This window comes from Salmo trutta, chromosome 4 (assembly GCF_901001165.1).
Source record: "Salmo trutta chromosome 4, fSalTru1.1, whole genome shotgun sequence".
Classification (NCBI taxonomy): Eukaryota; Metazoa; Chordata; class Actinopteri; order Salmoniformes; family Salmonidae; genus Salmo; species Salmo trutta.
In genome coordinates, this window is record NC_042960.1 from 26,558,230 (window position 1) to 26,702,408 (window position 144,179).

The 144,179-nt window shown below is 42.2% G+C and overlaps 2 protein-coding genes across 5 annotated transcripts; both read left to right on the forward strand.

Annotated features, from left to right (window-relative positions):
- The first annotated feature begins 23,082 nt into the window (after window positions 1-23,082).
- On the forward strand, window positions 23,083-106,594 carry LOC115192171 (WW domain-containing transcription regulator protein 1). Of its 3 annotated transcripts, none has more exons than XM_029750370.1 (7): window positions 23,083-23,812; window positions 88,018-88,154; window positions 96,192-96,305; window positions 100,297-100,544; window positions 102,692-102,825; window positions 103,120-103,235; window positions 103,571-106,594. In XM_029750370.1, the coding sequence occupies exons 1-7, from the start codon at window positions 23,409-23,411 to the stop codon at window positions 103,753-103,755; spliced, it is 1,338 nt and encodes a 445-aa protein (XP_029606230.1). In that variant the 5' UTR covers window positions 23,083-23,408; the 3' UTR covers window positions 103,756-106,594. The 3 variants fall into 3 exon arrangements, with proteins under 3 accessions (XP_029606230.1, XP_029606231.1, XP_029606232.1); XM_029750371.1 differs by having other exon boundaries at window positions 102,695-102,825; XM_029750372.1 differs by lacking the exon at window positions 96,192-96,305 and having other exon boundaries at window positions 23,084-23,812.
- A 13,307-nt stretch (window positions 106,595-119,901) lies between these two features.
- Window positions 119,902-141,239, forward strand: LOC115192172 (glutathione hydrolase-like YwrD proenzyme). 2 transcript variants are annotated; one of them, XM_029750374.1, is made up of 12 exons: window positions 119,902-119,956; window positions 120,887-121,003; window positions 121,205-121,358; window positions 122,234-122,399; window positions 125,249-125,455; window positions 126,474-126,626; window positions 126,780-126,867; window positions 127,795-127,966; window positions 139,267-139,423; window positions 140,128-140,298; window positions 140,386-140,470; window positions 140,787-141,239. In XM_029750374.1, the coding sequence occupies exons 1-12, from the start codon at window positions 119,917-119,919 to the stop codon at window positions 141,026-141,028; spliced, it is 1,752 nt and encodes a 583-aa protein (XP_029606234.1). In that variant the 5' UTR covers window positions 119,902-119,916; the 3' UTR covers window positions 141,029-141,239. The 2 variants fall into 2 exon arrangements, with proteins under 2 accessions (XP_029606234.1, XP_029606235.1); XM_029750375.1 differs by lacking the exon at window positions 119,902-119,956 and adding an exon at window positions 120,336-120,447 and having other exon boundaries at window positions 122,234-122,387.
- The last annotated feature ends 2,940 nt before the right edge of the window (window positions 141,240-144,179 follow it).

Sequence of the window (144,179 nt, forward strand, 5' to 3'; positions counted from 1 at the left end):
TTGCCAAAACTATAGTTTGTTAATAAGAAATTTGGAGAATGGTTGAAAAACGAGTTTTAATGACTCCAACCTAAGTGTATGTAAACTTCCGACTTCAACTGTATCACCCTGGCATATTACATTTATGCAACAGCATACAATACATTTTTGGACTTGTTGTGCTGTGCTCACTTGAACAGGAAGGCGCTTTCAAAACAACTGGGAATTTGGAAAAAAACAAGGTCGAATCATGATGACGTCATTGATCTTCAGGTCATAGCTCTAGAAAGAGGCCAGATTAACAATTCCGAGTTGGATGACAGTTCAACATATTTTCCCAGTCAAAACTCGTTTATTCCCGACTTCCCAGTTGTCAAGTCTTCGCAGTTCCGAATTAGCAGTTGTTTTGAGCGCGGCTCAAATCATGCTTCATTGACAGGATAGCCAATGTTGAATGTTTATAATTTTAAACTTGGAAAAAAGCCCCCTAATCCCAGATTTGGGACCATACAGCCACTCCATTGAATATCAGGCTAGTGATTGCTTTGCAATGCTTGCATTTAGCCACTGTCACGATTTCCAACTTGCTGTGTAATGTTTATGTCCAATGGCCGATGAGCACTGATACGTTTTTATCTATAATTTCTCTTCATTTGACAAGGATTAAAAAGGATTTCCCAGTAGATTGTCGATTTGATTCATGATGATGACTGCTAGCTAAAATGTTGAAAGTCCAATACTGTACATATAACGTGATTTGACGTAATTTTATCTGTGGCCAATGACTTTTAGCCTTCTTGGATGGGCACTTCTAATGTAACTATGGCAGCACCCAAGGGGCTTCAATTTTCTAGCTCTACCCTTTGGTGGGTCCAAACTTCTTCCATTTACGAATGATGAAGGCCATTGTGTTCTTGGGGACCTTCAATGCTGCAGATATAGACTGGTGTGTCTTATATAGACAGGTGTGTGTGCCTTTCCAAATCATGTCCAATCAATTGAATTTACCACAGGTGGGCTCCAATCAAGTTGTAGAAACATCTCAAGGATGATCAATGGAAACAGGATACACCTGAGCTCTCAGGTCTCATCGCAAAGGGTCTGAATAAATTTGCAAACATTTCTAAAAACCTGTTTTTGCTTTTTCATTATGGGGTATTGTGTGTAGATTAAGGGGAACAAAAATATTTAATACATTTTAGAATAAGGCTGTAACGTAACAAAATGTGGAAAAAGGGAAGGGGTTTGAATGCTTTCCGAATACACTGTATATTACCAGTCGTGAAATCCATAGATTAGGGCCTAATGATTTTATTTAAATTGACTGATTTCCTTATGAACTGTAACTAAGTAAAATATTTGAAATTGTTGGATGTTGCGTTTTATATTGTATTTCAGTAAAGAAAAACATACCTCTACTACTTGTAGGAGTGGAGACGTGTATGTAGCGTAGGCTTCTTGAAATGTGTGTTTTCCTCAGCTTCCAGACATCAAGGTTAGAATGCCTAGGTTGTTATCACGCTTTAAGATGAGAGACCTTGTCTAATATTAAGCCCCTCAAGTGCCTGGTGATAGTGTGGCCTATTGTGATGAATGGTGATAATTTCAATAGCCATGACATTAGATTGTCCTGTATTTTCACCAGGCAGTGATGCAGAACCTTTTTCCACTGGGTTTTTGTTTCGTTCTCATTTTATGGGCGATGGAATTTTATCCTGGTCATATGACTTTGATTAGCCAAGCTAGCTAGCTAAATGATAGAAGTCAACTTTTCATTGTTTTGTAACTTGGTACATATGTCGACTTAGCACAATATGAGTTGGACTGTAATGACTTTTAATGATGCTGTTGGTGTTATGTGACAAACATAAGGAGCACCTGGGGTTTCTGCCAGAGGTGGACTCAGTGGGTAAGCGTTTTCGTAGCAGGTTAGGAAACTGAGATTAATTTTAGGAAATGAGTTAGATTAGCGAAAATGTTCTCCTTATCTGCTACAAAAATCACGATCGAAGTAGCATGAAAAGTGTGTCCTCTACGGGTAAATAATGTTTTGACTATTAGCATTACAGCTAGCTAGCTAGCTTGTTACCTGCTGTTGTCATGTGACTAGCTAAATAAACACTCGATTCGGGAGTGTTTTCAAGCGAATACAGTACTATATTATGAGTCTAAATAAAAACAGCTTGATAGGCAACAGACAGCCAGGACACTGTCTTTGTTAGGCTAGTTACCTAGCTACTTTTGCCTGTAAACTGTACTGTTACTGTCCAATAACAACCTAACCCAGCTATAGACCTTTGAGTGGATCTGAAATGACAGTTGGTATAGCAAATTGTGAAAATTCCATATAGACAAGGGAGAGCGCATATCTATGCCTAGGTGGGGTAGGTGTTAGGGGTTCTCTCTGGACAGGAGTCACAGGACCATTGCATTGCCACTATTTTGAGAGCTAGCTAGCATAGCTGTTTTTTCCTCATCAGTGGTTGGTGAATTTGAGCGAGTAGTGTTCCTGCGAAAGGGAACAAACGCTAAGATCTATGAGGGGGCTGCCAGTAAGTATTAGTTTCCAAGCTTTCATAAACCTTCCAACAAAACATCTTATCCATGCAATGCAGTCATTCTGTTTCATTGTCCAATAAGTTTTACATGGTAGACTGTTGTAGCCAACTAGTTTCCCCTCTAAACGTGTTCTCCAGGGAAGCTGAGTGTTGACGCAGAAACCTTACTGCATGGTTTGGAGGGACTCATTTTACCTGCTCACCGAGAGCTCCAAACTCATTGTGAGTGGCTACAGAGAGCCCTATCCCCTTTCTAGAGCTAGCACACTCACCGACTTTACTCTCTACATAGCACACTCATTTTGAGGCAGCTCTCGGATGAGTCCGGGAAACTATTTCTTTTGAGTTTGGAATGAACATTAGCATGAAGCCTGCCCTGAACCGTGTGTGTATGTGTTGTAGATCCCTGAGGTGGACTTTCAGGACTCGGTGCTGGCCTTCACAGAGTAGCCGAACCAGCTGCTGCTTTAGCTCTACTTGGACCACAGAAAGGAGATCTGACACATCCTCAGTGAACTGACCCACTCACTGCCACACTAACATGGTCCAAGCACGCCAAGACAGTCGTGAAGAGGACACGACCACACCTTTTCCCCATCAGGAGACTGAGAAGATTTGGCATTGGTCCTCAAATCCTCTAAAAGTTCTACAGCTGCACCATCAAGAGCATCCTGACTGGTTGCATCTCTGCCTGGTATGGCAACTGCTCGGCCTACAGAGGGTAGTGCCTACGGCCCAGTACATCACTGGGGACAAGCTTCCTGCCATCCAGGACCTCTATACCAGGCGGTGTCAGAGGAATGCCCTAAAAATAGGGTTCCCCCACTGACACAACTGTATGCATTATTGAACTGGGACTTCACTGATCTGAAAAGCATTCAACATCAAATAGTCCCTCTTACACAGATTCCTGTGCAACATCAAACAGGCTTCTATTCCCTGACCTTGGAACCCTGTGTGACAGCAAATAGGGTCCAACCTGACATCGTTTTTTTTTTTTTTTTTGTCAACATTGAATTGAGCCCTGCCAGCAGAGGGTGTTACAGATTACCCTGCATCAGGGATAGGAGATGGGTATCTGTCACATAGGATACAACTCTGTTGCCTAAAGTGGTTGCCTCTCATCTCCTTCCATATACAGTGAGCTCCAAAAGTATTGGGACAGTGAATTCTTGTTGTTGTTTTGGCTCTGTACTCCAGCACTTTGGATTTCAAATTATACAATGACTATGAAGTTAAAGTGCAGACTGTCAGCTTTAATTTTAGGGTATTTTCATCCATATCAGGTGATGAATGGTAAATAATGCATTGTCACTTTTATTGTAAATAAGAATTGAATGTTTCTAAACACTTCTACATTCATGTGGATGCTACCATGATTTTGGATAGTCCTGAATGAATCGTAAATAATGACTAATGAGAAAGTTAGACGCACAAATATCATACCCCCAAGACTTGCTAAACTCTCCATTAAAATAACATGGGAGGTTAGCATTTTTTGGTTGGTGCGATATTTGTGCGTCTAACTTTCACACTCGTCATTATTCATGATTCATTCAGGATTTTCCGTAATCATGGTAGCATCCATATTAATGTAGAAGTGTTAAATAATTTGATTCTATAATTTAAAAAAAATCTACAATAAAAGTGACTACAAAATGACATTACAATATTTACCACTCATTTCTATAGGGCACAAAATAATCTGAAACACAACCTAAATAAACAACAAATGCTGTTGTCACACGCTTGATGTAATCATTGTGTGCTAGGAATATGGGACCACAAATACTAAACTGTTGACTACATTCATACACATGAATTTGTCCTAATACTTTTGGTCCCCTAAAATGGTGGGACTAAGTACACAAATTGCTGTAATTTCTAAACGGTTCACCCGATATGGATGAAAATACCCTAAAATTAAATCTGATAGTCTTCACTTTATCCTCATAGTCATTGTATCATTTGAAATCGAAGGTGCTGGAGTACAGAGCCAAAACAACAAAATATTTGTCACGGTCCCAATACTTTTGGAGCTTACTGTATCTGCTCAGATCTGGGTGGGAAATCCGGATAAGGGAAAGAAAAATGGCACAGGTCAACTAGAGAGAATGGTATCACCTGGGCACAGTTTGATTGAAATGATCCTGTGTTAAATTCTGCTCCCCCTTCAGATGTGGCCCCTCCTTGCTATTGGATGCAAGAGAACTGAATCACATCTCTTACATACCACATCATATGCCACAATAATATCATTTTATATGATCCCATGACATTTGGGGGTGAAATATTGTCTTTCTAAAATGAAGTGGGAACTCAATGGTGGATCAGGATTGAAACAACACAGGATCATTTTGATCTGGATTAAATGGTTGGAAAATCTGGGCCCTATGCAGTTTTATTCTGATCAGGGAAATGGACAAGGAGGCTGCGCTAGGGTGTTGAATGTAAACACTGATAGGCACTGCTATTGTAATTCATTTAGCTAATGGCGATCAAATATTGTCAAGTAATAAAGCTATCACAACAACCGTATCAGAGTTAGGTGGGAGGGAGGGCATTTTGGACATTTCTATGTGGTATGGACAGAGTTTACTGGTGCACCTTTTCTAACCTTGTAGAAACAGTACTTGGCAAAAGCCCTCAGTCATAATCATGCAGTGCTGTTGCATTCATAATCTTTGATCATTTAATTTGTGCACCTTCAAATTGTATTGACATCTTTTGGATAGCCTTGATTCTCTTGACGGTTCAATTGTAGAGGAAGATGAGTAGTGGGTGAGAGAACAGTGCACTTTATTATGTAGAGGATTCAGAATGTGGGCATTGTCTGTTTTACATCAATCAAACGGTTTACATTGGTACTTCAGAAAGATTCAGATCAAAGGTAGACTTAAAATTAGCCATTACGGATGTAGATTGTCCATGTTTTTAGCCTTATGCATGCCTGACTAATGTATTCCATGACTGAATGATTTTTTCCAAAAAGAGTATGAGTGGCTGAATTTTACTTAGAATTTTATAAAGCAATGTTGTTAAATTGTTTACAGGATTTTTAGATATTGCCATCTATACATTTTTTGTGAGTACATTTTTGCCAAGAATTCTGTGAACAAACCACTTCACTAGCTAGGTTTCCTTCCAATTGGCAACAGATTTTCAGTCAAAGGTTCTAAAATCTACATAACCATATGTGCATTTTCCAACCAAAGATTTTTCCATCAAATTGAATTGTTGCGGGTTAAAGGCTGTACATGAGGTAGTGCACATAAAAATAACTTGTGGTTAAATTCCCATGATTTTAGCATGTGTGCTCTAGCAAATAGCTTGCAGAAACAGTGCGGGTATAGTCTACTACATGATGAGATTATTATAGACAAAAGAGCAAGATTTTTATTTGTCAAATGGCAGCCAAGCATCGATCATCATGTCACCAGAATAAAATACCTTTTGCTATATATCCAATCCAGTCCATTCAATTAACTACGGGCCAAAATTGAACTAGGACAATATGTCTGGAAAGTAACTGTAAAATTAAACGGTTAACAATTTCGTCTTGGGTCCATAACGGCTAAATGCTAGAATTTGCCTGTAAGGCATATCTTAGATCATCATAGGGGAAACACAAAACAGACTTGGATCAGTGTGTGGTTGAGGTTCTGCCCGGCTAGACGCGTAGGCGTTGCATTGCATTAATCGATGAACATTCAACAGACGTTCGCCAAAAGCCATTTAAAAATGTAAAAATCAATAACTAGTTCACAGTGTGTCACAGAATCATCAAACTAGATATGATTTATTCTATAAATGTCTAGCATACTTTTGCAACTTTTGTTTTGAGTAGAAATTCCAGTTTTGATTTGATAGAAATACATACAATCTCAAATATTGCGTTTAAGATGAAGAAATCTAATTCAGTGATTGTCTTAGAAAAAAGTGAAAATATGCATTTATTTGCCATATCTTGAAAGAAATGTTAATTTCAAGTGCAATTTGTTCTACATGAAGTTAGACAATGTTTACATAAAGTTGTATAATGTTTACAATATTAAATGTATGCCAAATCAATGTTTGCATTTTTAGTGCAACAGTTCCACATTTTTAAGTAGTTACAAGGCACAACAGTCATTTATTTATAGGTCTCTAATTTAACAGCAAAGAGGCCCCTTCCGATCATTTTGGCTTTGAAGTCCTTTGTCATCCCCAGACAAGCTGAATGGTACCATCTCTGGCACACAGAGCATTCTGCAGTATTAAAAACATAAAACAGGGTTATGTTTATTTACATGTAAATTACAGTTCTGGAATTACCCAAATTATGTTACATGCTTTTGCAATTAGGAACATTTTCAAATTGAATTGGATTTTTGTTCAATGGCTAAATTGACTTTAAATTACATGCATTTGACCACAACCCTGATAGAAGCACACATAACTGAGGTGTTAATCATCGTTGAGTATTCAGGCAATATAAATCATATCGTAATAAAGGCATACATTTGCAAAAAATGAATGCGTTACTAAAAAAGCTAGCACACGTCAATGTTGTAAAATCAAACATTCCCATTATTGTAGTCTTTGAAATCCAAATCAGTTTAATCGTCACTTGTGCCAGATGCAACGTGTGTACCTATTACAGTGAATTGCAACGTGTGTACCTATTACAGTGAATTGCTGTCATAGTATGTATCTAGTATATCTCATAGTAGAATAATAAAATAGAGTAATGATAATAGAACATTAGAGCAAAAATAACACAAGGATAACCCTGATAAAAAAAGTTTCAAGACAAAGTTTCTTACTAGGTTCATCTTGAAGGATGAAACTACATGAGTTTTCATAGCCTACTGTTATATTACACAAAGACAAACCCAGTTCGTCAGATCATAATCTTCTCTGGGTGACGCAAAGCACACATTGAGCAGTCTTGCTTCGACTGGAAAAAAGAGGACCACATTTTTATGCATTGTTGACACATTTAAAGATCCTTTCTGGAACCCATAGTTCTCAAGGTTGTGCTTCAGAGACTGTCCCTCACAGTTGCATACTACATTGTTCTCTCACTGTCTGTGCTTTGCCCCGTTCCCACACCCTATAGCAAAGGATTCCCCAAAGATCGTCTTTCTGCTTTCTGCAAAAGTTTACCTCGAACACACCTAGTCAACCTTGTTGTAAGCTACTGTAACTCTGAGAATTTCCCTCCTTTTTTCTGTATTTGCTGTTAGTCTAATGTACTGTAGAATAAAAATAACACCTCCCCCTAGTGGCCAAGACAAAAACAGAGGTTCCATGAGATCACCATGTGGGATTTAGAAATATATGTAACATGAATTACAATAACTACAGTAGGTACATCAAACCTACATCAAAGTACACTAAACCTCCCAAAATGTATTTCCTAGTATCAGTATTTCCTTTTTCAGGCTTTTTTCCTGAGGTAATAGATTCAACTGTTCATCAATTACAGCCAAATGTTTAATACTTGATGAAACTGGGAAAGGAGATAGACTGTAAGTGCAGCTGGAGTTTATTACAGTCAGTACAAGATGAGTGTTGGAATTATTAAAAAACAGTTTTGGAACTTTTCAGAGTTACAAAAGACCATCACAGACTGTGCTGTCATTTTGCACATTCTAAAGTTCAAACAAACAGTAACAGAATACCTGAATACTTCTTTGCATGCTTTAGTGTCTAGCAAGCCAAGACCACTGGACTTGGTGTAAGTAGGAGCAATTTATTTTCGTGAATAGGGTGGTGAACCTAATAAAGTGGAAACTGAGTGTAGATATCACAAATAACTTATTTTGAGCAGTGTCTGTCTGTTATACATTTGATCAATGGGTATAATGGTAAATCTGATCCCCAAGGTCCTGATAGGCTTACTTGGATATATAGAGTTGGAGGTAAAGAAAAAAATATGAAACTAGGACATTAAAACAGTGGCAGAATTCTTTCATTCAAATCCATTCACATAAAATGAGTATTTTAAAGTATAAATACCATTCTAATACCAGTCTTTCTGGATGTTTTAAAAGGTTTACCAGTAGTTTTTTCTGCAAGGAATGTGAATTGAAAGGGATATGGTGATACCTATGTAGGTTACGTAATTTCTACACTGATATAATGGGTATAATGTGTGGTAGTTGCACACCTCCCTGCTGAATTATGTAGAGCTGATTTGGGCCAGTTATTTGGTTTTCATGATCTTTTGTGAAAAAAACACATTTTCACTTAGGCTTTGTACTAGCAGTTTAAGAGAGAAAGAGAGCAAATAGCATAGGGATAGCCTGGTTGAAGTCCTAGTTTTTAATGGTTAGTGCCAGTAGATTGCAGAGGGGTTCACATACAGTTCAGAGGCAAATCATAATGTATACATTTAGCCCAAAAACCAAACATGTACCTACTTCTTATATTAGTGCTTTTTCTGTTATCCATCCTCTGGTCTCTTTCAATACCCATGCTAATATATATATGTATATACGTATGTTATGGTTCACTCTTAGTTTTCCTTATCTCCACTGTGGAATGTCCATGTTGATCCTCTTGGTTATCTTGGTCCTCTTAAACCATCCACCTGTCTTCTTTGTTTGTCAGGCCTGACCCCTTCATCCTGTAGTTTTTTTCCTGTTATCTAATTTAATATGACTGAAGATGCAGAATTTTCTGCCAGGACCCTTCTAATAGGGTAAAACAGACTCGTTAGAACGTTGACCACACACCCTCTAGACGGACTACATGCCCTCTATAAAATCAAAACTGGAATTATTTCTTAAAACAAAGGTTGTAAAACTATGCTAGACTTTATAGAATAAATCATACCTAGTTTGATGTTTCTGTGACAAACAGTGAATTAGTGATCGATTTATACTGCTTTAAATGGCATTTTATAGATTTGATGTATTTATATCAAATCAAAACTGGAATTTTTCCTCAAAACAAATGTTGTAAAAGTATGCTAGACATTAATAGAATAAATCATACCTAGTTTGAGGTTTATGTGACAAATGGTGAATTAGTTATTGATTTATACCACTTTAAATGGCACTTTATAGATTTTATGTATTTCTATAAAATCAAACTGGAATTTCTACTCAAAATAAAGGTTGTAGAAGTATGCTAGACATTTATAGAATAAATCCTATATAGTTTGATGATTCTGTGACAAACGGTGAATTAGTTATAGATTTTTAAATGGCTTTTGGCGAATGTCTGAATGTTTGTTGAATGTCCGAATGTGTGAATATAAACCAAACCAATTGATCTAGCCAGCTCCTTCTTGGCCTCTTGGTCAGACAGTCCATGCAGAGTATTATTTAAAATCAAATTAAAGTTTAAAGTTTGGTCGCATACACAGATTTGCAGGTGTTATGCCAGGTGCAGAGAAATGCTTGTGTTACTAGCTCCAACAGTGCAGTAGAATGTCTCGCAAATACAATACAAATACACAATAAAAAAATAAAGAAATAACAGTCCAAGTATACGTATTAGAGCGAGAATATAAATATGTGGTGTGTATAGACAGAATATAATTTGGAAAATGGTATTACAGTATGGTATATTAGAATGAGCTATGTTGAGAATACAGTATATACATACACAGTGAGTAAACAACAGAATATGAGGGGACCAGTGTTCAATGAGTATGTTTACATGCATACTAATAATTTGATATTAAACTGATTATGGTAGTAGGCACAGTATGGCATTAGTCATGTATACATCTTACTCTATCTTAATTAATCAGTGTACGATCATAATCGAAGTAAGCATACACCAATTAAAACACCTGGTTTTCTGAGCAATCTTTCTCCTTATTAGGACATCTAAACACCTTAATCCGAGTTCCAGCGGTGTATTTGATCTGCACATGTGCTAGCACCAGCTGAGCGAGCCGCTCTCTTTAGCATGTGTGAAATGTGTTTGGCAAAAACAACTGAAAGTATGCATCTTAAAGTCGTTTTTACATACAAACTTTATATGTCCGAATTTGGAAACAAATAGACTTCCTTAAAATAACACGTTCATTGTGTTACAACGTTTATTTTGATTGGCAATTGTCTGCATTTATCAAAGTCCCATCAGGTAGCCTGATTTCAGATGTGTAAACAGGATTATTAGAGAAATCGTTCTTCTTGCAAAGCATGTAAACGTTTTAATCAAACAATTATATTAATCTGACTAGCCACACAATCGTATTGTTGTGTGCATGTAACCGTACTCAATGACGATATATGGGGCATTAGTCTGAAGGTGCAGGGCTGACTACCGGGCAGGTAGCTGGCTAGTGATGGCTGGTCAACAGTCTGATGGCCTGGTGGCCTGGTGGTAGAAGTGGTTTCTCAGTCTCTCTGTCCCGGCTCTTATGCACCAGTACCGCCTCTGTCTGCTAGATGGTGAACAGACCGTGGCTTGGATGCCTGAGGTCTTTAAGGATCTTCTTGGCCTTCTGTTGACACTGAGTGCTGTAAATGTCCTGCGGTTGAGGGCGATGCAGTTGCCATACCAGGCAGTGATGCAGCCCGACAGAACTTCTGTAGAAGTTTGTGAGGGTCTAAAGCTTTACCGTATGCTTCCCATCCAAAATAATGTGCGCATATATTCTGACAATTTTGTGACATTTATGTTCGTTTTGGTGTCCGGCAGGTTTTTTTATTTGTCTGTTCGAGCACATTTTTTCTTGAGGCAAGCCGAAATTCAGTAGCCGAAGTCTACGCCCCTTCGTCAGTGATTGGTCAACAGCAGAGATTCTTCAATTAAGTGTTTTTTGTCATTCAACGACAGACTAGTTTTCATGCACATTTTTTCATTTCAGAAATACTGCACTAAACATCTTAGTTGTATGTAAAATTTTGCGACTAAATCGTTGTTCACACTGGCAGTTGACTCAAATTACTTTTTGCATATGCGATTCAAATCTGTTCTTTGTGGGGGGGGGGTGACATGACCCCCTCTTTATGACCATCTGGCAGAATGCCCAGAATATGTTCTAGAAGTTAAGATAGGAGACGGTACCAGACACATGCCGGAACCAACCCTATGAACTATGCCTATGTAACGTGTCTGTAACCAGTATACAGTGGGGCAAAAAAGTATTTAGTCAGCCACCAATTGTGAAAGTTCTCCCACTTAAAGAGAGAGGCCTGTAATTTTCATCATAGGTACACGTCAACTATGACAGACAAAATGAGAAAAAAAATCCAGAAAATCACATTGTAGGATTTTTTATGAATTTATTTGCAAAATATGGTGGAAAATAAGTATTTTGTCACCTACAAACAAGCAAGATTTCTTGCTCTCACAGACCTGTAACTTCTTCTTTAAGAGGCTCCTCTGTCCTCCACTCGTTACCTGTATTAATGGCACCTGTTTGAACTTGTTATCAGTATAAAAGACACCTGTCCACAACCTCAAACAGTCACACTCCAAACTCCACTATGGCCAAGACCAAAGAGCTGTCAAAGGACACCAGAAACAAAATTGTAGACCTGCACCAGGCTGGGAAGACTGAATCTGCAATAGGTAAGCAGCTTGGTTTGAAGAAATCAACTGTGGGAGCAATTATTAGGAAATGGAAGACATACAAGACCACTGATAATCTCCCTCGATCTGGGACTCCACGCAAGATCTCACCCCGTGGGGTTAAAATGATCACAAGAATGGTGAGCAAAAATCCCAGAACCACACGGGGGGACCTAGTGAATGACCTGCAGAGAGCTGGGACCAAAGTAACAAAGCCTACCATCAGTAACACACTACGCCGCCAGGGACTCAAATCCTGCAGTGCCAGACGTGTCCCCCTGCTTAAGCCAGTATATGTCCAGGCCCGTCTGAAGTTTGCTAGAGAGCATTTGGATGATCCAGAAGAGGATTGGGAGAATGTCATATGGTCAGATGAAACCAAAATATAACTTTTTTGGTAAAAACTCAACTCGTCGTGTTTGGAGGACAAAGAATGCTGAGTTGCATCCAAAGAACACCATACCTACTGTGAAGCATGGGGGTGGAAACATCATGCTTTGGGGCTGTTTGTCTGCAAAGGGACCAGGACGACTGATCCGTGTAAAGGAAAGAATGAATGGGGCCATGTATCGTGAGATTTTGAGTGAAAACCTCCTTCCATCAGCAAGGGCATTGAAGATGAAACGTGGCTGGGTCTTTCTGCACATGACAATGATCCCAAACACACCACCCGGGCAACGAAGGAGTGGCTTCGTAAAGAAGCATTTCAAGGTCCTGGTGTGGCCTAGCCAGTCTCCAGATCTCAACCCCATAGAAAATCTTTGGAGGGAGTTGAAAGTCCGTGTTGCCCAGCGACAGCCCCAAAACATCACTGCTCTAGAGGAGATCTGCATGGAGGAATGGGCCAAAATACCAGCAACTGTGTGTGAAAACCTTGTGAAGACTTACAGAAAACGTTTGACCTGTGTCATTGCCAACAAAGTGTATATAACAAAGTATTGAGATCAACTTTTGTTATTGACCAAATACTTATTTTCCACCATAATTTGCAAATAAATTCATAAAAAATCCTACAATGTGATTTTCTGGATTTTTTTTCTCATTTTGTCTGTCATAGTTGAAGTGTACCTATGATATATTACAGGCCTCTCTCATCTTTTTAAGTGGGAGAACTTGCACAATTGGTGGCTGACTAAATGCTTTTTTGCCGCACTGTATAAGAGATCTAACGGGACTGCCCAGGAAAACCTCCTGACAGAGGTGTACTATGGTGCATCAAGTTTGTTGGAACCTCTCCAGTTAACTGTTAATAAACAATGATTCATGAAGATTGACTTTGAGTGTCTCTGTGTAGAATTTCCACGACACTAAAATTAGTAGCATTCCCTGCTGCCTCTGGTAGAGTACTGCATCAAGACCCTCATTGGAGGCGTCTGTATGTAGGGTGAACGGATAAGGATTGGGTAACTACATCCACTAACCTGTCTACAATGGCCTGGTGGGCTTCTGTCCATTCTAACTGGCATTTTCTTTTCGGCTATCCTCTGGATTTTGATGTTCTTTTGGACATTTTGCTTTCCACTGTATTTTCTCTGTCGGTCTGGAGCAGTTCATACAACGGTTTTGCGAGTCTCTACAAATCTTGTATGAAGGACCTATAGTAACCTAGAAATCCGAGAAGAGGCCACACCTCTCCCACTGTGCTGGGTGATATTTCTTTAAACACCTGCACTGCCTCCAGGTCATTTGGATCGATAAATACTCCCTCACCGGAAACCATGCGGCCAATGTGTCTCACTTCCTTTTTGAAGAGCTCACACTTAGCAGGCCTAAGCTTGATTCCATGTTCACACATCTGTTTGAGGACTTTTCTTAGATCTTCCACATGCTCTTCAAATTATTTGGAGTAACACAACACATCATCCAGATGGGGTGAGCAGCATTCATCTCTAATTCCCTGAAGTGTCTCTTCCATGCACCTCTGAAATGCCACTGGGGCATTCATCAAGCCTAATGGGATCCTGACCCATTCATACCCATGGTGTACTAAATGCTGTGAGGTGTCTTGACTCTTCTGCAACAAGTACTTGATGATATGCAGAGTCTTGGTCAAAAATAGAGAACCATGAGAAACCTCCCAAGTTTTCCAGCAAGTCTTGAATTCTTGGCATGGAGTATCTCCTACATGGAGTATCAGAGGAAGCATCCCTTTTCATGCCATGTTGCTGTGGGGGAACCAGTCGAAATCTCTCCGGGTACTCATTGACTCTGGGGCTGATGAGAGCTTTATGGACACTACCCTGGCTTCCGAGCTGGATATCCCAACTCAGCCCCTCTCCATTCCCATGGACGTTAGAGCACTGGACGTGTGCTCTATAGGCCGGGTCACCCACAATACCACCCCTATCAACCTACGTGTGCGAGAAGATCCAGTTCCTGCTCATTAAGTCTCCTCAGGTTCCCATGGTATTGGGATTCTCTTGGCTCCAGCAACACAATCCCCTCATTGACTGGTCTGCCGGTGCCACGCCCATTGTCAGCACAGCCTGCTCCGGGACGTCTTCCTGGGGGCTTGGAAGTTGCACTGGGCCTCTCCGCCATTCCCGCAGAGTACCAGGACCTCCAGGAGGTGTTCAGTAAGGCACCGGCAACTTCGCTGCCACCGCACCGTCCATATGACTGCGGGATTGACCTTCTCCCATGCACCACACTTCCCTGGGGACGACTGTACTCTGTCAGGTCTGGAGACCAAGGCTATGGAGACCTACATTGAGGATTCCCTAGTTGCAGGGTTCATCCGTATTTCTGCGTCCCCGGCACAGGGTTCTTCTTTGTGGAGAAGAACCCTGCACCCGTGCATTGACTACCTGGGTCTCAACGACATCACGGTGAAGAACCGCTACCTCTCATCTCCTTGGCCTTCAAGCTGCTCCAGGTGGCCACCGTGTTCTCCAAGCTGAACTTACGGAATGCCTACCACCTGGTGCAGATACGGGAAGGGGATGAGTGGAAGACTGCCGTCAACACGGCGAGTAGTCACTACGAGTATCTGGTCATGCCAGACACCCTCCAGATGTCGCACATCTTCCCCATTATCCCCTGTGTATTTATACCTATGTTCTCTGTTTGTCTGCCAGTTCGTTTTGTTTCGTGAACCCTACCAGTGTTTGTTCCCATGCTCCTGTTTTCAAGTCCTTCCCGGGTTTTGTCCGTTCTGCCTGCCCTGACCTTGAACCTGTCTGCCATTCTATCCTTGCCCCACCTCACTGGATTATTGACCCCTGCCTGCCCTGAGACTGCCTGCCGTTCTGGACCTTTTGCACCCTCTCTGGATTACTGACCTCTGCCTGCCTTTGATCTGTCGTTTGCCTGCCCCTGTACTAGAAATACCCTTTTGTTTCTTCGACACTGTCTGCACCTGGGTCATACCTGAAACCTGATAGTTTTTGAATGTCCCCCACTAGCTTTTTACGCATGTTAACTTGAGCCATTCTACTTCGAACACTTCTGTCCCTGAAGCTCTGCAGCTTGCTCTGGTCTCCACATGCTTGTCGCTGTGGTTCTTTCACGATCCACAAATCTGGTCAGATGAACCCCCAACATGTTACTACCATCAGAATGGAGATCTTAGAGCAGTAGATGTGAGAATGTTTCACTTTTTCAAGTGACTCTGTTTTAATAATGAAGCCAGCTCAGAAGTCCCTTGATTCCTAATCCAACACCAAAGTTAGAGCACCCTCGTGTCCTGACTTTAATTGCATCATCTACTGCATAATAAATGTCTGACTGCATAGGAATGGATATACTTAGTCCAGCAGAAAAAAAGTATTCCCTTTACTTTTAGTTCCAACTCAAGGATTCTCAACCAGCTACACATGTCAGAGCAGAAACTATACCATGAAGTCCAAGGAACTGTCCTTACGTCTCCGACATAGGATTGTGATGAGGCATATTAAGGTAAGGGTAAAAAAAAGCATTTCTAGAGTGTTGAAAGTTTCCAAGTGCACAGTGGTCTTCATCATTGGGAAATTGAACAAATATGGAACTACCCAGACTGCCTAGAGGTGGCTGTCCGACCAAACTGAGTAACCGGGCAAGAAGGACCTTGGTCAGGGAGGTGACCAAGAACCCATTAACCACTCTGACAGAACTACAGTTCCTTGGCTGAGATGGGAGAACCTGCCAGATGGACCAGTCCCTATAGCACTTCACCAATATGGGCTTTATGGGAGAGTATCCAGACTGAAGCCACTCCTGTGAAATATGCACATGACAGCACAGCTGGAGTTGGCAAAAAGGCACGTGATAGACTGAGCATTTAGGCAAAATATTATGTTGTCTGATGAGGCAAAAATTGTACTCTTTGCCCTGAATGTAAAGCGCTATGTCTGGAGGCACAGCTGATCATCCATCTAACACCATCCCTACCGTGAAGGATGGTGGTGGCAGCATCATGCTATGGGGCAGCGGCAGGGACTGGTAAGGATAGAGGAAACAATGAATGGAGCCAAATACAGGCAAATCCTTGATGAGAACCTGCTTCAGAGTGCAAACGACCTTAGAGTGGGGTGAAGATTTACCTTCCAACAGGACAATGACCCCAAGCATACAGCCAAAGCAACAATGGAATGGCTTTAGAACAACAATGTGAAAGTCCTTGAGTCACCCAGCCAAGGCCCAGACTTGAATCCCATTTGAAAATCTGTGGAAAGACTTGAAGATTGCTGTTCGTTGCCACTCCCCATCTAACTTAAGCTTAAGCTTGAGAAAATCTGCAAGGAAGAACGGGAGAAAATACCCAAATCCAGATGTGCAAAGCTGATACAGACATACCAAAGAAGACTCAAAACGAATCGCTGCCAAAGGTGGTTCTACAAAGTATTGACACAGCGGTGTGAATACTTATGTAAATGAGATCTGTATTTAATTTTCAATACATTTGCAAAAAATTCTAAACATATTTTCACTGTCATTATGGGCTATTGTGTGCAGATGGGTGGGGAAAAATAAATACATTTAATTAATTTTGAATTCGGGCGTAAACAACAAAATGTGGAATAAGTCAAGGAGGTATATAAAAACTTTCTGAAAGCACTATAGGTGCCGGTACTAATTTTGGGTGCCGGTACTGTTTATATTTAGGTGCAGGAACTGCACAATACTTTTGAGCTAATATTTTCAAAAAGATGCAGGAACTCAAGCAGTAGAACATTTTAGGTGCCAGTTTTCAGTTTCGGTGAGCTTCTGCCCAAGTCCAAGCACTGTTAGTGTTGAAAAGGGACACCTACAGTCAATAGCTTAAAAATGAAGGTCATGAATTTATACGTTTATTGTGAATCTGCAGGACTCAAAATTTTGTCTCATCACTGCAATTCCCCAACGGCCTCGGGAGAGGCAAAGGTGGAGTCATGCATCCTCCGAAACATGACCCACCTAACCCCGCTACCTTGACACCCGCCAGTTTAACCCTGAAGCCAGCCGCACCAATGTGTTGGAGGAAACACTGTTCAACTGGTGACCGGGGTCAGCCCGCAGGCACCCGGCCCGCCACAAGGAGTCGCGAGAGCGTAATGAGCAAAGTGAAGCTCCACCGGCCAAACCCTCCCCTAACCCGGACGACGCTGGGCCAATTGTGCGCCGTCCTATGGGACTCAGGCCACGGCTGGTTGTGGCACAGCCACAGCCACAATCATAGCCAACATCATTGGTTCCAAACCAGGGGTACTAGGACTTCAGAAAACTCGAGACCATAGGCCTAACTGGTAAAATGCACATGAGGGGGTACTTCAGGGGTATTCCAGGGCAGAGCAAAATTCAGTTGGTTGTACAGTAACCAAAAAAGGTTGGGAACCACTGGCCTACATGACTACTATTTGACAAACCCATAAGGCCTATCGTTTTTTTATTATGTACTATAGACTTACATGTAAGGACCTCTTATCTTTTTCCAATAAAAGCACATGGATGTGTGTGAAACTGATCAACAGAAACATGGGATTTTGCCATATGCGAAAACGTGAAAATGTTGTCTTTAACATAAATAGTAGCTAGTAGCCTAGTCAAGGATGCATCACTGCAATATTGGCACACTACGTTTTGTTACAAACCAACAGAACAACAAAAACTTGATTTTGTAGCTTTACAATATCCCTCTAGTGCCCAGGGTTGACCCATTTTAAGAAATGCCCTTGGTTGGTGGATATAAAGTCTTTCATAGGCTGATAAAGAAGTTGTGCCAGGATATAATCAGTACCACCTGTTGAGGTTAGCAAAGGGCTAATGTGTGCCATGTGGCCACCTGGAGTATTTACATTGAGACCCCCCTTTTTTTTACACTGCTGCTACTCACGATTTATTATCTATGCATAGTCACTTTACCCCCACCTACATGTACAAATTACCTTGACTAACCTGTACCCCTGCACATTGACTCGGTACCGGCACCCCCTGTATATAGCCACGGAATTGCTATTTTATTGTGTTACTTTTTATTTTTTACTTAAAATATTTACTGAATAAACTAAACTCTATTTCTTGAACTGCATTGTTGGTTAAGGGCTTGTAAGTCAGCATTTCATGGTAAGGTCTACACCTGTTGTATTCCGGGCATGTGACAAGTATAATTTGATTTGATCTGATGGGATCAGCTACAATTTGGTGTTCTGTCATACAAGTAAATAGACGCTTTCATTGGCTGATATGCATTTTGTGCTGGAGAACCCATTTAGATTTAAATGGTTGCTTATGTTCACAAGTATGGCCCCATGATGGCTAATTAGCTTGTTAATTGTTTACAAACAAATTAGTGAATGTGTTAAAAAGCTAATCAACTACAGTATACATAGCTAGCGAGTTAGGATTAATTTTGAAAGTTGGATCATCTTACCCCCCCCCCCCCCCCCCCACCCATATCATAACAGTTAGCTGATGTGATGTATTAAATACCTATCCAGGCTTTGTAAGATCTGGCATACTTCTGCAATGTAGTGGTGGAGGAATTCAACCATTGTCTATAGGAAAACTTTTAAACTTTAAAGTCCTCTAATAAAGTTAGAGGTCACCCAGGTGGGAGTCTTGCTGGTGTGAAGTCATTGTGACAGATCAGCAGAGGATATTACATCAACTTACTGCACTTCCTGGAACCATCTGCACTTTAATGGCTATTTGTGGTTGAATACTAAAAGTTATTGGATCAGCGCATTAAAAGATAACGGATGTGTATAAATAACATATTGCGTTCCGTTATTTAAAACAATGTAACAACGCTAAAATGATACAATTACAAGCTTGTAATCAACGTATGATCATTGTTATAGAACATGATGAAAGAGCATAACATGTAATGCTAATTAGAGGCATAACACAAACAACTTAAACACAACACCAAAACAACTCAAATTGCTCTACTGAAATATCAGCGTAAGTAAACCTTTACTGACTGTATCCCATAGGTCTGCCTCTACCCCAGACTATTGAAGGGGGATGGGGCTGGTGTAGAGGTCAGGGTAGCTTTAGTGAGAGGTGGGTTTCTCAGGGTATGGAGTGTATGGAGGGGGCAGGGGGTTCTGTGTCAGACATCAGCTGAACTTCTGCCAAAGTCAACTGTTCTCAGAGACAGGTGCACTTCGCCAGAGAGCCTACCTCGGCGACAGTTATAGCTGTGTGTGTGAATCAGAATCTCAGACACAGCTAAAAATGAGAATGAGCAATGTGAACAAGTGGATTCATCCTAATCCTTTCATGAGAAACTGACTCTTGCATAATCATTTATATTCTAAATTGACCTTCAATTCAAATGCTGTCTCCACTGTAGATGTAGTCAATGTTATGTGGTTGAATAGGATCCCTGTTCACTATCTGATCGGGGCTTTCCCTGGCATGCCAGACAGCTTTGGGTTCGGGCTGGGCTTGGGCATGCAGTGTTACCTAAATGTTACATCAGGATGACTCGTAGGTTGTGGCTGTACTGTACTAGTCAGGCTGTGGCAATACAAATATACATATTATTTATTTTGTGTTACATCAACGTTCTGCACCCATACATAGTCTACCATACATAGTCTGACCAAAAAAACTTCCAATCCAGAGGAAAGTGTTTACTTTTTGGTCTTGGAGAAGATGCTACATTATGCGGTTGTTGGTCTGAGGCTGTTGTAGGTGCGCAACATCTAACATTATGGGGTTGGTGGTCTGAGGCTGGACATGGACCAGTGAACACAGACCAGACCATACAAGATCCACCACAGGAACACAGGCCAGGCCAGCCAGACTGAAGAGTGGATTGGCTGCTTGGTTGATACATTGTTGAGGACAGAGTAATTGTCCAAAGGAATTGGTTTAATGGGTGCCATCTCAGCATTTGACATTACAAAGGACAGCCTCACCCTCTGTGGAGTACAAGGACTTCTGGTTGCTTTTATTATGGGCTGTGTTACAGTTTCACACTGTGGTTACAACCCTGAAGAGCCACCGCCTGGGTAGCATAATTCTATAAATTTATTCCAAAAAATGTAAGAAATCTCTTAACCATTCATGAACATGGAGCATAATTCAGCCCACTAAGTAGAGATTTAACCTGCTGCATTCCGATAGCCTAATGTTGATATTTTCATCAACTGAGTGAGCCAAAGGCAGATTTACGCTGTGCATAACATTAGTGATTACTCACAAAACACAGACAAAAAATACCATCATTTGGGTCATTTCCATGAAATTTAATACGTAGAATAATCCTTTGGAGGAAGGATTGTTGACATATATGTCACATTTGTATCTAAAATCTGAATTGAGAAATAATTAATCAGTTGGCATATTTTTTTACATTTTGAGCTTGCCCAGGCCTCCTACAAGACTCCAGAATGTTTCATCTGTAGTTACTACAAAGCAAAAACTGGTGTCATAGGAAGCTTTACCCCTTGCTCTGTAATATAAATAGTATTTTGGATTTCAATTACATATTTTTACATTCATTGATGAATATTGAAATATAAAATGTTTGACTAATTATTCTATATATATTGTTGAATATTATATACAGTGCCTTCGGGAAAGTATTCAGACCCCTTGACTTTTTCCACATTTTGTTAGGTTACAGCCTTATTATAAAATTGATTAAATAATTATTTCCCCATCTCATCAATCTACACAAAATACCCCATAAAACAAAGCAAAAACTGTTTAAGTTTTTTGCTAATTTATTGGAAATTAAAAACTGATATCACATTTACATAAGTATTCAGACCCTTTACTCAGTACTTTGTTGAAGCACCTTTGGCAGCAATTACAGACTCGAGTCTTCTTGGGTATGACGCTACAAGCTTGGCACACCTGTATTTGGGGAGTTTCTCCCGTTCTTCTCTGCAGATCCTCTCAAGCTCTGTCAGGTTGGATGGGGAGTGTTGCTGCACAGCTATTTTCAGGTCTCTCCCAGAGATGTTAGATTGGGTTCAAGTTCGAGCTCTGGCTGGGTTAAGGACATTCAGAGACTTGTCCCGAAGCCACTCCTGCAGTGTCTTGGCTGTGTGCTTAGGGTCATTGTTCTGTTGGAAGGTGAATCTTCATCCCAGTCTGAGGTCCTGAGCGCTCTAGAACAGGTTTTCATCAAGGATCTCTCTGTACATTGCTCCGTTCATCTTTGCCTCGACCCTGACCAAGTACTGAGGAAAGGCTCTGAATACTTATGTAAATTTGATATCAGTTTTTTGTTTTGAATAAATTTGCTAAAATAATTTAAAACCTGTTTTTGCTTTGTCATTATTTGGTATTTTGTGTAGATTGATGAGTGGGAAAAACAATTTAATCCATTTTAAAATAAGGTTGTAAAGTAACAAGGGGTCTGAACAATTTTCGAATGCACTGTATATAGTTGAACATAGCATCCTACAAATAACCAGCAGAGGCTGACTCCATTTTCACATTCACACTGTTGGTAATGCGTACATATTGGATCATAACTATAAAAGTAGCAGAGATCTCACTCTTAGAGTATATTATGTTCAACAATATATTTAAACAAATGCCTTTTTCTAAATGTTGATTTTTCTATATTCATAAATGAATGTAAAATTTAAAAACAAATCTAAATACTACTCATTGTACAGAGCAAGCGGTAAAGCTTCTTATGACACCAATATTTGCTTTTTAGCACCTATAGATGAAGCTATATGGAGTCTTAAAGGAGGCCTGGGTGAGGACAAAATGGAATAAATATGCCAACTTTGATAAATTATTTCTCATATATTTTTAGATTCAAATCTCAAATATATGTCAACAATCCTTTGCCAAAAAGATTATTCAATAGTTTAAATTTCGTGAAATTTCCCAAAATCATGGTCTTTATTTTTGTCTGGGTTTTGCGAGGTATAACTCATTAGTGGATATTTTAGATTTAAACAAAAACTTTAGATAGAATCCACCATGAGTAGTCTAACATATGTTGACATAGTAATGAAATGATAGCAAACACAGTGTTTTTGTCATTTTTTCTAATGTAGACCTCTGGACACACTATACAGAATTGGCCTCTGTGTTAAATAAGTGGGAGTGAAAATGCACTGTGGAGGGAAAAAGTAGGGTAGCCTACATTTGACAGGCATGGGCGCAGCCTATCTTTCATGATACTATATATGGGCAAATTAATGACAAAACATCTCAGAACCTCACAAGTTTCAAGTTATTATTCAACAGATGGGTAATTTTTTTCACTACCTTACGTTGAAAATGATTTCACTTGTCCAATCGACAGATAGACCCTGTGGACAGTTTTCCACTAACTTGAACTATTCTTAACTTGAACTATTCTTAACATTGTTTTAGTTCATAGTCTCTAGGCCTATAGACCATCCCCAAATTATCTCCAAATGTAACAGAATGAAGCAGCCGTGATTTATTGCCAAAACAAACTCTCAACAACTCTATTCCGCAACTTTGTGGCGTTCAGTAGTAACTATTTAAACATTTTTATAATTGTTACACCCGCCATCAATAGTTTCAGTCATTTGAGAGATTGTTTTGTAATCACGAAACTGTATTAAACCCCTCTCGCGCCGGAGCTCATGAATAATTCATGACCGACTGCTGACACAGGCGTCGTAAAAAAGTTGAGTTAAACTTTGGGACGGGAGTGAAGTTCGGGCAGCACCAACAAGAGCTATCGAACTGGCCGAGGCAAAGAGAAAGTACATTTCTTATTACTTTTCTAATGTAGGGATACGTTTGTGTTTTTATCTAACTCTTTCAGAATTGTTTTAACGCGAGTTTGACGGCAGCAAGGTGATAACTATTTTTATCCACACAGAGGAGGGTTTATGAACGTTTCAAGAGAACTCAAGGTTTGAAATCTCTCTTCGCCTCGAAACGTTTTCGTTTTATATTTTCTATATTGCGTTGTAACTTTTCCACTTAGCCAAAATGAGCAACCCACTGCAGCCAATGCCAGGACAACAAGTTATCCATGTCGCTCAGGACTCTGATACGGATCTTGAGGCGCTTTTTAATTCGGTTATGAACCCGAAACCCAGTTCATGGAGGAAAAAAATGTTACCCGAGTCCTTTTTCAAGGAGCCAGATTCTGGATCTCACTCCCGACAGTCGAGCACTGATTCGGGCAGCCACCCTCCCAGGCTCACCGTACAACACGTACGGTCACATTCCTCGCCCGCGTCCTTACAGCTTGGATTGGGAGCCAATCCAACTCCAAGCCCAGTACATCACTCGCATATCCGGCACCAGTCTTTCGATGTTGCCGAAGAGTTGCCCCTGCCTCCTGGATGGGAGATGGCCTACACGTCAACTGGACAGAAGTACTTTCTCAAGTAAGCTTTTTTATTATACAGAAAACACACAAATGTCCCCAGTCCCTTTAAAAAACAAAACACCAGGTTCAGTCAGTGCAAGCCTCACTTCAGATAACTTTGGTTCATCTCAAGTGATGGGCTTAAATGGGTTGTGGAAAATCTGTGTAATTTGAGTGTAAATCCCAACAACAATAGTTTTGGCTCACTGTGCTGAACAAGTGCCCCCTTTTGAGCACTGTGCGGCCAGTTTGACTGAGTACACTGTTTTTGTGTCTTTGTTTGACGCTGTCAGCTAAGAACCTATAATGCCACCACTTATGCCGCGTTCAAAACAACTGGGAACTCGGAAATCTCCCACTTACGACTTCAGTGCGTTCAAAACAACTGGGAACTTGATCATCCAACTCGGAATTCCAACTCGGCCCCTTTCTAGAGGTCCGACCTGAAGATAACCGAAGTCATGATTAGACCTCATATTTTTCAGAGTTCCCAATTGTTTTGAATGCGGCATTGTTCAAACAAGTCGAACCTCATTCGACGTGTAGCCTCAAATATTTTGCGTGAGCCGTAGCCTACCTGTCTGTGCTTGCAGTGAACACTCACATTTTTCATGTAGGCTGGTAGGATAATCTCATTGCTAGAATTAGTCAGTGTGTTGTGCTAGACCTATATAATAATAATAATAATAATAATAATAATAATAATAATAATAATAATAATAATAATATAAACGAGCACCTGGCCCTAGTAAACTCAATGGAACGTTTCCCCATTCATTAGTGAAGTATCTCCTTGTGCAACGTGATCACAGACCACCTCTAGTGTATTGTGCAACAGCAGTGAAGTTGTCTTTGGTTTCGTTCTGAGCCCCAGCCGGTTAAACCACAATGGCTGTAGTGTTTCTAATCCTCACCCCACGCACAGGGATAAATCATATTTTATTTGTCACATGCGCCAAATACTACAATTGTAGACTTTACTGTAAAATGCTTACTTACCATCTCTTTCCCAACAATGCAAAGTAAGAAATTAGCGTAGAAATAAAGGAAATGGTAACACAATAAAATAGCAATAATGACACTATGTACAAGGGGTACCGGTACCGAGTCAATGTGCAGGGGTACGAGGTAATTGAGGTAATTTGTAGGTAGAGGTAAAAGTGACTTGGCAATCAGGATAGATAATAAACACAGTAGCAGCACCGTGTGTGAAAGTATGTGTGTTTTTGTGTGGCATCCATATGCGTGTGTGTGTGAGCGACCGTAGGTAGCCTATGTGTGTGTGCGTTGGCGTGTCAGTGTAGTATATGTGACTGTGTGGGTAGAGTCCAGTGAGTGTGCTTAGAGCTGGTGCAAATAAAAAATGGGTCAATGCAAATAGTCAGGGTAGCCATTTGATTATCTGTTCAGTCTTATGGCTTGGGGGTAAAAGCTGTTCAGGAGCATTTTGGTCCCAGACATGGCGCTCCGGTACCAGTTGCCATGCGGTAGCTGAGAGAACAGTCGCTAACTTGGGGGGCTGGAGTCTGGGCCAATTGTGCGCTGCCCTATGGGACTCCCAATCACAGCCGGTTGTGATACAGCCTGGAATCAAACCAGGGTCTATAGTGATGCCTCTAGCACTGAGATGCAGTGCCTTAGAACGCTGCGCCCCTCGGGAGCCCACACTTAATGGTGGTGTTGGAGTCGTGCATGACCAAGCAGTCGTGGGTGAACAGGGAGTACAGGAAGGGACTAGGCATGCACCCCTGAGGGGCCCCCGTGTGTAGTTGCTTACCCTCATTACCTGGGGGCGGCCCGTAAGGAAGTCCAGGATCTAGTTAGAGGGAGGTGTTTAGTCCCAGTGTTCTTAGGTTAGTGATGAGCTTAGAAGGCAGTATGGTGTTGAACTCTGAGCTGTAGTCAATGAAATGCATTGTCACGTAGGTGTTCCTTTTGTCCAAGTGGGTAAGGGAGGTGTGGAGTGCAATAAGGATTGCGTCATATGTGAATCTGTTGGGGGCAGTATGCAAATTGGAGTGGGTCCAGGGTGTCTGGGATGATGGGGTTGATGTGAGCCATGACCAGCATTTGAGCCATCAAAGCATTTCATGGCTACAGATGTGAGTGCTACGGAGCGATAGTCGTTTCAAATCAAATTATATTGGTCACATACACATATTTAGCAAATGTTATTGCGGTTGTAGAGTAATGCTTGTGTTCCTAGCTCCAACAGTGCAGTAGTATCTAACAATTCACAACAATACACACATCTCAAAGTAAAATAATGGAATTAAGAAATATATAAATATTAGGACAGGTTACCTGGGCATTCTTGGGCACAAGGACTATGGTGGTCTGCTTGAAACATGTAGGTATTACAGACTGGGTCAGGGAGAGGTTGAAAATATCAGTCAAGACACTTGCCAGCTGGTCAGCACGTGCTCCGAGTATGCGTCCTGGTAGTCCGTCTGGCCCTGCTGCCTTGTGAATGTTAACCTGTTTTAAGGTCTTACTCAAATTGGCTACGGAGAGCATGATCAGACAGTCGCCCGGAATAGCTGGAGCTCTCATGCATGGTTCAGTTTAGCTATCCTCGAAACGAGTATAGAAGGCATTTAGCTTGCCTGGTAGGCTCGCGTCACTGGGTAACTTGCGGCTGGGTTTCCCTTTGTAATCCGTGATAGTTTGCAAGCCCTGCCACATCCTACGAGCGTCAGAGCTGTTGTACTAGGATTCAATCTTAGTTCTGACGCTTTGCCTGTTTGATGGTTCATCTGAGGGCGGAGCCAAATTTCTTAGAAATGTCCGGATTAGTGTCCCGCTCCTTGAAATTAGCAGCTCTAGCCTTTAGCTCAGTGTGGATGTTGCCTGTAATACATTGCTTCTGGTGGTGATATGTACGTCCGGTCACTGTGGGGACGACATCGTAGATGCACTTATATGGTCAATTCCTCAATGCCATCAGATGAATCCTGGAACCTATTCCAGTCTGTGTTAGCAAACCAGTCCTTTAGATGAGCAGCCACTTCATTGACCCACTTCCATATTGAGCATGTCACTGGTACTTCCTGTTTGAGTTTTTGCTTCTAAGCAGGAATCGGAAGGATAGAGTTATGGTCAGATTTGTCAAATGGAGGGAGAGCTTTGTTTGCGTCTCTGTGTGTGGAATTAAAGTGATGTAGAGTTTTAGTTTTTTGCCTCCAGTTGCACAGGTGACATGCTGGTAGAAATGAGAAGACCGATTTGGGCATGGTTCGGAATGTGCAGTATGTAATTCGCCTCAGTGTCATTGAAGTAGAAATCCTCATCTACATCGAGGTTAGTGATCGCTGTTCTGATATCCAGACGCTCTTTTCAGTCATAGGAAATCATGGCAGAAACATTATGTACAAAAAAAGTTAGGATCAAATAAAAAAAAATAGCACAATTGGTCAGGAGCCTGTAAAACAACTGCTATTCCCTCCAGCGCCATCTTTTCAGAATAAGTGACCTTTCACCTCTCACTTTAGCAGATGCCCAAGGTATACTGAAATTAAATGTGTGTGTGTGTTTGACAATATCAATGTGAGGCTCCATTTTGTAACCTGTTTCAAACACACACACACCTGTGATCCCTGTTCTTGTTCACCTTGATAAGAAAGGGATTACCTCTGAAAAGAAAAATGACAAACTACCGTAAATTCCGGACTATAAGCCGCAACTTTTTCCCCAGGCTTTGAACCTCGCGGCTTAAACAATGACGCGGCTAATATATGGATTTTTCCCGCTTTCAATTTTTTTTTTCAAAAAAAAACACATTCTGTGACGTGCTCAGTTTTTTGCCGGCATGAAGCTTTCATTAGACCAATGAAATTGCCGAACGGGTTAAGGTCAAACAAGGTTTTTGTTTACGGTTTAGATTAAATCGAGCGCTCTCAAACTTCTCATCATTCTGATTACGGTAGTCATTTTGTCACCCTCATCATGGCAAAGACACGGAGAAATGCATATGATGCAGCTTTCAAGTTGAAGGCGATTGATCTGGCTGTTGGAAAAGGAAATAGAGCTGCTGCACGGGAGCTTGGTCTTAATGAGTCGATGATAAGACGTTGGAAACAGCAGCGTGAGGAATTGACTCAGTGCAAAAAGACAACTAAAGCTTACTGCTAATTTTTTCTTTTTTGTTACAAGCCGTGTTTCGTTAAAGCCTGTGTAAAGTTCATTTGTTTCAATGTACCGGTAGGCACCTGCGGCTTATTTATGTTCAAAATAATATATATTTTTTAATTCAGTGGGTGTGGCTCATATTCAGGTGCGCTTAATAGTCCGGAAATTACGGTAAATAAAAAGTGATTACCTTATCAGTGCAGAGCCTTCCTCTGCTGGCTCATACCTCTCCTGCTGGAGACAGTCAGTCTTAATGCAAATGAGTGTTGTCATCTTGTTCCACAGAGTCAAGAGTCACCAGGCAGACCCATTCTTCCCTGCCCCAGGGGTCACCATGGCTATCTGACTAGGCAGAGGTTAGGGTTGTGTGGTAGGGGTCAGCTCGGCAGGGTATCCTCTATAGGGGCAGTAGTTATAGGTGTGAACACACCCTGGTCTCCACGACGTCTCACTGCAGCAGAGGTCTCTCTGCTAAAACATACACTCACTTCATACACCTTTTTTATTTTTTATTTTATTTTTTACACACTTACCTAGATCTGTTCCTGGATTACTCTATTTAACAGTATCAACAGCCCATCAAGACATTAGCCCGATGATCATTGTCTCCAAGAGTAATCCATATCAGTTCAACATTAGCTTAAACGCCAGTTGACCCGGTGAAATAATGAATAACAATACAGAGGGGGTGTTTTTCCCAGGAAACAGGCAGGCTGAAATGTAAACACCTAGTGTGAGATGATGAGAGAAGCAGAGGGACATGGCTGGTCTGTACTGCCTGGCTCTATGGCTGGTTGGCTGCATGCTGACCCTCAGGAGAACTAGCCACGTCAGGAGAACAACCACGGAACAGACAGACCACTGATCAGTAGGTCTGGCTGTTCATTAGCTAGATAACTTTCCACAGAAAAAGGAGAGGGGGTTGGCTGTGCTTGCATGTGACGATTTTGTAATGGGAGAAAAACAGAGGGGAGGAGAGACTGCGAGAGATGGGAAAGAGCGAGAGGGGGTGGACAAGTGGGAGGGAGAGAACGAGAGAAATAGAAGGGTGTGAGAATGGAGAGTGGAAGGAAAACAAGTGGGAGTGAGAGGCAGGGAAAGAGTTTGAGGGGAGGGATGGAAAGACGGAGCGGCTGAGGCTTTTTTTTTGTGAGCTCTCTTGTTGGCACCTGTGGAGAGGAGGAAAGGAAAGGGAGGGAACGACTGCAGTCTAACCCCAGGCTCAAGGAGGTGTCTCCTCTCCCTCTCCTTTCTCTGGTTCCCGGCCGGGGGTGAGAACATGCCTGCTCATGCAGAGGTTTTCACAGTTGGCTCTGTCACCACCAACAAAGCTGGGAGCCCCGGCATCACCGCACCCTGCAATTAACTAGGCAGGAAAACAGTCTTGTCTGCCCGTCCCGAAGCTGCTGGATCTTTTTAGTTTCACTCTGAGCTCTTTGTTAAGGATGCCACTGCTGCTCCATCATGTCTCCTGTCCTGTCTGCCTTTAAAACCCTTTAAGGCATTAGTTTTTTCAGAACTTTTTCTTTGTTCTATTGCAGAATTTTACTGTACAGTTGAATGTCCCAAAAAAGGATGGGATACACTGTGTACTACTCAAATGAAAAATAATAGGGTTAAGGCCTTTATGGCTTTAGAGTCCTGACATTTTTTTGAGTCCTGTGGTAGCACCTGGTAATAGGTCAGAAATGTAGAGCTGGGACAATAAACCGAAAATTACTGATATCGACATTGCCTTCCTCTCACCAAAGCATTTTGCATAAGTCTGTAATTTTCTGTGATTATGCGACAACGTTCCTGTAGATTGTACTAAAACAATTACAGTAATAGCCGATGCGTTATGTTGATTCCTGCTACGAAAAAGTAAATGCCTGTCCCTGTTTTGCTGTCAGCTGTTGTGTAAGGGAGCCACTTACTCCCTCTCCACACTGTGCACATGGAGGAGGGAGATATGCATTCAGAGAAGCACAAGCATATGTGACCTACCGTCTCATACAATGTAGTTGGAGGAAACATGGGGAAGTAATGCTGCTTTAAAAGTTCCTAAATGTATAATCCCATTTAGGAGCAAAAGGCATTCAAACATTTTGCTGTGATTTTCACACTTGCTCTACATTAATCGAATCATTGGGAACATGGAGAAAAGGAATACCTTCACCAAATTTCCAAAATGGATTCTCTGAACATTATCTCACCAAGTTACCCTATTAGGCAAATCATTTACAGTATTAAATTGCCTATTGTTGTATAATAAAGAACCTTTCCCATTGAACAAATCAAAGTTTATTTGTCACGTGCGCCGAATACAACAAGTGTAGACCTTACAGTGAAATGCTTACTTACAGGCTCTAACCAATAGTGCAAAAAAGGTGTTAGGTGAACAATAGGTAAGGAAAGAAATAAAACAACAGTAAAAAGACAGGCTCTATACAGTAGCGAGGCTATAAAAGTAGCGAGGCTACATACAGACACCGGTTAGTCAGGCTGATTGAGGTAGTATGTAGATATGGTTAAAGTGACTATGCATATATGATGAACAGAGAGTAGCAGTAGCGTAAAAGAGGGGTTGGCGGGTGGGTGGACTCAATGCAGATAGCCCGGTTAGCCAATGTGTGGGAGCACTGGTTGGTCGGGCCAATTGAGGTAGTATGTACATGAATGTATAGTTAAAGTGACTATGCATATATGATAAACAGAGAGTAGCAGCAGCGTAAAAAGGTTTGGGGGCACACAATGCAAATAGCCATTTGATTACCTATTCAGGAGTCTTATGGCTTGGGGGTAAAAACTGTTGAGAAGCCTTTTTTCTGCAGCCTTGTGTATGTTGACCTGTTTAAAGATCTTGCTCATGTCGGCTACGGAGAGCGTGATCAGTCATCCGGAACAGCTGATGCTCTCATGCATGCCTCAGTGTTGCTTGCCTCGACGTGAGCATAGAAGTGATTTAGCTCGTCTGGTAGGCTCGTGTCACTGGGCAGCTCGCAGCTGTGCATCCCTTTGTAGTCTGTAATAGTTTGCAAGCCCTGCCACATAAGACGAGCGTCAGAGCCGGTGTAGTATGATTCAATCTTAGCCCTGTATTGGCGATTTGCCTGTTTGATTTACATTTACATTTAAGTCATTTAGCAGACGCTCTTATTCAGAGCGACTTACAAATTTGATGGTTCGTCGCAGGGCATAGCAGGATTTATTGTAAGCTTCCGGGTTAGAGTCCCGTACCTTGAAAGCGGCAGCTCTACCCTTTAGCTCAGTGCGAATGTTGCCTGTAATCCATGGCTTCTGGTTGGAGTATGTACGTACAGTCACTGTGGGGACGACGTCCTCGATGCTCTTATTGATAAAGCCAGTGAATGATGTGGTGTACTCCTCAATGCAATCGGAAGAATCCCGGAACATGTTCCAATCTGTGATAGCAAAACAGTCCTGTAGTTTAGCATCTGCTTCATCTGACCACTTTTTTATAGACCGAGTCACTGGTGCTTCCTGCTTTAATTTTTGCTTGTAAGCACGAATTAGGAGGATAGAGTTGTGGTCGGATTTACCAAGTGGAGGGCGAGGGAGAGCTTTGTACACGTCTGTGTGGGGAGTACAGGTGATCTAGATTTTCTTTCCTTCTGGTTGCACGTTTAACATGTTGATAGAGATTTGGTAGAACTGATTTAAGTTTCCCTGCATTAAAGTCTCCGGCCACTAGGAGCGCCGCCTCGGGGTGAGTGGTTTCCTGTTTGCTTATTTCCTTATACAGCTGACTGAGTGCGGTCTTAGTGCCAGCATCTGTCTGTGGTGGTAAATAAACAGCCACGTAAAGTATAGCTGAGAACTCTCTAGGCAAGTAGTGTGGCCTGCAATTTATTACAATATACTCTACTTCAGGCGAGCAAAATCTAGAGACTTCCTTTGATTTCGTGCACCAGCTGTTTACAAATATGCATAGACCGCCCCCCCCCCCGTCTTACCGGAATGTGCTGTTCTATCTTGCCGGTGCAGCATATATCCCGCTAGCTGAATGTCCATGTCGTCATTCAGCCACGATTCCGTGAAACATAGGATATTACAGTTTTTGATGTCCCGTTGGTAGGATCTTCGTGATCGTACCTCGTCTAATTTATTGTCCAATGATTGCACGTTGGCGAGTAGTATTGAGGGTAACGGCAGCTTTCCCAGTCGCCTTCTCCGGGTCCTGATCAGGCATCCGGCTCTTTGTACCCTGTACCTGCGTCGCTTCCTCTTGTAAATAACGGGGATGTTGGTCCTGTGGTGTGTTTGGAGAATGTCTCGTGCATCGTCTTTGTTGTAGAAAAGATCTTCGTCTAATCCGAGGTGAGTGATCGCTGTCCTGATATCCAGAATCTCTTTTTTGGCGTAAGATACGGTTGCAGAAATATTATGTACAAAATAAGTTGCAAATAACGCAAAAAAACCCCACATAATAGCACAATTGGTTGGGCGCCCGTAAAACTGCTGCCATTTCTTCCGGCGCCATTTTAGCTACAGTGCTGTTCATTGTTTACGGCCATTTAGTATTGTTCAAACCCTCTAAAGCCTTGGACCCACCCATCTCTTAAATAATCCACATTGGAACACATGCGAATGTGGCCATGTGCTAAAGCAGTGATTAAGTGCTTAAAAAATTAATATTTCAACAATAAAATACTTTATTAATTTTAAGTGCTAAAGGTAGTAGCCTGCAATTCCGAAAAACGTAAAACACACAAACACCAAAAGCTGTGTTCGATACTCATACTAACCGCACCAAGTGTTCTATTTGTGAGATGAATTGAGTATATAGTATGCTTTTTGGTCATAGTATGGATGTAGTTAGTATGCCAAAAGTTCCCGGATGTCGTACTAAATTTGCCAAAATATGAAGTAAACACGCAGAGGACACTATTTCCGTACTTTAGGCCCCACAATGCAATTCTTCAGGAAATGGGCGTGGCTCCGCATCGTTTCTAGATTTTAAGAAAATGGCGGAAAATATGCAACTGATGTACGAGAGCGGATACAAATTCATTGCTTTAACTAATAATGATAAATGTAAAGAAAATGTTGAGCAATGTAATAAAGTAATGACTTTTCAAATAAGTTACCTTAGTCTTTATATTGGCTGACAATTTGTTAGATATGCTGTCCTTACAAACCACATAGCGTATCATTACAGCAGTATGTACCGGTATGTTGTTAGCTAGCTACCTAACGTTAGTTGGCTACTTATACATCAAACTTGCCAGTATATTAACTATAGGCTATCTAACTAACTACCCAATGTTTATTGACTTGATTATTTCCTGTCATTCTTAGCTTAGCTAAATGGTATAGTCGTTGTGCGTTCTCAATGGACATTCAGGTGCTTCCGTAAATTCGCTCTGGCTATCTACTCCGATTTCAGCGCACTCTCGTCTGAGTGTACCAGAGAGCGCGAATAATGAATTTACGAGCGCTCAACACCCGTTGAATATGGCCGGTGTCAGTAAACGTCGGCAAAAAAGTGTAATTTGTTGCCAGCAGCACAGTTACAACCACCAACGCTCTGGATAACAAGAGAACTGCCTAACCAGCTCTGCTAGGGCGAGTAAAATGGTCAGTGGTCTCATATGTGTCTGGAAGTAGCTAGCAAGCTAGCCAACGTTAGCTTGGATGCTTGACTGCATTGTAAGGTCAGAAAGCTCAAATCAACCCTACTCCTCAGCCCGAGCGTCCAGTGTACACTCCGAGAGCCAAACGCTCTGAATTTACGGACAATCTGACAATGCTCTGAATTTACGAGCGCACTCTGGCATTCCAGATTGAATTTAAAAGAACACACCCAAAGTTATAAAATGTCTAACTAGTAATTTGTTATGCTAACTAGCAAGCAAGAGGTTGCATAGCAACAGCATCAACTTCCGGTAGACATGCAAAGAGTTAGTACGCTCAACTGAAAGCATACTGTTCATTTACAGAATACTAAAATGAACTAGTAGTGTATATACTCATTAAGTATTTAGTATACAGTATGTTAGTATGAGTATTGGAACACAGCTAAAGGCTTAGATAAAAACTATCTAGGCCTATATCATAAGATCCTTTTAAGTAACTTTGCTGCAGGTTATGATATGAACAAAAGGATCTAGCTTGAGAGCATATTTCTGTCCTGTCCTTTAGAGCAGGACATGTAATGTCCATGGCCTTTTCATTGCATTCCTTATCTTTTTAAAAATATGTTTGCCAAGTTGTGTCCAGTCCGGGGTATGCTTTCACATCTCTGGGAGGAAGGACATCAACATTGTGCAGCAGCTGAAACCTGGTTACATCTGAGTGAAAGGCCACAACAACACCAGGCTCCAGACAATTAAAGCTGTGAAGGAGGAAAGCAGAAACAAATAGACAAGACATTTAAACCTTGCATACCAGCAATAACATTCCTTCAATAACATCCAAGCAATAAACTCCAAGTACAAAGAAAGAAATAGCAGAATTGTTGCTTGTTCATCCTTGATCATCTTGTACTGGTGGTTTATGCTGAAAGACAAATTCCAGAAAAATTGGATAAAACATGAATTAAAGTCCTATAGCTTGCTATTGCCTGTTGACTGCTACAGCTGTACTAAAATGCCCTGTACACGTCTGCTTCCAGCCCAACAATGGCAATGCAGACACAAGATAACTAGCTAGATTTAGCAAAGGTTAGCTTCATAATTACGAGCTGGCTAGATGTAAATGGTATTCATCTAGCTAACCAGCTAGTAGAGCATGCAAAAAACAACCTTGAAATCTATAATCCAATAGCTATCATTTCATCGTGGCTAGCCAACGTAGCATGTGTCCCTATAACGTAACATGGTGTTTGATTAGCTTGCTAATCGATTAGCATTCGGACCACAGTGGCCATCTGTAAACAATGGCTCATTGCGGGATGAAGCAAGCTACAACGGTACCAGTATGCCATTGTCTAGCTAGCTAGCAATATAGCTAACAATAGCTAGCAATGAAAGCTACATACGTTTTTGTCTCAAAGTAGTTATCTTGGCATTTTAACTGTAGACTCTTACCGGTCTATGGATTATAATGATTCATGGCAGACTGAAACACTTCCAGACTGCTTTAGCCACAGAAGACAGAGAAGTGTCTACCAGCAGCTGTATTCAGGACAACACTGGCATTGAAAGCTGTAGCTATACTTTGGATGTAGTCCATGACTCAAATATTAGTAAATACAATGGATCTTTCAAATATCCGTAGTAGCATAGAGCAGGATGTGCCATTTGACAGAAGCCTTGAGTGACAGAATGGACTCATGAATGTCCCAACCCCCTCATCTCAACCAATTATGGCTTGGCAAGATTCTGTAATTTCTCAGTGTCTTAACAGCTTTGTGATTTCACATTTTATTTACATTTACTGATTACATACAAGTTTGTTATTAAGGCACATGAAAGCTCACATGTTCAAGAAGGCATTTTGCCCCCCACCCAAAAATGCATTTTGTTGAAAAAAGGTTTTTGGTTCAAATGTCTCTCCTGTAAAGTAGTGACGTGCGTCATATACTCAGCTATCTGTAACGGGTCACATATGACCGTTGCTCAAAATGCATTTGCGGGAAAAATACAGTTTTCAAAGCAACTACTGTTCTAGTAACAAAGAGGATAGTGTTTCCACCAAACGGACTTGCTGTGAATAAATGTCAGTGCATGATGACGTACTGCACACAATGTACTTTTTCGGTCATGTACCGAATAAAAAGTTCAATGTGTTTCTATTTTCAATAAAATACCAAATGTATCTACTCTGGTCTTTGCACGTGTGCTCTAGCCTGCAGCTCGCAGAAACAGTGGCCGTAAGCTGTGCAGGTAGGCTAGTCTACATGATAATTATTTTTATTTGTCAAATGGCAGTCAAGCATCAATCATCCTGTCACCAGAATAAGACCCTCAATATTTATTGAACAAGAGCAACACAATCTCTGTGCACTTTCACCACCCTGTGAAGTTAATCTGTAGCCTAATAAACTGCATAGCTTCCCAAATCATAGTGGCCCACACACCATATCACCACGTGACTCCAAGAGTACTTTGATATGATGGTTATTATATCAATATTTGTGCAGAAAGGCGTTTCCACCACCATTTCTCGCTTAATTAATTTTACAGAGACAAAAAGATCCCTCTGTCAAACGAACAAATGATCGGTCTTTAGGCTATGTACCCTATTTTGCATTGATAATATAATCTCAGTGACTGTTCAAACAATAAACCAAACAAAATTGTAGCCTTATTAAATTATTGGAATCCCCCCGAAAAGGTATTTTATTTAGACCGCTGCTTGCCGTGTGTTATTTTTAGTTTTAGTTTTCTTGAGAAAAAGTATGCCATTCTATTTTTAGTTGAGATGGGAGCTATTACATTACAGCTGCATCTCAAACTGGGATAACTTTGTAGGTTACACTGGCAAGTAAAATAATATTTGCCAGGGCATATTATTATAAATCTGATTATTTCACGAGGGATATGTGGAAAGCTAAAAGACTAGCTTGCTTGCTGATTATTAAAAAAAAAAAAATTGCCAGCCAGCTATCTAGCTGAGGAGCCTACAGCCTACTGGCAGACACAAAATTAGGTCATGTAAAACAAACCTAAACTTTTAATTACATGTAGCTATTATTTAAATATGCTTTTGCTTTTCTTTCAAATTAGCTTAAATTGTGAATTTTGCTAAAAGTTGCGTGCTGCTCCAAAAAATCTGACTCCCCCGAAGCGCACGCGCACCAGTATATTAACAGAGTAAAGTGAGCGGAGAGCTTAACCCTGCGTTCCCAAGCCGGACTGAGTAGTAGCTGCCTAGCTCGCTTCAGTAAGCCTGATAGAGGTGTGTGGGAGGTACAGTACACAGTATAACTTACTGTAAAGTGTTACTGGTCTGTGTGATAGGGAATGATGGTGAGAGGGATAGAAAGAGTGATAATAGAGAGAGGGAGATCTGCGTGGGTGGCTTTGACATCCCTGGATTCAGGACTGGAGGAGGTAGGTGATTAATGCTGAGGCAGAGGAGCAGAGAGGTCAATCAGTGTTTAGCTAACCAATGTCTTGCTCTCTGCTGGGTTGAGTTAGTACAGGGGTTTGAGTTGGGACTGAAATCTGGACAGTCTGTCCTGATACATTGAGGCGGAGGTAAAAGTCATGACACCGGAGAGAATGGGGGAGATAAACGAAACTTCATCTTCTGCTTGGAGCCCTTCATAGATCCCTACATGTCTGCTGTCTAGTTTAGGCCTAGTGTAGTGCTTTCATCTGGGCTGCAGACTCCAAGCTGTATGTGTGTGTCATACACAAGGCTGTCTCACACACTGCATACCAGGGTGTCTGCTTTACTTGGAAAGCCCAAAATTCCTCAATGTATGGATGTTTTTTTTGTAACAAAAACCTGTGAATAAGGGTAGTCTGTAATTAAGCATGAGTTTGATGTTAGATGGCGGTCAGTATCTTCAAAGTGCTTCATACAGACCCACATGAATCAGACCTATATCTGTTGTAAGTTGAATTCTGTGTAGCTGAAATAAAAGCTGCCATAGAATATGTAATGTATAATACCATATTGGTTGTGATTGTTACCATTTGTGGAATCTATCACAGACCAGCCGTATCTGTAGTGCTGCCTGTGTTTGTGTCCTGGTCTTATCGAGGTTCCGACTGAGAAGTTGTTGCCAGACGCGTGTTTATAATAAACACTCAAACGAGTGCAGACACACAGGCCCAATCGAGCCAATGCTTGAGTTAGACTAACCATGGCCTGGTTTCCCAGTAACAATGGAACTTAGGCTTACGAGTGTTAACGATGCATCTTTTCTACATCAGATGTAGAGATGTAATATGCATTTCCCAAAACACCACACAGAGAGAACAGTCGCTAAGGGCGTCATGGGTCATGTGTCTACTGATGGGATCGAAAGACCGTAGCCTGTAAGTAGCAAAATGGAACTCAATTTATTGAACATGAAATGTATTTCAGTATGATTGAAATAGGCCATCTCTGTCGGCGGCAAAAAAATGGCACCGACAGAGATGGTCGCTTCGCGTTCTTTGGAAACTATGCAGTATTTAAAAAAAACAACATTTTTTATGTGTTATTTCTTATATTGTTACCCCGGGAAATCGTAAGTCTTATTACATACTGCCCGGGAAGAACTATTGTATATAAGAGCAACATCAACAATCAAATGTCGGCCATTCTACCTACCACAAAACTAATTTGAGATCAATGTTACCTAAATTTGATCAGCATATTGATTGCACGACACGTAGGGCTAATACTCTCGATTAGTGCGATGCATACAAAACCCTCCCTCCCCTGCCCTCCCTTCGGAAAATCCAACCATGTTGCTCGTCCCCGGCTTATAGGCAGAAACTCAAACAGTATGTACCAGTGGCGAGAACCATTCAACGCTGGTCTGACCAATCGGAAGCCACGCTCCAAGATTGTTTTGATCATGTGGACTGGAATATGTTCTGGTCATCCTCCGAGAACGACGTTGTTTTATTTATACATGCATGCATACATGCATACATACATGCGTACATGCATGCGTACATACATGCGTACATACATGCGTACATACATGCGTGAGTGCGTTTTTATAAATAAGTGCATTGGAGATGTCAGAAACCGTGGATGGATGGATGGCGGCATTCGCGAAAAACTGAAAGTGCGATCCACCGCATTTAACCACAGAAAGAGGTCTGGTGATATGGCTGAATATAAACACTGTAGTTATTCCCTCTGCAAGGCAATCAAACAAGAGAAATGCCGGTACAGGGACAAGGTGGAGTCGCAATTCAACGGCTCCGACATGAGACGTTTGTGGCAGGCTCTACGGGAAATCACGGACTACAAAAACAAAAACGGCCACTTCACGGATACCGACGTCACGCTTCCAGACAAACTAAACACCATTGCCCACTTTGAGGATTATACAGTGCCACCGTTGCGGCTCGCGAACGAAGACTGCTACCCCCCCTCCTTCTCAGTGGCTGAATGAGTAAAATATTTGAACATGTTAACCCTCGCAAGGCGCCATAACCCTCGCAAGGAGTCCTCAGAGCATGCACAAACCAGCTGATTTGGTGTGTTTACGGACATATTTAATCGCTCCCTATCCCAGTCTGTTGTCCCCATATGCTTCAAGATTGCTACCATTGTTCCTGTACCCAAGAAGGGAAAGATAACTGAACTAAATGACTACCACCCCGTAGCACTCACTTCTGTCATCATGAAGTGCTTTGAGAGACTAGTCAAGGATCATATCACCGCCACCTTACCGGCCACCCTAGACCCACTTCGGTTTTCATACTGCCCCAAAAGGTCCACAGATGATGCAATCGCACAGCACACTGCCCTATCCCATTTGGACAAAAATAATACCTATGTAAGAATGCTGTTCATTGACTACAGCTCAGCATTCAACACCATAGTACCCTCCAAGCTCATCAAACTGGTGGCCCTGGGTCTCTGCAAGACTCGAGGGGGGTGCGGTCTGCACAATGCACCACCGGGGGTAAACTAACTGCCCTCCTGGACACCTACAGCACCTGATGTCACAGGAAGGCCAAAAAGATCATCAAGGACAACAACCACCCGAGCCACTGCTTGTTCACACCGCTATCATCCAGAAGGCGAGGTCAGTACAGGTGCATCAAAGCTGGGACCGAGAGACTGAAAAACAGCTTCTATCTCAAGGCCATCGGACTGCTAAACAACAATCACCAACTCCGAGAGGCTGCCGCCTACATTGAGACACAATCACTGGACACTTTAATAAAGGGATCACTAGTCACTTTAAACAATGCCACTCTAAATAATGCCACTTTAAAAATGTTTACCTATCTTACATTACTCATATCACGTGTATATACTGTATTTTATACCATCTACTGCACCTTGCCTATGCCGCTCGGCCATCGCTCATCCATACACTTATGTACATATTCTCATTCACTCCTTTAGATTTGTGTGTACTAGGTAGTTGTTGGGAATTGTTAGATATTACTGCACTGTTGGAACTAGAAGCACAAGCATTTCACTACACTCGCATTAACATCTGCTAACCATGTGTATGTGACCAATACTATTTGATTTGATTTTTGATTCTACTATTTATATTTTCATGCAGTCATCTTGGTTTTCATTTGAAGCATATTTTTAAACATTGCTTGTTTGTTGCAAAGACATTGGCAACTTAAATGTTTTGTAAAAAATGTCCTGACGTTGTCGGCGGTCACATGTATAGACAAATAAACCATGATCTTCTATGTATAGCGGAGATCCCAAAAGAATCCAACACACTTAGCTGTTGTACGAGTGGTCTGAGGCTGGCGTTTAGAATATGAACGTTTTCAAGTGTGACAATGACGATGGTTTTGGGAAACCGCTCAGAGATTTAATGACGCTCTTATGAATGTTCTAGCGATAAACTTGGCCTTAAGATGCTTTTTGTAAAGCGGGACCAGCACATTGAAAGTGTTTTACTTTTACCCACTGTTATCATCTGATCAGTATTTGATAAATGTTATAGTAGCTACTTTAAGATTTTAGGTGTTTGGGAAATGTTTATGAACAGCTTGTTTGCTCCACAGGGTCTTTGAAAAGGCCAGCTATTTGCCCGGTGAGTACCAGGTGCGTACCAGGTGCATACCACAAACATGCCTGGATGGCCCTTGAACAGTGTATTGCCAACTTGAAAGCATCCAGTGCATTTTAATCATTTAATGTTAGTGGCTCAGTTGGGACAAAAGGCTGATTTTAATCTCTGGGTCCTCACCGCACAGAGGGATGTGATTACCACTTACTACAGCACTACCACGGCAGGCTTGGATAAAACAATCTGTTTGAAGCCCTCTTTGATATCAAACCAGTAGGGGAATGTGAGAGGGGGGAGTGATCTGATAGCATCACTTGAGCCTGAACCGTGCCTTCTGTTATAGCGGTCCTAGATCCCAAGGGGTGGGAGTATAATCATGGCCCGGCTAGCAGAGTATGTATGCTTGCACACCGCTCCAGCTCAAGTCCTTTCCAACTGCTCCGCTAAAAAAACGCTCCTTGCGGCCTTCCGGCACTGCATCGTGGCGCTAGAGGCGTTACTACAGACCCGGGTTCGATCCCGGGCTGTATTGCAGCCGGCCACGACCAGGAGACCCATGAAGCGGCGCACAATTGGCCCAGTGTCATCCGGGTTAGGGGAGGGTTTGGCTGGCCAGGATGTCCTTGTCCCATCGCACTGTTGCGACTCCTTGTGGTGGGCCGGGCGCATGCACGCTGACTTCGGTCGCCAGTTGTATGGTGTTTCCTCCGACACATTGGGGTGGCTGGCTTCCGGGTTAAGCAAGCAGTGTGTCAAGAAGCAGTGCGGCTTGGCAGGGTTGTGTTTCAGAGGACGCATGGCTTTCGACCTTCGCCTCTCCCGAGTTCCATCGCTGCAACTCCTGTACAGACAAGACTAACTACCAATTGGATATCATGAAATTGGAGAGAGAAATGGGTAAAAAAGAAATAATACGCTTAAAAAAAAGTAAGCTCCTTGCTCACAGAAAAATACAAACTCCCGCTCAAAATTCACTCCATTTAAAATCACCATTTAACCAACACCCATCTATTTTTGTGTGTACCTGGACATTCCATTTACTTTTGAATTATTGAAACTTAACCATATGATTTGAATAAAAAGTAATAAAAAGTAATAAACAACATGAAAAGGTGATGGTAAGAAGCGCTCATTTAAAATAGGCTACATGTTGTATTAAACGGCATATAAACACTAAGTAGGTCAGGAGCCAGACGGGTGGCCTAAGAAGGAACGAAAATGAATTATTTAGGCTATATTATTGTTATTATTTTCAAAGCTATAGCCTACAAATAAATACATTGTGAAGCATTTGCGAGTGTGACACTAGGCTGGTAGGAACATTAAGCGCCCAGCATTTAAACTACGTTTTGTTGTATTAAATCATTATATTCTGGAAATTGCGCTTATAGGCTGTGACTTACTTAGAATTAAATAAACATTTTACGAACAATTCCTAATTAGGCTCGGTCTACAGTGCCTTTTGAATTCACTTTTAGAAACACTGTCTGTGGCTTCAGGCTCATGCGATGGTGTCTGGAGAGCAGGCCAGCAGCGGAGATTATCCTCTCTGTGCTTGCAGGGCCACTGGGGACGCTTTTGGGGCCACTTTTGCCAGGCTAGACAGGGATGCAGAGTTGTTTTAATTTTTATAAGTAGTCCTGAAGGTTTTTCCTTGATAGAGATGTGTAGATAATATAACAAAAATGAACAAAACTTTTAAGAGATCAGATATTTGTTTGTAAATACTTTGTTACAATGTGAGTAATTTTGGTTCTATAATCTATGGGCCGGGCAGTGAGCTCTATTGGAGCGGGCGAGAAGGCCGAAGCTCTAGCCTTTGGGGGAAACTCGCTCCAGTCAAATTGTGTGCACTCCAGCTCAATTCCGCTCACATGCTCTGGCTGAGAGTAGGGTAGGCCTAATGGTTGGTCGGTCAAGCTGGGTTAGGGATGTCCTGGGTGGATTTATAGGTCTAAATGGGAAGGTGGGATTTTTGTTCTGTTCCGCACCTGTAAGATGGACTAGTGGCTAAGCGCTGGATTGTGGTGGTGGGGCTCTACCAGGAAGGTGGGGTGGGGAAGTGGCTGAAAATAGCACCAGACCACCGGTAAAATGTGGGTAAGTCTAAGTGACTGGTGAATGTTTTGATTAAGGTCACAGCTACATCTTAAGGGCAAGACCAGGTCAGAGCGGAGTCAGCTATTCTCAGAAAACTGTCCTCCATGTTGGCACAATGTGTTCCATGACAACAACGTTCTAATTTGGATTCTTCCTAGAGTGTCATTGTTCTGGAATGTTTGGTGCCATACGGCTTTGGCCAGAGCACTCTTGACCAATGGCAGAAGAAGAATGAACGATTTAGTGTGGCAACAGTTGGCACTAGTAGGACCCAAACTTACAGTAGGCAGCCAGGTAGAGTACAGTTGATTTGAGTGTCTTTTTATTTTCTGCCCCATGGCCAATTCCAACCACCAGTGTTTTGGTTGGTCAGTAACATTTTAGTTTACTACCCTGGAGGTCAGAGTTTCACTGGGTCTCTAAGCTGTGAGCCACCTAGCTGTGACATGTTACATCTGCTGGGCAAAGGCACATGTTCTCGCTCTGGTCACTGCTTGAACAGTTGTAGGGCCATATAAAATCACAGAATTCAACAACATAAAAAAATGTATTGAACTTAGTACAAAATCAACTAAATGTATTGAACTTATTAGAAAATGCATTAATTTGCCCAATTTAATCATAAGACATGAAGAAAATGCATAAGTGATTTGTATTTTCCTGCAACTTTCTGAAAAGGCACAGGAATGCCTGTGTGTGTGTGAGCGTGCCCTTTGTGTTGTGGTAAACGATGATGCTAATAATAAGCTTCTTCTGGTAGAGATGGAAAGGCTTTCCCAAAAATCTTATCAATTACATGTTAGTACATGTAGCCTATGCCTGGCAGAATATCATGAGTGGTCTCCTGATGTGGTTTTTGTCAAAATAAAAAGTATTAGTGTGCTTTTTAAAACATTTTTTTTTTTTGGAGTGAACCTGACAGAACGAGGAAAACAAAACAAAATTTGCTAAACTAAATGGAATCAGGTAAAAAATAAAATGGAATTTATAGGGCTATACTGTTTTTTGGGAATAATTGAAAACCCTCCATCCTCCTCTTCCTCTCAGACTTGGCTAGAAGTAAAGGCCCAAAATCAGGGGACACAAGGCTCCCCCTCTTTTTCTTGATCTGCTGCCTCATACACTGCTCCAGGCCAAAGGAAGGAGGGGGCAGAGGGGTAATGGTTAGGGAGTTGTACACAGGGAAAGTGAGGGAGTGGATATTCTAAACCCACAAGGGGCATGATAAAAACAATGGCCTGTACTGCTGCAAAGAAACAGCCCTGTCTGCAACACAGACACATCTGAAGCCTCTGGGCCTATCTGGAACAGCAAGAACAGATGTTTGTCAAGACTGGCAGCCAATCAGTCTGCCAGGCAGTGAAGCAGCTAGCCAAGCAAGCAAGCAGGCAGACATGCTGGATACCTCTGCCTCTCCTTTCTAGACAGGCAGACTCTGAGGCTAGCTCTGTATTTTCCTGGCTGGGGTCTGTGCAGTGCGGCCACGCTGGATCCACTTTCTGTCCTGATATGTTAGTTGGAAGAGCATGAAGACATGCTTGTTTGGCCGTCTGGGCCGCTCTCCTCTCCTACTGATCGGGGCTAAACAGGACAAGAGGGGCTTTGTACAGCAAGAGAGTTGCACAGCTCCAGGTCCTTGCGTGCCTCTCAGATTTAAATGGTATGAAAGCAATTCAAGTTGAAGGAAATGTCATGTGGGCTGAATTTAAAACCAAAGGAGTTTGTGGTCCGAGTCTGTTTTTCTCTCTGGCCTTGAATAGGAGCAGGGCTGGCGGCAGAGGTTAGTGAGTTGGAGTGGTCTGAGCTCGGGGCTAGAGGAAAATCCTCCACAGCTCCAGGGCTCTCGGTTTTAAAGGGACAGGAGCGGCTTGTGTTAGCTCATTTGGACAACAAAATGGCTGCTTTGAAGCAGCCCAATAACACAGAGCAGAGTGGAGAACAAGGCAGTACTTTAGTTTGTCCTTGATATTGAGTCCTAACAAGGGGAGGCATACAGACTAAGTGAACATATGTTTCGTTACTGCAGTTTAACTGTTGGTTTGAAGTGTTAGCCAAGAGTAAGGCGCTCAAGATGTTCGCTAAAACTATTCACGAGAATATTACTTTCACATGTACTTTTTTACCCATTGGATTGTAAATACTTACATTATAATGTGTGTCAGTGGAGGGAGAGGAGGAGCGCTACAGAGACAGTGGTCTTTGGATGATAGTAATAAAGTTAGCCACAAAAGAGAAAGAAATAACAAATTAGAAAGCGAGGTGTTGAGGTGAATGGGGTCTGCCAGCACAAAGTTTGTGTGTGTGAGAATGTATGATAATCTCACTGAGGTCTACTACAGTCTTGTTGTAGTTCCCTTCCAGTCTCCTCCACACAACAGCTGAGGGCACAGCTCTCTCCTGTGGCGCCCCCGCCCAGCCCTCACCCAGCCTCCAGCCCCATTCCCTAACACACAGTAAGAAAAAAGTATGAACATTTATGCACTCGCTACTTGAAGTTGCTACTTTAGCGTCTGCTAAATGACTAAAATGTCATATTTAATCCATTGCAACAGCCCTGATATTTATGGGCCAAGAGCCGGAGACTGCCAGGATGTGTGTGTTTGCGAGATACCTGACCTTCCCTGGTCTCCCTTAAGGACACATCCTCTGGGGGCCAGGCGTCATGGTGTATGTGGGGCAACGGAGGGGCAGACTCCCTCCTTGTTTACCCTGGATGTGTTGCCACTTTCTTTAGTCACATCAGTCTACTGCCCTAAACAATGCTCCTTTTGAGTTGTGGCGTTGAGTTGATCATAACTTAAAATAGATATTTTCTTGCACATCACAAGATGTATTTATATGTCCTGATATTCAGCAGTGATTCAATTACTGTACACTAAGAAAATAAAAACACATCTGTGTTTGTTGGCAAACAAAAATTCTCCAGTCTGAAATATAATATTTCTGATGCTCAGAGTTCAGGAAAGTTCTAGACTAGTGGTGTGGGTGTGAGATATGTAGGTTGTGCTGTCTTGGCTGTGAGTTCTGAGTGCAGCAGTGTGTTTTTTATTTTTATGGTGTTTAAATAAAGAAGCAGGTCATTGTCAGAGCATGCGTGCGTATGTGACATTGACCCCCCCCCCCACCTTCAATTCCACTGGGTGGTCTTCAAAGACACCATGTCCTCTGCATTTCATCCATGTAGTTGTTCATTGTTTTTTTACTTTTTCCCCTCATTCGCTGTCTTTCTGCCTCTCTCGCTCCCTTTCCATTCCAACACGTACAGTATGTTATCTTTGGCCTGTCTCTGTTGCATAACAAGCCTTATTTGTTCTTGTTGATGTATGTCTCCTTTTTACAGTGATGGAAGGAAATAAAGAGCTAGTGCCAGGGTTTTCCACATGACGATGGAGATGGGCTGTTTTTAATGGCAAAGTGGTATTTTCCATAGACTACCTCACACCCCCTCCAATAAGCAGTTGAAAGAGATGGTGCGGTCCACAGGATATAGAGCTGGTCATTTCCTATTGTTTTGGAGGGAGAGAGAATGGCTACAGGGGACTCATAATGCTCTCTCTGGGCTCTGACAAAGTAAAACGATGATCGTGACTCACTCACTTCAAAGGCACGTACAGCGGGGGAAGAAATGGAGAAGAACTCCCTGACGCACTTAACTCACAAATTAAATTATTGCCTCTTTCCACATTACTTCCTGTCTGACTGGGCAGATGGCTGTCGAGCCGGAATAGCAAATCAAAGTTTATTTGTCACATGCGCCGAATACAACAGGTGTAGGCCTTACAGTGAAATGCTTACTTACAGGCTCTAACCAATAGTGCAAAAAAGGTATTAAGTGAACAATAGGTAGGTAAAGAAATAAAACAACAGTAAAAAGACAGGCTATATACAGTAGCGAGGCTATATACAGTAGCGAGTCTACATAGACACCAGTTAGTCAGGCTGATTGAGGTAGTATGTACATGAATGTATAGTTAAAGTGACTACGCATATATGATGAACAGAGAGTAGCAGTAGCGTAAAAGAGGGGTTGCAGTGCAGTGTCTTACAACTGAACAACCATTTTCCTAGCCTGACTAGCCATCCACATCGATTTGGTCTAAAGCCACGCCCACTAGCATTTCTTCAGATGGATTACCAGGATGTGTACTCCGAGCATGCGCTGACCAAATGGCAAGTGTCTTCACTGACATTTTGAACCTCTCCCTGTCTGAGTCTGTAATACCAACATGTTTCAAGCAGACCACCATAGTCCCTGTGCCCAAGAACACTAAGGTAAATATGATGACATTTTAGTTAAGATAGATGGGGGGAGATTGATTTGGTTAAATTGATTCAACTTCTTTTGTCTGTTTTATATCTTGTTTAACTTGGTATACACAGTTTGTGAGACAACGATTCACATTGTATACTCTGTGCCTGTCTTCTTTTCCAAGCCAAAGAGTGTGAAGAGCCAGAGAATAGCTAGTTATGGAAGGAGCTTTGACAGCTCTGAGATACTAAATCAGCCTAATTATCCAGAAAAAAAAACTGCATTCCTCAGGAGTTCAAAATGGCTGACCTAGGACATTGAACCTAACAACCCTATAGCACATTGTTTGTTGTCAAAATGTCTGCCCTATATAAATGTCCCCCTCTAAGGCTACTTAAGGATAGTGATGTGGGGGCACGTGAAGCGTGACAAGAGCTCCCGATAAATCTTTAACAAACGTATCCTTAAAATTCACCCATACTTATGTCTACACTGAAGCCAAGAGTGCTGATATGACTACAAGACAAAAAAAAGACAAGGGTAGCACCGAAACTGACCAAGAAAAGATGGAGAAAGAACCTCTGACCATGGCCTCATCGGAAACCCAAGGCTTGCTCACATCCTCAAAGTGATCAACGAAGGCAATGGCTCCCTCACAACACATTTTAAGTTGGAAACGTCTGAGTTCAGCTGCTCCATCTCAGCAGGCTGAAATCCAAAACGCCATCTCAGGTTTGACAACGACTACCAACACGCTTGGATCACGAATGGAAGAAGCTGAAGAGCGCATTAGCACTGCTGAGGACAAGCTAGAGGGAATGGGGACAGAACTACAGAAACTGCGCAAAAACGAATACCTGATGAATAATGTCGACCATTTGGAAGACCTACAGTAGGCGAAGCAACATTTGAATTTTCGGCCTCCACGAGGGCTGAGGGGACGGACCCCATTGATTTCTCTACTGCCATTATCCCCTCCCTACTGGGCAAAGAACATTTTACCTGAACCCCTGGTTATCAAACGGGCACACAGGTCACTCGCCCATCCCCTGATCAGAACCCATGACCCTTCCTCGTTCGGTTCCTGAGGTACCAGGACAGAGAAAGTTCTCAGAACCGTGGCCGAACATTTCAAGGAGATAGGAGTGATCTTACACAATGGGGAGGCGATTAAATTATTTCCCGACATGAGTCCCGGGATGGTCAAACGCAGAAAGGAATTTGACCAGGTGAAAAAATTACTTTCCCTTTGCGCTGCTTCAACCTGCAACGGTGGGAATCAAACATGGCGGACAGAGAAGATTCTTGACAACGCCCAAAGAAGTCTCAGATTTTCTCCGCAGACTGCAGGCGACCAGCTCAGGACATTGTTGATTGGATAGCGGACCGGGTTAATTTCACTGCTTGCTGGGCTGTGTCCAACTAGCCTGCCTTATTGCTTGCATAACCGGTAGGACTGCTTTGCTGGATTATACTATAGTTTACTGACAGATTAATGAGGTAAGATCCCAATATCCATAAAAAAACTATTTGTTTTTACCAGAGTGACATTGTTTTTTAAGTTATTTGGGACAGGCATGGTCCTCAGAGGCATCAATATGATTTGTTAGACCTTTTTATATGGCTAAGCCATGACGTCTTTTATTTTTATACCTGTATTTGTTTTTGACTTGCATCACATAAGGATTGGTGAAGAATTCTCTGTTTTTGTTCATTTTTACTGGGCTCCAGATTCATGTTTGCCTCCATGTTAGAAATAGAATTTAGGAATAGAGATACAGGTGGGATTTGTGCTGGGCACGTTCAAGAACAGCGCTGGGGGGAAGGAGGGGAATTGTTTGTTTGTTTGCTTTACTTTATATTACAGTACTGTTTTGTGAGAGACCTTCGCTTTATAATATGATTTTGACTACAGGCTCACCGAAAATAGGCAATAGACACCATTATTGGACATACTTTTGACATTTGCATTAATATATTGAGTGAACAATATGGCTAAGATAGTAAATCATACATCATTAAACGTTAATGGACTGAACGGTCCTGTTAAACGAAAGCGAGTCCTCATGTACTTGAAAAAACTAATGACTGATGTTGGGTTTTATACAAGAAACACATCAAACAGGCAGAAAATACATTTTAGAGGGAATGGGTAGGACAGGTCTTTGCTTCTTCATATAACACAAAGACACGGGGAGTAGCTGTGTTGATGAATAATAATTTACCCTTCTGTGTAATGAAAACAGTTATTGATCCACTGGGAAGTTATGTAGTGGTCCATGGCAGAATGTATTCTGAATCTTGGACCTTAATGTATATGCACCTAACTATGATGAGCATATTTTTATTCAATATATATTCCTCAAGGTAGTGGAATTTCAGGGAACACTCATAGTTGGGGGCGACTAATTTTTGTCTGGATCCGTATCTGGATAGATCCTCAACTAAAGCAACCTGATCGAAAAGGCTGTTCTTAGAACTATGCAAAGATATATTATGAATTGGGGGGGAAAACAGTCTTAGCCTGGCAGATAAAAGCTGAGGAGAACCATCAACTCTATTGAAACACAGAACGGTCAAGTATCTCACAACCTGGAAGAGATGAATGATTCATTTAAACAATACTATTCTAAGTGATACACGTCTGATGGAACAGAACCAGCAATGATGGACACATTTCTGTCTACTATTGAGCTACCGCACCTCACACAGGAAGACCGAAATGAACTAGATCGCCCGTTTACAAAAACAGAAATCAAAAAGGCAATTTCCTCTCTACAATCCAGCAAATCACCAGGAGACGATGGCTTTCCCCCAATTTTATAAGGAGTTTAAGGATTTGCTTATTCTTCTCTTGATGGATGTTCTAAATTCAGCTGCTGTGACGCAGAGCCCACCGGACTCCTTTTCCACGGCTATTATAACAGTTATACATAAAAAAAGATTCTTCCTATAGGCCGATCTTGCTCCTCAATGCCGATATAAATCAATTTCTAAGGCGACGGCAAGTAGATTCGGACAATATTTACCAAACCTGATTTAACAGGCTTTATACCGAAAAGATCCTCCACCAATAATTTGCGCAGGTAATTCACCAGTGTGAGGAGCGATCCTAGTATAGCAGTATCTCTAGATGCTGAAAAGGCCTTTAATAGGTTGGAGTGGCCGTATCTATTCAAGGTCCTTGCTAAATTTAACTTTGGTCCTTCATTTGTCAACTGGGTTAAAACTTTAAACCGCAAGCCAAGATCACCACTAATGGCATGATGTCAGCCATATTCCCACTCTTTTAAAGGTAGTAGACAGGGCTGTTCACTTTCCCCACTGCTTTTTGTGCTAGCCATAGAACTGCTGGCGGAGACCATAAGAACAGATTCTGGCATAAAGGGCTTTCAGGTGGGCCAGGTAACGCACAGGATCTCATTGTTCACAGACATTTATTTTGTTCCTCTCTGACCTGACCGGATCCCTCTCTAAACTACAGATGCTTTTGGGTACATACAGCTCTATATCAGGTTACAAAGTGAAATACTTCCACTGACTCGCTTTGACTATAGCATCTGTGAACGACGGGTCCCTTCAGATGGTTGCCACAAGGGTTCAAATATCTAGGAATCACAGTTGATAATGACTTAAGAAATGTGTACAAGCTTAACTACTGTCTTGGTTCAGAAGGTGGTGGATGACTTAAATAGATGGATAGATCTGCCTCTTACATTATTAGCTGTATTAAGATGAACGTTCTGCCTAAGATGATGTACCTATTTCAATCTTTACCCAAATCAACACCAAGAGTTTCTTGAAGTCCCTTAACAAGTCCATAAGACAATTTGTATGGAACCGTAAAACTCCAAGGGTAAACCTGGACAAATTAACATGGGATTATAGTCTAGGAGGTCTCCGCCTACCGAATTTCAAGATGTATTACTGGGCAGCGCAAATTAGATGAATTTTATTTTTATTTGAAACTGAACCAGCCCCTTCTTGGACTCAAATGGAAATGTTTGCTCTTAATGAAGAGGTTGGGAGTAATATTATCTATAAATGTAACCCCAAGACCATATCAAGAAAAACGAGCAATCCCCGTACCATCAATTTAGTAAGATCTTGGTATGAAATTTGTAAGTTATTTGGTCTGAAACAAGACTTGTAACCCAAAACACCCCTGTGGCAAAACAGACTCCTGCCAATGATCTTGGATAGCAACATTTTTCAACATTGGCATGAGAAGGGAATAACACATTTAGAACATTTTGTTATTTAGATGAGGTACTTACAGTTGAAGTTGGAAGTTTACATACACTTAGGTTGGAGTCAATAAAACTTGTTTTTCAACGACTCCACAAATTTCTTGTTAACAAACTATAGTTTTGGAAAGTCGGTTAGGACATCTACTTTGTGCATGACATAAGTAATTTTTCCAACAATTGTTTACAGGCAGATTATTTCACTTACAGTTGAAGTCGGAAGTTTACATACACCTTAGCCAAATACATGTAAACTCAGTTTTTCACAATTCCTGATATTTAATCCTAGTAAATATTGTACTTTTTGGAGAAATGTCCTCTGGTCTGATGAAACAAAAATAGACCTGTTTGGCCATAATGACCATTGTTGTGTTTGGTGGAAAAAGGGGGAGGCTTGCAATCCGAAGAACACCATCCCAACCGTGAAGCACGGGGGTGGCAGCATCATGTTTTGGGGGTGCTTTGCTGCAAGAGGGACTGGTGCACTTCACAAAATGGATGGCATCATGAGGAAAGAAGATTATGTGGATATATTGAAGCAACATCTCAAGACATCAGTCAGGAAGTTAAAGCTTGGTCGCAAATAGATCTTTCAAATGGACAATGACCCCAAGCATACTTCCAAAGTTGTGGCAAAATGGCTTAAGGACAACAAAGTCAAGGTATTGGAGTGGCCATCACAAAGCCCTGACCTCATTCCTATAGTGGGCAGAACTGAAAAAGTGTGTGCGAGCAAGGATGCCTACAAACCTGACTCAGTTACACCAGCTCTGTCAGGAGGAATGGGCCAAAATTCACCCAACTTATTGTGGGAAGCTTGTGGAAGGCTACCCAAAATGTTTGACCCAAGTTAAGCAATTTAACCTGTCTGGGGTATGTGGGACGATTTCGTCCCACCTACGTAACAGCTACTGATATTTCAGTGGCGCGATCTTTGAATCGTTAGAAATACTATTACTTCAATTTCTCAAACATATGACTATTTTACAGCTATTTAAAGACAAGAATCTCGTTAATCTAACCCCACTGTCCGATTTCAAAAAGGCTTTACAACGAAAGCAAAACATTAGATTATGTCAGCAGAGTGCCCAGCCAGAAATAATCAGACACCCATTTTTCAAGCTAGCATATCATGTCACATAAACCCAAACCACAGCTAAATGCAGCACTAACCTTTGATGATCTTCATCAGATGACACACCTAGGACATTGTGTTATACAATACATGCATGTCTGTTCAATCAAGTTCATATTTATATCAAAAACCAGCTTTTTGCATTAGCATGTGACGTTCAGAAAACGCATAACCCCCGGCAAACTTCCGTTGAATTTACTAACAGTTTGCTAAATTACTCACGATAAACGTTCACAAAAAGCATAACAATTATTTTAAGAATTATAGATACATTACTCCTCTATGCACTCGATATGTCCGATTTTAAAATAGCTTTTCGGATGAAGCACATTTTGCAATAATCTAAGTACATAGCCCGGCATTACAGGGCTAGCTATTTAGATACCCACCCAGGTCAGCATCCACCAAAATCACATTTCCTATAAGAAAAATGTTCTTACCTTGCTTGTTCTTCATCAGAATACACTGCCAGGACTTCTACTTCAATAACAAATGTTGGTTTGGTCCCAAATAATCCATCGTTATATCCAAACAGCGACGTTTTGTTCGTGAGTTCTAGAATGCTTCTTCCCGGTTTCGCGCATGGCGCATTGGCGTGTCAAAAATGTCTAAATATTCCATTACCGTACTTCGAAGCATGTCAACCGCTGTTTAAAACCAATTTTTATGCCATTTATGTCGTAGAGAAGTGATAATATTCCGACCGGGAGTATGCATTGAGCCTAAACAGCCGAATAAAATTTCTCCTCAGAAGCGACTCATGCACGCGCATCATTCAAAGGTCCTCGGAGCATCCACTTACAAAAGGCGATAATATGTTTCAACCTGAGGCTCCCTCGTAAACCTTCAGTTATTTCGCGGGCTCTGAGAGCCTATTGGAGCCCTGGGAATTGTCACGTTACAGCTAAGATCCTTACTTTTCAATAAAAAGATGCAAGACGCACGACTCCTTGTCAGACAGGGTACTTCCTGCTTGAAACCTTGTCAGGTTTTTGCCTGCCATAGGAGTTCTGTTATACTCACAGACACCATTCAAACAGTTTTAGAAAATTCAGAGTGTTTTCTATCCAAACCTGAACAATAATATGCATATTCTAGCTTCTGAGTTGGTGTAGGAGGCAGTTAAAAATGGGAACATATTTTTCCAAAATTCTCAATACTGCCCCCTAGCCCAGACAGGTTAAAGGCAATGCTACCAAATACTAAATGTGGGTATGTAAACTTCTGACCCACTGGGAATGTGATGAAAGAAATAAAAGCTGAAATAAATCATTCTCTCTACTATTATTCTGACATTTCATTCTTAAAATAAAGTGGTGATCCTAACTGACCTAAGACAGGGAATGTTTACTAGAATTAAATGTCAGGAATTGTGAAAAACTGAGTTTAAATGTATTTGGTTAACCTCTCTGGGCCAGTGGGACGCTCGCGTCCCACCTACTCAACAGCCAGTGTAATCCCCTGGCGCAATATTGAAATACCTTAGAAATGCTATTACTTCAATTTCTCAAACATATGACTATTTTACACCATTTTAAAGACAAGACTCTCGTTAATCTAACCACACTGTCCGATTTCAAAAAGGCTTTACAACGAAGGCAAAACATTAGATTGTCAGCAGAGTACCCAGCCAGAAATAATCAGACACCCATTTTTCAAGCTAGCATATAATGTCACATAAACCCAAACCACAGCTAAATGCAGCACTAACCTTTGATCTTCATCAGATGACAATCCTAGGACATTATGTTATACAATACATGCATGTTTTGTTCAATCAAGTTCATATTTATATCAAAAACCAGCTTTTTACATTAGCATGTGACTAGCATTCCCACCGAACACTTCTGGTGAATTTACTAAATTACTCACGATAAATGTTCACAAAAAACATAATTATTTTAAGAATTATAGATATAGAACTCCTTTATGCACTCGCTATGTCCGATTTTTAAAATAGCTTTTCGGTGAAAGCACATTTTGCAATATTCTGAGTAGATAGCCCGGCCATCACAGGCTAGCTATTTTGACACCCACCAAGTGTGGTACTCACCAAACTCCGATTTACTATTAGAAAAGTTTGATTACCTTTGCTGTTCTTCGTCAGAATGCAAATAGCGGCGTTTTGTTCGTGCGTTCAAGACACTATCCGAAGGGTAAAGAAGGGTGATGAGCCCGACGTGTTTCGTGACAAAAAATTTCAAAATATTCCATTACCGTACTTCGAAGCATGTCAACCGCTGTTTAAAATCAATTTTTATGCTATTTTTCTCATAAAAAAGCGATAATATTCCGACCGGGAGTCGTTGTTTTCGTTCAAAGAGAGAAAAAGTAAACATGGTGTCGGCTCGTGCACACGCCTCCAGTCTCATTGTCCTCAGATCGACCACTATCCAAATGCGCTAATGTTTTTCAGCCATGGCCTGCAAAGCCACCATTCATCGTTCTGGCGCCTTTTGAGAGCCTATGGGAGCGTTAGAAAATGTCACGTTATGCCAGAGATCCCCTGTTTTGGTTAGAGATGATCAAGAAGACCAAGAAATAGTCAGAGAGAGCGCTTCCTGTTTAGAATCTTCTCAGGTTTTGGCCTGCCAAATTAGTTCTGTTATACTCACAGACACCATTCAAACAGTTTTAGAAACTTTAGGGTGTTTTCTATCCAAATCAAACAATTATATGCATATTCTAGTTACTGGGCAGGAGTAGTAACCAGATTAAATCTTTATCCGGCCGTGCAAATACTGCCCCCTATCCCCAACAGGTTTTAAGGTGTATGTTAACTTCCGTCTTCAACTGTATGTCATTTAAGCAACTGAAAGAGAAATACCAGTTATCCAATAATTTTTTTTATTTACAGTTAAGATTTCTCAGCACTCTTGACGATATGACTTTACCAATTCTATCAAGTATTGAACAACTACTTCATGATAACCATGACACACAGATTTATAGTGTACTCATTGTTAATGCAACAATGCCCAAAACCAGATGTACATAAATCAAGAGAGCGATGGGAATCCTATTTGAATACTAGAATTTGAGCGGCTGTGGTCAGACCTATGCCAAGATAGTGTATCAGCTACCATCAACTGTAGAAATAGACTTATACATTACAACTTCCTCCACCAACTCTATCTGACACCTCAGAGGTTACATAGATATAACCCTGAAATATCAGAAATGTGTATTAGATCCGGAAGGCACTTTTTTTGCATTCTAAGTGGCAGTGTACTAAATTTCAAGCCTTGTGGCATGATGTTTGTGACACCCTGGCCTTTTATTATGGAGGCCCCTTTTCCACTTGACCCTGAAATATGCCTTCTGGGTAACTTCACAAATGTGAGTTTGAGGAATAACTTCAACATCAAATTGACTGAAATCGCCCTTGCCACTGTAAGAAAACGTGTTACATTGACATGGAAATCAGAATCCCCTCTCCCAATTACATGATGACTCTCTGAAATGAGTGTGTATTCCTATGGCGAAGATTACTTATGCTTTAAAAATAAATGAAACTACTTTGTGAAAATATGGCAACCCTTCCTGGACTATATGGAAACACTTCCATTGGGGTTGGTGGATGTGAGCTTGTAGATTGACGTAGGTATTGTCTCTCAAATGTACTGTTTGTATTGCTTTGTGTTGGTCTTTTGTCATGTCTTATTTAGACATTACTAGTATTATTACTATTCTAATTTATTTTGTAATGTTTTCTTTAAAAAAACTATTTTGGGGGTTGGGAGGGTTGATTGACCTTTTGTCGTAGTACTTTTGCTGTATTCTGTTGGAAAAATAACAAATATTTTTTACAAAGGATAGTGATGTAGGGTCTTTCAGTAAAGAAACACTGTTTCTGTGTAAGACAGAGTGTGAGAGCTGTAGTGTCACTGACTGCAGTCTCTCAGAATGAGAGTGTCTATCTGGGTTGAGCTTGGACAAGTTAGTCTACACGCGCTTGCTCGCCCTCTCTCGCAAAATGTATGGGCTTTATTGACATGGGAAACACATGTTAACATTGCCAAAGCAAGTGAACTAGAATACTAGATAAGCAACAAAAATCAACTCTTTCTCTCTAACCCCCTCCCCCCTCTCTAGCCTATTTTTTCCCCCCCCACTTTCTCTCTCTCCACTGCAGTCTGTTTATGGCCCCAGGAATGTGAGCAGTAGCTATGTTGGTGTATTGTTCCCCAGGCAGAGCAGAGGCTTTAACAGCCCTCTCTGCGCCTCTATCCCATACCACTGGCATTTCATTCACCAGTTACCATGCCCAGACTACCTCACTGCAACGTTGTGCCACAGCATTGTGCTAGCAGCTCATTGGACTGGTGCGGTGTTGAGGATGGGGAGTTTGTATTGGCACGAGGGGGTTGCCCTAATTCATTGGGGTGTCACGTGTTTCAAGTTTCAAAGTTTATTTGCCACGTGCGCAGCATACAACAGGTGTAAAACAGTACGGTGACATTCTTACCTTGATAGCTCATTCCCAACAATGCAGTAATACTAATAATAGAAACCACATAAGAACTACGATGTGAATAAGACTCCAGCTTGCCGCCTCCAACTCCCCAACAACCCCCAGTCTAACGGCCAGTCGGAGTGAGCCAATCAGGACCTGGACACAACTCTTCGCTGCCTGGTCTCTGCTAATCCCACCACCTGGAGCCAGCAGCTCATGTGGGTAGAGTACACCCGCAACACCTTCCCTTGCTCAGCCACTGGTCTCTCACCTTTTGCGTGCTACCTGGGATATCAGCCCCCGCTCTTCCCGGAGGAAGAGGTTAGCATAATCATGCAACAATTAACTCATTAGGAATTGGGGCACCACGAGAGCGGTTGTTTTAAAGAGTTACTATCTCCCAACTTAAACTCAAGGTCTTTACCTATCACATCCATAAACAGTCATTAATCATAACCTCATATCATCATTCTGAACAGTCGTAACCTCCTGCATCTGCAAAAGAAACCCAGCCTTATGATTCAGTACTGCACAAATTGGTTTATTTATTTTCTAGCTAACTAAATGGTAACACAGGATAAACATACACACTTAATACATTTAAAACAGGTCCCTAGCGGACTGACACAATATGGCAGCAGAGAGAGAAGAGATACTTTGGTACATTTAGAAACGACTCTCACGGTAATCATATACTTAGCACACGAACCACCGCTCGTTTTGGAGTAAGAAATCATGAATGTATTTACGTGTAAATGTCTTGGTTCTTCGTGTATTTCTGTCAGAACAAGCCCTTCTTGGAAAGGGTGTTGGTTGGGCCTTTCCGTGGCACACTTGTAAGGCTCTGATTGTCCAAAAGGATTCCTCACCTGTCTTCTATTCTCCTGTGCTGTCATCCGGTATCCGGTGACTTAACAGAACTACAGAGTTGATTTCCCTTCCATTTGCTCCTGTAGCTGATTATTTGAAGATGGTTCTCAGTGGGGTGATGAGAGTACAGTACTACGATGATTTGAGAAGAGTAGTAGAATGGTCCCACTTATATTTGCTTTTCTAGATACTTTACTTAGGAAAGCTCATCAGCCGTACAATTGACTATTGTCTCTACTTTGTATTGAGATTTCAGAGTTCAAACCACTATGGCTGTAAGCTGCAGCTCGACACCTTTCTGGTCTGATATGTTAATTCTTAACCCATCGTTTTATACAGTTTGTTCAAAAAGGGCGGTTCCTTTTGGCTGACACGCTCTCTGACCTCACTCAAGGGGGCGGTGACTACTTACTTGTACAAGGTTCTAGATACAATATCCTCTTAAAGGTTCTAAGATCACATCCCTCTTAAAATAACAACCCATATGACATGGTTATTTTAGGTCGCCTCTGACGATTCCCCACGTTCTATGTTAGAAATATTGTTCCAGTATTCGCTTTATAATGTGTTAGTGTCAGCTGAAAAATGTCTGTGAAACAAAGGCACATTCCTGTGTGAATTTGGAGAGGGATGTTCTCTCCTTGATTAACAACAGGGTGTGGGCTGTCACCCCCCCCCCCCAGACTTCCTACCTCCCCCCCTCTGTGGGTGAGAGAGGGTCTGGTTGAAGTTATCCATTGCAAAGCTGATCTGACCCATTGGGATCCTCACAGGGCAGTCATGACATATGTGACCAACCAGCTCGATTTGGTCTTGTGAAGAAAAATTTGAAAAGGTGCTTTTTACATTGGCTAAAAGTAGAGACTCAGAGCTACACAATGGTGTATCATACACAGCATTTGAGGAACAATGGGAAAGTAATTATGTTTTGAAAGTTGATAAACTTGTAAACTCACTTTTGAGAAAATGGCCTTTGAATGTTTTGGTACTACTTCTGGAGAGCCCTTTGTCTACACCCATTCAGCATCGTTTATACCCTCTTAACCTTTAGTCCCACCCATCTCTTTAAGGGTTGACATGTGAGGCCATGTACTAAACAACCAAAGATTTCAAGTTTAAAGGCTGGTTTATACTAGGGGTTTGTTTTGTACGTTTAATCTGGAATGTCAGAGTGTGACAAGACACAATTATTCCAAAACTGCAGCTTGTTGTTGGAAGACATCTTTCCCCAACTTCAGTCAACCAGTCCATTTTGAATTTGTGATAAAACTGTCATCATTTGGCAAGGAATGCAGCTTGTGTATCTGATCAGTTAAAGTTTATATAGGCATTTATTTATGTTGGCCTAATGGAGCACACATGTAGAGGGAGAGGTCGGAACCCGAGTGAGTGAGACACGGAGGGGAAAGGGAATTTAGGGAAAAATTATTTTTGTTGTGTACTACAAATGCACATGTACAAATTTAACACGAGTCAACGCAGATTATCGTTGTCGTAAAGATAACATTTTGACCAATCCTGCAACACGGCCTCCGATTCGGAGGACTATTTCTCTACGGAGCACATCACGGGTACTTCCTGTTTTGAGCATCTGTTTGTAAACAGGAATCAGGAGTATAGAGACATGATCTGATTTGCAGAGGGGGGGATGAGGGAGGGCCTTGTGTGCTTGCTTGTGGGTTGAGTAACAGTGGTCTAGGACTTTATCGCCCCTAGTGGTGAAGGAGATGAGATGTGTTGATAGAAGTTAGGCATCACGTGTCTTAGTGATGTGGAATTGAAATCGCAGGCAACTAGAAAAGCAGCCTCATGGTGCATGGTTTCCTGCTTGTTTATAGCCTCGTAGAGTTCGCTAAGTGCCAGCTTGTTGTCCTGAGGTGGAATAAGCATGCATGATAACAGATAGATTTTATCTTGGGGGCTAGAAATGTCATCATTTGACCATCAGGTATTCCAAAAAGGGTGAACAATAGGTCGACTTCCACTGCACATCATCTGTTGTTGATGAAGAGACATACCACCCCCCTGGATTTCCCTGAATCCAATAAACAGTCTGGTTGGAGAATGGAGTATCTATCGAGGTTGAGTAGCCATGGATTTCAGACAGGATACCCACCATGTTTCAGAAAAACAGATATTGCAGTTACGAGAGTCCCGTTGATAGCCTCTTTTTTTGCCAGTGATTCCTCTTGGGTAGCCCGAAGATTGCATCACACGTAAATAAAGAGCACAGAGTGGATGAGTCAGTCGAAGTTGAAGACGTAATTGAGGTTAGTAACTGCCGATCTGATGCAAAAAAAAAATTGCTGATTTTTATAAGGAATTTATAGCGGATGCATTTCGTAAAGATGAACGCCAAAATAATCACAATAGCAAAGTTGAGTAGAACCTTTCAAGACAGCATTCATACAGTATGGCATCATCTTGATGCATTGCATAATCTTTGGGCCACTTGATAGGGGCCAAGCAAATCTCCATTGTCCCTCAGAGACACAGTGGCTTCTGGAGAGGAATTTGCTGCATGTCTGATCTCAGTCAAGCAGAATGAATTCCACCGCATTCCACTCTGTGACAGGCTGGAGTTATGAATGGCGCTGGTCACTCACTCTGGGGAGCAGTGGTGGCTGACCCCCCCCCCCCCCCCACCCCACTATTTGACCACTGCCTCAGAGAGAGGGAATGAGGGAGGGAAGGCTAATGGAATTTCACACGCATCTCTCTTTGCCCGTCTGAAATGCCAGCTAAGGATAAGCCTTGTGTTGGACCTTGTGGAGTTTCACACCACATATTATTTAATATATCAGAACCAAGGCTGTCCATTCTGATGCCAATGGTGTGGTTCTGGTGGTTGACCAGTGGTTCCCAAGCTTTTTATAGTCCTATACCCCTTCAAACATTCAACCTCCAGCTGCGTACCCCCTCTAGCACCAGGGTCAGCGCACTCTCAAATGTAGTTTTTTTGCCATCATTGTAATCCTGCCCCACACACACCATACGATACATTTATTAAACATCAGAATGAGTGAGTTTTTGTCACAACCCCAGCTTGTGGGAAGTGACAAAGAGCTCTTATAGGACCAGGGCACAAATAATAATCAATCATTTTGCTCTTATTTAACCATCTTACATACAAAACCTTATTTGTTCATCAAAAATTGTGAATAACTCACCACAGGTTAATGAGAAGGGTGTGCTTGAAAGGATGCACATAACTCTGCAACATTGGGTTGTATTGGAAAGAGTCTCGGTCTTAAATTATTTTCCACACAGTCTGTGCCTGTATTTCATTTTCATGCTAGTGAGGGCCGAGAATCCACTCTCACATAGGTACATGGTTGCAAAGGGCATCAGTGTCTTAACTTCTTATGGCTCAAAACCCGTTAACGGGATCGATTTGACAACAGCCAGTGAAAGTGCAGGGCGCCAAATTCAAAACAACAGAAATCTCATAATTAAAATTCCTCAAACATACAAGTATTATACACCATTTTAAAGAAACTTCTTGTTAATATAATACATGAATCAAATCAATTTCGTCTCAAATAATGAAGCATGTTCAATTTGGTTTAAATAATGCAAAAACAGTGTTGGAGATGAAAGTACAATATGTGCCATGTAAAAAAAAGTTAACGTTTAAGTTCCTTGCGCAGAACATGAGAACATATGGTTCCTTTTAACGAGTTCAATATTCCCAGTTCAGAAGTTTTAGGTTGTAGTTATTATAGGAATTATGACGCGTCGACTATTTCTCTCTATTTTATTTGCATTTCATATACCTTTGACTATTGGATGTTCTTATAGGCACTATAGTATTGCCAGCCTAATCTCGGGAGTTCATAGCATAGGCTTGAAGTCATAAACAGTGCTGCGCATCAAGCATTGCTAAGAGCTGCTGGCAAACGCAGTAAAGTGCTGTTTGAATGAATGCTTACGAGCCTGCTGCTGCCTACCACCTCTGTCAGACTGCTCTATCAAATATCACATCATAGACTTAATTATAATAAACACACAGAAATACGTGCCTTTGGTCATTAATATGGTCAAATCCGGAAACTATAATTTCGAAAAAACAAAGTGTTTATTCTTTCAGTGAAATACGGAACCGTTCTGTATTTTATCGAATGGGTGGCAACCCTAAGTCTAAATATTGCTGATACATTGCACAACCTTCAATGTTATGTCATAATTCTGTCAAATTCTGTCAATCAATTAATTACAGTCTTTGTTAGGAAGAAAAGCCAGGCGGCCCAAGCTTCTGCATATACCCTGACTCTGCTTGCACTGAACGCAAGAGAAGTGACACAATTTCCCAAGTTAATATTGCCTGCTAACATGCATTTCTTTTAACTAAATATGCAGGTTTAAAAAATATATATATTTCTGTGTATTGATTTTAAGGAGGGCATTGATGTTTATGGTTAGGTACATTTGTGCAACGATTGTGCTCTTTTTGCGAATGTGCTTTTGTTAAATCATTACCCATTTGGCGAAGTTGAAGTAGGTTGTGATTCGATGATAAATTAACAGACACCTCTTTGATTATATGCAACGCAGGACAAGCTAGTTAACCTAGTAATATCATCAACCATGGGTAGTTAATTAGGATTATATGAAGATTGATTGTTTTTTTATAAGATAAATGTAATGCTAGCTAGCAACTTACCTTGGCTCCTTGCAGCCACAAGGTCCGTTTGATGCTGCACTCGCGTAACAGGTGGTCAGCCTGCCACGCAGTTTCCTCGTGGATTGCAATATAATCGGCCTCCAAAAAGGCAGATTACCGATTTGTTATGAAAACTTGAAATCGGCCCTAATTGGTCATTCCGATTTAATTGGTTGACCTCTACTCCCATTATAAGTGAACCCCAAGTCAATGTGGTTCTCATCATATTTGCGCCTCTTCGATGGTCCATCGTCCCTGTCTGTTCAGTGCTTTCCCGGGTAAGGGGGCAGTAGCTCTTCGGCTGTCAGTGTCCATGCTAGCTGTGTTAACAACAAATGTAGAATTACTGATGCTAGCATTTGGATGTGCTCGTGTCAACTTGTGGTGTAGGTAGTACTGCTGGTAGTAGTGTGTGTGTGTGTGTGTGTGTGTGTACACTGCTCAAAAAAATAAAGGAAACACTAAAATAACACATCCTAGATCTGAATGAATGAAATAATCTTATTAAATACTTTTTTTCTTTACATAGTTGAATGTGTGTGGAAATCAACCCATGGAGGTCTGGATTTGGAGTCACACTCAAAATTAAAGTGGAAAACCACACTACAGGCTGATCCAACTTTGATGTAATGTCCTTAAAACAAGTCAAAATGAGGCTCAGTAGTGTGTGTGGCCTCCACGTGCCTGTATGACCTCCCAACAACGCCTGGGCATGCTCCTGATGAGGTGGCGGATGGTCTCCTGAGGGATCTCCTCCCAGACCTGGACTAAAGCATCCGCCAACTCCTGGACAGTCTGTGGTGCAACGTGGCGTTGGTGGATGGAGCGAGACATGATGTCCCAGATGTGCTCAATTGGATTCAGGTCTGGGGAACGGGCGGGCCAGCCCATAGCATCAATGCCTTCCTCTTGCAGGAACTGCTGACACACTCCAGCCACATGAGGTCTAGCATTGTCTTGCATTAGGAGGAACCCAGGGCCAACCGCACCAGCATATGGTCTCACAAGGGGTCTGAGGATCTCATCTCGGTACCTAATGGCAGTCAGGCTACCTCTGGCGAGCACATGGAGGGCTGTGCGACCCCCAAAGAAATGCCACCCCACACCATGACTGACCCACCGCCAAACCGGTCATGCTGGAGGATGTTGCAGGCAGCAGAACGTTCTCCACGGCGTCTCCAGACTGTCACGTTTGTCACGTGCTCAGTGTGAACCTGCTTTCATCTGTGAAGAGCACAGGGCGCCAGTGGCGAATTTGCCAATCTTGGTGTTCTCTGGCAAATGCCAAACGTCCTGCACGGTGTTGGGCTGTAAGCACAACCCCCCACCTGTGGACGTCGGACCCTCATACCACCCTCATGGAGTCTGTTTCTGACCGTTTGAGCAGAAACATGCATATTTGTGGCCTGCTGGAGGTCATTTTGCAGGGCTCTGGCAGTGCTCCTCCTGCTCCTCCTTGCACAAAGGCGGAGGTAGCGGTCTTGCTGCTGGGTTGTTGCCCTCCTACGGCCTCCTCCACGTCTCCTGATATACTGGCCTGTCTCCTGGTAGCGCCTCCATGCTCTGGACACTACGCTGACAGACACAGCAAACCTTCTTGCCACAGCTCGCATTGATGTGCCATCCTGGATGAGCTGCACTACCTGAGCCACTTGTGTGGGTTGTAGACTCCGTCTCATGCTACCACTAGAGTGAAAGCACTGCCAGCATTCAAAAGTGACCAAAACATCAGCCAGGAAGCATAGGAACTGAGAAGTGGTCTGTGGTCACCACCTGCAGAACCATCCCTTTATTGGGGGTGTTATAATTTCCACCTGTTGTCTATTCCATTTGCACAACAGCATGTGAAATTTATTGTCAATCAGTGTTGCTTCCTAAGTGGACAGTTTGATTTCACAGAAGTGTGATTGACTTGGAGTTACATTGTGTTGTTTAAGTGTTCCCTTTATTCTTTTGAGGTGTGTGTGTGTGTGTGTGTGTGTGTGTGTGTATATGTGTGTGTATATGTGTGTATATAATCACATTTTCATTTCGCTTACCCCAGATTGGGAATACCTGTACTAGACAGATGTTCTATTCCGGTCCAGTGCTGCTGCTTTATCAATATTGTTTGTGAATGAATGCATTAAGTCAATCAATAGACATTGATTAATTGTTTTGCTGCACCTTTAAGACCTCATGATGTAATGCTGGAAGTACCTGTAGCCTTCTGATGCGATCAGTGTCCTTCGTATCCATAATGACGGAGGCCTACTGCTACCTGCCTGGGTGTGAAGTAAGAACAGGTATGACCACTTAGCAGCCAGCCTGCAAGTTAGGCCTTCCACCCACACTTCCTCCTTACCACACTGATTGCACCCATCGCCTTTACCACTAAATCTTATTTTTCATCAAGACAGATTTTATTTGTCACATGCTTTGTTAACAACAGGTGTAGACTAACTGTGAAATGCTTACTTATTGTCTCTTCCCAACAATGCAGAGAAAGAATAATGTAAGAAAAAATAGAAAAGTAATAATAAATACACAATGGGTAACTTGGCTATATACATGGGGTACCAGTACCGAGTCGATGTGCAGGGGTAAGAGATAATTGAGGAAGATATGTACATATAACTAGGAATAAAGTAACTAAGCAACAGTATAGATAAACAATAGCAGCAGTGTTCAGTGCCTTCGGAAAGTATTCAGACACCTTGACTTTTTCCACATTTTGTTAGGTTACAGCCTTTATTCTAAAATATATATATATATTTTAAACTCATCAATCTATACATAATACCCCATAATGACAAAGCAAAAACAGGTTTTCAGATTATTTTATTAATTTATTTTAAAAAAATTAAAAAACGATCACATTTACTTAAGAATTCCGACCCTTTTACTCAGTACTTGTTGAAGCACCTTTGGCAGCAACTACAGCCTCGAGTCTTCTTTGGTATGACGCTACAAGCTTGGCAGACCTGTATTTGGGGAGTTTCTCCCATTCTTCTCTGCCAATCCTCTCAAGCTCTGTCAGGTTGGATGGGGAGCGTTGCTGCACAGCTATTTTCTGGTCTATCCAGAGATGTTCAAGTCCGGGCTCTGGCTGGGTCACTCAAGGACATTCAGCCATTCCTGCGTTATCTTGGCTGTGTGCTTAGGGTTGTTGTCCTGTTGGAAGGTGAACCTTCACCCCAGTCTGAGGTCCTGAGCGCTCTGGAGCAGGTTTTCATCAATGATCTCTCTGTACTTTGCTACGTTCATCTTTCCCTCGATCCTGACTAGTCTCCCAATCCCTGCCGCTGAAACATCCCCACAGCATGATGCTGCCACCACCATGCTCCACCGTAGGGATGGTGCCAGGTTTCCTCCAGACGTGACGCTTGGCGTTCAGGCCAAAGAGTTCAATCTTGGTTTCATCATGAGCTTACCCGAGGCTGAGGTCCTGTCAATGAATATAAAAACCAGTGAGATGTATATTGTCCTTGTTCAGCCACTACTCCAAGAAACATAGGATATTACAGTTGTTCAGGTCCCATTGATAGAATAGTCTCGTCCAGTTTGTTCTCCAGTGATTGTACGTTAACCAATAGAACGGATGATAGAGGCGGTTTATTTACCTGCCAATGTCATTTCATCGAGTTGCCCGCACGTCGGCCTCTTTTACGCTGTCTCTTCCTATTCCAAGTCTCAGGATTAGGGCCTGGTCCGGGGTGAGCAGTATGTCCTGCGCTACCAACTCGTTGAAGTAGAAAACTTCATCCAAATCTAGGTGAGCTGTTGAGATGTCTAGAAGCTCTTTTTGGTCGTGGGAAACAATGGCAGAAACGTTCGTTTTAGGGTCAGAAGCCCGTAAAACGGCAGCTATCCATTGCAGTGCCATTCTTTCATCCCCTGTTCTTTCTTCTTCTCTTTCTTAACCAGCACTTCTGCAGTTACAACTTCCCCTCTCTGTTCCTCGGTTCTCCTCTCCTCAAGACCAGCTTGAGGAGACAACTCTCTCGATCCCCAGCTGAGGAATTTAACATTCTTAAACAATCTCTCCTGCCAAGACAGTGTTCGTTGCCACAATGTTGAAGGAATGTTTTCCCATTCAGCCCCCCCCCCCCTGTTGGTCTCCAGTTTGTTCTTCCTGTGGTGAAGTTTGACCGCTCCCTGTCACGTGTTGGCGGTGGCTGAGTGCAGGTTTGACAGCAACCATTCAATATTTTTTGCTGATATTATTATGAGTTCCATAACCATCCGAAAGCAGGCTGTTGTCAAGGGGCTGTTGTAGCAAGCAGATGCAAGAGGGATGATGGGAGAGAAAATAGTTTTGTTTTCGTTCCTTGTGCGGTAAACACTGACAGGCCAAGCACAGGACAGTCTGTTCCACAGAGGGCTATCAAGATAAAGATAATATATAAAGAAGTGATAGAGTTGGGTGTAACCACACACACACACACACACACACACACACACACACACACACACATGTATATATACACCCTCCCCTCCTTCTGCATGCCAAAATATAACTTGTAAAAGTGCCTGTAGAGGGAGTGAGGGGGTGGGGAGTGGAGGATAGAGAGGCTTGTATGGAGCCAGAGTTCATTCCGATGTCTGCTTTAGGATTAATAACAATGGCTGCTTTGTACAGTAGGGCATTAGGCTAATATCTGTCCACAGATTTTTTTTCTTTTCTTTTTTTTTTTCTTCTTTCGGCCTCACTGGACAGACAGAGAAAGAGGTTTGTGTGTCCTACCACCAGTCTATTATTGGGCCAGCGAGAGGGGTGAAATGTTTCTTTGACACTTCAGTGTTGCTGTGATGTATAGCTTGAAGCACGGTAAGGAGGTCATCTTAAATGAGTTGGCAACGCACAGAAGGCGTGACCGTGTGACCTCCGGCTTCAGCCCATGTTGGACTGCTACTGAACTGGAGGAGACTTCCTATCAACAACGTGGTGCTGCTTCACTAGATTACATAACTGTTACAGTGTATATATAGCTTCATACTGACCATTTTGGCCAAAAAGTACTACACTTTAAGGTTTTATATTAAGTCACTCCTGGCTTTCTGGTCCCAGTCCTTGTTCTCTGGTCCAGGGTCATCCACCAGACACTGGGCTCTTTATCCAGGCAGAGGAGAGTCTGCGTGGGCCACTGTGCCAGCCATCTCCCTCCCTGCCTGCCATCCCTCTCTCCCTCTACAGCCTCTTCTTTCACTCTCTCGCTCTCTCTCTCCTACTCAAGCCCTGTTTAGCCGCCTTTCTCTTTCTCTCCTTTTCCTGTTTTCCATGGCAGGCAGAGTGCTTTTCCAGCCTGCGCCCTGTCTGTCTGGGTCTCTCACTGTATCTCTGTCTCTCGTTCACCCCCAAACCCTAGACGTGGACATGCACCCAGCTGTCAGGGAGAGTTAAATCACTGTCCACTATTGTGCTACATGCTTCAGGAAAAGTCCAGGTAACAGATAATTGACCCTAAAAGATATTTATGTAGTTGGTGCTGTATATTGAGTACAGTGCATTCGGAAAGTATTCAGACCCCTTCCCTTTTTCTACCTTTTGTTACAGCCTTTTTCTAAAATTATTACATTTGTTTTTCCTCATCAATCTACACACACATACCCCATAATGACAAACCGAAAACAGGTTAAGAAATGTTTGCAAATTTATTACAAGTAAATAAATGAAATACTCGAAATTGAGCTAAGGTGCATCCTGTTTCCATTGATCATCGTTGAGATGTTTCTACAACTTTATTGCAGTCCACCGGTGGTAAATTCAATTAATTGGACATGATTTGGAAAGGTTCACACCTCTCTATATAAGGTCCCACAGTTGACAGTGCATGTCAGAGCAAAAACCAAGCCATGAGGTCGAAAGAATTGTCTGTAGGGCTCCGAGACAGGATTGTGTCGAGGCACAGATCTGGGGAAGGGTACCAAAAAATGTCTACAGCATTGAAGGTCCCCAAGAACAGAGTGGCCTCCATTCTTAAATGGAATAAGTTTGCAACCACCAACACTCTTCCTTGAGCTGGCCGCCCATCCAAACTGAGCAATAGGGGGAGAAAGGTCTTGGTCAGGGAGGTTACCAAGAACCTGATGGTCACTCTGCCACCGCTCCAGAGTTCTCTGTGGAGATGGGCGAACTTTCCAGAAAGACAACCATCTCTGCAGCACTCGAACCAATCAGGCCTTTATGGTAGGGTGGCCAGACGGAAGCCACTCCTCAGTAAAAGGCACAATACAACCCACTTGGAGTTTGCCAAAAGGCACCTAAAGGACTCTGACCATGAGAAACAACATTCTTTGGTCTAATGAAACCAAGATTGAACTCTTTGGCCTGAATGCCAAACGTCACATCTGGAGGAAATCGGGCTCCATCCCTACGGTGAAGCATGGTGGTGGCAGCATCATACTGTGGTGATGTTTTTCAGCGGCAGGGACTGGGAAACTAGCCCGAATCGAGGGAAAGATGAACGGCGCAAAGTACAGAGAGATCCTTGACGACAACCTGCTCCAGAGCGCTCTGGACCTCAGACTGGGGCGAAGGTTCACCTTCCAACAGGACAATGACCCTAAGCACACAGCCAAGACAATGCAGGAGTTGCTTCGGGACAAGTCTCCCAATGTCCTTGAGTGGCCCAGCCAGAGCCCGGACTTGAACTTGATCGAACATCTCTGGAGAGACCTGAAAATAGCTGTGCAGCTACGTTCCCCATCCAACCTGACAGAGCTTGAGGATTTTCAGAGAAGAATGGGACAAACTCCCCAAATACAGGTGTGCAAGCTTGTAGCATCATACCCAAGAAGACCCGAGGCTGTAATCGCTGCCAAAGGTGCTTCAACAAAGTACTGAGTAAAGGGTCTAAATACTTATGTAAATGTGATATTTCCATTTGTCTTTTTTGATAAATGTGCAAAAAAAAAACGTTATTTTTCTTTGTCGTTATGGGGTATTGTGTGTAGATTTGAGGATTTATTTATTATTTTGTCCATTTTTAGAATAAGACTGTAATGTAATTGATTGTATGTTTGTTTATTCCATGTGTAACTCTGTGTCGAACTGCTTTGTTTTATCTTGGCCAGGTCGCAGTTGCAAATGAGAACTTGTTCTCAACTAGCCTACCTGGTTAAATAAAGGTGAAATAATTTTTTTTTTCAAAATGTGGAAAAAGTCATACTTCAGATTGAGTGTAACTTCAGAGGTTTGATAGCGTTTAATACTGCGTTCGGTATTATCCTGTACTATGGGTAACAAGGCAGTAAAAATATTCAGTGGTGATCAGATAAAGCAACATCAACAATAGAGGAAATGTCAAGAGAAAGCCCCTTGGTGATAACCAGGTCCAGAGTATGGCTGCGGTTATGGGTGGGCCCAGTAGAAAGCCCCTTGGCGATAACCAGGTCCAGAGTATGGCTGCGGTAATGGGTGGGCCCAGTAACATGTTGGATAAAGTCAAAAGATTTAATAAATTCAATGGCCTTGAAGTCATTCTCTTTGTCAACATGAATATTAAAATCGCCCAACGCAAGGATTTTAATCATAGTTCTCAAGGACAATCGACAATAGTTCAGATAAATCAGTAAATCAGGGTTATGGCCTGCACTGGTGGCTGACGTTTAAACAGTATAGCATGATAATAAAAATACAAAAAGTTGCCAAACGAAATGTACTTACAGCATTAGTAAAAATGCCCTTTTTCTGATTGTAGTACCACTCTACAGCTTTTCATACTCAATCTGTTGACAGCCATGTTTCAGTGAGAAACATTCAATCAACTTTGCGCTCAGTAATGATGTAATTCACGAGAACGGTTTGACTAGTGATTGCACTAATATTTACAATCGCCATATTCAATGCGTGTGGGCCATTCTGCCCCTGGAGCATCTGCCTCAAGATAACCAATGGAATAACAACCAAATTATTAACATTACAACAATGTTTTCTGACCGTCTCCAATCTATCAGAATGGCACGAGATGAGGCGGAGTTAAAGGAACAGAAATTAGGTTACTCGCAATAACCATTGTGCCATTTCTACAGGAGTTGATATGCTTTCTATGTCCTCTGTTGCTTATTCTGACAAGGAGAATTGGAGCACTACCAGACCCTGTCTGTCAGTCTCTAAAACATCTCACACCTGATGCATTTGTGCCCAGCCGTGTGTAAAAACACCAGTGGGCTAGCAGCTAACTGCTACTTAACAGGAATCCGGGACACAAAGTTGCGGTCCCAGCTGTAAAGGCTGACCACATTGCAGAATCCGTAGCAATACAAACTTTAGCTATGATTTTTAAAAACTATTTCATAAAAACAACAAACCGAGTATAGACAGGGTACTGTTCAGTTGCGAGCTTCTGACCAGGTGTATCCAGGTGAAAGGTATGATCCCTTACTCATGTCACTTGTTAAATCCACTTCAGTCAGTGTAGATGAAGGGGAGGAGACGGGTTAAAGAAGGATCTGTAAGCCTTGAGACATATTAGGAAGGTGTTAGTAGTACTATTGACCAATCACTGACGACAGCCGTAGATTTCGGCTACCAAACTTCGACTTGCCTCAATCATTTTTTGGGTTCAAACAGCTGGGGGAAAAAAACCTGCCAAACTCTAAAACGAACAAAAACGTCACAAAATGTCTTCATAATATATGCAGGAACTGTTTCAACTGGAAAGCGTGCAACAGGCTTTAGGCAACTGGAATCTGCTTTGTGCCTGCCTAAATGGGCAGGTGAAATGTTGTCCCAAAGGCAACTGTTAATTCACGTTGACTCTAGTGTTCCTTCCATATCTTATGTGCATTAGCGACTCACAACAAAGAAACCTAGCCAAGTGATAAGTTATTTTCCCAACATTCTCTTTTCCCTATGTGTCTCTCACTAAATTTAGAATCTGACAGCTCCCTCTACACACACGTTCTACACAACCAAGGTCCCATTAGGCCTACATAAATTATTGCCTATTAAAATGTATCTAACTGATAGGTTATACAAAAAACTGTAGACAAGCTATATTCCTTGCCAAATCATGACCACTTTATCACAAATTCAAAATGGACTAGTTGAAAAAGTAGGGAAATACAGTATGTGTTCCAACCACGACCTGCATCTTTTAGGTTTTTATTTGTGATCTGCAAATAGGCCTACCCTACTAAACCATCCAGACTGAAATATGCAACAAAACATTGTTTTGATTAAGTGAAATGGCGTATTCATTAGTTTAGTAGGGCCCTATGAAATCTGTTACATTTTTTACATACATTTTCTGAATTCTGTGTTTTACGATTTACGCAAATTTTATCATCAAAAAAGTGTAATAATGTGAACGAATAAAACGTCTACAATTTTTAATAAGATGTAACAGTAAATTTTGTAATGATACCACACAACATTACGCTATTTTTTTATCAAGGCAAGTGTTTCAATACAGAGTTCTACTAAGTGTTTCATTATAAATGGAAAAAAAGTAATGCAAGAATCTAGGCAACAATGCAGCAAGCAATGGGCAAAACCTAGAGTTATACTTATGTAAAAAAAACTAAACGTTGCATTCAATCTGCTTTTCCATGGCTGGAGCCTGCCTAGGATCCAACACCCTAGCTAGCCTGTAGACCTCTGGCTGGATGTGTGTCCCAGTGCTTTGACAACTTTGAAGGCCAAGTGGAATGCATCATGGAGATGGTCAAGCACCTCCCTCCTCTCTCCAATCCCAATCTTTCTCCAATAGCTCATCTGTCTTGGCACCATACCCACATGTTTTTGCCATTCCATTCACTAGGTAAGAACCCAGATCCTCCATGACATTGTATGCAGACACTGTTGTGGGACGGTGGGTTCCTTCCAGGATTGACAGAGCTGTCATCAGTTTGGAGCAGCCCTCCGGGAGGAAGGTTAGTTTAACAGTGAGGGCCTGCACCTTCTCTGTTTCCAGCTGGCTGAGGATGTTTGTGACTGCCTGGGATGATGACTTTTCTGCCAACCAAAACTCTCTGTACAGATGAACATGCTCTGCATGGTACTTCACTGCCTCAAACTAGCTATTCCATCTGGAGCTCACTGCTTCAGGAGGAGCCTTGGCCTGCACAAACTCCTTCATAATAAGGAAGCTCACCCATCTTCTCTTTCTGGCAGGCTTCTTGAAGAAGACCGATCTCATCCATTTCACAAGTGTTGCAACTTCAGAGAGGTATTTGTAGTGTTGCCAGGTCTCACCCACCAGATTGATGACATGGCAGAGACAGGTCACATGGACAATGTTGGGCATCACTCCTTTCAGAACCTCCTTGAATGCCTTCAGGCAGTAGGAGGCATTATCTGTGACCACTGCCCAGGCATCATTCAGGTTCAGATTGTTGCTGTGGAGGGAGGCTAGTATAGCTTGGGAAAACGTTGAGTAGTTGCATCTGTTCATGAAAATGACATCCACCTGAAAGTACTGGTTTTCAACACCTGCAATGAAAGATGAGGAAAAACTTAAATGATGTTTTAACCTAAAATAATATTGTGACAAAATAAGTGTTATTTAAATTTCAAGTGTAAACAATATAGACACAGCGATAGTTAGCTAGATGGAGAGGCAGACAACTGCTGACATTATGCAAATATTTCACCACGATAGCTCGTCGTTTGGAATATCACAATTTGCATGCGGACAATTCACATTGCAGAATGTAAATGTAGGCTATTGCCATGGTATATTAATAGGCTCTTAACTCACCAATGATGATGTTTAGAACGCTGCAAATCCCTTGTATCTGTTGTCTTGTCAACAACCACTGCAAACTTCTTCTGTAGAATGACAGTCATATGTTGGTTGAACACATGGGGCAGGTGAGTTTGAAGGCTGCTTTCATTTTTGGGCAACGCGCCCTGTTTGCAATGCTTCACTAGAAACGGCCGTAGCTTTCTTAGCTTTTCTAAGGGGATGTCAGACTCGGCGTACACAACCACAAAGTCCTGAATAAATTCTCGTCTTGAATCTGCTGATATGCTTGCATGAGTAATGGTTGTTTGAAGAGGCATGCTCTGGCTAACACGGTGCTTTTCCTTGTTCTACACATGGGCTTTAGACTTTAAGTGGTCATCACACATATTTTTACAGGTCCAATCAATAGTATGTTGACAGAATTTGCAAAACAGCTTATCGCCTGACTCGTAAGTGCTTTGGATATTGCTCTGCTCTGAATTTAGGGGTTAGGGTCTATTTAAAAAAATATATTATTTTTTGACAACTCTTCGACATGTTTCTCAAAGTGACAGCCAAGTTGTGAGGTGAAGTAATGGTCCCACGAACGACCCCCGCCCCCTCTCAAAACACCCCAATTAAAAATGGAATTATTTCTCTAGGCCTACTCGTCTGTAGTTTTACAATACAATAATTGGGCCTACTGTTGATGATTAAAATTAGGCCTACTGTTGATGATTAAAAAAAAATCAATTTCAGACAAATTGCAAAATTCTGCAATATTCCACGTTTTACAGTTGATTCCATTTTTATTACCAAATTCTGCGATTCCGTCCGTGTTTTCCGCATCGCGGAAATCATAGGGCCCTAGTTTAGGGGACTACTTTGTTTTACGTTTAATAAAAGCCTACCCACCTAGTATAAACTCACAAATAAAAAAAACGGGGCTGAAGAAAACACGTCAAATGCGGGTATATACTGTTTAATAAGGGAATCATTTTTGCTTTCTAACGCTGTTAAGTTTGTCTCAACTCCCATTATAAAGAAATAACACCTGTTGAAACGGGAGTAAAAGGTGAACAGTGATATTGATGAAAGATGCACATGTTTCAGTAGCGCGAGTCACGGCTCAAATGGCGCTTTGTCTTTCATTTGGCAAATTACCTCAACTAAAGTAGACCATTGACAATGGTTGCATATCAACTGCAATAATTTCTGTAATCAGCACTTTTTTTTTTCTTCAACTGTTAATGACAATGAGGTGCAGAGCGCTTCATATCTGTGGCAAATCATTTGAAAGATGTAAATCCCCTCTTACTAACTAGGTAGGCCTATTTGTTTAATTTTTTCCTCCCTTTTATGATGATGATCATTAATGGTAGTTTTGATAACTGCATTGTGATTTTAAAATGAATGTTAATGACTACATTTTGTTTAAACGTGTTAACGTTTAAAACGTTCACTCTAAACACATACAGAGGTAATTGTACAGGGTAGGCCTTCTTCCGAGTGCAGTGTTCTTGATATGCATGAGTTCTCTCCTCTAATGGAGTTCTTTGAGGAAGCGTGTGTGTGCGTGCGAGCGAGCTACAGGCGTAGGAGAGCGAGAGAGAGACTCTAACATCCAGAATCGCTGCCCTCCATCTCAGTCTGTGTTGTTGGACTCCAGTGTGGGTTCTGGTTACTGGTTTAACATACTGGGGTGTGGGCCAGGCCTGGCACATTAAGGCCTAATGAAGCCTGTCCCAGACCAGTCTGAATGTTGTTTGTCTCCTGCTGTTCAGTACAGGATAAATCAGGATCACATAAACCACAGCCAGGGAACATAGAAACCCATGCTGCTCTGATCTTTGTTGTGGTTGGTCAAGGCGAGAGTGAGCGGAAGGGTTGATGTAGTGGTTTGGGATGCGTTGATTTTGGACATTGGAAGCGACAGACATTTTCATAAACAAAAATCTGCCATGTGACGTCGTATCTTTTTAAACGAAATTGAGTCATTAACATATACATTTTAAATCACAGTGCAGTTATCAACATATCTTTGAAATCACTAGAATCATTTTAGCTGAGCTTTATTGACCAGGGATTTTGACCAGGGAGACCGTAGCACCAGAAAAACTTTTCATGTCTGGATGTCCTCTGCCCTAGTGGAAAACAAACCACTGTAATTCATATTATTATGTTTGAAAGACCGAATTGGCCTTCTCTGAGGACATCCATCTGTCATCCAGCAAAGGCCCTCTCTCGCTCTTGATCTCTCTCCGTCTGTCTGCCTGTCTGTGTTTTAGAGCCTTGACTCAACAGCCTTGAAGTCACAACTGTGCTCTCTTAGGTTGTTATGATATGAGTGTTTATACAGGGTAGGGGTGTGTAGGTGGACAGTTAAATCCGGTCATTTTCAGGTTAAGGTAGATCTGGTCCCTCGTCCTCCATGGGGTGTGTTTGTGTGAGAGAGAGTGTGTCTTGCGCCCATGCACCACCAAGCCTAGCCAGCTACAGGTCTATAGTTAGACGGCCCATCAACAGCTGACATTATATAGCGCCCACTCGCCCCCTACCCCTCCACACTCAACCCCTCTTTCCCCTCTCACCTATCCCAAACCACCAGTTGTCCCCAGCAGTAACAAGAGGAGCCACCCATAGTGCTTTGCCACAGATGAGGGGGAACTGGTTAAACTTTCCACTCGACCAATTGATATTTATGGATATAATTTCCAACTAATATCACCATAATATTGGCCTTGATACACAAATGACCGTTGCTGCCCAACATAATGCTTTTCCTCCCATTAATTTGTTGTTTCAAACATTGGCAAACTTTGTTTGAGATGTGGAATTCTAACGGGTGCCATGTTGGCACCAAAGCTCCAATAAGAGAACTACTCCAAGTAACCCTAAACTACCATTCTTTCATCACGTTTGGTGCTAACTAGAGAACGACAGTAATTGTTCGATATATCGGGCCGATATTAGCCTTTTTGTATTCTTGGCTATCGGCTTTGCCCACAGTCCCTGTACATAGTTAAGCTACTACTATGCCAGCCGCCACTCACCACCTGAGCTACGAGCGCTGCACAATGCCGAGGAATGTCTAGGTGAGAAAATCAGCAGCTGCTGATAATGGGCCTCTGTACGCCTATGTCGATATTCCAACAATATTAACAAGGTCTACACTGTATTTCTGATCAATTTGATATTTTTTTAATGGACAAAAAAAGTGCTTTTCTTTCAAAAACAAGGACATTTCTAAGTCACCCCAAACTTTTGAATGGTAGTGTATATTATTTAGTATATGTAAAGACAGATAGCTGAACTAGCCAATTGAGTTATTTCGAATTTCGTCCTGGCAGCTGAGTTGTTTAGAGATGCATAGTGACAGCTGGAGGAGAAAAAAATATCCCGATCATGGAAAATTACAAAATATACTAGTTTCATAAGCATCGGTGATCACAAGTCATGACGTTACGTTGGACCCATTTGCATTGAATATATGTTATTTTATATTTTCAAACTATCAGCAGAGCCTATGATCAACAACATTTGCATTGAAGCATCACTCCAGCATGTCACGCCTGTTTGGAAGAACATCATAATGTGACGCTTCTATGCAAATGGACAGATTGTTTCATCTGTTGCACCATAGACTCCACTGATCAGCCAGGAAAACCCAATAACTCAATGCATGCACACACTCCTATTGAAAATGCCTTCGTCTGTGTTTAGAGTAGGCCTATGCCATCTTAATTTACCCAGTTTGTCAAGACATTCAAATAAGATTATTACCGTTATGTAGTTAGATTGGTACAAACAAAGTCAGATGTATTATTTGATTTTCATATTGATGCATTAATGACATGGCTGTCTCTGGGAAATGTTGTCATCCAAATTTTCAAATGTAATGATATTGAATATCAGCGTAAAATATCGACCTTGACCCCCAAAAATCGGTTTTGGCATCAGCCCTAAAAAAATCCATATTGGTCGTTCTCTAGTGCTTCATAGAGGTTTTCGTGCTAACCAACTGTGCATCTCTGACTGTGGTCAGTCGGGGCTAGTCGCTGTTAGCCCTAACATGTCTCAGGGAAAATGGCAGTCTGGTCTCTTCCTGTGTCAAGCCAGCTAGCGCTATTCTTCCCTGCTGGCAGGCAGGCAGGCCTGGCTAATGGGAAGGCCTATTATTAGCAAGTCACATTCCACTTCCTCCCTTGCCACTCCTCTCCTCTCCTCTTTGTTCTAATTTAATTTGATACGATTTCCAGCTGCTGTCCAGTGTAACATTCCACAACAAACCCAGAGAACTCTGAATCCGAGCCCTTCTGACATTGTCATTTTTGGGTTGTTGGAATTCAAGAAACCCTCCAATTGATGGAAGGCCATTAAGGCTATCTATCTGAGGATGTTTTCCCTTTAGAAACCCAGAGATCAGCTTTTCCCAAACTTGGTTCTGGGGACTGCTAGCCAGAATGCGACTTTCGTTAATTTCTTCTCTCTAGTCGAAACGGTACTATTCCACAATGTGGACAACCAGAGTCCGACGCGGTATATGGCTGGGAAAATCCAGGGATGGAATGTGTCTCCTGTACTCCTAATTATCCCAGAATGGTGAATCGAGAAGATTGGAATACTGCTGGTTTCAAATTTAAAATGCAGTTTTTGACAGCATGCTAGGCTATCTAATGCTATAGCAGCCCTTTGGATTCCATGAAAATGCAACGTCTTGCATTGGGGTGAGTTGCTGCTGGAAGTGTTGTCGAATCCAATGGGTTGATTTAGCATTAGCTAGCCTAGCACGCTGACAAAAAACCGGCAGTTTAATAAAAAAACGGCAGTTTAATTAACTTAGTATTTCAATCTTCTCAATGTATCATTTTGGATAATGGGATAATTAAGAGTACAGTGCCCTCTCCCATCCCTGGATTGAGGTATTTTTTGAGTTTTCCAAGCCATATCTCGCAGCGGCTCCGCGGTGTCCTGATCATGGCAGCCTGCCGTTCAGACCTTAGAGAATTAAAGCAGCTGTAAGATCTGAATCTTTAGGCTAGGGGACCCCAAGGATACACATTTTGATTTTTGGCCTAGCACTACACAGCTGACTCAAATAATCAACTCATCAAACTTTTATAATTTTTGTCTGCTATAGTGCTTGGGCAAAAACCCAAACATGCACACCTTAAGGTCCACAGGACCGAGTTTGGGAAACACTGCCGTAGATGTATAGCTAATACTATTCTTGTTAGAATTCTATGGTTTCCTATTAGTTTGGGCAAGTCTTCAGCCCCTGAAATACAGTGTTTAGCCATAGATAGACAGACAGCGAGACTCCTATTCCCATAGAGACCCAGTCCTCTACAGTCAGTGTTGGATTTCCATTGTGTGGTTGACATGGGGGATTCTCCTTGTAACCAGAGCTCTGGAGCCTGGGCTGAATGGGAAAGCAATCCGCTCCTTTATGCCGGCCTCTGATTAAGGTTACAGGGAGGGAATGGGAATGCTGTTCATTCCAACAAGGCCTGGTCACTTTCTGGTGTGGTTCAGTGATTCAGACGACCTTCAATTACATATAGGACATTATTTTACCATAACGTGTGTGTTTATTGCTACCCTTCGCCTTCCTAAACTCCAAATCTGATTTTTTTGTTAAACCGTCATCCCGTGTCTGTTCTTGTATAATAGAGAGTGTGTAGGATGTAGTGCAGTCTCTATGGCAGGGCAGTTATTGTACCATTGTATGTTCGTCTCAGTATTTCTATTATCACTGGAGCTCAGAAAGCAGCACAATCTGTGCCTCTGTGATGTTGTACGCTGATAAACCCAATCAGACAAAATCCAGTGTGGTTTCACACAAAACAGCCCTTAGAATTCCGCTATAGGCCTATAATGTAGGCTGCCACCCGATCTCCATATTTACATATACTTCTACTGTAACCATTTCCCCACCATTTTACCTTACATTGCATTATCATGGTCTTCAACACGGCCCCATAGTGGTCTCCTATCATAGCCCCCTGCACTCAGTCTGCTATTGTCTTCATGCAGCCATGGAGAAACTTTAGTGTTTTAGCTTAATGAAAGTTGAATGTGATATGGAGAAGGCCTGTAGGCTCTCTATTAGACAGGCAGGTTCTGGTTGTATACTAAGAGAAAAGCCAGCTTTTAGGCTTAACCTGATGAACCAGTGGGCTTGTTCATGTCCATGTAAGAGGCAAAGGATGGATTAACATGTACACATAACATAACACCAGACGAGACCTAGATAACGCCTACACAGGGAAACAATGGTAAACTATGTTTTGGGGTTTCAGGTTACATGTTGACAGCAAAAGTTCTAAGTCTGGTTACATTCTAGTGAGAATGTGAATCAGAATGGTATTGTGCTGATTGATTAGACATTTGGCACCAGTATGGAGGATAGTTTGCCTAACTGTGTACATCTAAAGCCTCTCCATATTGTGCAGTGTGTATCACCGTAGTTACAGTGCTTGTCTGGCAATGTCGTGGAGGGAACCAAACAACGTCTGGTGTGTCTTGACGTCTCCATGGCTCCAAGTCGGACAAATTCCCTGAGTTCAGGTTGCGTTGTTAAGTGTCTGAACTGTGTCTGATGTTGAGCCATGTAGCAGTTAGACCACCTACAATATGTTCTCCCACCTCCCATAACACTACATGGTGGCAATCATAGAGCCATCACATTAACCACTTAATCACTTACATAACTTGGATCACTGGCCTTGTATGGCTTAATGTGTGTGTACCATGAATGCACAATAAGTGTGTGTGTGTGTGTGTGTGTGTGTGTGTGTGTGAGCCGCAGCTGCCTGCTTGCCAGCCTCATAGGCAGTGTATTTATAGAGACACTGCTGGCTCTCCAGCATGTGAGGGGCAGCCGGACGGGACTACCCAGCACCTCTCAAGCCCCTCATTCCCTCCTCCCTCCCATACCGTAAATATGAAACACAAAAGGACAACACTCAGCAACAGCAATACTCAGAGGAGCTAGTATCCCCCCCACCCCACTTTTCCCAAAGTAAATAGTGAGCTCCGCCATTTTTCTGCTGTGGTTTAGCCCTTAACCACTCTGGCTTTCCTCACATTCTTATACATTGTTATGCAGGCAGAGATTTAAATGCATTGCAGGCACCAATCTCAAATGAATGGGAAAGATGAGTACCATAGTGTGTTGCTGTTATGTGTAGATCCAGCCCCTCAGTAGGTTATGTAGACACAAGGCCCTGTTGGTCTGTGGAGTGCTGGCGTAAACAGGGAGGCTAGGGGGGAAGAGGACGGAGAGAGCCTGTTTATGCTGAAGTCCTGTGAGTTATGAGGTGTGCTAGAGACAGTGCAGTGGGATAGTTTGTGTCTGGTGGCGTGCAACAGATGGGGACTGTTGTTTCAGCCTGCAAGGCCATCCCTTACCATTACTCCAGCCATTGTTCCCATTTCCTCTGTAAACAATGTGCTTCTCTTTCCTAAACACCGCCACACGAAGCCCCCCAGGCCTACCCAACACCTCAGCCCCCTGCAGGCTTATGCAAGCCCCTGTTCATGTGTTTTCCTGATTCTGACACTGTGCCATCCTGGTGATGGCTTTAACGCTGGATCTTCAGGTTCAACATGGCAAGAGGACAGGATCACCTGCTTTCTGCTTTGAAAGAAAAGGGAAAAGAGAGCTGATCCACTGCTGTTCAGAGGTGAGGAGCAGTGGTGGTTGGTGCCGTTTGATGAGGGAGGACAATCATTTTTTTAATGAGCGTGGCCTTATTTCTATTAGAGCATATTGGATGACTGTCATTCATATTTGATTTCATATTCAAATGTTCCCTATACCCATCATGAGATGGCTACATCCTAGCCTTTAAATGAAGGTTTACACACATTGACACATTCAATACCGCCTTGCACTGTCTTGCCTGCATCTAGCTGATGTAGGGTGTAATCATTGGTCCAACAGTTGCAAACGAGAGTTTCTATTAAACATAACTGAATTTGTCCATCTCCTTTCGTTCTGTTTGCTTCCTTTTTAAGAAATGTTTTTCAACAGAATCGTCAGAATGAATTACAATCCTGATCACACACAAACACAGTTAACTTTCATAGCAGCCACATACAAACAGCATGATTCCTTTGATTGAGCTCTCCTACTTTCACCTTTTCCATTCACTTGTGGACTTCAGTTCACAACACATCAGCTGTCTGTGACCAGGTGAAAAAACCTTTGCAAGCCAAACCTTCATATCATAACCGCTAACAGATACACACAGCCTACATATTAGCTAACATCATAGTCAACATAGCTACTAGAACTAACATGATTGTAGTAAACCCGCTACAAACATGCAGTACAGTCAGCAAGCAGTTGAGCAGTTACACAGTTGTGCCCCGGTTTAATAAATTAATAAAACCAAAAGTTTTCCTTGACTTGGAACTGATCCAATGTTGGATAGCCATAACCAGCTAGATAACATAGCATCCCTTTCTGTTTGAGCTGGGTGTTTGAGTAGGCTAAACTAGCTAGCTGCATTTGTAAGAGAAAGTGAAAAAAATTATGAAATCTAGATAGCTCTTTCTCGCTCGCTTCTCCTTCATTTTTGAATGAATTTGTTATACTATTGTCTTTCTCTCTCTCTCTTTGAATCAACTACTCACCACATTTTATGCACTCTAGTGCTAGCTAGAAGTAGCTTATGCTTTCAGTACAAGATTAATTCTCTGATCCTTTGATTGGGTGGACAATGTCTATCCCCTAAGAGCTCTGATGGGTTGGGGAGGTCCTCCGGATGTTCTAATAATTACTGTTTAAGTCTATTGAAGGGGGTGAGTACCACGAGCCTCCAGGCTTTTGTATTGATGGAAAGGTACGCAGAGGAGGACGGAAACTAGCTGTCCTCCGGCTACACCATAGTGCTACCCTACAGAGTGCAGTTGAGGTTACTGTAGACCTTCATTGCAAAACAGTGTGTTTTAATCAATTATTTGGTGACCTGAATATAGAATTTTTAGTATAGTTTTATCCCATAAAGGATAACTAATGTTTCACTACTTTTAACGAAACCGGTACTGCGAGTGCGCCATTGTGCGCTTGTTGACTTTGTCTATCCCCACCCAGACGCATTCATGACACGCAGGTTAAAATACCAAAACCAACTGTGAACCGACTATATTAATTTGGGGACAGGTCGAAACACATAACATTCATGGACATTTAGCTAGCTTGATGTTGCTAGTTATTTTGTCCTGGGAGATAAACATTGGCTTCTTATTTTACCTGAAATGCATATGGTCCTTTTTTTTTTGCTTGATCTTTGTAGAATTTTGACCCATTTTGAGTCACACAAAATTGTGTGTTCTCTACTCTGACAGTTCATTCACAGATAAAAACCTAGTTTGTTTTCTTTAATTAATTTCTCCTTGTAGAGCTTTCAATCACCCACGTGGAAACCAATGAGTAGATGAAGATAACTCCTCCAGAGTGAGACCTAGTTAAAAGGCTTGGGCGTGGGCCTTAATTCAGGGGTCAATCCTATCACCTCCACACAGCCGAAGGCCCTGCGGTGATCTGACGTCCACCAGGCAACCCCCACCACCCCAGGCACAGATCTAGGATAAGCTTACCCTCTCCAAGTTCTACCCTTAACTATTTAGGGGAAACACAAACTGACCTTTGATCAGTGTCTAGAAGCAACTTCATCCAACTTTTCCACAGACCTTTCATAAATCTGCCCTGAAGAGCGACGCTCTGCCGCCCCGCGTCTTAAAAACGTTAATCAGCCTTTCCTCTGATGTCTCACACACCCACACACAGCACCGCAGCTGGTTGTCTTACTGGAGACTTGTGGTTACTTAGAGCTGCAGGCCACAATAATAATTTAGAGCCTGACCCAGATTAGGGCCTACTACCATGTTTGGTGTTTAGCCTTTGTCTCTGTGTTATGATGGAGCATCTGGAGTGGCTGCAGAGAAGTTTGATATTGAAATACACTTTCACTTTTTGGAAGCAAGTCTGTTGGTATTCTCTACATTAGCAAAGACTTTTGACCACTGTTTTTTCAGAGTAAACATAGTTACACTGACTCAACAAAACGTTTCTCACTGTTGCAGTAAATCACAGCGCAATGTCCGGTAATCTACATCTCAGCTCGGTGTTGTTTTTTTGGGGCCCTGTTGCTTCTGGTGACTAACCCCACAGTGGATTCTTCCTGACTGGGTTAGAGTAACAGGAAGTGGCTTTTACCTTCCCAGTGTGCCTCTGTGAGTCACAACTTGTTGTGGGAAGCCCTTTATGCCCTCACACCGCACCACTCTGACTGAATATTTAGTGTCCATTGTAAACAGTTTATTAAACCTAGCTTTTTAGTGTTATTCTCGTGATTTGTATGTATCTATAGTACCTGCCAAGAGTTTGGACACACCTACTCATTCTAGGGTTTTTCTTTATTTGTACTATTTTCTACATTGTAGAATAATAGTGAAGACATCAAAACTATGAAATAACAGATGGAATCATGTAGTAATCAACAAGTGTTAAATTAATCAAAATATATTTGGGAGTAGCTACCCTTGATTACAGCTTTGCACACTCTTGGCATTCTTTCAACCAGCTTCACCTGGAATGCTTTTCCAAAAGTTCCCACATATGCTGAGCACTTGTTGGCTGCTTTTCCTTCACTCTGCGGTCTAACTCATCTCAAACTATCTCTCTTGAGGTTGGGTGATTGTGGAGGCCAGGTCATCTGATGCAGCACTCCATCACTCTCCTTGGTCAAATAGCCCTTACACAGCCTGGAGGTGTGTTGGGTCATTGCCCTGTTGAAAAACAAATGATAGTCTCACTAAGCACAAACCAGATGGGATAGCGTATCGCTGAAGAATGCTGTGGTAGCCATGCTGGTTAAGTGTGCCTTGAATTCTAAATAAATCAGTGTCACCAGCAAAGCACCATCACACCTCCTCCATGCTTCACGGTGGGAACCACACATGCGGAGATCATCCGTTCACCTACTCTGCGTCTCACGAAGACACAGCGGTTGGAACCAAAAATCTAAAATTTGGACTCCTCAGACCAAAGGACAGATTTCCACCTGTCTAATGTCTATTGCTTGTCTTTCTTAGCCCAAGAAATCTCTTCTTCTTATTGGTGTCCTTTTAGTAGTGTTTTCTTTGCAGCATTTCGACCATGAAGGCCTGATTCACAGTCTCTGAGCAGTTGATGTTGAGATGTCTGTTACTTGAACTGTAGCAGTTATTTGGGCTGCAATCCTCTGCAGCAGAGGTAACTCTGGGTCTTTATTTTCCTGTGGCGGTCCTAATGAGAGCCAGTTTCATCATAGCGCTTGATGGGTTTTACGACTGCACTTAAACTTTTAAAGTTCTTAAAATGTTCCCAAATTGATTGACCTCCATGTCATAAAGTAATGATGGACTGTCATTTCTTTGTTTATTTGAGCTGTTCTTGCCATAATATGTACTTGGTCTTTTTACCAAATATCTTCTGTATATCCCCCTACCTTGTCACAATACAACTAATTTGCTCAAATGCATTAAGAAGGTAAGAAATTCCACAAATGAGCTTTTAACAAGGCACACCTGTTAATTTAAATGCATTCCAGGTAACTACCTCATAAAGCTCGTTGTGAGAATGCCAAGAGTGTGCAAATCTGTTATTAAGGCAAAGGGTGGCCATTTGAAGAATCTCAAATATAAAATACATGTGTATTTGTTTAACACTTTTTTTGGTTACTACAATGTTCCATATGTGTTATTTCATAATTTTGATGTCTTCACTATTAATCTACAATGTAGATATAAAAACCCTTGTGTCCAAATGTTTGACTGGTACTGTAAGTACACTCCCGTTCTTTTTCACGTCACGCAAAAGTTAATTTGTGCGGCATTTATGGGTGTATATAAATGTGGAATGAACAAGACTATGAAGACTCTTGTCCCATGCAGTGATGCGACAGTGCCGTTAAGACTCCTTCCTGGTCCTTGTATTTTAAACAAACTAGTTTGACTTCCCTCGCACTGAGATGAGTATAATAGATGGATACATAGATATAACTTTATTGCCCTTTAAGGGAACTGGTTGGTTTTGAACATTTTGAAGGAGAATTTCACAATTTAGGAACTTAATCTGTATTTTTTATGTAAATGGCATGTTATAGAATGGTATAGATAGATTTTTTACATTTTCACTGGGTTTTGACAAACTTACCTCTGCAGCGATTGACATCCTGAGCGTCATTCTGGACTTCCAGGGTGTCCAAAAACATGAACAAAGGCTCCAAAAACACCCAACGGTCTCAGTATTGTGATGCAGGTCTTTTAGATGCTGTACACATTAAATTGTCATTCCGAACTTTATCCGCAACGTTATCATCCATTTTGTGGAACTCAAGCAACAATTTCCTGTGTGTGCATATTGGTGTGCCTGCGTGTACTTTCTCGTTCCAGCCTGGCTGATCTCTCGTGAGTGACAATGTAACTAGCTACAGGTAATGAATGTCTTCAAGGTGCAATATGCAGAAATCGCTCAGCCATTTCCTGGTTGGTAACATTCTAATAGCTAGCTTAATTTCAGTTTGTGACAAAACAAGCAATGTTGTGTAGAGCAGTGGTTTCCAAGCTAGGCGTCACCTGATATGAAAATGGGGTTGCAGGAGAATTTCCAAAATCCTGCTTAAAAAAACATACAAATGTATATTATAATATCGTCTTTGTCTCTCAAATCATTGGAATGTGGTTAACCTTCATCTCAATTTAAATTATTCAAATCGAAAAAGTAAAAATTCAACCAGAGCGCACCCTTAGATCATGGGAAAAGCTTCACTTGACTTTTGCACTTCAATCATTCCACGGTGACTGGCTAAGCCCGCTACGCTATGAAACCACACACGATTGCAGAGACTTTGTTTTCACCCTATCAATTGCGGCTGGTAAAACCAATGTGTGGGGAGGCTGAGGCACAGAAACTCACATCAATACCTTTTGTCAGATAACACCGTGAAACTATGAATTGATGCTATATTTAGCAATCAAGAGGAAACTCAAAAACTCCACCTTATGTTCTCCAAATGAACGTTAGCTGTGAGGGCTGAGATGCCCATGCATTGACTCTTGCTCGCTACATGTCGGATGTTCTTCACGAGGACATATTGTTCTGTTTCACAATTCCCAAGCATGAAACTGCACAGGGTATGTTCAGTGTGCTGCGTGACTATATTGACAAAAAACCGATTCCATGGGATCGAATGTTTGGCTTTTGCACACGTGGGGCTCAATCTCTCACGGATTGGCAGGCAGGCAACTGCACTCTTGTTATGAATGTGTCTACCTCTGCCATATGGACACATTGTGTAATACACCCACTGAGCTATAATGAATACATTGACGGCAACTGGTGGCAAAAGAGCTGAGCGCGGAACTCCGAGTTATGCAGCAGGTAACTTCGATTGTAAACTACATCGTGCACGCCTGTTCTCAAAACCATATGGCGATATGGGATAAGAGCATGAAAATGTTATTTCACACCGAGGCTTGGTGGTTATCGAAGAGGAGTGTTGGCAAGATCTTTTAAATTGAGAGAGGAACTATTGTCATTCGCAACTGAACAAAAATATAAAGGCAACATGCAACAATTTCAAAGACTTTACTGAGTTACAGTTCATATAAGGAAATCAGTCAATTGAAATAAATTCATTAGGCTCTAATCTATGGATATGAAATGACTGGGAATACAGATATGAATCTGTTGAACATACATGCATGCATGCATGCATGCATGCATACTACCGTTCAAAAGTTTGGTCACTTAGAAATGTCCTTGTTTTTGAAAGAAAAGCAAAAAAATGTGTCCATGAAAATAACATCAATTGATCACAAATACAGTGTAGACATTGTTAATGTTGTAAATGATTATTGTAGCTGGAAATGGCAGATTTTTAATGGAATATTTAAATAGGCGTACGGAGGCCCATTACCAGCCACCATCACTCCTGTGTTCCAATGGCACGTTGTGTTAGCTAATCTAAGTTTATCATTTTAAAAGGCTAATTGATCATTAGAAAGCACTTTTGCAATTGTTAGCACAGCTGAAAACTGTTGTTCTCCTTTTTAAGACAAAAGCCTAGCAATGATACAAAAAACATTACACCAGAAACATGTTCTTATCAACGTACAGTACACTATATATATACAAAAGTATCTGCACGCTACAGCATACGACGACTTTCTAGACAATTCTGTGCTTCCAACTTTGTGGCAACAGTTTGAGGAAGGCCCTTACCTGTTTCAGCATGACAATGTCCCCATACACAAAGCGAGGTCCATACAGAAATGGTTTGTCGAGATCGGTGTGGAAGAACTTGACTGGTCTGCACAGAGACCTGACCTCAACCCCATCAAACACCTTTGGGATGAATTGGAACGCCGACTGCGAGCCAGGCCTAATCGCCAAACATCAGTGCCCGACTTCACTAATGCTCTTGTGGCTGAATGATGCGGGAACTTGCTGCCAATGTTCCAACATCTGGTGGAAAGCATTCCCAGAAGAGTGGAGGCTGTTATAGCAGCAAAGGGGAGACCAACTCCATATGTTCGATGAGCAGGTGTCCACATACTTTTGATCATGTAGTGTATTACACTTGTATTAGGGCAGGTCTGTAGAAACTGATTTAAAGGCTGTTGTACTCTCTATCATGGCATTCCAACAGAAACTTGCAGCCTCTTGCTAGTCTTGTGTAATCCCTGATGATATAATGATCAGAGTGATAGTTATGAGCCACTGAGCTGCTGTAACGAACCACCTGTTAGGCCTGCTGCTGCTCATGATGTGGCCCTATGGAAGAATGCAGCGGGGCTGGAATATCGTGTACAGTAGCTTAGCTACCATCAGGCTAGCCGTGGGTGTAGGGCTGGGATATGCCAGTGAGCTCACAATACAATATTATCACAGTGCCGATACAATATGTATTGAGATTCTCACGATTCTATATGCATTGCGATTCGGTGTTCCAAACATATTGCTCTGCTGCAGAGGGAAACAATCTCTGACATGAAGTAACTCTGTTTAGTTTTTTCTCCTGTCTAACCTGGTGTTCTCTTCTCTTTCTCTCTCTGTAGTCACGTGGAGAAGATCACTACTTGGCATGACCCTCGTAAGACCATGACGGCCGCCATGAATCAGATGAGCCTCCACGCCCCCCCACCCTCTGCCACCCCACAGCAACGCAACATGGCCCTGTCCCAGCCCAACCTCGGTTAGTGTCGCGCACACACACACACACACATCCTAGGGTTGACTACATTCCTGGTATTTTACAAATGTTCCACTCTGAGAATAAATCATTTTTCTGCTGGGTAACCAGGTATTTCCCGCCAAAACTGGAAGTTTAATTCTAAAACATATGCAAATGTCTAGATTTGATTAGAACTTTGATCAGAGCTTTGATCGGCATGAAAATTCAAGGCTGATGCTACCTAAAACCAGATGAGCCCTACATCAAGCCCAATAAAGCCCAAATGATTGTGCTGGTATTCAATAGGCGTACTTTTGATAGGCTGTAGGCCACCGCACATTACGCACAACAGAATAACATAAAAGCTCATCGACGTATGCTCTCTTAGGTAAATAAATAAAACAACCTCCAGTAATCTTTTTGGATATGGACTGTATTATTGTATTATACTGTATTATATGGACTGGAATTATGCACCTCATTCAAACCATGAAGCTGGGAGAGAACATGCAATGCTGGTGCAGGACATGCGGCCTACAAAGTTACAATTATAGGCTAGTGAATTAGTTTAATTCTGAAATATAATAGGCCAATTTTAAAACGTTATAATTAGTAGGCTGACGCATTAGCCTGCCTTTCACACTATTTCCCCTAATGTTGTGCGACGTGTGTATTACCTTCATTCCTTCCTCATGCTCAACAGGTAAATTACATTTTGTTTTGTTGTCCTTATCTTCATTGTAATGACATGCTTGAATAATATAGGACTAAAATAAGATGCAGACGGCTTTTTCTTTTCTTCACGAAGATTGAATGTTTATGCGTCTGAATAAATAACTGCTATAGCAGCCAAACTTAACTGGCGAACCGTGGTCCGGGTCCGAACCCAGAGAAGGGTCAATCCGGACTGGACAACATCGCATTTTGTTATGTCAATCAATTATATTTAGACAGCTTTAAAAAATCAACCGGGCGCAACGGCCTCTCAGCAACCTCTTTCTCGCGCTCTCGCGAAGCAACGCCCACCTCTACTAGTGCCCCGTCTAATACAATCGTGTGGTTATATGCAAATACAAGAGGCCGCTTACCCAATCACATCAATCCAAATATTCTCTGCGGAACCTTGGGACAAGCAGGCAGAAAGAAAGTGCGGTTCAATTGTTAATATCACACATAGGAGCTTAGTTACCAGTATCTTTTGTTAATATGGCTTGTTTAAATAACAAAAAAAAAAGATGTACTCTGAAAACCGTATATTCAAAGACGAGTGGACGGAAAAGTATTTATTTATTCATTCTCCCCGCAACTAGCACAACCAATGTGCCTGATATGCAGTGAGCCCATAGCTCTCCTGAAAAGTGCCAATGTTAAGCGCCATTATGACACCAGGCATAGTAAATTTGATCAGACGTATCCCCTGAACATGGAGGTGAGAACAAACAAGATTAACCAACTCAAATCCCAATATGAGTGGTCCATCAATGTCCTTGTCAATTCCCTGACAGCCCAACAACATGCAATGGAGTGTTCACTGAGAATAGCTTTGGTGTTGGGTAAACACACACAAGAAAATGCAGATGCTGAGATGGTAAAAGGATGCATGTGTGAAGTTGCTGACACCTTGCTTGGAGGTAAACAAAAAGATGAGCTCAGGGAAAAGATCAAACAGATCCCACTGTCAGATTCCACTGCAATGAAGAGAACTGAAATGTTAGCTGAAGATTTAACTTCACAACTTGATGAGGCCATTCAGAATGCAGCATGCATTTCATTAGCTGTGGATGATTCAAAAGATAACACTGCGAACAAAGTTGTCAGAAGAAGCAAAATAGATCTTCAGATGGGTAGATGTACATTACTGAAATGAAGTTGATTGAGCTGCAAGAAAATGTGTCTTTGAAGGAGCAGGCTGGTGATTGTGACGCTGTCACTTTCTGGGGAAAGATGGTGCCTGCAACTGATTTTTCCTGTTCTCAAGAGACTGGCATTATACATCCTGACCATGTTTGACTCCACATACAAGCTGTGAATCAGCCTTCTCCACAATCCAACTTAAAAACAAATACCGCACCAGGCTCACCAATGAACACCTGCACTAGTGTCTCAGAGTTGCTCTCACACCATTTGTGCCTAAGTTCAAAGCATTGGCAGGAGACAAAGTGAAATTTCTCTCATTGATGCAATGGCAAGGCCCAGAGTGACTTAAACATGAATATTGCATGGCCCACAGTGACATTCTGGGCATTCAAATTATTATTTTTGTTCAACTCTCCTTTGTTCTCCAGAAAACATGCACTTTATTTCAAAATAATAATTTAAAAAAGTGAATTCAAGGCCCATGTACAATGGTTCAGAGTGCACTTTGTTCATACAGTTATGCAACCACTTTTGTTCTTCAGCAATGTTGATGCAATGTTCCACATTTACATGCTAAAGGAGTTGTAATTAAAGTTCTTAGTCTCATTTAATGTATTTAATGTACTTTTTATATAACATGTTTCCTAAGTCGTAGACGACTGTTTTACTACGCTGTACCATAACGCCGATATCCCTCCGGACCTTTGCCACCTAGGAAATTTGTGTCACTGGACCTTCTCAAATAGTAGTTGAGTACCCCTGTGCTATAGCGCGTCTTCTCCTTTCCCCGTGGGTTCTTTTAGCTTCTGTATTTAACATTCGGCAAACAAGAGCAAGCTTGCATCCCTCTTATCAGTAGAAGAAATGCTAAAAAAAATATGTCCATTAAGCTATTCTAGTCTTGCTTTTCCAGGGACCCCACAAGAGCTAAGGGAGAAGAGGCCAGCGGAGAGCATGTGCGTATTGCTTAAGAGTGAAGACCAAGACTATAAGTTCGAAGCTTATGCATATTAATCTTTACGAGTCGATTGAAACACCTGAGCGTCAATCTAACATAATAACAAATTCCCCATCAAAATCTGCCTGTTTAAACTAGATGTTTTTTGTTGTTGTATGGACTGCGTCTCAATCTACCGCAGCCACTTATGTCAGCCTTCCGCATCTGCAGTGGAAAGTGGCAGAGCTACAGCACTGTTTATTAGATCATCCCATTATGATCACTCTATGGAAAGATGAGACTATCACGAACACGATGGTGATCTCCGTTTTGCTCTAGGACCCCCACAAGCTCCACGGAACTCGTCTGAAGTCGGTACCGTCGATGTGCCAACTTCTGTCTGTAATGTCTGAACCGTTTGGGCTACGAACTCTCACAAACACGATCGTTTCGCTCTACGACTCCCCCCCCCCCCCCACAAGTATCACGGGCCTCGTCTGAAGGAATGGAAGTATAGAAGTAATTTTGTGCCAACAAACAAAACGTGTTAAATATTTGTCCCCAAAAATATATTTCCTGAGCTTTCTTATCTCATATACTGTAGATAGATGCCCCAGCCTAGGTAATACATTCAATGCAGCATTAGCCCTTATTTTTAGCTAATTAATTATGGGGGTGGGTTCTACTAAGTTAACATATGGAACTGTTTTAAGGTGTATGTATGTATGTATAGGACAGATACTTCAAAAACCTTATTTCTTATTATACATTTTTCGACTGTCTGTTTTGCCGTTTTATGAATGTGTTATTCAATGCATTTCTATGGGCTATAGTAGTAATTTTATCAAATCATTTGTATTTATTTTTTATACCTTCCTAAATAAAATGGCTAAATGATCCATGGTACGACCACCTTAAAACAATTCCATATGTTAACTTAGAAGAACCCACCCCCATAATAGTAGAACCCACCCCCATCTGACCAATGACGTCTTTCACCCTGGGGACTACCACAATAACATGAGCAGTCCCTTTCCACAATAACACCAAAGAATGTGTGTGAACCAACCAAAAGCCAGGATCTGTGTTGCCTGAGAGAGGCATGTTGTTGTGTTGAAGGTGGAGAGATAAGGAAGCCCTCCCCACCCTCTTATGCTCCACTTAGTCTGACAGAGCCTGACAGCTCCTTCATAACACAGATTGGCATTGACTGGTTAATCTCATTCACGTTAGCATTAGCCTAGCTAGCACCGCTAATAGACCTAGCTAACCCATATCACAGCCACCTGGCTCAGCCTGTAGAACATCACCACTGCCTCTTTCAGTACAGTGTGTGTGCGCTTTGTTATGCCATTTTAGTCGATGACATGGAAAAAAGGTGTCTGCAGTTGGAGAGGGATGGGCTGAGTGTGCAGTGGAGGGGTAAACTAAAGGAAGAGTGAGAGAACCAAACAGGTTGAAAATTTAAAGAGAGACCTAGGAAATTTAGGACAGAGTGGAGCGGGATCGCGTGTGTGTGTGGCCCAGTGTGTGAGTGTATGAATGGAGTCGCTCATCCTGAGTAGTTGTATATACACCACCCTGCTCGACTTGTTCAAACGTCACTGGGATGTTTTTCTCCTCCCTACCACTGCTCTATTTGAGAGATGTCACACACACACACACGCGCAAACTCTCTAAACCTACGACTTTAAAATAAGGTGACCAGATTTCTGAAATTAAAACCGGGGACATTTCCAGTTCGGCGGTCAATATATCATTAAAATATCCAATGATATTATCTACGAAATAAAAAGGGGGACAATTCCAGTTTCATGTATTTAGTCTAACAAGCACACTGTGATAGAGAAAACAACTATATTACAGAAACACTACAGACAAGACAGAACGGTCCAATCTGAACAGCCATTCAGTGGTCCTGGTAGTCTGGGTAGAATAAGAGCATAAGAGAACATGAGCAAAATTGAAAAAACAGGCAATAGTATGTGAAATACTTAACAACATAATAAAGAAATAAGAGAATGATGTGATTGGTAACTACATAATATACTTATACCAACCTAATCTGTATATTTCTCAGAAGAATGTATCTTCTTCAGGATTGCTCTGTCTTTGGCCAGCTTCTCCATGAACTCCTGGCAGGGGAGGTTGAAGTTTGTCTTCACAATAAGCATAGGAACAGTGAACCTATTTCTTGCTGCTGTCCATATATCATTCCTTCCGTTTCTTGGAAAGAGCCATTGTACCTCCTCTGTCTGCTCTTCTTACTCTCAACTTTTTCTTCTGCTCCAATCTTTCTCCTCCTCTTTTCTTCACTTGTCTTTCTTCCTTCTCTTTGCCTTTCCACCTCACTCTTCTACACTCTCCTCGCTTCACTCTTTTTACTCCCTTAATTTTTCCTTCTCCTTCCTCTCCCATCTTTAATAATAAATAGTACACTATTAGATAAAATACTTTGGTTAACAGATTCCCGTTGCTTGCCTCATTTTTGTATTTTATCTCAAAAACATTGTTTGGAGTAATAAATTGGCAGGCTCTAATCATATCTTTACCATTCCTCCTCTTTCACTCTTCTTCCTATCCAGTCTTCCTCTCCTTCCTCTCCACTCTAACAGAAAACATTATGCTAATGTTATCCATGAGAATTTCAAAATGTATTTTCCCACTACTTATCATAATGCCAAACCATTAAAATTGTAATCTACAAATAAATATTCTCATAATTAATTGTGCATTCATTTAATATAATCATATTTTCAAAATAGCCCGCCCACTGCATGTTTACATGTGAACTTTTTTTTTACCTAGCTACCATGACAGTAGCTAGCTATCCTAGCTAGATAACTTAGTCGACATAGCTTATGTTAGCTAACATAAGCTATTTAAAACCTTATAGAGCAGATCATATATCCTATATAAAAAATGGTGACATAACGTCACTAGCTAGTATCTCAAACGATTGCAACTTACCTGGCTTGAAAATACTTTGTGGTGATATTGTGGATTCACTTGACACTTGCTAGCTTCTGGCTGAGTTTTCCACAGCAGTTTTCTCTAAAACTAGAGTGAGCCAGTGTTGCCAACTCCTCAGTAAGGAAAGTAGCTATTGGCTGTTCTAGAAGTTGCTAAATGACGTCATCACCTAATTTGCATAATTGGCCATGTGCATGTAATTGTGATGGACGTTGTAGGAGAGAGGAATAACGTCGTGGGAGAGACAAAAAGTGAGTAAAAAAAAAACTAAATATGTTTAGAACTACAAATGAACTTTATTTTTTATTTTTTATGTCACAATTCCAACCCTCCTCCTTTATCTGGGCTTGGGACTGGCAAAAATCCCAAAAGAGACACTCTGGTGGAGTTACTTCATTTTTTATTATTTTGTTTTTTTGTTTAGTTTTCTTAATTTGGTTTGGTTTTTAACCTTAACAAGTCACAGTAAAACATGAACATTTTTAACCATAACATTAAAAAAAACATGTTTGTATGCAATCTACATTAACAACTTAAATGGACCAAAAAGAGACAATAGAAAAAACTGTCAATGGCAATGTAAGAAAATTATGGTAACTAGTCTGGCCCTAATTCAGGTGAATAAATTTTGTATATTTATGTAAGCCACTGCGGGATCAGCCAGCGGCGGCTTCCGTTATGCACGATTCATTTGCAGTCTGGAGGCAGAGTGGTGAATATCTCCTGCTCTGACTGCAGCTGCGCGAGGACTGGGCCGCCTGTGAGTGCTTTGGGATGGGGGTGGGGCCCACGGCAGCACCCGCTGCTCGTTGAGAAGAGTAAGAACAATACGTGCTTTCACGTCAGGGTCTCCAAAAGTCTCCAATAACACCAGAAAAAGTCGCTAGATTTGTTGCTAGTCACTTTTTTTGAAAATGTGTGGCTAGAGGGGTCTGAATACTCGCTAAATATAGTGACAAAGTCGCTAAGTTGGCAACACTGCCGCGAGCAAGTAGTTAGTAGAAGAAGAGTGAATGAAGCTGCTATAGCGAGCAGCCCCCTCTGTTGGACAAAACAAGCACAACGCGATTGAGACGTCAACCGGTAGGCTCTGCTGCCTGGTCTTTCTTGCCACGTAAAATATAATTTCACTTTGCAGTCTGTTTTTAATGCATTGTTAAAAACGGGGACATTTCTGGGGACAGGCCACCAAAAATGGGGACTGTTCCTGGAAACCGGTGACGTCTGGTCACCTACTTTAAAATAACTCTGATGGCTGTTCCTAAAGCACATCAGGACTAATCCTGACTGGAGCTTGTGGGCCTAATTCAAACTTTTGTGCATATCTTCCATGGAAAGTTTTCACAAGTTTAACTTTGACCAATTTTATCTCTCAAAACTGGATTTGATCATCACCCCCCCCTCTTGCTGGAACAACGCTTGCGGGCGCCCCAGTCTTTGTTGAAGGGGAATTATCTTTGTCTTTGTTGTCCTGATGGCTGTTTTCTACCGCTTTGTTTTCTTCTCTTCTCTCCTCTCAGATGGACATGTTAGCACACTCTGCTTTAGGGTTTTAACAGACAACACACAGGTCTATGGTTGCCAGTTACAGGTCTTGATCCCGTACTGTCGATTCTGTCTACTCCCTGAGGAGTGCTGTGATTCTTGTACGGGTATCTAGAGTGATCATCACCAATCCTGGTTCTGGAGAGGTGATGGTGTGCAGGGTTTTGTTTCAGACCAGCACTAAAACACCTGATTCTAAGAAACGACTAGAAATATACTGTAGCTACCTGGTATCTCTCCACTACTACGTTTGGTGATCATGATCACTGTCCCTGTAGTTCTAGAATAGATTCAGTGGAATTTCACCTCCCACTCATCCCTTGACACTCTATCTCCCATGGCAACTCGGTGAGTGAACTCAGCCGTTTTCAGATTTAGCTCTAGTCATGACTAGGCTCATCTCCACTGTTAGCCATGTTGACTCATCATGAAACTTGTGAGAAAGCACTCTGCTCCTCTCCATTCCACTTCAACTCCTTGACTGTATTCTTAGTCAAATCACCTGATGAAACAAAAGGTGAGTGACTGAGGAAGAAACATTGAAAATGTGTCAAACTGTAATTATTTAGATTACTGTTCACCAGTATGTTTCTGCTCCAAAGAATTCAATCCCCCAAAAGCTTTATTGTCCAATCAAATGAACATACTGTAAGATATGAAATTTGGTCACAAGAAACCTGCATCAGTCAGGCTTGGTAAAGTTGAAGTACTCTGGCTGACATGGTGTTGCTGCTGCTTGTGAACAGGAGAGCTACCTGATGGCTGGGAGCAGGCTGAAAACCCTAGTGGAGAAACCTACTTCATTGACCACAAAACGCACAGAACGTCTTGGCTCGACCCGCGCGTGGATGCTCGCCTCAGTAAGTACCCTCTGGACCGCAAGTGGACCGCAAATCCCCCAAATCGCTACCTTTTCAACTTGCTCAAACCTCCAACCCAACCAACCAATCAACCCCCTTCATCCCCAAAATTACTAGCATTAAACTAATCAAACCATGCCCCTTGATCCCTCATACCTGACCATTGCCCCCTGTTGCCTCCTGGGACCGAGCTTTGCCTGTGAGAAGCTAGAGCAATGCTTTGCTTGGACAAGAGTTAGCTAAATCTTCCTGAGAAACCCAATCACATGCTTATCTGGATACCAAGTCTGATTCCAATAGCCAATGACAGTGCCAAGTCTGATTTATGAAAGCCAATAAAATGATTGCCTCTCCCTCCCACCAGTGACCAATGGTTCTCCTGCTTTCTACATGTGATTGTCACTTCCTGTCCTGACAGTGCTCTCCTATCCCTGCATGATGATTGATTGATTTTGTGTGTGTACTTGACGTATGCATTTGTGTGCTTGTATTTCAACTAAAGTCTGTTTAGTTTCTGTGTTTTAGTTAGTGATGTGAGTGAAATAGTGGGAGATGTGTTTATGCGTGGACGAGGTGTGTGTATGATTCGGCGTGTGTGTGTGTCTGTCTGGGGGAGCAACAGGCGAGTACCCAGGAGCTCTGTGCGCTGGATAACCTCCGCACCGTCAGGTCCCTAGATGGATGTTGTCAGGTCCCTAGATGGATGTTGTCAGGTCCCTAGATGGATGTTGTCAGGTCCCTAGATGGATGTTGCCAGGTCCCTAGATGGATGTTGCCAGGTCCCTAGATGGATGTTGCCAGGTCCCTAGATGGATGTTGCCAGGTCCCTAGATGGATGTTGCCAGGTCCCTAGATGGATGAGGTAAGACCAACGAGGCAAAACAGAAGCTTTCTTTGACAGAGGCGAGTTAATTGGTGTCAGATTTTAAAATGGGAATTGTTTGGACTGGTATACACATCCAGGAGAGGAACATATCAACACTAAATTGCTCTGTTAAAAATTCCTTTGATGAATATGGAAAACATTAACTTATAGTCCGCTTTATCTTTAGCTGACACTGCCTTAAAATAATGCATTTACTTTTTAGTTTCAGTCTTTCATTCCCCCAGCCAGCCGCCAAAACGGGTCCTGTTGCACAAGAGGCTGTCCTCAAAGACTGGCTGTGTGTGAGTGCTGCCAGCCTGCCTGATCCCTGACCACACACACTCGCGTGCAAGCATGCACATACAAACACACGCAAACACACACACAAAATTCGATCCTTACAAGTGTCACTTCCACATATCCTTTTATATGATATTAAATCACTCTGGGAAGTAAACGAAACTAGGTCTTTGTTGGCAGAGCAGCGCCACTCGGTACCTATGGTCTCCCCCCCGTTTCTCAGCCTCCCTTTCTTCCTTTGTTTTTCTCTCAACACCCTTACCTCCTCCCTTTTACTTTGACCCCAACTTCTCTGCTACTCCTTTCTCTCTCAATCTCTCTCTGTCTCTATTTCTCTCCTGATGTTGTGACAGAGTTGTGAGGGGTTGTAGTGTGCTGGCTCGTCGTCTTGTTGCTCTAGTCTATCGGCGAGGTTAGAGAGGGGGAGGTGAGGGGAGAGAGGTGAGGAAGCGCGAGGGAGATCATGGGAGAGAGGTGAGGAAGCGCGAGGGAGATCATGGGAGAAGAGGAGGGTAAAACAGGAGGGAGGAGTGTTATTTTACTTGTGACTGAGGCTGTGCAAAGCCTGCAGTCTGTTTTCTGCAGCCCTAATATGCACTCTCTGACAGGGTGTGTCCTGCCCTGTAAGCTTGTCCCAGACCCAAACCTACAAATTCTGCTCTGAGTGTTTCTGTGTGCAATTGCATGCATGTGTGTCTGTCTGTTTGGCCCCTATCCAAATTTAGGGCCTCCACTCAAGCTATTTGGTTCTAACAAAACAAGGTTATAATAAATAAATGTTCCCATCATTGTCATGTACTTTAGCCCAGGCCTCTTAATAGCTGTAAGCATAATCTATTTGATATGTTTGAATGTCTAATGGACGGTTTCCTGTCTGGCCCCTTCACCAAACATGAAGGCTGTTGCAATGAATAGCTTTGGAACCAAAATGGCCGTGCATCGAGCCTCTGGGAATTACATCATTGAGTGTAATAGGACAATTATGGATGGTTATTTTGCCGAATTGTGAAGTACGTTAAGGGGCTCTGAGGAACACCTTATGTTCCACAAATGTGTTGCTTTTATAGAAAGAAAGATGAAATCATACATTGCATAACAGCTAGGCCACAACCATTTTTTTCTTACATGAGTCAAACTTTCCCCACACACTGAGTCTGTGTTGAACCCATTTGGTTGTGATTTGGGAAAGGAGGTTAGGTAAACTATGTATGTTCCTTCTTTGCTCTTCATCCAGACTTCAAGTAAACTACAGGTCCAGCTGACAGATGGGGGGGAGAGAGGCACACTGAACTGCCAAGGGAGAGAGGGGAGGAGGAGATAGAGAGAGGAGGCAAAGGAGAGCGAGATGGAGGGAAAGAGAAACAGATGTGCTGAGAGAGATAGAAGGAAAGAGATGGGGTGAAGGAGAGAGCAGACTGTGTCTGTCCACACTGAAACCACCAGACTGTCTGCTTTTTGTGCCATGTACCTTTTCAGCTCCAAATCGGGCCTTTACTGCTACATTTATGCCATGTGTGATTAGTTTACGTCACGCATACACAATGACTTTGTGCTCTGGAGAATCCATTAAAAGTTTGAGCAAGTTTTTATTCAATACTGTTGAAAAAATACTGGTGAAGCTGCAGTTAAAGACCTCCATTGAGGTGTGAATAATGTTGACCAAGTGAATGAACTGACCAAATCATGATCACATTTCTCCGTCTCCTGTTCTGTCCAGACCCAAGGCAGGCTCTGTCCTGTACACTAACTAAATACTGTATGCTTGTTGTGCTTGGATCACACATCTTTCGTCCCCCCCCCCCCATTTCTCTCTCTTTCTGTCAATCTAGTTGTTCCTGTGAGAGCAGGGCGACCGTGTGTCTGTCCTGTCCTGAGACAGAAAACAGAACACTGCATCACTGTCCTGGCCTTCGTTAAGCTACACTTCTCTCACTCTGTATCACTGAGCTGGCCGGGCTCACCGAGTCGGACATAGGGGCCTGGCTAATTATTAACGACCGCTGGTAACAAAGAAAACAGCTCATCACTGCTTGATAGTGATTATTCAGTCTTCGAAAGAATGAGCTGATGATTATCTGACTAGAGACAGTAGACAAGTCCCAAAAACAATGTTCTCTTTTTTTTTCTTCTGAAACCAACCTTACTGACCCCTTTTGTCTGTTGTCTGGAATAGCCAAGTCTAGATGCTATTGCTGGAGGTCTAGTCTGTCCTGGCCATCTGGTTTCCCTTAAGCGCAGGAGCAGTATTCTATCCATATTGCTGGTGTGCTTTAAAGTATGTGGCTTAGGCTCTGTTGACAGCGAGAAACAACCTGACCAAGCTCTATCACATGTGAAGTGTTTATGCTGACAGTTTACATCTGTGTCCGTGTGTGGTGTGCGTGCGTGCGTACGGTGTTTTTGTACATGTACAAAGGACGTCATTGTAAAACAAGAATTTGTTCTTAACTGACTTGCCTAGTTTAAAAAAAAAGGTGAAATAAAATGAATACGTGTAGCCTATGCGCGGGGGATCCATTTCCAGCCTAACTTACTATCTGGACCTTGTCTCCTTCCCAGAGCAGTGGTGTGAAAAGAGGTGATGTGGAACTAGTGAAGTGAGCTGAGCTCAAAGTGTTCAGAATCAGCTGCTGTTCACCTGATTGAATAGACCTGATAGAAATGTCTGCAGTAGTACTGTGTACATACTAGCGCAGTCATTCTTATCACAGTACTATAAGCCTCAAGATAACCCTCTCGCCCTTTTTCTCTGTCCTCCACTGTGTTTGTTGTTTCTAGCCTTAATAACAACCCCCCCCTCCCTCCTGTCTGTCTCTCCCTCCACAGTGATGTCCCAACACCATCACCAACAGCAACTGCAACACACCCAGCAGCCCCAGCAGCCCCAACAGGCCCAAGCCTTAGGCTCACCTGGCTCACTCCCCCAGCAGCAGAGCTCCCAGGCTGGGATGATGAGCCTGTCCAGTCCCCTGGGCGTGGGGGTCAGTTCCCAGCACCAGCAGAAGATGAGGCTGCAGCGCATCCAGCTGGAGAGGGAGAGGATCCAGAGACGACAGGAGGAGCTCATGAGACAGGTGAGGCAATCTAGACCTCAACAATAACCCCCAGCTGCTAAAGTATGAGTCCTCTAAGCTCTAATCATGAGAGAAAGGTCATGGTTAAGTAGATGTGGCCTAGTACAGTATAAGCAACAGCCCTGTATTTCTAGTAAGCCATATAACACACAAACATATTACATCCCTCATTCCCTCATCTTCCCAGTCTGGTCTGCCCCTATGGCCTTGGTCTCACAGACAGAGAGATTGCTCTGTTCTCAGTCTTCCTGTTCAAGTCTCACTCTTCTGTTTATTGCTCACAATATCGCTAATCAGTCATTATCTCCTCTTTTCCTCATAGAGACACTTTGACCCAATTTATTCAAGCTAAACACACATTAGCATGTACACATACACACTGGCCACAAACAAACAAGACTCCCAGAAAGACAGGAAATTGACTGCCTAGCTCGACAGTAATTTATTTTGAGTGCATGCTTTGGGCCTTTTTATGGCGTTTGGGGGGGATTGCACATTAGCATCCCCTGGTGGCTGAAAAGAGTTAGCTACTAGCTACTCTCTGTTTTAAACCATCTACTTTTACACTTACACGAAGGCAGGGTAGTGTTTAAGAGAAGTGTTTACATTGAGAGTGAAAGAGAGAGAGAGCACACTGAACTCTTAAGGCGTCCGTATGCTTCTTAGCAGAAACAATTCAGAGGAGTTCGACAACATTTTGTGATCATTTGGACTTCGACAGATTTTCGGCTGTTCAGGTACACAAAAAAAGGTATTGAGGTAAGCTGAAGTCGGTAGCTGATTTGTCGGTGATTGGTCAACAGTAGGGATTCTTCAATAAAATCTTTGTCATTCAACGAGAGACAACTCATTTTCATGCACATTTTTTCATCGAGAAATACTGCACCTAAAACTATGACTAAGATCTCCTTTCTTGACTATTTTGAGGAAATGTATACTGGCTACGGCATCTCAAAATGGACAGACGGTACTATTGTTTTTGAAGCAAAGGTCTTTTAAGGGAGTATGCGAGTACACCTGTTCGGCGCTAGCCGAACTGAAGCTTGCTGAAGCCTTTAGTGTGTCAGAGATGTGCACACCAGTCTGTTTACAAAATGGCTGCCTTCAAGATCCAGCCAGTGACCTCATCCAGGAAGTGTTTATCTTACCCAGAACTTTTTGGCTCTCATTCGGCCCACCCTGAGCACTGAGCAGCACTGAATGGCCTGGGGTCTGTGGGGTTGGCCAAGGGTTGGGAGAGGGGAGGTGTGTTTGGTGTGCCAATAAGGCCCATTCTTAGCAGTAGCGTCTCTATTTTCCACTGTCCTCCCCTAGACTCTGCTTTGGTCTGACTGTCTGCAAATAGATCCCTATAGTTTATTCCTCCTCTAACCGTTCTGTTCACTACCATACAGTGTGGTGTTCAGTCCATCCAGCTCCAATGTCACACTCACACCTGTCAACTGTTATAAAGCCATATTCAGAAGCCTGGAAAGCCCCTTCCCTTTAGATATACAGCCATTTTGTTACACACACAGCCCATCAGCTGAATGGGTAAGACATTCAAAGTGAATTGGAACGGCAAGCTGGTGTTTCTCAGGTGACTGTTCACTGGAAGTTAGTAGTGCCTGAGGCATGGAGACTGACACCGATCCAACCCCAGAAACAGTATCAGGGCAGCGGGACAGGCAAGGGTTAGTCCCCTCTCTCTCCCTTCCTCCTAGTCCCACCAGTGTAGGTCTGTCTTTGATACTCATCCTGTACGAGTGCCTAACTGTGTGTGTGTGTTTGGGTAGGGTTACCTGTACATCAGAAAGCACACACCTGTTACTTAACCAGTGGCCCACTTTCTTTAAGACTGTTGTGTGTGTGTGTGTGTGTGTCTTCACATCAGATAATTGCTGTGAAGTTCACACACTCACTAATATATTATGCTCTACTGATGCCTGGGGCCTGGAAAAACACTACTTGGATAATTGTTCTGTAATAGTTGTAAGAAGCAGATTCTGTCGCTGTTCTGGAGTCAGCAAATGTTTCTTCTCGTTGTGCTGTAGCACATGATGTGCTCTTGAACAATAATGAACATAGTTTCAGTAATCTTGAATCTCTCCTCCCCCTCTCCTCCTCTTCTCCTCCCCCTTCCCCTGCTGCCTATTGCTTCCCCCTAGGAGGTGGCGCTGTGTAGACAGCTGCCCATGGACTCGGAGAGCATGGCACCAGTGCCCACCCCCGGTGGCAACCCTGCCCAGCCCATGACACAGGGCAACATGCCCACCAATGGAGCCGACCCCTTCCTCAACAGGCAAGTGCACTCCTGACTCCTCCCATATATTGCTATCCCTCCACTCTTTTGCCTTTGTTTCTTCTCATTTGTCTGTCTCAGTCCCCCCCTTCCTTGCTCTCTCTCCTCTCACTCCCTTCTTTCTCAACACCCCCTCTCCTCTCTGCCCCTCTCCCACTTATCCCCTGGCTATTCTCTTCTCCTTCTCCTCTCAGCCTGTCTTCTGCTTTCAGCTTTCAAACTGTAATGTGTGATCCAGTTTGTGGACAGAAGGGATCAGTGTATTGATGTGTGTGTCATGTATGTGATCCACAGTGGTCACTTCCAGCACTCACGGGAGCAGAGCACAGACAGTGGCCTGGGGCTGGGCTGTTACAGCATCCCCACCACCCCAGAGGACTTCCTCAATAACATGGAGGAGATGGACACAGGTAGGACACCCTCTCTCTCGCCCTCTCTCTCTCTCTTTCGCCCTCTCTCTCTCTCTTTCGCCCTCTCTCTCTCTCTTTCGCTCTCTCTCTCTCTCTCTCTTTCGCCCTCTCTCCCACATGGCTTTATTGACATGGAAAGTGTTACCCACATACATTGCCAAAGCATACATATCGACACATATCAAGTCAGGTAGCCGTCTTCTCTCTCGCTCGCCTTCTCTCTCTTTTTCTCTCCCCCCTTTCTCTCTCTCTACCTGATTATATGTGACCATCTCTCTCGCCCCCCCCCCCCCCCCCCCCTTCGACTCACCTTCATCTCCCCTCTCCCCCTCCAGGTGAGAGCATGGCCCAGGCGGGCAATATGAACGTGCCCCAGCACAGCCGCTTCCCAGACTTCTTGGACTCTCTGCCAGGCACCAACGTGGACCTGGGAACCTTGGAGGGAGCAGACCTCATCCCCATCCTCAACGACGTGGAGTCAGTCCTCAACAAGAGCGAGCCCTTCCTCACTTGGCTGTAAACACACATAAACACACACACAACTTCTATACACATATATTCACAGCCATACAAACAGGACGAAAGACTCACTCCACATATCTAAAGACTACCTTTTGCTACTTTTTCAAATCAGCATTATCTTCCCACTTCTTCATGTGTACAGTAATATTATGCTCAGTCTGTCTACCCTCTGTCTGCCAGACCACATATCGTCAATCTGAGTTCAGTTTCGGATCAAAGATATAGAGTATTAATCAAAGCCTTGAGAGAACAAAAACAAATCAAAACATGACACGTATTAAAGTATACTTCACTATTGAAGTTACTGTATGGTAAACTAACAACGTTAGTAGTTTTGGTTTTGTATGTTTTATAAGACTTCCTCTGATAACCCACTCTGGTTTTGAAATCACAATTGATAAAAGCAATTCTACAGCATTCCTTTCTTTCTTGGGGTGACTTTCTATGTGGAACAAGTACTTGGTGAATATAAATACATTTGTCTTTCAATGGTATTGCTTTGACTTGACTGTCAAAATGTATGCAGGGAGGCTTTTTCACCAATAGGTGGAGCTATTGCTTAACTTACTGCAGTTATGAAATGGATCTTTACTGGCTACAAGGTTGTCCAGTCTGTAGGTTCTTTGTATAAAGTGGACCTCTGTTGGCAACAGCACTGTAAACCGTCTTCTATATCACCAGCAGTATCCTAACTGTCAGTTTGGGTTAGAATGAAAACCCGATTGGCTTTGTTACTGTTGCTTCTGTTCACAAAAACAACCATCTTGGATTCACTTCTATATCAGCATTAGCGGCCATGAGAGCAAAGTGTGTTGTATACCAAATGTTTCCTGTTGTTCGCTACAATGTTACTACAAAAGCTTTAAAACTTAAAAATTGTACTCAGTTTGATTTTTTTTAAAACATGTTTTAGTTATTGTCGTTTTATTAATTGTACTCAAGCTGATTACAATATAGTTATTATAACACTAAAAGCTCATGCCTCAGTTATGCAATGATGTGCATACGTAGAATTGTGTTTTATACCATGTACTTTTTATATCATGCTACAAGTATTATTTTTTCTTTACTGTAAAATAGCCCAGATGGGTCCTTTGCATCTGGTGCCATTGTAGGACCTATAGTATAAAGTTAGCATTTTTAGTATTTATCATGAGCTATGTCGCTTACATTTATTTTTTATGCAATTGAGATTTCAAAGCACTGCAAATCAGCAAGGGATTCAAAGATATCTGATCATGAAGTGAATGTTGAAGTTAGATGATCACCAGAAGCTCCCACTAGACGTTTTGGTTCAATGTGCGTTGAGGCTTGATAATCCTTCATAAGCAAACTCTGTCTTTGGTCCTCAGTTGGTCTTTGGGCTTGCAAAGTTGGGCCTGTTTGAAAACCCAAAGGACAACTTTTCTAATATCTGTTCTGCGGGGAAATATGCAACGATAGTATTTTATATGGCCTTTTGATGTGTTTTTCAAGGATTTTTACTGAATTGTCAGATTGGATTGGGGTTGGCATTATGATTTTGTTTTAACGTGCCAGCCCCTCAGCACAATCTGCTCTAATCTTTTTTTCTACATTTGTCTCAGTTTTTGTATTTGCATGTTGAATGACATATTTGTTATTCTTAGCGTTAGGTTTTCTATAGCCCGACCTTATATTGTGAATATACTGAGTCTGGTTACTGTGTAGAACGTTAGGACTGACAAGGCGAGAAAGTGATGGATTCTGGGAAGGGGCAATGAATAGATGGGGAGAGAGGGAGGAGGGTTGAGTTTAGGGAGGGGGCGGGCATTCAATGCACGCCAAAACCCGCTGCTTTTCAACACAGCGGCCAACACCGCGCTCATGACGTCCTAACGTCAAGGTGAAGAGGGGCCTAGAGGTGGGTGAGAGGGTGTACACAGTTACCCCACCATCACCACTACCACGTCTCATTGGAGAGGTGTGGATTGGGGGAAATGGTGTGGATTAGTGCCAAAGATTGGCGGCCTCTCTATTACCCAAGCATGGCCTAAGAAGGCTAGCTCTGACAGGGCTCGCAACATGCTAACTTATGCCCAGGCCTAGCTGAGGAAAATTGCTCCAGTGAGAGGTGATGAGGTCCTTTGAGAATCAGACAAGGTGAATGGATGAGGCTTAACACTGTCCAATCGCACAGCTTCCTCTCCTGGTGTGTGTCAGGGAGGTTTCCTGTCTGTTTTCTGTTGAATGACCTGCTGTTCAAGATCTAATAACACAAGCCAGAGGAGCACTGAGGGGGTACACTGGGCAGGGCTGTTTGTGCGTTATTACTGGGACACAATTCAAGGTTGCACCAGTATGAAGGGCACAAGTTAAAAGTTCAAGAAAATGGATAATCGCATTTATACCAGATTGTCTTTTTGTAAGTCTATACTTTGGGGGTTAACAAGACCTGATAAAGAGATGGATCCTTTGAGACCATAGATAGGGGATGAACACAGCGGTGGTATTATAGAATATAGAGTTTGAGGAAATGGTTTGGTGTGGAGCACGTTTGACTACAGCTGTGCATAGTGAGTGGCATGACATGGATTGGAAAGGATAACGCTGTAGCGCAGGATAGCACAGTGGCTAGGCTACAGCTGCATGGTTGGATGAGACGGGGGTATGTTGTCAGTAGGTACAGTGTTCTTGGAACGTTCTTGGAACGTTCATTGGTTGTGGAAATCACACACCAACAAAATGGCCGTATACTGTATCCTGGCAGTGTGGAGTTAATTTTACATAATGTAACCTGGGCAAGGAGTCTCTGAAAATGAGAATTTTAAAGTTGTGTAACGTGTAAAAAATGAATAAAATGGTGTCAAAACCGTGGATCTTTTTTGTTGATGCCATTTAATACAGAAGTTCACTTTTGATCACTAATATCACAACCCACAGATCACAGATCCAAGGATGACCTGAGAGCATAAATAACTTGCTAAATAGCGATTTTGGTGAATTAACTTGATGACAAACAAATATGCACAATAGTTTGTCTCTACATTAAATAACATATTCCTCTCAATTGTACATTTTTTGCTTGACTCGTTATGACGTTATAATTACTTATTTGCTTCCATCGTAATGTTTTGCCAGCCATCTTTGCTGAAGAAAGTCACCAGCGACGGGGTGGCTCTTGTCAATTTCGTCATTGGAACCACTCGATATGATTGGTCATATTAAAACCTTTGGACCCAAATGCATAATGAGTGCTCTAACTCCCCCTTGTGGTGGTCTGGAGCAATGAAGCCGTGACGCTGGGACCTCTAAGTTCCGCGGTGTAAGCTCGCAACTTTTAAAGGAGGAACCACTATAGGTAACATTAGCTCACGTCTCGTGTGTGTGTGTATATATATATATATATATATACATACATACATACATACATACATACATACATACATACATACATACATACATACATACATACATACACCGTTCAAAAGTTTGGGGTCACTTAGAAATGTCCTTGTTTTTGAAAGAAAAACACTTTTTTTTGTCCATTTATAAAATTGATCAGATATACAGTGTAGACATTGTTAATGTTGTAAATGACTTCTGTTTTTAATGTAATATCTACATAGGCCCATTATCAGCAACCATCCCCCTATGTAAGTCTACAGTACAGAGGCCCATTATCATATTGTGTTAGCTAATCCAAGTTTATCATTTTAAAAGGCTAATTGATCATTAGGAAACCCTTTTGCAATTAAGATAGCACAGCTGAAAACTCTTCTGGTAAAGAAGCAATAAAACTGGCCATCAGATTAGTTGAGTATCGGGAGCATCAGCATTGGTGGGTTCAATTACAGACTCAAAATGGACAGAAACAAAGTACTTTCTTCTGAAACTCGTCAGTCTAGTCTTGTTCTGAGAATTGAAGGCTATTCCATGTGAGAAATTGCCAAGAAACAGAAGATCTCGTACAACGCTGTGTACTACTCCCTTCACAGAACAGCGCAAATTGGCTCTAACCAGAATAGAAAGAGTTGGAGGCCCCGTTGCACAACTGAGCAAGAGGACAAGTACTTAAGTGTCTAGTTTGAGAAACTGACGCCTCACAAGTCCTCAACTGGCACCTTCATTAAATAGTACCCGCAAAACAGCAGGCCTTCATGGTCAAATTTCAGAAAATAAACCACTACTAAAGGACACCAACAAGAAAAATAAACTTGCTTGGGCCAAGAAACATAAGCAATGGATATTAGAGAGGTGGAAATCTGTCCTTTGGTCTGATGAGTCCAAATGTGAGATTTTTGGATCCAACCGCCGTGTCTGTGTGCGACGCAGAGTAGGTGAACGGATGATCTCCGCATGTGTGGTTCCCACCGTGAAGCAGGAAGGAGGTGGTGTGATGGTGCTTTGTTGGTGACACTGTCAGTGATTCATTTAGAATTCAAGGCACACTTAACCAGCACTGCTACCGCAGCATTCTGCAGTGATACGTCACCCCCTCTGGTTTGTGCTTAGTGGGACTATCATTTGTTTTTCAACGGGACAATGACCCAACACACCTCCAGGCTGTGTAAGGGCTATTTGACCAAGAAGGATAGTGATGGAGTGCTGCATCAGATGACCTGGCCTCCAGTCACCCAACCTCAACCCAACTGAGATGGTTTGGGATGAGTTGGACCGCAGAGTAAAGGAATAGCAGCCAACAAGTGCTCCGCATATGCGGGAACTCCAAGACTGTTGGAAAAGCATTCCAGGTGAAGCTGGTTGAGACTGCCAAGACTATGCAAATGGTGGCAGCTTAGAATCTCAAACATAAAATATATTTTGATTTAACACGTTTTTGGTTACTACATGATTCCATATGGGTAATTTAATAGTTTTGATGTGTTCACTATTATTCTACAATGTAGAAAATATTTAAAATAATTTTAAAAACTGGAGTGTGTGTGTGTGTATGTATGTATGTATGTATGTATATATTATATGTGTATATCTATATCTTTATCTATCACACACACACACACACAGTTGAAGTCAGAAGTGTACATACACTTAGGTTGGAGTCATTAAAACTCATTTTTCAACCGCTCCACAAATTTCTTGTTAACAAACTATAGTTTTGCCAAGTAGGTTAGGATATCTACTTTGAGCATGACACAAGTCAATTTTTCCTATAATTGTTTACAGACAGATTATTTCACTTACACAATTCCAGTGTGTCAGGAGTTTACATACACTAAGTTGACTGTGCCCTTAAACAGCTTGCAAAATTCCAGAAAATGATGTCATGGCTTTAGAAGCTTCTGATAGGCTAATTAACATAATCTGAGTCAATTGGAGGTGTACCTGTGGATATATTTCAAGACCTACCTTCAAACTCAGTGCCTCTTTGCTTGACATCATGGGAAAATCAAAAATCAGCCAAGACATCAGAAAAAAATTGTAGACCTCCACAAGTCTGGTTCATCCTTGGGAGCAATTTCCAAACGCCTGAAGGTACCACGTTCATCTGTACAAACAATAGTATGCAAGTATAAACACCATAGGACCACGCAGCCGTCATATCGCTCAGGAAGCAGACGTGTTCTGTCTCTTTGAGATGAACGTACTTTGGTGCAAAATGTGCAAATCAGTCCCAGAACAACAGCAAAGGACCTTGTGAAGATGCTGGAGGAAACCGGTACAAAAATATCTACATCCACAGTAAAACGAGTCCTATATCGACATAACTTGAAAGGCCGCTCAGCAAGGAAGAAGCCACTGCTCCAAAACCGCCATAAAAAAACAGACTACGGTTCACAACTGCACATGGGGACAAAAATCATACTTTTTGAAGAAATGTCCTCTGGTCTGATGAAACAAATATGGAACTGTTTGGCCATAATGACAATTATGTTTGGAGGAAAAAGGGGGAAGCTTGCAAGCCAAAGAACACCATCCCAACCATGAAGCGGGGGGTGGCAGCATCATGTTATGGGGGTGCTTTGCTGCAGGAGGGACTGGTGCACTTCACAAAATAGAGGGCATCATGAGGAAGGAAAAGTATGTGGATATATTGAAGCAATATCTCAAGACATCAGTCAGGAAGTTAAAGCTTGGTTGCAAATGGGTCTTCCAAATGGACAATGACCCCAAGCACACTTCCAAAGTTGTGGCAAAATGGCTTAAGGACAACAAAGTCAAGGTATTGGAGTGGCCATCACAAAGCCCTGACCTCAATCCTATAGAAAATTTGTGGGCAGAACTGAAAAAGCGTGTGTGAGCAAGGAGGCCTATAAACCTGACTCAGTTACACCAGCTCTGTCAGGAGGAATGGGCCAAAATTCAACCAACTTATTGTGGGAAGTGTGTGGAAGGCTACCCAAAACAATTTAAAGGCAATGCAACCAAATACTAATTGAGTGTATGTAAACTTCTGACCCACTGGGAATGTGATGAAAGAACAAAAAGCTGAAATATATCATTCTCTCTACTATTATTCTGACATTTCACATTCTTAAAATAAAGTGATGATCTTAACTGACCTAAGACAGGGAAGTTTTAGTATGATTAAATGTCAGGAATTGTGAAAAACTGAGTTTTCATGTATTTTGCTAAGGTGTATGTGAACTGCCGACTTCAACAGTATATACACACACAAAACATCCACTACCATCATAATACCGCGCCACACACCCTAGCCAACTAGGTCTATCCAGAGCCATATATTTATAAAGTATAAGTATTTAAATGTATGGTTTTGCAACTACCATTCAAACATGCTTGATGCAAATCGGGTCTGGGTTGGAGATACCTGCATTGTTGTGTGTTTGTATAATATAGTGGAATCAATGTCCTCATAATGTCACGGATAACCCAACATGACAGACTCCTCAGTAACCCCATGCCGTTACAGTACACTTTGACACAGAGGAGGGAAGCTAGCCATGTCCCTCCATTAACAAGAAGTAGCCAGAATAAAGTTATAAAATTACTTTTTAAATGTATTTTCTTTAACCTTTTATTGAACTAGGCAAGTCAGTTGAGAACAAATTCTTAACTTAACCCATAGGCCTACTAAAATAAGGCTGATGCAGGTGTGGTCCACTCACTCAAACTTATGAAGTTTTTGTTTTTTGTGTTTTTAAATAGCGAAAATGATATACAATTAAATAAGATAAATATTTGATAGATTTAATTGATGCCAAGTGTTCTGTTGGACATGTCTTTTACGGTACATAATATGAAATTAGAATATAACATGTAAAAAATGCTATCATGTTTTAAACATATTGAATAATAACTTTGATTACGTTAAATGTATTATCTTCATTTAAATAAATCTAATATTTTCTATATAGCAAAAGGCCATCAAGTTAGGAAATTGTTGAATTTAAAAAATATATTTTTAACAAAATCAAATACACCTCATAGAAATCCAGTTGTTATAAGAAGTATTCTGAGAGGCTCAAACATCCACAGACTGCACCATCAGTACTCTGAAAGACAAACACAGGACAAAACTTTCAAATCAACTCTTACTCAAATACAAACATATTTATACAGTGTATTAGTGTGACAATCATGGATGAGCTAATTGTTGCTAAGCTCACTGGAGTTCATGGTCAGACAACACATGGCCCAAGAGGTCAGTGACACAGGTGGGTGAAAATGTCAATAGGGGGCTAGCCTTATTGAGAGTTAGATGTGGGCAGGTCCAGTCCAGCTTTGGGCTTTAGAATACAATTAGTTAAAAGGTATGTTCCACTAGAGCAAAAGTATTTGTGACCCCAATTTGGCATAGGGGCTAGATGTTTATTTAAGATTGTGGTGTTTCAAGACGAGGGTTGGTCCTCTTACCCCACAGCAGTCTCCACAGATGGCACCGATGAGTCCGTTGATGATCTGGATGGCACAGAGTACATCCTGCAGCAGGCCCATCACCAGCAGCATGGAGAACAAGGTCAGGTGCCAGGTCACAATGCCCTCGGGTGCCTTACAGCCCTTCAAAAGGGTGTGGTTATTCAGGTAGTCACTGGTGAAAATGGTGACGCTCAGCAAAAAAGTCAAATAAGATTCAGCACACTGCAATGTATGTGAGTGACAGAGGTATATACATTGTCAAAACATAAACAATGTTTTAACAACAATGTGTTTTGAGTGGTAAAACAGTTCTTACCCGTCAACAAAGGGGTTGGTCCATAACTCTGTTGTACCATTGGTATAGAGACACATTGGTCCATTATGAATGGCAACTGCAGACACAATGAAGGAGTAGCCAGCCCCCAGAACCCCCACCGCAGCAAAGATAATCGAGGTGAACATCTGAGGAAAATAAGGATCACAGTTAGAGGTCCAATTCAATCAATCTGGGTATTGAACCCAGGCCATCCAAGTGACTCAAATAGAATTTGTTAGCCCCTCCTACCACTTTCAGCTCAGTGGACTAACATTCGTGTTCAGGGCCCGTATCCATACAACGTCTCAGAGTAAGGATCAGTTTGGCTTTCAGACCATAATTGATAAGATTATATGGACAGGTCTAGGCTCCTGATCCTAGATCAGGATGGACTTTAGGTCTTACTTATACTGTGAGCATATCAGCTTGATATATCAGCAATAGTTTGAAACAATTATTTCCTTGAACCAACCAATGCAACAATGGACAATGGATCAATTGATCCTTTTGCCCCAAAATCTGTTGAAAGCAACAGCACCCTCTTAAACAATGCTGCAGTATGGTACCAGTATGAGATCAAATTATACTATTGATCGGGTGGTAAGAGAGCGCTGTAGCTAACTGCCTGCTCTTTGTTTCCTTTCAGTCAGTGAACTCCATACATTGTGTGTTCGCGCGCTAACTCCCTCTAATGAAGAACATTTAGAATCACGCCTGACAAGGCCAATGAATACTGTGTATCACCGGAAGCCCCGCCTTCCACAAGTGATAAACAGCAAACAAAGATTAATTCCTTAAAGGTGTATATGGCAGCTAATTCAGCGTTTCATGTGAAAAGTGATGGTGCCACTCCTGGGGCTCTTCCCCTGGCAGTGTGGTTTTAAAAGGTGTGCACTGTCTCAGGCCGGTTTCTAAACCTATTGCGGCTACATGGGATTTGGCTTGGGTTTTGGATGTGCCGGGTGAGGCCCATTTTGAATCGGTGGAGTCTGTGGCTCTGAAGATCCTCTCCTACAAGACTGTTCTACTCGTGGCTTTGGCCTCAGCTAAACGTGTTGGAGATCCCCACGCATTATCCGTTCACCCCTGCTGTATAAAGTTCTCCTTTGGCAACTCTAAAGTCACGTTGTGTCCTTCGCCCCTAAGGTCATGACTATGTCCTACAGGTCTCAAGCTTTTGAGCTTTTTCCCTCTGAAGTGCAGAGCGGTACATGCCCTGTGTCCAGTATGAGCATTACGCATACTTGAACAGACCAGGGGTGTCAGTTTGTGTGACCAATTTTTTTAATTCTGTTTTTCTAATCTGGCTCGTGGTAGAGCGCTTTCTAAACAGTGTCTCTCCCAGTGGATTGTGGAAGCTGTTTCTCCGGCATATGACAGCGAAAGGCAGGAATTACCTAACTGTGTAGGTGCCCAATCCACCAGGGGTCTGGCGGCATCTAGCCAAATGTCGACAGATGGCGATATTGAGTCGTAATTTTACCGTCCAAAGTGAATGTATGCAGCCGACTGTACACTCCTATCCACCGTGCACAGGTTCATACATAAAACATTCTCCATTCAGGCTGCAAAGGAGTCAATTTCCTCCTTAACTCGATTTAATAGTGAGAAGGTGGGAAAATATCCATACTTTCTTTGTGAAACACAATTTTCCACCACCATACTTGAGTGCCTAATGCTAGTCCCGGATGTTGCGTATCGCATTCAGCCAATCAGGTTGCAGCAATCTGTTTTTTTTCACCGCTGGTTTGATAGTTTCAAAATAGGTTGTGCTTACTGAACAAGCAGTTTTTGGCATGAACTTGTTTACAAAACATTGTTCACAACTTTTAATAAGAAAAATGTAACATTTATGAAGTGAAATTATAATGTACAAATTTGATTTATTAAAGGATATGTTCATAAACGTGTGCAATATGAAGTGTAATGAATAGTCAATAAAGAATGAATATCAATAAAACATTGGATCTGAATGCCCCCACTAATTAGCCCATTTCTCTCACTCTACGCCTGAGGACACCCTGGCCTGATGATTCCTGGCGGTGCCTGTCTCCAATCCACCTGGTTGGGCTGCCTATCCTGTGCTGATGACTACCTGGTGTGACCTGAACTGATACCGTGTCTCTTACCATCACACCCACATACATTGACTTCCTAAAGCATGAAAAGCCATCTGACCTTACAGTCTTGAAGTGTTTGCACCCTCTATTCATTATGGGTTTTAGGCTGGATATCTGTAAAACACTTTGAGACAATTGCTGATTATAAAAAGAGCTTTACAAAAGAAATGTGATTCATTGATTGAAGTGTGCTTTCTTCTATTTCACGATACATAATCAGGTAAGATTGACTTACACGATTTGTTAAAAGAGATCCTTTCAATATGTGAGCATACAGTAGACAATAAGCTGGACTGTGCACCATTTTGGAGGGGTCCTGGTGAGGAAATTGTGATATTGTGATGATGACTGGGTGATATGGTATATTATCTGAAAGGATTTCTTTTAACACGTCTTGTAAGCCAATCTTATGTATCACAAAGGCAGGTTTTCTGTCGGGTTGGAACTCTGTGTGGTCTGCCGTCGCCATTTTCATTTGGTGTCCGCTGGGGTCTGCTTAGGGTGTGGTTTTCTATCCCCATAGCTGTTTTGTACCGAGTTGACCTACTAAAAGGGAATGTACAGTTATGACTATAGCTACTGTTCCATGAAGGAGGGAAACGAGGTACAAGGACACCTGTGGAAGACCGGGCTTACGGTGAGGCACGGTGTTTATTGGCCTTGTCAGGCGTGATCTAATGCTCTTCAGTAGAGGGCAGTAGTGTGCAAACTCCCCATAGCCTTCTTCAGGGAACCGTAATTATAGTCATAATTGTACGCTTCTCTTATCTGCTGGCCACCAGTATAATGAGGGCTTTGTCTGTAGGAGTCATGTGAATTGCCAGTGTACTGCTTTGGATGCCCCATGCTTTAACTAAATAAATATGTTAATAAGTTGCATGTTTTTTTTCTCCATGTAATGTTACTCACCGCAAATCTCTTTCCACAACTCTCGTTGCCACAGCAGTCATTGTTTTTGAGTCCTAGGAAGACCAGTGCTGGGAGGGTCATCTGTTCAGAAAGATATACAGCACACAATCATTAGGATCAGACCACAACAATATACGCACAACCATTAGGATACACAACTATTGATTAAGATCTGGACAGAAAGACATCATACTACCCACAACCATTTAAGTAAGACCAGGAAGACTGCTCTCCATTTTGTAAATGCTCACTATAGCGCAGACAATCATACTGGCTTGAATCCGAATAGTAGGGAGACTACTGTGTCTGTCATCGGCAACAGGAAGGACAACGGCAGGTTGGCTTAAGAAGCAAAAACAGTGTGGCACTGTCTTTTGAACACTGGGAACATTATTCTAAACATTTCATCGCATTCTAATAACCTGTTTTCTAAAAGGCTCAAGCCAATATTTGTACATTTGTATGTTTCTCCACATGTTGAATAGAGATATTCAAGTAAAACCATTGAAATGAGAAATGTTTATATTAGAGAGTTATTAGAAGTTATTAAAAGCCTCACGTCAAAAGCCCTTTTCCATCCCTTCCGTAACAGTTGCGGTGCCAGAATAACAACCTATCCCTCAACGTAACCAAGACTAAGGAGATGATTGTGGACTACAGGAAAAGGAGGACCAAGTACGCCCCCATTCTCATCGACAGGGCTGTATTGGAGCAGGTTGAGAGCTTCAAGTTCCTTGGTGTCCACATCAACAACAAACTAGAATGGTCCAAACACACCAAGACAGTCGTGAAGAGGGCACGACAAAGCCTATTCCTCCTCAGGAAACTAAAAAGATTTGGCATGGTCCTGAGATCCTCAAAAGGTTCTACAGCTGCAACATCGAAAGCATCCTGACTGGTTGCATCACTACCTGGTACGGCAATTGCTTGGCCTCTGACCGCAAGGCACTACAGAAGGTAGTGCATACGGCCCAGTACTTTACTGGGGCTAAGCTGCCTGCCATCCAGCACCTCTACACCAGGCGGTGTCAGAGGAAGGCCCTAAAAATGGTCAAAGACCCCAGCCACCCCAGTCATAGACTGTTCTCTCCACTACCGCATGGCAAGCGGTACTGGAGAGCCAAGTCTAGGACAAAAAGGCTTCTCAACAGTTTTTACCCCCAAGCCATAAGACTACTGAACAGGTAATCAAATGGCAACCCGGACTATTTGCATTGTGTGCCCCCCCAACCCCCCCAAAACCCTCTTTTTACGCAGCTGCTACTCTCTGTTTATCATATATGCATAGTCACTTTAACTATACATTCATGTACATACTACCTCAATTGGGCCGACCAACCAGTGCTCCAGCACATTGGCTAACCGGGCTATCTGCATTGTGTCCCGCCAACCCCTCTTTTACACTTTACTGCTACTCTCTGTTCATCATATATGCATAGTCACTTTAACCATATCTACATGTACATACTACCTCAATCAGCCTGACTAACCGGTGTCTGTATGCATCCTCGCTACTTTTATAGTCTCGCTACTGTATATAGCCTGTCTTTTTACTGTTGTTTTATTTCTTTACCTACCTATTGTTCACCTAACACCTTTTTTGCACTATTGTATTCGGTGCACGTGACAAATAAACTTTGATTTGATTTGAAACTTGACTCAGTTACACCAGCTCTGTCAGGAGGAATTGGCCAAAATTCACCCAACTTATTGTGGGAAGCTTGTGGAAGGCAACCCGAACTATTTGACCCAAGTTAAACAATTTAAAGGCAATGCAACCAAATACTAATTGAGTGTATGTAAACTTCTGACCCACTGGGAATGTGATGAAAGAAATAAAAGCTGAAATAAACAATTCTTTCTACTATTATTCTGACATTTAACATTCTTAAAATAAAGTGGTGATCCTAACTAACCTAAGACAGGGAATTTTTACTAGGATTAAATGTCAGGAGTGTGAAAAACTGAGTTTAAATGTATTTGGCTAAGGTGTATGTACACTTCCGACTTCAACTGTAAGTATTCAGATCCTTTGCTATCAGACTCGAAGTTGAGCTCAGGTGGATGCTGTTTCCACTGATCATCCTTGAGATGTTTCTACAACTTGATTGGAGTCCACCTGTGGTAAATTCAAATGATTGTACATGATTCGGAAAGGCTACACCTGCCTATATAAGGTCCCACAGTTGACAGTGCATGTCAGAACAAAAACCAAGCCATGGGGTCGAAGGAATTGTCCGTAGAGCTCCGAGACAGGATTGTGTCAAGGCACAGATCTGGGGAAAGGTACCAAAAAATGTCTGCAGCATCGAAGGTCCTCAAAAGCACATTGGCCTCCATCATTCTTAAATGGAAGAAGTTTGAAACGACCAAGACTCTTCCTAGAGCTGGAAGCCCGGCCACACTGAGCAATCGGGGGAGAAGTGCCTTGGTCAGGGAGGTGACCAAGAACCCGATGGTCACTCTGACAGAGCACCAGAGTTCCTCTTTGGAGATGGGAGTTCCTTCCAGAAGGACAACCATCTCTGCAGCACTCCACCAATCAGGCCTTTATGGTAGAGTAGGCAGACGGAAGCCACTCTTCAGTAAAAGGCAGCCCGCTTGGAGTTTGCCAAAAGGTAACTAAAAACTCTCAGACCATGAGAAACAAGATTCTCTGGTCTGATGAAACCAAGATTGAACTCTTTGGCCTTACATCTGAAGGAAACCTGGCACCATCCCTACGGTGAAGCATGGTGGTGGCAGCATCATGCTGTGGGGATTTTTTTTCAGTGGCAGGGACTGGGAGACTAGTCAGGATAGAGGGAAAGATGAAAGGAGCAAAGTACAGAGAGATCCTTGATGAAAACCTGCTCCAGAGTGCTCAGGACCTCAGACTGGTGCGAAGATTCACCTTCCAGTGGGACAACGACCCTAAGCACACAGCCAAGACAACGTAGGAGTGGCTTTGTGAAAAGTCTCCGAATGTGCTTGAGTGGCCCAGCCAGAGCCCGGACTTGAACCCGATCGACCAGACCGTTTTTCCCCCTTTATTTATTACCCCTTTTTCTCCCAAGTTACTTGGTATCCAATTGGTAGTTACAGTTTTGTCTCATCGCTGCAACTCCCATACGGACTCGGGAGAGGCGAAGGTCAAGAGCTTTGCGTCCTCCGAAACACAACCCAACCAAGTTGCACTGTTTCTTGACACAATGCCCACTTAACCTGGAAGCCAGCTGCACCAACGTGTCAGAGGAAACACTGTACACCTGGTGACCCTGTCAGCGTGCACTGCACCCGGCCTGCCACAGGAGTCCCTAGTGCACAATGACATCTCTGCCGGCCAAACCCTCCCCTAACCCGGACGACACTGGTCCAATCGTGCACCGCCCCTTGGGTCTCCCGGTAGCGGCCAGCTGTGACAGAGCCTGGACTTGAACCCAGAATCTCTAGTGGCACAGCTAGCACTGTGATGCAGTACCTTAGACCACTGCGCCACTCGGGAGGCCGAATACACTGTATTTACCAGGGTCATATACAATGTTCCCTCTTTTTTTAGGCCCTGAGCAAATTTCAGGTCTGCTGAGCGCAAACCTGAAAGTTGTGAAAATTCTGTGCAACATCCAGCACGCGTTTACTGTGAACACTGAGGCTGTACGCACATTAAGTTACAGTTTCAGACAGTGGTCAGGTAGGCTACTGTGGCTATTTGATCATAATGTAGGCCTACCAGAGTGTCCTACTATAATAAACAATGCATAAAATGCATCCCATAACATTTTAACATGGAAATAGCTGTTCTGTCATTCAGCCTACAGTAGCAGCCAATGTGTGGTGTTCAACATTGGCCTTCATTCCATGATACTTTTGAAAAAAACATGCAGGGCTTGACATTAACCTGTGTATCCACTTGTCCTTCATACAAGGAGGTGACTGAAAATGTTGTGTTGTTTGATGCAAGAAACCACTTAATAAATAAATAAAATAATAAAATGCATTATAATTCCAATACCATTATTGCAGAGAATCAGACAAATTATGCTACCCTCTGCATATTGACTACTTAGCTTATTCAAGCCTGTCTCAAAATACAACACTGCCCCTTTAAGACAAAACAATTCTCTTTACCTGACTAGCTTTTCAAAGATGTCTTGAAATGTACACGTGTTGTGCTCTTGTAGGAAGCAATAACTCCCCCATTGCTGACAACAAATGATCTATAACTGGGCTAATAATTCACTAACTAGCAAAGGATATGAACACATGTGCACATGTGGCTACATGCAGCTCTACCTTAGATCTCAAAACAAGTACATCTACTCATGACCGCTAATGCTGTAAACACAGTCTAGTTCAAAGTGAATGGCACAGATCCATGTATGGCAATGGTCTATTTGCATATAGGCCTACTGCAGCTCTGATTGGTTATGCCACACTGGTCTGTGTAGTGTACAGGCCAGTCTTACTCTGATGCATTCTGCCTACAACAAAACGTCTTGCATAGTTAGTTTTGCGTACTAAAAGGCCCTGCATGGTCAATCTGGTATTGTGCTTGGCTGAGCAGAGCAGAGCTGTTGTGCAGGAAGTTGTCAAGGAAGTGAGTTAGTGTTTATACTGGACCTCCCGCAACCACTTACTGTCAACCAATCATGTCAATGAGGAGCTATATGGAGCCCTCTGCATTGTTACAAAATTTTGGTAGGCATGGCAATGCTGTATAGAGCTCAATTTGGCCTCTGCATGCCTCTGGAGGCTCTGCAATTGCTTCACACCATCCATATGGCCCCTCCGAACACATATTCAGATCAAGCATACATTGTCTTTAAGTCTTGCATAGCTCCTTTTATTTCCATATGTTGAAAGTGGCTAATTTTGCGTTGATTCGATCAAAATTCCTACAGTAAAGGGAAAGGTTGATAGTGTTAACTAATAAGGTGGAAAACTGTAGAAAGTTGAGTGAAGTTCAATCTAGTGCTTCTCTGCACAGGCTGATATTTTTCTACACAGCAGTCCTGGGGGTGCTGTGCACCAGCACATGTACACAGTTTGGAACATTGGTCATATACAGTATGTTGGTGAGTAGACATTCATTTTGGTCTTCTTTGTTTTGTTGATAAACTAACATTAATCTTGTGTTGTGTATTCTAAATTTACTACAACATACTGCCACTTGACATCACATAATGAAAATAAAAACGTAATTTTAATGCAATGCATTGCTCATTGATGTGGTATGTAATCTATCCACCATTCCTGGATCAATCGACCCCCGATTAATCGAGCAGAAAGCAAAGTGACACAAAATTGTGTGTAATTATATCAGATTATTCATTTGACATTTAGATTAGAATAATTGTCGAGTGCCGGTATGCCACAGGGAAACGTTATTGTGCAAGTTATTTTTTGCCGTCCAAATACAGCGCCTCTCAACAGAAATGACTGAACTTTGCACAGTGCGTTTCATGTGAGGAAACGTAGGGAAAAGAAATGTTGCGTGATAAAAGAGCGGTAGCCTAGGCTATGGACGCACATACACGCAGTTTAGAGGGAACATCGGTCATATACAGTATGTTGGTGACTAGTCATTCACTTTGGTCTTCTTTGTTTTGTTGATAAACTAACATTAATATTGTGTTGTGTAGGCCTCGTCTACTACAATGTACTGCTACTTGACATCACAATGAAAATAAAAACGTAATTTTAATGCAATGCATTGCTCATGGATGTGATCTGTAATCCATCCACCATTCCTGGATCTATCGACCCCCGATTAATCGATCAGGAAGCAAAGTGACACAACATAGCAAAATAGTGTTGAATAATATCAGATTATTCATATGACATTTAGATTATAATACTTGTCGAGTGAATGTCCCAGGGAAACGTTATTGCGCAAGTTATTTTCGCCGTCCAAATAGAGTGCCTCTTACAGAAATGACTGAAATGTGCACAGTGCGTTTCATGTGAGGAAATATTGAAGGAAATAGTTTTTTTGTGTGATAAAGGAGAAGTAGCCAAGGCTATGCAGCCCGATCTCCCCTTCACCTCGCGCCGGTCAGCTGTTGTTTGTTTACATGGCTGTGTGGCATCAAGTCAACCCTTGGCATCAAACATTGGTCTGGGTGAGTTGCTCTGGTCCAATGCTTTAGTGCGCCTTTGATGAAGGCCTATGTGAAAAATAGTATCTTAATTTGCACGTTGTTTCATGTTTGTAGGCTATATCACTTTTCATCACTTTTTCTTTAAATGACTCTCCAATTCGAGACCAGACCCTGGCTGGACCTGACATATTCAGATACCATCTTGACTTTCTCCCCTCACAGACATCTTGAAGAGAGGAGGGAATGCTGCTGATGCTGCTGTGGCTGTGGCTGCCGCCCTGGCCGTGACAGAACCCTGCAGCAGTGGGATCGGTGGGGACAGCTTCTGTCTGTTCTACGACACAAGTACAGGCCAGGTGCGCGGCCTGAACGGCAGGTGAGAGAACTGCGCTGCCAAGACCCAGTAGCTCATGTTTTGTCATATTTCATGGTGTCGTTTTTAACCACACACTTTACAGCCAGATAAAAACATGTGGTAGGCTAAGAGTCAGCATTTTCATCAAAGGGTTATTGTATCATGAATGGTTAGGCTGGTAATATGATCTAATATATTTTCAATGTTTTTGTTGGAAAATAGCCAGTGATCTGTATCGTACAGTGAGACTCATGTTCACAATGGCAGTTTCATGAAATCAGTATTATGAATACTATGCAGCATAAATGGAGACCGATTCTGACCTTTAAAAGCCGTAGATAAATTCCTTTGAATGTTTTATGTGTTAGGACTAACCTTCCTTGATTTACACCCCCGTTGGTTTTGTAAACATACATCAAAAATACTCCAACAATCAGTTACTCAGTGAATAATGCCTTTCCTTCTGTTTCTTTATGAGTGTGTTATTACCAAGTAATGTGTCTTCAGTTGTAGTGTGTGTTTCTGTGGGCGGTTCCAGTTGACTCTGGAATAACCGGTGTTATTCATCTTGGCATTGTGTTTTTTTTCAGCCACTATTGTGTTAGACTTTCTATTTAACCGTAGTGTGTTGCACTGACTGAATATACTGGACTGGTTACTTACTGAATGGATGGCAGCCTTGAACTTATTTTACCATCCAGTTCTGGATCAGTGACCTTGAGCTAATCACTGGCCCATTTGGGTGTGTTGGTAGCCAGTGTGGCTTGCCTGCCTTAGGAATTTTAGGTCTCAGTCATACAAAATTATTTGTGTGTTACTTACTAGACCAACACATTTTGCTTCTGTTGATCCCTGTTTGACTGTGTGCGTGTGTTTGTGTGTGTGTCTTGTTCCAGTGGCCGGGCTCCCAGAGCACAGACAGTGGATCTCCTGGAGAGGTATGGCTACAGTGAGTCTAACCCTATCCCATCCTTCCACGCCCTGAACGCCACCGTGCCGGGGGCCGCGGCCTGCTGGTGTGACACTGTCCGCCTGTTTGGCAGTCAGAAGGTAAAGTATGATGTACGGTTATTTTATTATAACTCCAGATGGACAATAATGTTTTATTCTTTAGTATTTTATAGAATTTCTACTCTACTCTATTCTATTTCTATTCTATTCTGTTTCTAATGCAGTGAGATCCCTCATGTTGTGAAGCAGTGCATTCATAGTGTACATCCCTCTTAAAAAAGACATTAGATCTAAAACATCAACAAACGGCTCCTTTCTATCCGCTTGTTTTTTTGTAGCTTATCCATGGCAACAACTGAACGAATCTGCACTCTGAGTGCGTTCATCCTTCATTAAGCATTAAAAACATGCCCCCCAGTCCCACACACTGTCTGTCCTCTTGTTATTTTTAGATCTAATTTGTTCGTTCTTGACCTGTATTTGGCCTGGGTCCAGCGGTTCCTCCCTAGCAGGCAGTTCTACTATGTTTCCATGGCTTCCTCAGAGGAGCTGTTGCTTTGTTGATCTGTATAGTACAGTGTGTTATATTGAGACGTCCTACTCATACTCATACTTCATACTTTCTCTCCATGGCAACCTGCTGCTGGCTGTTAGGGCAGCTGTATTTATACCTGTAGTTAGAAACAGAATGATATGTAAACATTGATAAACAAATTCGCCTCAATTCGTCTGGGCATGGATTCTACAAGGTGTCAAAAGCGTTCCACTGGGATGCTGGCCCATGTGGACTCCAATGCTTTTCACAGTTGTGTCAAGTTGGCTGGATGTCCTTTGCGTGGTGGAACCTTCTTGACATAAACCAGTGTGCCAGGCACCTACTACCATATCCGTTCAAAGGGCACTTTAATATTTTGTCTTGCCCATTCACCATCTTGAATGATACACATACACAATCCATGTCTCAATTGTCTCAAAGCTTAAAAATCCTTCTTTAACCTGTCTCCTCCCCTTCATCTACACTGATTGAAGTGGATTTTATATGTGACATCCATAAGGGATCATAGCTTTCACCTTCATTCACCTGGTCAGTCTATGTCATGGAATGAGCAGGTGTCTTTAATGTTTTGTACACTTAGGGTGGGTTGCACCAACATGGATTAACTCTTAAACTGGGTTAAATAAAGGTTTATCTATTAATCTTGGGGCATCAAATTTTAAACCTAGTTTTAAATTAATCCTAGATAAATTAAATCCTTCTTCTAATCCAAGTTTAGTTTTCACTTTAATTTTAAGCCTGTTGCTCAGTTAATACAAAAAAATATATACATTTAGATTGGAGATTAATTCTAAACTGCCACTTGAGGTGGTTTACCTGAGAAAATGGCATCATATCTACAGTGGAGACCAAAACGAGTTCCTCAGAGAATAGTTAGACAGGCTGAATTCTGTTGCGTTTTATGATAATTAACTCATCTTTAGCAGGCTAGTTATGTGCCCATTTTGTACAACAATTGAATTGGGGCTTATGATATGCCCAGCCTTGGTACGAATGATGATGTTATACAACGTGCTGTAACGGGCATGATAACGGTAACATTGTAGTGAAGTAGCATTAACGTTAGTTTTAACGTGCATTATAGGCATTGATATTACAGTTGAAGTCGGAAGGTTACATACACTTAGGTTGGAGTCATTAAAACTCGTTTTTCAACCACTCCACAAATTTCTTGTTAACAAACTATACCACAAACAAATTTCTTGTTAACAAATAGATGGCATCATGAGGGAGGAAAATTATGTGGATATATTGAAGCAACATCTCAAGACATCAGTCAGGAAGTTAAAGCTTGGTCGCAAATGGGTCTTCCAAATGGACAATGACCCCAAGTATACTTCCAAAGTTGTGGCAAAATGGCATTGGAGTGACCATCAGAAAGCCCCGATCTCAATCCTATAGAAAATTTGTGGGCAGAACTGAAAAAGCGTGTGCGAGCAACGAGGCCTACAAACCTACAACTTAGTGTATGTAAACTTCTGACCCACTGGAATTGTGATACAGTGAATTATAAGTGAAAGAATTGTTGTAAAAATTACTTGTGTCATGCACAAAGTAGATGTCCTAACCAATTTGCCAAAACTATAGTTTGTTAACAAGAAATTTGTGGAGTGGTTGAAAAATGAGTTTTAATGACTCCAACCTAAGTGTATGTAAACTTCCGACTTCAACTGTATGCTTCCATTAATTTCTTCAACTGGTACCAGCGGACCTTCAGACGAGTCTTGTGAGGCCTGTGGGCGTCCTAGAGGAAAAACAACCGACATGTACGTGTTCGTGAGAGTCTTACAGAGGGGTCATAGAGTGTAGCCTAAACTGTTCAGATGCTACAGGAAGAAGTTGGCAGATCGGCTGTACTGAATTCAGATGAGTTCCAAGACACTGGTGGGGATTGTAGAGTAAAACGGAGAACACCATCGTGTTCGTGAAAGTCTCATCTTTCCATAGATGGGTCATAATAGTTTGTAGGCCAAACCGGACCCTACAGACGATTTTGTGAGAAGACCGATTTTTGGGATGTCTCATGGTCTGACAAACACCCCTCTAGCTCTGTCACCTTTCACAGCAGATGTGGAAGTGTTACATAGGCGGATGCGGTGGATTGAGACTGCAAAAAAATGGATTTATCTATGTTAAACTGACATATTTTTATGGTGATGTTTTTATTATGCTAATTACATTCCCGTGGGGCGTGAACATCGACCTTAGGGTTTTTTAAACCTAACCCTAGCCTCAACCACAGTGCTAACCTTTATGCCTAACCCTAATGTTAAATTACGACCAAAAAGCTAAAAAAATTATCAAGAATTTCTATGATATAGACCATTTATACTTTGTGGCTGTGGTAACTAATGGAAACCCTAACTCCTAAACTGTGTGTTTCCTGTTCCTGTGTGTCTACAAGCTCTCTCTCCAGGATGTCCTGAGGCCCGCCTCCGACCTCGCCCTTTGTGGGTTCCCCGTTGCCCAGGTGACCGCGCACCACTGGGCCAAGTGGGTCCGTACCATGAGGGCTGCTGGGAGGGAGTTGGGAAGAGACTTCCTGATTAAGAACGATGCGCCCAAACATGGACAGGTGTTCTCCAACCCTCATCTGGCCCAAACTTTCCAGGTAACCCTGTCCTTGACTGAGAGGAGAATCAGTGATGCTCAACATTACTCAGAGAGGAGTGTCTGTGTGTGCATTTCTCACTACTGGGGTAGGCTCAACTCTACTGTGTATAGTATCGATCTCTGATGTCATGCCTGACAGGTTTGTTCCTTTCACCCGTGAGTCCCTGAGTCACTAGTCTGGTTTTACTTGAGTAAGAGGGTGGACTCTGCCCCAAAATCTGTATACGTGAAAATAAGCGTTAAGCAGACCATGTGAGGAATTTTGTATGGGGGGCAATGAAAGCGTGTCGAGGCTTATTTGATCTAGTAGAAGTTTCATAATGCTTAGGACTTAAGTTGTTACGAATGTACTGATATAAGTGTAATGCACGTGACATTCCGGCAACTTTGAGAAAAAGGATTTTATATCGGAGTTGTGCCTGTTGTTCACAGGCGTATCTGCCCTCTCATTGGCTAGAATGTTCCCAACAGATCTCGCCTTCTCCCGCCTGCCTATCGCCTTTGCGGACATGTATTTCTATTGTTAGAGCGGCCAGTCAACCATCTTTTCTCTATAGTACATCTTCTTTGATAAAACCAGTAGCTAGTCTACTCATGATGATGTATTGCTTGTTTGTTTTTTGCTTTTGAAGCACTTGAAATGTATTTCTGTTATGAAAAGCGCTATAGAAGTTTAATACATTATTATTAGTATTTATTACTGAGTGATGCCATGGATAACATGCATACCATCAGGCCGTCATCCATTCATAATCACATTCAGTTGATTATTATTTTCAGTTCATTGATTCAATCCTGTACACAAAGGAGCCCCTAGCCCAAGTGGGCTGACATGCCACCTGTACACAGAAACTCCTTTCTGACTCATATTGCACTCATTGGAATATCAGATGAGTAGTTTTATTATAGTGTCACTCCCAAATATGCATGTAAATATTTCCCAGTCATTGATTGATTGATTGACTGACTGACTGACTGACTGATTGATTGATTGATTGATTGTCATCTCCGATCAGGAGCTGGGCCAGCATGGTAAAGTAGGGTTCTATGAAGGCAGAGTGGCGAAGTTGATTGTTGATGTCATCATTCGGAACGGAGGAGTGATGAGTCTGGATGATCTACGTAACCATGACAGCGAGGAGATCAAACCCATCCACACTGACTACAGGGTAGGTTCAAGGACACACAACACACCACACATCACAGTGACACAATGTTCATGTTGCTATCAATCACTTACTGTGGTCTATCTCTCTCTGTGTCTCTCTCTCTCTGTGTCTCTCTCTCTTTCTTTTCTCTTTCTCTCCCTCTGTCTCTCTCAGGGTGTGAGGCTATGGGAAGTCCCTCCTAATGGTCAAGGCATGGCAGCACTCATGGCCCTCAATATACTGGAGAACTTCCCCATCAAAGGTAGCTACATCTTAACCTCAGCTCTGTCTCCCCAACGAAGGACAACCCCAGCTATGTATTAATTGTGGGGAAGAGCATAGATATATAAACTCCACTGAGACAGTGAGTACATTTACATGAACACTAATAATTTGATATTAAACAGATTATGGTAGCAGGCAGAGTATGGCATTAGTCTTATAAACACCTTACTCTGCTTATCTTAATTGAAGTAAGCATACGCCAATTAAAACCCCTGGTTTTCTGAGCAGTCTTTCGAATTATTAGGACATGTAAACACCTTAATCGGCGTTCCAGCGGGGTGTATTTGATCTGCGCATGTGCTAGCACCAGCCGTGCGAGCCGCTCTCTTTAGCACGAGTGAAGTGAGTTCAGAACAACTGAAAGTATGCATCTTAGAAGTAGTTTTCACATACAAACTGTATATGTCCGAATAAAATAGGCTTCCCAAAATTACATGGTAGAAAGTTTATTTGGATTGGCAATTTTCTGCATTAATCAAAGTCCTATCATGTCACCTGATTTCAGATGTGTCCATGTAAGCAGGATTATTAGGGAAATAATTATTCTTGCAAAGCATGCAAACGTTTTAATCAAACTATTATATTAATCTGACTATTAATCTGACTAACAACTCAATCGGAGTTCCAGCTGTGTATTTGATTTGCGCATGTAACTGTACTTTGTGTGTTTAATTATAACTTACAGCAACATTTTTCCATTGTTGCTTTGATATGAATCAAAAGGGAATGATCATATAAGGCTTAGCCACCTGTTATTCACAGTGAGGATATTTTGTTGACCCGTCTTGACTTTCCACAAAGACCCTCCAACCCTGAGTCTGCTCCAGAATCGGAGTTGACAAACACTGGCCTGTTCAATGCAACCCACTGACTGATTCTCTTTGTGTGTATCTGTGCTCTGCAGAGATGGGTCATAACAGTGCACATTACCTCCATGTGTTGGCTGAGGCGCTGAAGCTGAGCCTGGCTGATACAGTCCATTACTGTGCTGACCCAGATCATGTTAAAGTCCCTCTGGAGAGTCTACTGTCTAAAGACTACAGCCTGCAGCTCTCACACACCATACAAATGGACAGGTAAGACCACAAAGTGTGTGTGTGTGTGTGTGTGTGTGTGTGTGTGTGTGTGTGTGTGTGTGTGTGTGTGTGTGTGTGTGTGTGTGTGTGTGTGTGCGTGCTCGTGCGTGCGTGTGCGTGCTTGTTATGAGTGAGCAAGTGAGAGAAAAATAATTAGAGGGAGAGAGTTAGTAAGTGCAAGAGAGAGAGAGAGAGAATGTCTCGATCCATGACAGGATCAGGGCTTTGAGTGAATGCCACCTTTTTTGTTTTCAAGGACCAGAGAGAAATGTTCTCACGTTGCTGGGTCGTTCTTGAATTGCGGTGGCATTTGGGCATGGCATTTAGGAAAAAATTAACTCTATTTTTATTTATTTAAATGTATTTGGGTACATCTTCCCATTCGAAATCAGCTAATATGGCAGCTTAATGACTTTTACCATTAGGATAACATTGTGCCACCAGTAGGAGTAGTAACACCAATGATTTATTTTTATTATCTATATTTAACAAGGCAAGTCAGTTAAGAACAAATGTTTACACATTTATTAAACTATCACTCGTATTTCATGTCACAACTATTCATCGATACTTGTGCTACTTGTGCTATGATGCTGGTAATGTTGTCTCGTGCACCTACACCGCTGGTCATAAAAAAAGCTACCTAGCTCATGGATGCAAACAATGTTCTTCCCCAAAAACATAGCAAAACGATATAATCTGTTTCAATAGCAATAGTTAGCTAGCTAACTATATAGCTAGGTGTCATCATCTAAAATAACCATAATTTATAAGACCGTTCTTATTTGATTAATGGTGGTCGGACCCATCTATGTGACGCTAGCCACAATAAGGATTAGCCACAATAGTGGATTTTGCGGTTAGCCTTCAAAATAAAAGTATGTCATTGACACTGATGCAAATGAATACAAATAGCTAAATTATGGCATAATTGAATAGATCATGCTAAACGAGGTTGGAATGTTATATAAAATCAACAAAAGACAATCATTTGTTAATTTTCCTATTTTGTTGCCTTACAACCTGGAATTAATATCTATTTTTTGGGGGGGTTTGTATCATTTGATTTACACAACATGCCTACCACAATAAATATTTTTTCTTGTGAAACAAACAAGAAACAAGACAAAAGAACAGAAAACTTGAGCGTGCATAATTATTCACCCCCCCAAAGTCAATACTTTGTAGAGCCACCTTTTGCAGCAATTACAGCTGCAAGCCTCTTGGGGTATGTCTCTCACACCTAGCTACTGGGATTTTTGCCCATTCTTCAAGGCAAAACTGCTCCAGCTCCTTCAAGTTGGATGGGTTCCGCTGGTGTACAGCAATCTTTAAGTCATACCACAGATTCTCAATTGGATTGAGGTCTGGTCTAAGCAGTATGCTTAGGGTCATTGGCCTGCTGGAAGGTGAACCTCCGTTCCAGTCTCAAATCTCTGGAAGACTAAAACAAGTGTCCCTCAAGAATTTCCCTGTATTTACCGCCATCCATCATTCCTTCAATTCTGAACATCTTTCCAGTCCCTGCCAATGAAAAACAGCCCCACAGCATGATGCTGCCACCACCATGCTTCACTGTGGGGATGGTGTTCTCGGGTGATGAGAGGTGTTGGGTTTGCGCCAAATAGCTACATTTTAGTCTCATCTGACCAGAGTATCTTCTTCCATATGCTTGGGGACTCTCCCACATGCCTTTTGGCGAACACCAAACGTGTTTGCTTATTTGTTTCTTAAAGCAATGGCTTTTTTCTCCCGTAAAGCCCAGCTCTGTGGAGTGTACGGCTTAAAGTGTTCCTATGAACAGATAATCCAATCTCCGCTGTGGAGCTTTGCAGCTCCTTCAGGGTTATCTTTGGTCTCTTTGTTGCCTCTCTGATTATTGCCCTTCTTGCCTGGTCTGTGAATTTTGGTGGGCGGCCCTCTCTTGGCAAGTTTGTTGTGGTGCCATATTCTTTCCCTTTTTTAATAATGGATTTAATGGTGCTCCGTGGGATGTTCAAAGTTTCTGATATTTTTTTAGAACTCAAACCTGATCTGTACTTCTCCACAACTTTGTCCCTGACCTGTTTAGAGAGTTCCTTGATCTTCATGGTGCTGCTTGCTTGGTGGTGCCCCTTGCTTAGTCGTGTTGCAAACTCTGAGGCCTTTCAGAAAAAGTGTATATACTGTTGAAGTCGGAAGTTTACATACACCTTAGCCAAATACATTTAAACTCAGTTTTTCACAATTCCTGACATTTAATGCTTGTAAAAATTCCCTGTCTTAGGTCAGTTAGGATCACCACTTTATTTTAAGAATGTGAAATGTCAGAATAATAGAAGAGAGAATTATTTATTTCAGCTTTTATTTCTTACATCACATGGGTAAGAAGTTTACATACACTCAATTAGTATTTGGTAGCATTGCCTTTAAATTGTTTAACTTGGGTCAAACGTTTCAGGTAGCCTTCCACAAGCTTCCCACAATAAGTTGGGTGAATTTTGGCCCATTCCTTCTGACAGAGCTGGTGTAACCGAGTCAGGTTTGTAGGCCTCCTTGCTCGTACACACTTTTTCAGTTCTGCCCATAGGATTCAGGTCAGGGATTTGTGATGGCCACTCCAATACCTTGACTTTGCTGTCCTTAAGCCATTTTGCCACAACTTTGGAAGTATGATTCGGGTCATTGTCCATTTGGAAGACCCATTTGCGACCAAGCTTTAACTTCTTGACTGATGTCTTGAGAAGTTGCTTCAATATATCCACATAATTTTCCTTCCTCATGATGCCATCTATTTGTGAAGTGCACCAGTCTCTCCTGCAGCAAAGCACCCCCACAACATGATGCTGCCACCCCCGTGCTTTACGGTTGAGATGATGTTCTTCGGCTTGCAAGCCTCCCCCTTTTTCCTCCAAACATAACGATGGTCATTATGGCCAAACAGTTCTATTTTTGTTTCATCAGACCAGAGGACATTTCTCCAAAAGTACGATCTTTGTCTCTTTGTCTCTCCTGGTTCTGCCTCCTCAACCCTCCTCTCCTCCCTTTCTGCATCCTTTGACTCTATGTCCCCTATCCTCCCGGCCGGCTCGGTCCTCCCCTCCTGCTCCGTGGCTTGACGACTCATTGCGAGCTCACAGAACAGGGCTCCGGGCAGCCGAGCGGAAATGGAGGAAAACTAGCCTCCCTGCGGACCTGGCATCTTTTCACTCCCTCCTCTCCACATTTTCTTCCTCTGTTTCTGCTGCTAAAGCCACTTTCTACCACTCTAAATTCCAAGCATCTGCCTCTAACCCTAGGAAGCTCTTTGCCACCTTCTCCTCCCTCCTGAATCCTCCTCCCCCCCTCCTCCCTCTCTGCGGATGACTTTGTCAACCATTTTGAAAAGAAGGTTGACGACATCCGATCCTCGTTTGTTAAGTCAAACGACACCGCTGGTCCTGCTCACATTGCCCTACCCTATGCTTTGACCTCTTTCTCCCCTCTCTCTCCAGATGAAATCTTGCGACTTGTGACGGCCGGCCGCCCAACAACCTGCCCTCTTGACCCTATCCCCTCCTCTCTTCTCCAGACCATTTCCGGAGACCTTCTCCCTTACCTCACCACGATCATCAACTCATCCTTGACCGCTGGCTACGTCCCTTCCGTCTTCAAGAGAGCGAGAGTTGCACCCCTTCTCAAAAAACCTACACTCGATCCCTCCGATGTCAACAACTACAGACCAGTATCCCTTCTTTCTTTCTTCTCCAAAACACTTGAGCGTGCCGTCCTTGGCCAGCTCTCTTGCTATCTCTCTCAGAATGACCTTCTTGATCCAAATCAGTCAGGTTTCAAGACTGGTCATTCAACTGAGACTGCTCTTCTCTGTGTCACGGAGGCTCTCTGCACTGCTAAAGCTAACTCTCTCTCCTCTGCTCTCATCCTTCTAGACCTATCTGCTGCCTTTGATACTGTGAACCATCAGATCCTCCTCTCCACCCTCTCCGAGTTGGGCATCTCCGGCGCAGCTCACTCTTGGATTGCGTCCTACCTGACAGGTCGCTCCTACCAGGTGGCATGGCGAGAATCCGTCTCCGCACCACCTGCTCTCACCACTGGTGTCCCCCAGGGCTCAGTTCTAGGCCCTTTCCTATTCTCGCTATACACCAAGTCAATTGGCTCTGTCATATCCTCACATGGTCTCTCCTATCATTGCTACGCAGACGACACACAATTAATCTTCTCCTTTCCCCCTTCTGATAACCAGGTGGCGAATCGCATCTCTGCATGTCTGGCAGACATATCAGTGTGGATGACGGATCACCACCTCAAGCTGAACCTTGGCAAGACGGAGCTGCTCTTCCTCCCGGGGAAGGACTGCCCATTCCATGATCTCGCCATCACGGTTGACAACTCCATTGTGTCCTCCTCCCAGAGTGCTAAGAGACTTGGCGTGATCCTGGACAACACCCTGTCGTTCTCCGCTAACATCAAGGCGGTGACCCGATCCTGTAGGTTCATGCTCTACAACATTCGCAGAGTACGACCCTGCCTCACACAGGAAGCGGCGCAGGTCCTAATCCAGGCACTTGTCATCTCCCGTCTGGATTACTGCAACTCGCTGTTGGCGGGGCTCCCTGCCTGTGCCATCAAACCCCTACAACTCATCCAGAACGCCGCAGCCCATCTGGTGTTCAACCTTCCCAAGTTCTCTCACGTCACCCCGCTCCTCCGCACACTCCACTGGCTTCCAGTTGAAGCTCGCATCTGCTACAAGACCATGGTGCTTGCCTACGGAGCTGTGACGGGAACGGCACCTCCGTACCTTCAGGCTCTGATCAGTCCCTACACCCAAAGAAGGGCACTGCGTTCATCCACCTCTGGCCTGCTCGCCTCCCAACCTCTGCGGAAACACAGTTCCCGCTCAGCCCAGTCAAAACTGTTCCCTGCTCTGGCACCCCAATGGTGGAACAAGCTCCCTCACGACGCCAGGACAGCGGAGTCAATCACCACCTTCCGGAGACACCTGAAACCCCACCTCTTTAAGGAATACCTGGGATAGGATTAAGTAATCCTTCTACCCCCCCCCCATAAAAAGATATCATGTACTATTGTAAAGTGGTTGTTCCACTGGATATCATAAGGTGAATGCACCAATTTGTAAGTCGCTCTGGATAAGAGCGTCTGCTAAATGACGTAAATGTATATGTCTATGTGCAGTTGCAAACCCTAGTCTGGCTTTTTTATGGTGGTTTTGGAGCAGTGGCTTCTTCCTTGCTGAGCGGCCTTTCAGGTTATGTCGACATAGGATTCGCTTTACTGTGGATATAGATACTCTTGTACCTGTTTCCTCCAGCATCTTCACAAGGTCCTTTGCTGTTGTTCTGGGATTGATTTGCACTTTTCGCACCAAAGTACGTTCATCTCTAGGAGACAGAATGCGTCTCCTTCCTGAGCGGTATGACAGCTGCGTAGTCCCATGGTGTTTATACTTGCGTACTATTGTTTGTACAGATGAACGTGGTACATTCAGGCTTTTGGAAATTGCTCCCAATGATGAACCAGACTTCTGGAGGTCTACAATTTCTTTTCTGAGGTCTTGACTGATTTCTTTTGATTTTCCCATGATGTCAAGCAAAGAGGCACTGAGTTTGAAGGTAGGCCTTGAAATACATCCACAGGTACACCTCCAATTGACTCAAATGATGTCAATTAGCCTATCAGATGCTTCTAAAGCCATTACATAATTTTCTGGGATTTTCCAAACTGTTTAAAGGCACAGTCAACTTAGTGTATGTAAACTTCTGACCCACTGGAATTGTGATACAGTGAATTATAAGTGAAATAATCAGTCTGTAAACAATTGTTGGAAAAATGACTTGTGTCATGCACACAGTAGATGTCCTAACCGACTTTCCAAAACTATAGTTTGTTAACAAGAAATTTGTGGAGTGGTTGAAAAACTAGTTTTAATGCCTCCAACCTAAGTGTATGTAAACTTCCGACTTCAACTGTATACTGAGATCATGTGACAGATCATGTGACACTGCACACAGGTGGACTTTATTTAACTTATTATGTGACTTCTGAAGGTAATTGGTTGCACCATATCTTATTTAGGGGCTTCATAGCAAAGGGGGTGAATACATATGCACACACCACTTTTCCGTTTACTTAATAATAAAAAATAAAAAATTAAACAAGTTATTTGTTTTCATTTCACTTCACCAATTGGACTATTTTGTGTATGTCCATTACATGAAATCCAAATAAAAATCAATTTAAATTACAGATTGTAATGCATCAAAATAGGAAAAACTCCAAGGGGGATTAATACTTTTGCAAGGCACTGTAGCTAGCTACCCCAGAAGTTGCAGTCGAACAAATAATGCTTTATTACAAACGTGGTATTGTAAACACATCATTCGTGGCCTGTGTTTGCTTGTTTGCAGACTTTATTGTACAGCTTTGACAGTGCTACTGATAGTAGTGGTGGCGCTTGGCTTGCACGTGCAAATTCAGAACACACAGCATTCTATAATAGAACTGTGTTATTTGACGTGTCAACTTAAAAGCTTTTTTAACGCGTCAGATAGTGTTATTGTCAAATATTGTTTTTTTTACTTTTTGACACGCAAAGACCCAAATGGCGTTCCATAGTATGTCATGGAGCTAATAGCAGTGACTCTATTACTGTGTAACTCCGGTCGGGCAACATCTGAAAAATTGCGCACTTGGTAGTGTGGACCGGTACTCGACCCAAATTTTACTTGGCGTCATTACGTCATGTACCTTCGTTATATAGGTATGCAGGTCAGCTTTGACATCGGTTTTGCACATCGGTGTTAAACTAGACATCAGGCCGATACCGATGTTGGCATTTTTAGCTAATATCGTCCGATTCCGATATGTTTACTGATATATTGGGAATCCGTAGTCTTTACATATTTGTTGTCTCCTACTGACCCAATACATTATGTACGGTGTTGGTACACTACATAAACAGCAACAATGATATTCGTTTTGATCAATCCTCAAGCTTCTTAGTGGACATGTATTCACAAGACATAATAAACTATAAATCCGTTATGTTCCTCTTTCCCCTCCTCCCCTTTCCCCTTTGATGCTTCCCGCATGAATCTGTCCTCTACTGTTGCACAGGTGAGAGAGTGACCTTATTGGTGTCGCTGTAGTGGCCATTACCTTTAATGCAGTTTATTGGTCAGTGACTATGTCTCTTTGCAATACCCCCAAGAAATATTTACACTTTATATACAAAAGTATGTGGACACCCCTTCAATTTAGTGGATTCGGTTATTTCAGCCACACCCGTTGCTGACAGGTGTATAAATCGAGAACACAGCCATGCAATCTCCGTAGAGAAACATTGGTAGTAGAATGGCCTTACTGAAGAGCTCAGTGACTTTCAACGTGGCACCGTCATAGGATGCCACCTTTCCAACAAGTCAGTTCGTCAAATATCTGCCCTGCTAGAGTTGCACCGGGCAACTGTAAGTGCTGTTATTGTAAAGTGGAAACGTCTAGGAGCAACAACGGCTCAGCTGCGAAGTGGTAGGCCACACAAGCTCACAGAATGGGACTGCCAAGTTCTAAACTGCGTAACGCATAAAAATCATCTGTCCTCATTTGCAACACTCACTACCGAGTTCCAAACTGCCTCTGGAAGCAAAGTCAGCACAAGAACTGTTCGTCGGGAGCTTCATGAAATGGGTTTCCATGGCTGAGCAGCCACACACAAGCCTAAGATCACCATGTGCAATGCCAAGCGTCAGCTGGAGTGGTGTAAAGCTCTCCGCAATTGGACTCTTGAACAGTGGAAACACGCTCTCTGATGAATCACTCTACACCATTTGGCAGTTCGACGGATGAATCTGGGTTTGGCGGATGCCAGGAGAACGCTACCTGCCCCAATGCATATTGCCATATCATTTTCCAATGAAATAAATGCAAATCGATGTTGGCCAATAACCACTGGAGAAGTCTACAGTTCCGTTGTACTGCATGCAATCACGTGGGCACACTCCTCTGACCCACCGGCGTACAGAGCGGGTGGATCACTTAGAGTGGGGTGGTATAATGACTTGCAACATCCCTCTGCTCTGGGCACCGGTAGAGCCAAAGCGAGTGCCATTTATTACATGATTTTTTAAAGTGTATTGGCTACATGTTGAGTGAGCATTTCTTGTACATTCCACCTTGGGATTCAGCTAATGAACTAATTTCGATATAATTGTCCAACAAAGAGCTGGAACTAATGATTGAACTGTGCATAATTGTGGGCTTCGTTCACATAGCCTGCTTGTTTGGCTCTCTCTGAACTCGGCAATTGCCCATGCTTCTTTAAAATTCATTCAACCAATTCATTAACAATTTTCATTGTACTTTCTATGGGAGAATAAAAAGAAAAGGATAATCGACACGTGATGGTATCATGTTGACCACATCGATATCACATATTTTTCAATTTATTTAATTTCCCTGTTATCATGTGCCTTAATTCTGGAAAAAGTCAATTAAATAAATGAAAAAACACTGAATGGAGAGAGAGAGAGCAACAGAAATATAATTACTTTGGGCTTACAATTTCAACGACTTAGGCTGTATGACAAATTCTTCACTCATTCTCCACTCAGGCCTTTATAGCCTATCGGCTGGGGAGCATTAAAAAAAAATCCAGATCATAGCAATCATCTTGCCTTGTTCACTTGTCAGTTCGTTACTTAAACAAATAGATCATGGCTTTAGCCTACCAATTAATGGGTTGTCATTTAGGCTGCATAGCCAATAGTAATTCAAGTGTTATTCGTTTAGACAGATGGCCTGGGTGGTGCTGTGATTGTCTTTTCAATTGGCATGTGAGTGAAATTATTAACAACAGATACCTTTCTCTTTTGTGTCTTTGATGTGGTAGGGTGTAATAGTCCATCGTTCACCTCATTTCAGTAGCCTAAACAGTTCAGTAGTCCAGTTCCCCATCTGTTGTACATCATCTGTTGAGAGGCTATCCTGTAGTCTATACATTTAATTCATTGCCATTTCCACTGTTCTCCTTGTCCAAGTTACCCAAGAATCGGGTAGCTTCTTTTGCTGATTTCAGTGTGATATCTCTTTCCTTCCATTTGTCCATAGTTGTGCGGGGTCGAATTCTCTGCGTTTCATGTAGAGGTCTCTTCATGTCGAAGTTGATGTAGAATATTGATGTATGGCGCTCATACATCAAAGGTCCGACTTCCGATTTTTTGGCATGGATGGCCAGTCGTAGAACTTTATCTTTGTCCCTATAGTTTAAGGAACTTTGCGATGATGCCCCTTGGTTTGCTGCTCGTGTCCCCTCTCAAAATTCTTCAATTCCGGTTGTTCCACAGATTTCTGGGAAATGTACTAAACAAAGATTTGAACAGCTACTGAAGTCCTCCATCCCATTTAATCTTTCAATAAGCCTCGTAATTATGTATTTTTGTTCATCCACGGTTTTCTGGAGTTTTTCTAGTGCAATTTTCTCCAAGGTTAACCTGGCCTCCATGAGTTTTCCCAGTTCAGTCATATCAGTTTAGATTTTTTGGTCATCAGATAATTTCTTCATCTGCTTGGACAGTTTCTCAGCAACCATCACTCCTGTGTTCCAATGGCACATTGTGTTAGCTAATCCAAGTTTATCATTTTAAAAGGCTAATTGATCATTAGAAAACCCTTTTGCAATTATGTTAGCACAGCTGAAAATTGTTGTCATGATTAAAGAAGCAATAAAACTGGCCTTCTTCAGACTAGTTGAGTATCTGGAGCATCAGCGTTTGTGGGTTCGATTGCAGGCTCAAAATGTCCAGAAACAAAGTCCTTTCTTCTGAAACTCGTCAATATATTCTTGTTCTGAGAAATGAAGGCTATTCCATGCGAGAAATTGCCAAGAAACTGAAGATCTCTTACAACGTTTTGTACTACTCCCTTCACCGAACAGCATAAACTGTCTCCAACCAGAATAGAAAGAGGAGTTGGAGGCCCTGGTGCACAACTGAGCAAGAGGACAAGTACATTAGAGTGTCTAGTTTGAGAAACAGATTCCTCACAAGTCTTCAACTGGCAGCTTCATTAAATAGTACCCGCAAAATACCAGTCTCAACGTCAACAGTGACGAGGCGACTCCGGGATGCTGGCCTTCTAGGCAGAGTTCCTCTGTCCAGTTTCTGTGTTTTTTGCCCATCTTAACCTTTTATTTTTATTGGCCAGTCTGAGATATGGCTTTTTCTTTGCAACTCTGCCTAGAAGGCCAGCATCCCAGAGTCGCCTCTTCACTGTTGACGTTGAGACTGGTGTTTTAACGATATTATGGAGATGATTTGGTTTTCAAATAACCGAAAGTGAGCGGTTGTAACCTGAATAAAGGGAAAAAGGCTATTCTTGAACATGGGGTGAGACATTCTTACCAATTTACTAGAGAACAATTTCGGATTTAAGTATAACTTTTGTATAACTGATGCATTTAGTGAGAGGTCTAATGCTTTTCTATTGCTTTGTCTGGCTTGCCATTCCAAATAAAATGTTTTATTTTTTGCTCATATAATTTTAAAAGCAGTTTGCTAGGTGTAGGCAAAACCATAATCAAATAGGTAAACTGTGATATGACTAAAGAGTTAATCAGGGTGATTTTTTTCACAAATAGACAGGTATTTTCCTTTCCATGGTAGCAAGATCTTATCTATTTTTGCTAACTTTCGATAAAAATGTATTGGAGTGAGATAATTTCTTTCTTTCGGGATATGTATACCGAGTATGTCCACATCCCCGCCAGACCATTTTATTGGTAAACTACATGGTAATGTAAAAGTAGCGTTTTTTTCTGATCTAATACATAATATTATGATAATTTGGTTTTAATCCAGAGAGGTTAGAAAAAGTATCTAGATCCTCTGAGGCTGTGGAGGGATTCTAATTGTGGATTTATTAGAAAACATGAATCATCAGCATACAATGACACCTTTGTTTTTAAGCCATGGATTTCTAATCTCTTACTATTATTTTTGGATCTAATTTTAACCGCTAACATTTCAATGGCAATAATAAATAGATATGTCAATAGTGGACAACCTTGTTTTACTCCTCTTGACAGTTTAAAACTTTCTGAGATGTAGCCATTATTTACTATTTTACACCTAGGGTTACTATACATAACTTTAACACATTTTATAAGAGATTCTCCAAAATTGAAATATTCCAGGCATTTATACATAAACTCCAGTCGTATTTTATCAAAAGCCTTTCTTGGTGTTCTCTCTCCCTCTCTCTCTGTCCCTCCCCCTTCACTTTCTCTCTCTCCCATTCCTCAGGGCCAGCATCATGGCGGAGCGCGATGTGCCCACAGGAAGTGACACGGTGTATTTCACGGTGGTGGACAGCCAGGGCAACGCCTGCTCATTCATCAACAGTAACTACATGGGCTTCGGAACTGGTCTGGTGCCTCAGAGCTGTGGCTTCTCCCTGCAAGTGAGTGGTAGCCTGTCTCGGTCGTTGAGGAATCAAGTGCTAAATTCAATCCGTACCTCGATTGAAATGTAAAGGTTATTTCCAATTGAACCGAAATATGCAGCGATTCCCGTGAATGCAATCTCCGCGAACTCAGGAACATTGCCTTTAAATTTCTATTACGCTATAGCTTCTGCGATACAGATTGAGTCTTGGCACACGTTTTAAAACTATGGGAATAGAAAGGAAACTTTTTATTGTCAATATTTAGGCTTCAAGTTTATTCTAGTCCTGCCAAATTTCATCTTATGTGACAAAATAAGTTAGTATAGTGTAGAGAATCATTGTACCATCTAAACCGCTGTGAAGTATATTTTACATAACCAAAAATATTGTTGTTTTAGCTGTTTGAAGCTGGTGTACAAAGCTGAAAGTAAAAGACGCAAAAACAAAACTTAAGAATGGGAAGTATAGAAATAGTGCACATAGAACAGATTTACCGCTTCTTAGACTTGCTTTCAAGTAGAATGATAGATCGATCTATAAATCACATTTCTGTGAATTTGATCGGGTCACCCAAAATGTGACATATTACCACATTTACACAGTTCGGAATACACACAACCACATATTTATCATAGGAATACAGTTTGGAACTGAAATATATCTGTTGAATTGCTTTCATTGTTTCCTCCTGGTTCCATCTGAACTCTGTGGCTCATCAGAACCGAGGTGCTCACTTCTCTCTGGAGCGTAGCCATGGTAACTGTGTAGGCCCGGGGAAGAGACCATACCACACCATCATCCCGGCTCTGCTGACCGACCCCGCCTCTGGACGCCTACTCTGCTCCCTTGGTGTCATGGGAGCCTTTATGCAGCCACAGGGCCACATACAGGTGCCCACACACACACACTCACACTCTCTCTCACTTCCCTGGTGCTTTAGTTTAGTGGCCTGTGTTCTCTCTCTCCTCTCCATCCAGGTGTTGCTGAACATGCTGGAGTTTGGGATGAATCCCCAAGAGGCGCTAGATGCCCCTCGCATGTATGTGCAGCATGACAAGGCTGGTAAGCTCTCTGTGAACCAGGCTAGAGGCCAGGCCACATGACCCTCCTCTCTCGCTCTCTCTCTCTGATGTTAATCAGCCAACCCACAGTAGAAATCTGCTTACTGTACTGTAGATCAGGTAGAGTAACCCTAACCCCATCCAAATACTATCATAATTTAATCTAAGAAACATGCACACACATGTTGTTAGTAATGCATAGAGACAGGAAAGTGTGTGAAAATGCTATATTTATTTGTCATAATAAAAACTCTGGGTTTATGGATCCACATGTCCTACCGGAAATCCTGCTTTATCTGCATCCTCTCCTCTCACAGCCCAGCAGTGGCGTGTCAACTTGGAGGTGGGTGTCGACGAGGGTGTTGCTGAAGACCTGGAAAAGCGTAGCCATGTGGTTTGCTGGCCTATCACTGGCCATGACCGGAGTCAGTTTGGGCGAGGCCAGGTCATCTCAGTAGGGGATTGGTGGAACCTGTCTACCCAGGATGCAGAGCCTAATGTTAGGGTGTTGTGGGCAGGATCAGACCCCAGAGCTGATGGTTGTGCCCAGGGGTACTAGTGACTAGGGCTACACAATATCGGCCAAAAAATCTCATTGCGATTTTTTTTTACCAAATATTGCAATTGCGATTTGGCTTGCGATATAGATCAAAACATCGGGGTGAACTTTTGGAATCAGTGAAATAGAATGATTTATATTAAGAAGCAAAGTAGAAAGCAGCATTGATCTTGTTTAGGAGAGAGACGTCAAACAGAGTAAACTATAAAAACAGATGTTACACGCAGCTTAGTGGCAGTTCAAAATATTGCATGCAATATGGATCTCTTGCAATGTGGATGTTGCACATGTCAATATTGAGATTTTGATGTGAATTTGAATAATCGTGCAGCTCTGCATTCTTCGAAAAAAGGATTCCAAAAGGGTTCTTCAACTGTCCCCATAGGAGAACCCTTTTTGGTTACAGGTAAAACCCTTTTTGGTTCCAAGTAGAACCATTTTGTGTTCCATGTAGAACCCTCTGTGGAAAGGGTTCTATAGGAACCCAAAATGGTTCTACTTGGAACCAAAAGGGTTCTACTTGGAACCATCATTCAAAGTGTTCTCCAATGAGGACAACCGGAGAACCTTTTAGGTTCTAGATAGAACCTTTTTTTCTGAGAGTACTAGTGACCCTCTCCCCTCCCTAGGGGGAGCTAGAGAGCTTACAGAATCTTTACAGTATGACTGCATTACACTTGTCCACTCACTGACCATGTTTACATGCACAGCAATATCCTGTTATTATTCAGGATACTCAAGTATTCTGTTTTTGAGTTGACGCATATAAACATCATATAAACATTATGAGAAACCCGGGTAAGATGCCTGTTTTTGCTTATAATTTCTGACATTTGGTAGGCCTTATTATCATTTCCAACATTTGGTAGGCTATTTGTTTGTCAACTATAGTTTGATACATGCAGCTTCTCTTCTGTCATTATTTGTTGCCCCAGAAGACTAAATACAGTAGTGCTCACCAGAATAATGTTTTAAATCAATAGAATGCATTAGTAGTCTAGTTAACACCGGTAAAGTTGTCTGTTTCGCGTAGGGACCGTGGAGAAAATGCAATAACTACAAAACAGTGGTCTGTGCAAAATGTCCAAATGTCATCAGTTTGACCGGTTTTAAGAAAATGAAAAGCTTAGAAAATGACCAAGTATGTTTCTGATAAGACTTCAGTTCATTTTAGGTGTGATTGAAATACTGTCTGCTTGCATAACAGTGTCAAAGATAACACATTACACGCGCATTCACATTTGTAAAGAGATGCTGAAAGAAAGAAATCATGTTTCTCAACTCCTGTTCCTGAGACAAAATTAACATTTGTTGTATCATTTCACTTCAAGAAATGCATAATTCTGCAGGAGTTAATGTTATATTATACCACAGCATTGTTGAATACTCATTTCTGAGTGGCTAGAAGGACATTCTAGGATGGACATTAAAACCAGATAAAGGCACAGTTGGAAAAGATATCGAGACAGTTGGAAAAGATATTGGGACACCTTGCAATCATGGCACAATAAGCGCTTCCATTTTTTATTTTATTTTATTTTTTATTTCAACTTTATTTAACCAGGTAGGCCAGTTGAGAACAAGTTCTCATTTACAACTGCAGACCTAATTTCTCATTTACATATGCAGACCGTACTTGCTAGAAAGTTACAGGAAGCTAAACCAACAACCACACAAACCGAAATTGGATACATTGTAAACGCAAGTCCAACGAGGAAAAACGTAGCTAGCGAGCTAGCATTGATTTGTTTTTGCAGAGACATCTTTTTTTTGGAGCATCTGATGACCTAATGTGGTGAGTGATGAACATGAATTTCTCTGGTCCCTACTGTTGCAGTCATGACGCAAGTGGCGCTATGCTGTCAAATCCTCCCACGTTTCTAGTTTGACCAGCTATTTTCAGCAACTGATATTTTTTTATATGGTTGTCATATTGGCAGGTTTGCTGGGAGACAAAATATTTAGATAGCTTCTAGCCTAGTTTTTGATATGCAGTGCGGTCTCCTAGTAATGAACAGTGTCGTCACTACCTGATGGGATGGCAAACTTTTCTAGCTATGCCAGGCAAATTCAGGCATCATCAGCTCATTGTTATGGATGTATCTAAATTAATGTCAATAGAAAACAACTACTTTGCTGTTATTCTGGCCCGAATGTCATGACTGTTTTAGCCGTAGCTAGCTGGCTAGTTAGAAAGCAAGGGACAATAACTTTGCCAGCGAGCATACCAACGGAACATAAAGAACAAACATTTTGGTGTCCATAAATATCGAACTAATTGAATGAACGACTGGGTTGCATTTTTAGCAACCAAAAGATGAGAAAGTATGAATTTGTTTATATAAATGAAAAGATAAATAAAAAAATTATTTATACCGGTAAATGTGTGCTTATAGTATTGTTTTATTTGGCAGCTGTGTTATAAGCGGGATAAACAGCTTAGACCAAGTATTCCCAAAAAGGGGACGCGCAATGCCGTCGGGGGTACGCCAAATAAAAATGTGATTCACATTTAAAAATATATATATAAAAGAAACGTCCCTTTTTCAGTACACTGTCTTTAAAAATAATTCGTAAAAATCCAAATAACTTCACAGATCTTCATTGTAAAGGGTTTCAACACTGTTTCCCATGCTTGTTCAATTAAACATAAACAACTAATGAACATGCACGTGTGGAACGGTCGTTAAGACACTAACAGCTTACAGATGGTAGGCAATTAAGGTCACAGTTATGAAGACTTAGGACACTAAAGAGGCCTTTCTACTGACTCTGAAAAACACCAAAAGAAAGATGCCCAGCGTGCTTGCTCATCTGTGTGAACGTGCCTTAGGCATGCTGCAAGGAGGCAGGAGGACTGCAGATGTGGCCAGGGCAATAAATTGCAATGTACGTACTGTGAGACGCCTAAGACAGTGCTACAGGGAGACAGGACGGACAGCTGATCGTCCTCGTATTGGCAGACCACGTGTAACAACACCTGCACAGGATCGGTACATCCGAACATCACACCGGTAGATACAGGATGGCAGCAAAAACTGCCCGAGTTACACCAGGAACGCTCTATCAGTATTCAGACTGTCCGCAATAGGCTGAGAGAGGCTGGACTGAGGGCTTGTAGGCCTGTTGCAAGGCAGGTCCTCACCAGACA

Bases quoted from the DNA above. Each gene is read 5' to 3' on its own strand.
- LOC115192172 (XM_029750374.1), top strand. From the start codon at position 119,917: ATGTACACAGTTTGGAACATTGGTCATATACAGTATGTTG. The intron at 121,004-121,204 runs GTGAGTTGCTCT...CTCCCCTCACAG, and splicing joins GGCATCAAACATTGGTCTGG to ACATCTTGAAGAGAGGAGGG. The intron at 126,627-126,779 runs GTAGGTTCAAGG...TGTCTCTCTCAG, and splicing joins CCATCCACACTGACTACAGG to GGTGTGAGGCTATGGGAAGT.
- LOC115192171 (XM_029750370.1), top strand. From the start codon at position 23,409: ATGAGCAACCCACTGCAGCCAATGCCAGGACAACAAGTTATCCATGTC. The intron at 100,545-102,691 runs GTGAGGCAATCT...GCTTCCCCCTAG, and splicing joins AGGAGGAGCTCATGAGACAG to GAGGTGGCGCTGTGTAGACA. The intron at 102,826-103,119 runs GCAAGTGCACTC...TGTGATCCACAG, and splicing joins GCCGACCCCTTCCTCAACAG to TGGTCACTTCCAGCACTCAC.